The sequence below is a fragment of the Perissodus microlepis genome, chromosome 10 (genome assembly GCF_051167445.1).
Source record: "Perissodus microlepis isolate ML-2025 ecotype Zambia chromosome 10, ASM5116744v1, whole genome shotgun sequence".
NCBI lineage: Eukaryota > Metazoa > Chordata > Actinopteri > Cichliformes > Cichlidae > Perissodus > Perissodus microlepis.
This window is the reverse complement of record NC_140470.1, coordinates 9,055,030-9,199,208: the sequence shown is the minus strand read 5'-3', so window position 1 is coordinate 9,199,208 and position 144,179 is coordinate 9,055,030. Positions and strand designations below refer to the sequence as shown.

General features: G+C 37.9%; 1 protein-coding gene across 1 annotated transcript; it reads left to right on the top strand.

Moving 5' to 3' along the window:
* Positions 1–58,853: 58,853 nt before the first annotated feature.
* Positions 58,854–139,491, top strand: LOC146378768 (roundabout homolog 2-like). The gene is made up of 27 exons (XM_084941807.1): positions 58,854–59,487; positions 62,753–63,079; positions 104,374–104,531; positions 104,690–104,810; positions 104,951–105,089; positions 107,544–107,680; positions 109,579–109,703; positions 111,425–111,596; positions 113,873–114,078; positions 116,101–116,182; positions 116,302–116,467; positions 116,997–117,163; positions 117,262–117,383; positions 118,942–119,173; positions 124,017–124,141; positions 124,234–124,405; positions 125,383–125,559; positions 126,602–126,628; positions 126,788–126,827; positions 128,374–128,501; positions 129,169–129,441; positions 130,238–130,400; positions 131,544–131,801; positions 132,652–132,854; positions 136,068–136,229; positions 136,370–136,624; positions 137,998–139,491. Coding segments are annotated over exons 1-27 (4,194 nt in total). The 5' UTR covers positions 58,854–59,432; the 3' UTR covers positions 138,000–139,491.
* Positions 139,492–144,179: the final 4,688 nt, after the last annotated feature.

The following is a 144,179-nucleotide window of genomic DNA, read 5'->3' as shown; positions in this document are numbered from 1 at the left end:
AAATATAAAAACAGAATTCAAACATAGTAGTCTACGTTCAAATTTATTATTCTTTATGTATAAGCCAGAGCTTGTTATATAATAATAACTTCAATAGCTGAAGTGATTGGTAATCAGAACATTTTTATATTAATCTAAATATATCTATTTCTGATATTTAAATGTCTATCAGTTGTTTAATATTATGATTGCTTTAATATATATGGAATTTAAACAGGTTGTTTATAGAAACCTTTGTGCAGTCTAAATAAATGCAGTGAGTATTTCTATATAACTGCCTGTTCCCATATTGTATGAGAAGCACTAGATACAAGGCATATAGCAAGGACCAACAAACAACCTTATTTATTGATGGAATGAGAGGCTCCTTCTCTCCAGTGCAGTAATTGGCACGTTTGTCATTTTTTCATTTTGTCTTCAGCATCAGATGTGCATTTGACTTTGCAAAACATTAAAATTACTTGTTAAAAATGATACTGGTATTGATATTTTTAGTCAAAAAGAGACATCAGGGTTGAAGATATTGACATTCAAGCATTGATTTGCACATTTTAACACTCTGGAGGGGTTCAAATCGATAGCAGGGATAACACATAGACAAACATATTCACACTTATTTTCACACATGCGCAGTTACTGACTTCCAATTCAACCACGCTGCTTTTCTTTGGAGGATAGGAGGAAACTAGTAGAGCCCGGGGGAACTCACAGAGCAAATGAACAACACACAAAAAAGAAACAGCCAATTTCAAACCTAGGATCATCATGCTGTGAGGCAACAAAGACAACCGCTGAAAAATACTTCTGCCTAATATGCCGACAAATATGGTGACTGAGCAGCCACCAAATCCCTAATGAATATTTTTCATGCAGTTATTTGTGCAATATACATAAAGACATTTACACACCAGTCACATGTCACTGTTGACTATTTTACAATACTGACATGCCCTCTAGTTTCTTTCCATGTCATTAGCAGCAGATTTTTTTACATCACCATTGCTCTTCGTCCTGCAATCATTTGCTCAATCATAACGTAATTCCCTCTGCTTCAGTTCACTTTGCATACCACAGTTGTGATAAGTAAAAATCATTTCGGTCCATTCCTTACACCACTGAGCACAGAATAACAGGATGAGAAAACAACCAAACCCAACTCGTCAGTAATTCAATGTCTCCATTAAAGGATCATGATCTGTTCTATGATTCATGATGGCCACGCATGAGAGTTATGTAGTTGGAGTGTACAAAGCAATGGCCCTCTCAACAGGGTTTCAGCTCTGCTATCAGAGTAGTTACCGTTCCACTGTCACTTCTCTCCCTTTCTAGTTGCACATCATATACACATCAAAGTCATATTCCAGCAGTGCACTGCAGTAATGAATGCCCCACATTTCTGCTGTTTAAATTGGATGATGTCCCATTGAAGCTATCTTTTTTCTGCAACTTTTTCTTCATGTTCCATCAGAGCTCTGAATTTCTAAGATTATTATGGTATTGTAAGTGATATTGCAATTATTTATGTTACGGACATTTTTCTGATGTGGACTACACATATTTTGCAATTTTAATTCTTAATTTAAAGTCGCATTGAAAAATGGACAAAAATGTCTTAGAAGAAGAAGGGACAAGAAGACATAAAAGTAAAGGAGACAGCTTAAATGTAGGGAAAATGATAAAGATGATACTTTGTGCAGAGTTTGTGTTTTTTACTCAGAAATATACACTATTTCTGCAAAATATTGCAAAAAGTACTAGTTATTACATAAAATGGCAAGTGAGTACAGTAAAGGACAGACGTCCAAAAGTTTATTCAATTTTTTTGTTTGATAATTTTTTTTATAAAATAGTCACTCACCAAAGTAAAAATGTAACAAGCATATAACAAAGACAAAAGTGCAATGAGCGGACAGAAAAAGGATTATTTAAATAGGATAAAATCTGAACTATGTACTGCCAACAGAGATGTCTTTCAAAATTGGTCAAGGACAGACAAAATGTTTAATCTAAAAACAGAACATAAAAAAGGTATTTCAGTCATGAATGAATTGCACATAGAATTTCCAGCTTCTAAACCAGGATAAAACATGTTAGATGTATGGCAATAAAACATATCAAACTTACGAGTGGATATATTAAACTGGGGTTTTGCCGGCGACTAAAATATTTCAATACATTTCTCATGTTGGTCCTTTTATCTAACTAACATACTCATAGGCTGTGCTGTAACAATGAAATTGAAATCTTTGCAAATCCAAAACAACTCAGCCTGGACTCATTTTATTTTCTTTTTTGTTCAAAATATGTCAACATTTTGTTTGTTTTTGTTCTGTATCCTTCCATAACTTGAAGTCCTGTTTTCGATATTCAAATATTTTTGTCCATTTGGGAGTCACTACGTACAATTTGGTAATTTTTTGTTTGTTTGTTTGTAGACATTTGACATTTCCAGTGTAAAAGAACAGATATTTTCTTCAACACATCCACTCAGACGTGATAAAAGTTTTTTATACAATGACCTATGATCAGTTCCGTCTGCTATTGAATATATATTGAAACTTACAAAAAAAATATTTTTTTGTTAATCTCTATAAGTCCGAAGTTAAATGCTACCAAATCTGATTCACAGATTTCTTGGATACTAGAAATCACATGCTGTATGCTAGTCAGATATACCAAGCGATGAACCTTGCAGTGTCATACTGCATTTAGTAATGTATAATAGTATTGCATTTGACATTAGACCAGCACAGTGCTCTTTTTGTTGTTTCCTTAATTCTGACACTGATTTTTTTCTTCTTACATCATGTAGGAATATGCAGGGAGAACACTGAAGAGACTACGCTGTCTTACCCCAAATCATTTACTGCAGCAAAGGAGATTAGAGTCCAGGAATAGAGATTGACATATTCAAAGCCACTGTCCATTTTAAAAGCCAATCTGATAATTGGGCACATTTATATAAAAATATTAAAGTATTGCACATTCTTCTCTGCTTTCTGAACACATAAATGATTTGACAGCTGTTACAAAGGCGAAGTGACATTTTCACTATGTAAGGTGTTGAACAGATAACATGTTTTTTCTTAAAGGGAAAGGCGGGCGCTTTAACTCATTTGTATTTTCAGATAGACTCAGAGTCATTACAATCTAACATGTACACTCATTTATCAAGCATTGGTCATCCTTAGTGAGTCATGTTTATGAACATGGATATAAATGTTAATCTTGCTTAATAAGCTCACATATAACATGTTTAAAAAAACACATATTATAGCTTGAATATGTAGAAAAATCTTAGGTCAAATTTTTCAAATGGTGTCACTGCATACACATTTTCAATTCATTTCAATCACACAAATGCAGAAATAATTATTTGCAGTATTTTATCTGATTTATTATCAGTATAATATAGCTGTGAGACTCAGATGAGCACAGACCTTTTAGATATTACATTCCTATTTCTTGAATACTATATATTAAACTACCACGCAGGTTAGTATAGGCGCACAGTAGCTGAAAGATCTACTTTGTTATAAAAAAAAAAGTCAGGGAACTGCATACAGAGTGAGCCCTGGTCTAATACCAGTGGCCATTTTATTCAGGTGTGTTTCAGCAATGACACATTTAAAAGTTTCAGGACAACGGCCCTCGAGGACTGGAGTTTGACATCCCTGTTATAGAGAGTCACAGATTGTGAATTACCATGGGCCAGTTTTGCGACACTCCCACCTTTTACAGCAAACAAATACAAAATGACTGTTACCTGTTAGCTTGTGGTCAGAAACAGTTGCCTAACCTTACAGCTGTAAGATGGACAGCCATCTAATCTAAATGAAGACAGAGTACCCAACCCTAGTAAGTTCTATTCTTGCTTTTGTACAAACTTATCACAAACCTTAGTTTTTGAACTAAGTTTTGAACTTTCGAGTCTGGCTGCAGACTGCTATCTTTATTTTGCTATCTTTATTTATGCCTTTTGCATCCATTTGAACACAACTTGTCATTTAGCTCGTCCTCTAAACGTAATATTGAGACTGCATTCTTTCATCTCTGCAACACCTGTGCCAGAGTGATGCTGAAAAATTCTAGGCTGGAATACTGTAATTCCTTAATACTAAAGCTCCATGAGAAAAAACAAAGGTAAAAGCTTTCTTCATTTGATGGGTCTGGATCAGGTGACTGATCAGGTGACTCTGACCCATCTCCTTGTGTAAAAAGCAGGGATACTCTGACTCAACTTTTTCCACCTACAGTGGCAATACTTTCGAGTCAGATATAAATCAAATTATCCCCCCTCCCCCATTTAAATTATATATCATATTAACAGTACACAAGAGGGGTGACGAGGAAAGTGCATGCAAGGTGAAGTGGAAGGAGACAAATGTCAGGTGTGATTTGTGACAAAAGGATAGCAGCAAGAGTGAAAGGGAAGGTTTACAAGATGGCAGTAATACCAGCTATGATGCATTAGTTTAGAGATGGTGGTACTAAAAAAAAAACACAGGATGCAGAGCTCGATGCTAAGAAGATGCTGGGATTTTCATTGGGAGAGACCAAAATGGACAGGATTAGAAATGTACATGGCCCCCTGCCCGCTCAGTGATGGAAATGTTGCATACAAATGAATTGAGTCAACTTTCTAGGAATCTTTTCACTTGCTTTATTGAGCATGAACTGACATTTTTAGATACACTGTACATGAAAAGATCTAGTTGTTTGCCAGTGTATCAATACTTATTTCATACTCAGAAGGTCAGAAGAACCTTTAGACAAACTAATCTCAGTTATTTCACAAGAGAAAAAGAAAATAGACAAAGAACAAAGTGATACAGATCACGCAAATACTTAATGCAACTCACTTAAGGTTTGCAGAATATTGAAATGTAAGTCAGACCAGAGTGTGAATGGTAGCAAGTGTAACCTTGCATTAAAAACAAATAAAGCTGCAATTTATGTGTCAAATTTCCATTTAATTTATTAAAGCAAAAATATACTATAGTAACTGCTGACTGCGGATAACTGTAGTGTGACGGTAAACTTGCTAAAAAGCAAAAAAGAAGTTGCATTGATGTAAAAAAGGTAGAATAATCTGTCTGAGAATTGCAACACCAAATAAATACTTTGCATATAGTATTTTTCACTGTGCTTCACTTGTTCCATTTCTCTTGTCTGATGAAACTAATACTTAACTCTTTGCAAAGAGAAAACCATACACCACTCATCACTTGTTCAGTATCATCCCTACAGTGAAGCATGGGTACTACTGCTGGTGTACCTGGAGAGAACCTATACAAACAGGGGTAGAACAGATTTACACAGACCACAGTGCTAACCACCATGCCTTTCCATGCTGGCCTTTCCACTGTACAGCCATAGGGACTTTATACCATTTTGGAAAAAGGCTCCAACATGACGAAATGTGGAACAAGTGAAGTGCTGCGAATACTCACCGGATGCACTGTAGTGGTAAATTGATTTATTGTCCACATATTCTGTACTGTGTTCGAGTTGTATTTTGAAGTTTTGATTTTAGATTGATTATAGGTATTGAATGTCGGTATTTACTGAGGTATAACTAACTGCCCAACCTAACCATGAATTACGATGTGAAGTATTTATATAGCCTTGACACACTGAAACACAACTAGCTCATTTCATAAATTCATCTATAAATGCACATCTCAATAAATGGTGTGTTTTTAAGTCCTCATTGAGATCAACAGCAAATCCAAAACATAAGGTTTTGTGTCATGTTGAATAATGTATTTGAAGTATTTTTTTTTCTTGCAAAATCTGGGCTCTCAACCCAAACAACAGGACACAAATGAAATTTCTCATTATATTTCATCTGAAATGTTATGGTCCTCATGCATAAGAGTACTAGTACTAGGTATTCTGCCAGATAGTTACATAACAGAAAAGAACAGACACTAATTCATCCATGTGGGAGCAACTCATTCATCTTCTGTTGGGATTCCATAAAATGACACACAAAGATATTGAAAGAATTCTTAAATGGACCAGACTAACTCTTTAATCTTAGATGGAAGGCACACACAACAGAAGGCAAATAGTAAAATTTTATTAATCATATTATTAGAAGTCTTCATGAAGTGTCATTATTTAACAACAACAATAATAATAATAATAATAATAATAATAATGATAATAATAATAATAATAATAACAACCAGTTACGTCACCAGTAACTTTTCCACTTACCAAAGATGGTAAGTGGAAAAGTTTTGATTTAACACATTCACACATTCCAGGTCATTGCAGAAATGAAGATTAAATGAATGTGAAAAGGTGCAGGCTTAACAACACAGATATGGTCTTAAGATAATTAGTTAATAATGTTAATAATGCCGGGCCATTAGAAACTGTATTACTATGGCTACAAGTGCACTGGAATACTGGAATAAATTCCAGTTATTTTAACAGCACGCTGAGTCATACTGTGTTACACACAAACACACAGAATTTTGTTGACCACGATGACCTCTTGAAGAGTTAATTGAAAAACAGAAAACGAAAAACAAGAAAGTATAAATCTGGTTGACTGCAGAAGTCAAAAAGTCAGCCTGAAAAGACCCAAAGCATGCACTGAAGCTCCACATTTTATAACTACACCTGTCCCCCATGGCTTGACTTTGCTCGAGAAACACTTTTTGTTTTTCTTTTCTTTTTTTTTCCATTTTACTTGAGGTCTGTCAGAGTTCCCCAATAAGTTTCACTTTTTTTCTTTCTTTTTTTTATGCATAACTTACACATCGTGTAGATATTACTTAAACATGTACAGCTATTCTCATAGTTATTTCAAGTGGTGTGCACATTCACCTAACAAGTGAGACATCCCTGGTTCATTCCTGGGAGGAGACACAAGTCCCTTTGGGGTTGTGCCAGGAAGTGTGTCCAGTGCAAAAGTCTACCAAATCAAACATGCACAGCTACTCACTGTGCTAACCCCTTGTGAATAAAGAAGCAGCCAAAAGGAGCTTCAAATTCCTTTCATTTCCAATGTTGCAGTCTGTGTCCAAGGCAATTGATCCATGATCGGCCTAAGAATCATTTGGCAAGATCACTCAGTGATCAGTGGCTTGCTTCAACATTTATGCTTTACCCAAGTGGTTTAATAGCCCCTTAAATATGAGGAGCTTGTGGAGAGCCCTCATTGTTATTGTGCAAGTGTAAAACGCACGAGTTCATCTGATATCTGCTGACTCAACTGGCATATACTGTAGATTCCTGTGAATAGTATTATGGGAGTCTACGTGCCTGAGCCATACTGTGCAATACAAGTCTCATATTATATCTTACAGACTTTCTTACCTGACACTGTGCCCAGACACTTGCTTCCAACCAAGGCTGCAGTCTATGATATATCATATCAATGCAATTTTTTTTTTCAGTAAAGGGTAGCTCCCTTGGTGATAAGATTGGTGAATAGGGTCGTCAAGCCATGGCTTCAGTGAATCACACCAGCCCCCTAAGGACAGCATTAATATGATGAAAAGTTGAAATCGCAAAGGTATAAAGTTGTTAAATGTCAAACCCTAATGTTTACCAATAAGGCATGTACACCTGAGCTTATTCCCCAAATGGCTGCATACAGGAACCTTGACTCTATATGCCTATATGTCTAATATATCTATGTACTTAAGTTTTTGCCTCAAAAGTATTTGAGTTTCTCCACTTTAGATACCAAGAGTATACCGAGTAAGACTGACATATTATTTTGAGCTATCAGAACAAATGATTTGTAACCCAAATTGCCGTTTGAGTTTCTGTTATAATTCACTTGATTTTTTACTGAAAAATTTGCAGTTTTTTTGTTTACCTGATATTTATCAAGTATAACAATCATAATAAAACCAGCAGCACTGAGGCTTTCTTCTCCACTTGCCTCTTTTCGCTCCTCAAGTGTTTATACACCACCACTGCATGTCAGGTTCTTCCTTCCTAGTGTCGCCAAGTGCCTGCTCAAAGAAAATCATCTGTTGTTGGAGTTTTCTCTCTAATATCATAGGTTCAGTAACCTTACAATACAAAGAACCTTGAGGTGACATTTACTATGCATCAATATCAGGGTCTTGCTTTAATTGTTACTATCAGTAACACGCTCTTAAAATACATGGAAACCTAGGCTCGTGTAAGACTTTGTAAGTTGCTTTACTCAGCTTCAAACTTTCAAATATCTCAACCATATTAAATTATAAAGATCTGATAAAAAATGCTCACTGTGTGTTTTAGTCACTTAGACCTCATGAAAAATTTCCCAGAGTGCAATGAAGCGAACAAATGAGGCGAGTGGATGACTTCTTCCAGGCCTGGCCACAGTTCTCACATTAGACAGCCCATCAACAGGCACATTTGCACGGAGGGAAACACTAATGGTGTGATTAGACTGGAGGTGAATCTCAAGGCCTTAGACAGCAGTTTACATCTTGGCATCCAAAGGCCATAGAAAATGTGTGTCCAACTTGCTATTATATTGGCTTTTATAATAAACATACTGGTGGCAAGTAATTATCTCATTTTGAAATAAATAAATAAATATGCGGTTACAGTACATTATACTCACAGCAACACTGGAATCTTAGGAATACTTAAAACAGAAGGATTAAATCTTGAAAGCTGAAAGAAGGGCATGTGGCAAATCTGTTAATACTTCACCAGCTGGGCTCCACCATAAACCAGGAACTAAAGCATGACTCGCATGGTGTCAGTCCATCTGGATTTGAAGATCTAGTACAGCTGGACATAGTAAATGAACTATTTCTGACTGATACTATTAGAGTAGAATGAGATTATGAAAATGATTATTCTTACCAGAAATTGCCGTAATTATTAGTATTAAACAACAAATTGCTGTGATATAAATGTTTAATAAACCTATTCGGCTATTTCAGAACCATACTATAGCACCTTGTTTTTGCTGAGTATGCCGACATTACTAAATCTATATAACTCATATTGTTTCTAAGTAAACTCTTATGCTCTCTATCTGTTAAAATCGCAGATATGCTTTAAATATGAATGTGCAAATGTGTTAAGGGGAAACTCTGTTTGGACAAAACACATATTAAGTGACAGAGCAAACATAAATCTAATTGCATACTGCATTGCAACAGTCTGAGCCTACAGTATTACTAAAGAATGGCTCAGCATCACCGGATCCAACCTTAAACTATTAGTTTTATCAGAGTGAAAAGTTTTATGTCTGTCTTTTCAATTTAAACTGGAAATTGGTTCCACAAAAATCATTGGTAACCTTCACTAAGTCTGTTTCTGTGCTATGGTGAACTCTAAATCATGACTGAAATGCTTCGAATAAATCAATCTTCTGCAGTTGATCACCCAGCTGTTTCACAACTACTCACCTCCACCACCTTAAAAACATTTGGTGCGTAAATAATACATTTTATAAAAGGGCCTGGTCCAGTTGAATTCCATGCAGTGCTTTGTGATAATGATTGAAGGGTTCTTCTTAGTGGAGTGAAGTCCACTTTTTATCTGAATTTGTTGGCCGCTGGTTGTCCTGTATGGAAGCCCGTTTCCGCCACTAAATAAAAACAAAAAAGCTAGTATCCATAACTCGAAATTTCGAGTTATTTTCTCGAAATTTCGAGAAAAGTAACTCGAAATTTCGAGAAATATAACTCAAAATTTCGAGTTAGCTCTGCCAATCAAAAATATACGTGAATGAGGTCGCTTTCTTGTTACCCGGAAGCATATGGCGCAGAGGAACGCGCACTCAAAAACAGATCCCAACAAATTGGCGCTTTCGCGAGTACGTTTGCTGATAGTAACACCATGTGATTCAGCTAATAACACAGGGATTTCATCATTTGTGAAGCCAGGCTGAAAACACTCAGCAATCTGTGCATTCACGACTGGATGTAATACCGGTAGCTTAGCTGTAGCATTTGTAGCTGAGGGCTTCAGCTTCCGGGTAACAAGGAAATGACGTCATTCACGTAGATTACTGATTGGCAGCGCTAACTCGAAAGTTCGAGTTACTTTTCTCAAAATTTTGAGTTAATATGTCAAAATTTCGAGAAAGTAACTCGAAATTTCGAGAAAATAACTCAGAATTTTGAGAAAATAACTCGAAATTTTGAGTTATGGATCCTTTTTTTTTTTTTTTAGTGGCGGAAACGGGCTTCCATAGTCCTGGGACCATGGGATGGAATTAGAACACTTTTTCCAGTGCTTGCTTTTTCAGACTGTGGTCCAGGGCTCTGTTAGTAGAACCTTTAGTTTGGCACCCATGTGATCCATGGATCTGAAGCCTGCTGGGCCTGGTACAGTGGAATCAAGGTTTTCACTGGTTTAGTGGGGCCAGAAGTTACCAGAGAGCCCAGGAGTTTTTCCCCATCTTTAATCTAGTTGAGGGTAGAGCTCCTTTGCTTCAGTTCAAAACTGTTGTTAAAATCAAATTGCCCATTTTTATTTGAATGTCATTTGAAACACAATAAATTAAAACAAACGCTAAATGCATCATCTACCTATGTTAATTAAATTAATTTCTCATATGTCTAATCCGAAAAGTCTGCTGGAGTCTGCACATGTTGAACTTGCCTGTTTAATAAAACCCATGGTAAGAGTTGATGTTGCCATCATCACTGTCAGGACTTTCCTAAAGTGCTAAAAGAATTATTAAATGCTAGTCCACACCAGTGGTGTCAGCAGGACGCATTCACATAATGCACCTATCCTCCCCTCTCAAAGTTGACCCAATTTGCTAATATGGACAATGCATGTAACAGAAACACTATTATTAAAACTGGACACAGAAACAATATCAACTATGTGCAACACTCACATAAAGCAAAATGTCAGATGACAAGATAAAATGAAGTAGTTTTTCTAACCATTTGAAGTGCATTCTGTGTCTCTCCATCAAACTGCAGCACAATGGCTTCAGCATCAATTCCAGTATTTTGATAGTTGTTCATCGATGTGAGTCCACTCTTTTGCCAGTCATCCTAGAACAGGAGTACTTAGCACTGAATGAGCAGATGTCAATAACAGAAATCTCCATCATCATCTCCATCAAAATGCTAGTATCATTGCAACAGTTGGAGACTCAGCAGTGTGCTTTGTGCCTAAAAAAAAAAGCCTAAAAGAAAAGTGGTTTTTGTTATTGTTTTTGTTTTGCTCATTTCTAAGCTACTTCTTTGCTCCCACATAAAATAAAGTCCAAACCTAAGTGAAGCTTAAGTACCAACAAAAGTTGACCAGGCAATTAGTTGTTTCCGGTGAGGTTAACAGAAATTATGAGCTTCACATCATCACTTCAGTGAGAGAATGCACTCAAAAGTGCATCTTAAACATGATATATAAATAGTATTTGTGGTTGTTGAAATTTTATTTTCAAAATTAAAAAAAAAAACCCACAAAAAACAAACCCAAAACATTTTACAGAGATCACATTTGAAATAATGGTTGCCAATGGCAACCATTATCACACCCAAGTAAGCCATGGTCACTCTGAAACTGTATCACAATTTGTGTACAGATCCACATGTGCTTATTTAGATCTGTTCATGAGTTCATGATTTGAACTACATTAGCACATAATCCGGTCTGAATGTGCACACTGTATTCTTTATTCACAATAATCCTAAATATGCATGCATGGATTGGAATATACGCACAAAAAATGTGAAAAGAATAGACCCATAACATCTGCATGTGCATAGTTTCTCAAAGCTTTATCCACAATGCGCATGCACAACAGCCAAAACAGTCAGCTCCCTTCTCAAATTATGAGGCTTCTAGCCTTTCTTAAAAAGATATAAATGCTCATGAAAATGACAGAAACGACCGTTTATATGTCTGGTAGTCAAGCTACAATCCAGCAACCAAGCGCAGCTGCAAAATGACAGTAATTTACAGGATGGATGCCAAGTAGTAATGGATGGATGAGTAATATTACATTGAAATTTATTTAACTGGGTAATGACAGGCCAGAAAATGAAGGCAGAAATGTAATAATATTTGCCTATAACAAACATTGCTGCAATCAATTAATAATAGTATATATAGTAACATATTGTTAACAATATAAAAAATAAATATAATAAAATATAAAAATATAAAAACCTGCTAGCAATAGCATTGTATTGACTGTGGACTAGAACTTTTATAACCTTATGTGGTAGTAACCTCCTAATGAGGTAATATTGGTTGATATTTTGACATATATACTTTATGTTTCCATATTATTACCCCCTGTTTCTACCTTATTACACCAGTAGTACCATATTATTAACAGGCTGTATTAGAAAGTGCTACCCAGTAGGTGCTGCGAGATTGTTCATAGGACAAAGCATATTCCTATAAGGAGCGAGATTGTTTTCACCTTGGTATTATTTAAGGTTATGTTTATTTTTAAATTTCTCTGCGTATGAGAAATTTGCCTTGGTTGTACTGTACTGTACATTTTACATGTATTTTATGTATGTGAATTTGTGATATTATTTTATCCTGGACCAATTAAGGGTCTCACTTCATGGCACAGATTCTATTTAATAATTTAGTAGTTTAAATAATAATTATTTATTTATTTAGTTATTAGACTTTATTTATTATTGCGTGCTAATTTTAACTGACATGCAGCAATACTTGTCTGTAGTGATGAGGAAGTAAAATCATGAGCAATCATCAGACCCAACTTTGGCACATTTTAGTGCTGTTGTAAAAGCATTTTTTTTTTCATAATCCTAAATTCTTGAGTGATGAAAGCAAATTTCAAGATACAGGGGCATCTTTATTGCACGTGATCAAGATCTTTTCTTTAGGTTTGCAGGCATCACTATTTCCATGTAGAAAAGGAAGGTAAGTTTCCCATTGTTTGAGAAGTCATGGTGCAGTGCAAAAGCTGTCGACAGCACTTTCATACAATAATAGCTGCAAGGTAGAGAAAAAATGGATGTAAGGTGCCACACATGCCTTTGTCCATTGTACTCACTTTTCACTCCCCCACGGGCCCTCAACAGTCTCTGGCATGTGGCACACAAAATCCTGGCTGGAGACAGAGACTAAGTGGAGAAGAAAACTTTGATGAGATTCCAAATATTCCTAGAGAGGAATCACTTCTTCAATATTGTTTTCTAAGCAATTTTCATGCTGAAGTTTAATAATACTGCCGTATAGAAAAGTACAGAAACAAACTCATTCATCTATGATGCAACACTGGTCAGAGTTGAAAACAAGCTTGTGCTGCAAATAAAGCTGGTACCATAGCAGCAAATATGGTCAAGAATCTGATACAGTGACCTCACTGCTGTCATCCACCATAGCAGAAATGCCCCTGAGCAGGACACTGAAGAAGACATAGAGAAACTGCAGTAGTACGTCTGCTCTGAGGGCAACAAGACAAGGCTCTTTTGTTTGTACACGGTAGCTCCCAGCTGTGAGTGCTGGTTCACATAACCTCTAACTTCTTTCCACAGCTATTGCTTTAAAAAGTCAAACATTTTTAGTAAACGCTGTTAAATCAGGACTAGGAGGACTAAGAACTCTGGTTTATGATGGTACAGTCACTAAAGTTCTACAATACCTTAAAGGTGGATGCACTCCAGGCATTATATTTTTTCTGTGTATGTAAGCCATAAGCACAAGTTTAGTCAGCAGTCTTGTAAATTTGCAGAATAGAGAGTGTCACCATCTCAACATCTTGTGCTCAGCAGGAAGTAACTTGGCTCCCGGGTGATGGTCTTGTTTAGTTTCCATGCTGGCATGCAAAAATAATGAATGATATGCTTGTAGTTTTCCTTATGAGCTAGTATAAATGGCAAGCATATATTTGTGCAATGAAATACTTCTTCTGAGACTATGTGGGAAGAAGAGTAAGGGGAGAAGGAGTAATTGTTTGAGAGCTTATTATATCATCACCTAGTAATAATTGCTGTAATTAGTGAGAATGTACATCTATCTCCTTCAGATCGACTCATGAAAAAGGGGATAAATTTCACAATAGGGCAAACAGATTGTTTTGTTGCAATGATTATTTAGTTTAAAATCATATCAGATGTGGGGCAAATCTCCTCTGTGTTCAAACAGCCAGTGATAAGACTCTCCGGTCTCCATAATGTTTGTCTCCAGTAATTAACTCGAGGTGAAGATTATGGGAGATTTCTTCTCTAGTGTGTACACATCATGCAGAATTCATATTCTGACCTAAGCCCAAAACAATGAGCCTCATTTACAGCTTCTACTCCAACTGACAGCGAATGGGTGTGACGGCAGTCAAAACTGCATATTAATCTCCCCAGCTGGCATTTGTTATCGATACATATTTATGGCAACTGTACTGTGCATGGCAATGCACTTTTATACCATAAGCAAGAGAACAAAGCGAGGGATTTGTATTGTCCCTGTAAGAACCACATCTACAGAAGAAGCCTGTGATTGTGACTGCCAATGTTCAGGTAGTCATGGTGAGGCTGTTGTTTTGTCAGACATGTTTGGTATGCTGGCTCATCTGTAGACTTGCATGTGTTTATGAAGAATGTAGTTTACAGGTTAGTAAAATATATGTGCATTTTTAAATAGAAAAAAACAACAACATTTTATCGTCATTTATGGAAAGGGTAATTTTGAAAAGTACATAAACAGTAATGTGTTAGCTTAATCTTTTACCTTTTTCCATAATTAAGCTGTCAATGCAGACAGTGAGGGCTGAAATTGCTCATTTTTATTTTATCACATCAGATATCACTGATCATATCATACCAGGCATTATAAATCAATTTAGAAATATAATTAAATTAGTATTCAGAGTTGTAGATCATTCACAGCTCTGATTGCCACCTACATATACAGTTAGTTTTCTTTTCTTTTTCTTCTTTTATTAAAGTTGCCACTTAATATTTAAATTATGATCAAAGCACATATTTTCAGCATGAATTTAAGGGATTAAATAGAAGCACTGCTCTGATGCTATGAAGTAATCGAAGAATTGAGTGACAACTGATTTTAATGGCCAGGTGAGAGCTGTTCCCTTGTTATTCCATGACAAATTAAACAGATAAAAGAGAGAAGAGTGGATCCCATGTGTAATGGATTTAAAAATCCCATGAAGGTATAATATGTAATTTTGTATTCCACAAATAGCCTTATCTTGTCAAAAAGAGACTCCTGATGTTAACAGTGGTGGGCTCAGAAAGATGCACTGAATACAGGAATGCTGTAATGCATTCAGCATTGAGTGAATATGGAATATTTAAACACAGAGTGCCAAGTCCTTTTTATGATTACACATTAGCAGCTTTGAGAACAATTGCAAGTTGCATGTGCCACTTTCCAGTTAATCCATTATACATCCATCACCAATGTTACAGAAGCCACCTCTTGTGCACTCTGAACGCTGCCCGAGCCAGCGAAAGGGTTTGACTGTGGAAGCTCCTGCTATTAACAGAATTAACTCCAGCCAGGAGCACAGCTCAGGGAGAACACACCAATTCCATTATCTCAGCTGGACGGAGTCCATTCTCCCTCTGCCACACTGCAGCCAAAGTGCTCTAAGCATGAGCCATGAGCCAAACCCATTGTAGAGAGACACAACATGCACCGACTCTCAAATGCACTCTATCAAAGCTTTTCTGCTTGAAATATTCATCTAGCTGGAAAACTACATTTGAATCTTTTTTTTAAAAAAAAGGTACAAATATTTAATTCGTTTTCCCTTTTTACCATGTGAGTAAAGTGAACTACAGTGAACCCAGTAATATTTGGTTTACTTTAGTTTACATCAACACCCTTTTCAAGGACATGTTTCCCATTCTTCTTGCTGTTGAATAAATTGGAAAAACACCCTAAACAGGCAATTGTTTAAGTAAGATTATACGAAAAAAGAAATATTCTGGTAAATAAGTCATAGTGGGTAACCTTTTAACACAGTGATGATGTGGTAATAATGTGAGTATGATGATAAGAATAAATTGATACCTGAACGATTAATTTCTTTAATGGTCAATAATATAGTAAAATTGTTTAAAAGTAATAACAGAGAAAGCTAATTAGAGTGGAAAACACTATGTGCGGTGTTAGAATGAGTAGCAATATTGTAATAAATGTAAATAAATAAAATAATAACGTCAGATTAGAATCATGTTTCCACAATATGCATTAGATTATTTCAGGATAATACCTTGAGAAAGATATTTGGCTGCCTGCCTAACACATACTGGTAACGAAAAGCTAATTTACACTTTACCTCTCCACTGCTCTGTGCCCAACCCAGTGAGCAGCTCATACTGCTAATGTGTTTCCTGTTGTTCTGCAAGAGTAAACAGGGAATCTGACTGGAGATGTGCATAGTGCATTAAAGTAGATCCATATACATGATTTGTACTACATTGAAGATATATTACATTCTTCAAGAAGCAATAACAGAATTTCCCAATCTCCTTTTTATATTTCAGTTTGTCAAGTTATATTAAATTAACTTTATACAATCAAACAAACCCTTTTTTTTTTTTATCTTGAACCAGAGGGTAGAGCACAGATTGTTTGTACTTCACAGTCACTTAATACTGAAGACAGTGAAGAGTGCAATTATCCTGATTACTACTTTAGTATTCAAAGTAAAATGTATATCTAAGAGAGGACATCCATAATTGACTGTGTGCAGATATTCTAGTGGCTTCTTCTTTGTTGGAGGTGGTTGGGCTCATATAATTATACAAAGTAATTCTAAGCAAGCCTGTGAAAATGCTTTAGTTCAGAAGAAAAAAAAAAGGTGAAATTTTCAAACATGTAGTTTTATAGCTAATTCAAGCTCTGAGTAAAGACAAAATATCTAGCCTTCCGTTTGTGAAGGCAGAGGCTCTTCCATTAAAAATCGAGAATTATTGGAATTAATGGATTTTGCCTTCACGGTGTGTGTGTTCTTAAAGGCCTGAGACACTTTGCCAAAAATATTTCTCAAGACTGTCAAGACTGTGTGAGTCAATTCAGTACACTAACAGTTTACGTTGACTTAAATGCCTCATTTTTATGCATTTTGGTCTGTTTCTCTAAGCTGTTAGTTATACAGTTACCAGCCATTATATTAGGTACACCTTGCGAGTAGCTGGTTCAACCTAATGTTGGTCTCAGGACCGTCTTAATTCTTTGTGGCATAGATTCAAAAGAGTGCTGGAAACATTCCTCCAAGAATTTGGACTTTGTTGACACGGCAGCATCACCCCAGTTGCTGCAGATTTATTGGTTGGAGATTCATGATGTAAATCTACACTTCAACCACATCCAAAAGGTGCTCTATTGGGTTAAACTCTGTTGACTGTAGACCAGAGATGGGCAGTAAGCACGTGCAACGTTCGTGGTAACCTAACAGACAACAATGGATAATATGTAGAGTGTGAGTGAAAGTACTGACATTCATTCATTCGTGAAGAAAATATTAGCGTCCGCTGTACACTCTGCATGGGAAGAAAACTTCTTTCTACAGCAACCCCTCCCCCCCAAACTTCTGAGCAAGTACCCAGCACGCTGCCACGTGAATGTGAAATTCACAGAGAAACCCCTGGATTCACCCACTGACTTGACCGCTGTGGCACCGGGCAAACCTCCGCCTGCTCCACTTCTGCTAAACTGGTGAAAATAGATTTAAGCACAACAAGACTCAGCGCTGCTGATTTTATTTATTTTCTGCTGTGTTTTACTTGCATCTATTTCAAAGAGTGAGTGTAAACAGAAAAAATATTTTATTTTTTATGCTGGAATATGCAGAAAATAGGTTTAAATGTTAAACACATTTCTTCAAGTCAAAGACAGTTGCATATAATTTTATTTTTGCTTGATGCAATGTGCATAAAGTTAAAAGATTAAAACTAAGAAAACAAGTTTTAGAAAGAGACACATTCATTTGATTGCCTTTTATATGATGGATAATGGAGAAAAATAGAATTGGGCTTAAGGTCTATTGCTTTATTACCTATTCAGTTTGTGTATCATGTTTTTTAAAAGTAACTAAGCAACTAAGTAACTAATTACTTTTGAAAAAGTAATCAGTAAAATAACAGGATTACTTTTTGGAGAAGTAATCAGTAATTAGTTGCTAATTATTTTTTTTCAAGTAACCAACAACAATGACCAGTCACCAACAATGCTGTAGACCCTAGAATACAGTAAACTCATTGCCATCTTAAAGAAACCAGTTTAAGATGATTGGAGCATTCAATTGATGCTCACTTGGTACCAAAGTCGAAAGGGCGCAAATGGTGCTGGATTAGCTCAGTGGCTGAGCAGGCAACCACATGCCGCAAGGCCAAATAGAATGGCCTGGTGTCTATTCTGACCTATGGCCATTTGCTGCGTCTTTCTCTCTGTTTTCCTATCTCATCTTCAACAAAATTTGCAGGTGAGAAAAAAACCCAGAAGAATAATTTAAAGAAAATATCGCCTATATCCATGCAAGGCAGGATGGCTCCAGGCTTTCATGTTTTATGCCACATTCTGACCCTACCATCTGAATATTGCAATACACATCATCACCCATCATTCCAGGCAACATTTTTCCAGCCTTCTATTGTTCAATTTGGGGAGCTCGTGTGAATTGTAGTCTTAGTTTTCTGTTCTTACAAGAAAGGACTGGCAACTTGTGTGGTCCTTTCTTACATGCTGTCTTTTTCGGGTCATTCTATCTGAACTCATTCTTCCTCATTCCAAGACTTGGTTTGAACTTCAGCAGGTCATCTTGAGCATGTCTGCATGCCTGAATGCACAGAGTTGATCCCATGTGATTGGATAATTAGATAGTTGGATTACGAACGACTTAAACTGGTGCACTTAATAAAGAACCAGGTTAGTGTTATTTTATCAGTAAAAATAATGAGGAAAAAAAGCAGTCATTGTCCACAGCCATGAGGTTACATTTTTATATATTTTTGATAAATCACCTGTTTTATCCCAGGCACGCACACAAATGTGCACTTCAAGCAAAGACAAAAAAATTATGATTTACTGAAGGCTGGATTTGTTCTCAACCTTTAAAGGGGATTTTTCTATTCTGTTTTGAAACATTAATGTTTTAAAGCAACATTACTGAACATTGTCTAAACAAGAACATTTCTGTTACATGCCTCTGGCTATTTCTGTTGGGGATGCTTGAATATTTTTTTTTCCTGCATTTTATGAATATCCTTGAGTGGAAATATCACATTTATTAGTAGACTGAAACCGAATAATAAGAAAGTTTATGGACTAAGTTGTAATATTTTACCTGTTTTTGTAATTGCTAATGGAACCCATCGCCCACCTACCTGTAAAGACAAGCTATTTATCAGCCAAATAGCTTACTTTGGCACTACATATAAACAGCCTATTGTGTCCTTGTAGCTGTGCAGCAGACTATTAGCATTGTTTAATAAGTAATGTTTATGTTCAATTTTAATGTTTTACTTCATACCAAGAATGGTGTTGTTCTTGGCTGCTGTTAAAACAGAATCAGATAAAATTTGAAAGAGTTTGAAAGAATGATAGCGCCTGCAGGCAAAGCAGACAAAACATCAGAAAAGACCAGGTGAGGAATATGAATCTGAGTTATAATAATATATTATCTCATACAGCATGGCATTGCATTTAAGGGTTGTTTTACACAAATTTGCCTCCTGGCTGCACAGGCTCTGGAAAGAATATTTGTTTAGTTTTCTTCCTGAACATTAGGCATTTATTGGGGGGGGGGGCGTAGAGATGCAGAAACACTGGAAAAATCTCAGTATTACTGTTGTGCTGTGATTTGTTTACAATATCCTGCAATAAGACAAAACTTTATTACCATTTGTTTGACATGTAGCAACTGTTGTTCTTTCCGACAGGAAGAGTCGAGTAACCATTCAGGAGCATTCTGTGAAACCCTCCCCAATCTTTCCACGCACAAAAACAGAACAAATTCAAGCCCTGGTGTCTTTCAGTGCAGACATCAAAGAGAGATGCAGACATGAGAGCCAGGCAACAAGAGGAAAGAACAGCTAAGACTGCACACTGTGAACTGCATTGTTATTTCATACAACGCACACTCCTGTGACATTTTCTGCAACATACATGGGTAATTCATAGCAAGTGAAAGATCAAAACAATACAATAAATTGCCCGAGAGTTTTATTGAGGTTGTCAATACAGAAACCCCAGGAGAATAGAAGGAAGATACAGAGAGTAAAAAAAGGAGACCAACACACAAAAATAAGTGACCAGCTCATTCATATTGTTAAATAGAACATGGCATTGGTTTTTAAACTCCCTTTTCTCTGAGTACGCCTCCAGAAAATCCATGGTGAATTACTGAAAATGTAAGACCTCTGCTGTAAGGACAAAGATTCTTACATTTCTTACAAGTCACCGAGTGTACAGATACAATGCTAATACAAACGCTAACCTTGTACAGTATATCTTATAACTTATTTCTTACTAGTGTGCGTGTTAACAATAAAGGTCTAAAGAAAGTGAACAACAGTCTGCTGAATGCACTGCATTTGCTTTGTGCATTGACTGACTGGTGATGCAGACTTTTTGTTTTTGTTTTTTTTGAAACGCCAGTGAGTGGAATTAGAGTGGGGAGAATATTCTTTAATTCTCGCAAGCTGTCCAACTGCAGTGAATACACTCAGGGCCGGTTCATTTGATTCGCGATTAATTCCTGTGAATGTGGCTGTTCAGCCACATGTTTTGGAGAGCAGCCAGCCAGAATTGAAGTTATTCCCAAAGGTAGATAGAAAATAATTGTGTTTGCCCCGAACACTCGTTTTATGTTAGCAAACTTGTCGACACACTTTGATCAGGATAGTGTAGGCTATAGTACAACCACAAGACATTGATCTATCTGTACTTTCAGCAAAATTGAGCTGAGTCATTCATGATATTGATGCTTAGAGTTGGAGCAAGAAGTCTCATATATACTACACAACTTTTAATCAGCTGAGCTGATTCATTCATGAGATTGATGATTGGAAATGAAATAAGAACTCTCATATATACCACATAGAATATATATATTATAGAATCTAAAATTTATATCACGTAGAACATAAACTTAAAAAAATACGACAACATGACAAAAGTAAATGTATCCTAAGCTTCCAAACTCATATACTCCTCTTGTGACCTCAATCAAAGCAGATTTGTATTAATTTATTTTTTGGCACTGTCCAGTATTCAGGCACATACACATAAGTGTATGTGTATGTGTATGGGGACATAATATGTCAAGGTCAAAATTTAAAACCTTGTAAATATTGTAACTTACAATCCACCAGGTTCACTTTGATGAAACCAGGACAGATGGGTCACTGAATTATTGAAATCTTTCTTTCTTTTTAAATTTCATTCTCTATCTCCTTTGTGACTATTTAGTCGCATTCTGCAACATTTTCGTAACAAACATTTTTCTTTCCTCACATAAAAATGTGCACGTATCTCTGAGCAATTTCTAGTTCTGTGCCCATCTTGTAATGCCCTGCATATATTTATCCCAATGTCATGTTTCTGCTCTGTATAATTTCACTAAATCAGCCTGCAAAGTCCGTATTTTGAGTCAACAGTTCTATTTCACTAAGGTTTAAAAGGATATTAATATTTTTTTCCAGATTAAAAAAGTGTTTTGTACTATATGCAATGTGGACCATGGGTTAGCTCATGGTCTTTCTTGGGGTAGTGGTTAATTTCACCATTTATGTGTTAAATATTGATTGAGTCGTCCCTGTCACTTAAACCTGTTAGAACCGTTATTTGAACGCTGCTAAATAGGTCAGAGCTGCATATCTTTTAATTTAAAGCAAAACAAAAATGCCTGCAAATGTAAGATTGTTTATTAAAACAATGAGAAAAAGTCTCACATGATTTATTACCTTACCTCTCCAGTCTACAGTGTATGTTTCTAGTTTCTATTTTATTTTGTTTTGTTGTATTAAATTGTGTACGTTTGTAAATTAAAATCCTATTTACTTTAAAGTGTGCAATAAAGTTGGTTATAAGGTTTATAAGGGTGTAGATAACTTTCTGTTTAACAGAAACACAGATCTGTGCCAGTAAGAGAAATTTTGAGTCTACAGACTAATCACTGGCATCTGTTATTTATACAGTAAACAGCGTATGATTCAGAGAACTGTATATTTACAATAAAATAGTTAAGCCATAATTACCTCATTTTCATTCCTCTTAAGACATTTGTTTTAATTATTCTTAGTTTTTTAAAATTCTGGTGAAGAGAATCTAAAGTGTAATGTAAAATTGTGTAAACTCATATTCATCAAGCTCATTAAAAGCCTGCTAATTAGTAATTTTGCATTATACGGCATCTGAGTTAGTCATTTGTGAGAGCTCATGGTACACTTCAGCAAGAACAAGTTTACATCATTTTTTACACATCGCCTCTTCCTTTGTATTCAATATTTAAGAGCTATTCCCTCTGCACTGACACATGACCACATTCCTATTCTCTTAATCTGTGCCTCTGAGATGGGAAGCTGCTGTGCACAGTTTTTAGGGTGTATCTTCAGTGTATACAAGCTTTATAAATGAGCCCTCAGAGATATATGTCTGTGATCTGTGATGTCACATTGATGTACAGCCTGGAGCTGTTCTTCTACTTCAATGGATGGGAAACTGGGTGGATTTTTTTAACCATTATTTATCCAGTGAAACCTGGATATGTGAACATATCTTGGCAGTGATTGGCTGTCTAGTATAACTGTTGCCTGACTCTATTGATCAGCCATCCTTTGTTTCTTGCTGCTTTATTATTTTGAAGGTGGAATTTGTGAATCAAATGCTTGCAAAAGAACAGATTGACTACTAAATGTCAAAAACCACAGAATTCAGTCTCTTTTCAAATGAATTTAATAACAAGGAAAGACAACTGTAGTCAAATGATTAGTTTAAATACATACAGAGTTGATGGCCACAAAACTATAGGTGATTAAGATATTTCCAATTTTTGTGCAAACTTCTGACTTCTTATCAGTCTTTTTCTTTGCGAAATCTGTTCAAACCAGTAAGCATACCCTAGATTAGAACACTGTTCTGGTTATGTCACTGTTTCCTTTTCTGTCCTTTTCCAAATCAATTATGCATCAGTGTGGCATCCTAGACTGGGGCTAAAACAAACTCCTTTCTATCTTTTTTTTTTTGGCTACACAGGAGGAGATAGTGATGACCGTTCAGTAATGCTGAATAAATTGTCCAAGGGCGAAGGGATTGCACCTTGAAATTCACAAGTGTTCCCTTGGAATTTCCAAATTCAAATTCAGTAGCACTGAAACAGAATTTTTAATAGACTGCTGGAGTCCAATAAGCCTCTGTCGATTTACCTATAAAGCCAGAAATTATCTATCCAGAAAAAAAGGACAAATATGCAAGTTAAATGTCACAGAATGATTTTTGCTCTTATGTAGACCAAAAGGTTAAAGGCTTTTCATCCATGAGGAAAAATGCTCTCCCCATGCATTTATTTATACTCTGGCTGTTATGGCTTTTTCAAGTGTCCCTACAGGGCTGTCTGCACTTCCAGCACCTCTCTACTCTGACGCACTTCCCCTAGTGGGGCTTGACTGCACTGGTGAGCATGTAAAGCTCGTCTCAGAGCACTCTTCCTTCTGCCTGGGGAACGACACCCTCAGAAAACACCTACATGAAAATGCAATTAAAAGCCTCCTTCTCTGAAAAGTACACCCTTTTTTTGAGGGACTGTGGCAGGAAATGTAGTGTGAGAGCAACATGGTGTGGGATGGACAGAGATGGGGGAGAGTATGCCATCTGCATTCTCCATGTAACTCATCATACATTAATCATTTCAGCACTCAGCTTTAAATTAAATGTTTTTAGCTGATGAAATACATCTAAAACCACACACACATTTTATAGCAAAACACCCAATATTATAGTGAGTTGAGAAATATGATATATAACAGGACTTTCAGCTTATTGTTTCTATTACTTAGACCCAGAATCTGCATTTTTAGTCATCTAAAAGCTGCACATACACTTTTTTTTTGTAAGTCGTACCCTTGAGAGAATCCAGTGAGTGCAGAGTGGCAAAGGAAAGATGATTATGTGAGCCAAATATTTAATTGTGCAAACATTTCTGTTAAGGATTAGTCTCTCTCTTAAGAATTCTTGGAAGAACGCTTCAACCATGTGCATTTCAAACTGTGTTGTATTTATGGATTTCAAGCAAGATCGACATTTCCTCCAGAGTGCATGACTATAATAAAGCAGAAAAATACTGTGTATTTGTCTTGATTTTCAGTATCTGACAATCTGCTATTTTACTTCAGATTGCAAATAAAGACAATAATTATTCTTGTTTCCCGTTGTTTCTTATATCTGTTTTGACTCTTCCATAATCTGGCTTCAACATTGTGATAGATGAAGGGAGCCCATGTAAAGGTTAACTGAAAGCAAATGCAATTTATTAAAACTAAAACTCACAGAAGCAAAGACTGCGACGTGGAGAACAGAAATACTAAATGATGGCAGGAGTGGATATGCATTCCGTGTGTGCTGTGGAGGTGTTGAAGGGGCAAAAGCAAAAAAAAGGTGATGCGGAGAGAGCACATGTGCCAGCTTTTAAAGCGTGTAAGGCCCAAGTAAACAAGACCAACTACTCTTCCATGGTAGCCAGGTTTCTGCTGAGGTCGGCCAGGACAGCATCCAATACAAAAGGGGAGGGCATCACATAAACCCTTTGGCCATAAGAAACCAAGCAGCAATATTTTTCAGTAGTGTTTGTGACTCACTAGTGTTGATAGATAGAACACCAGCAGACGCAGTATAGTGTTTAAGAAAATGTCACAGGTGAATTGATCTCTTCAGATAAGTCTTTGTGTAAAGTGGAGCTGGGTCCTTTATGTAAGCCCATTCAGAGATTTTTTTTTAATTGACATTGAATAAGGCACATTGGTTTGAGCCAGTGACGCTGCAGCAAATATTAAAACGAGTTAAATATCTTAATGTTCCTCTCCATGGCTCTCAAGAGTTTGACTTCAACCTTGAGGCAATGTTGTGCAGATGAAATTTGGAGTTTCGGCGACTGCTGATTTTAGATGGCAAATGACTTCAAGCTCAGGACTCACCTAAGGTGCTGTACCAGCATTTTAACAAGGACTCAGAAGCCAGTTAAGAAAACACAGTGTTGTTGTAGTAACAGCTAGGTCATTTATCAAGTGTTATCTACTCTGTTAAAGGTAAGAGCTGGGGCTCATATATACCTATCAGTGTTATTATTTTTTTAAAATCTGTGTTTCTATCATGTTTTGCTTGTTCTATATCAATTTTGTTTCCTTTGCTATATACTTTTTGTGTCCTGCTTGATATCTAATTATAAAGAAGCAACAATAATTTAGTTTTTTGATTGTTGTCAGAGAAGCCAGGAAGAACATTATAACTATTACTGTAATCCATTTCTCTCATGTATATGTTTCTATAAAGAAACCATCAGCTTTCTCGGACCCTAATTTTAAGTCTTGCAATCATCATCACTATATAATGTAGACATCCATTGCAGATATGGGTAACCTTGTTACATTGTGTCCCATTTTTAGCTTCAACATTTTTCAGCATGGTGTTGCAACATAAATAGTGACATGGTGAGATTTAAGTGTTGCATTTGAACGTCTGAAAGTTGGTTGCTTTTGTATTGATTTTGCCTTTTCAGCTGCCTGATTGTGAGTGCGCATTACACACAGCACGCACAATTTAATATAGTCTTATTTGTAGTCTGTGTTTTGAGTGAAGGCTCGGCGCACTTTAAATCTCATTATGCTTCCAAAGCAATGTCAAAGAAAATGACTGAGTTGTTAATACACAATGAGCAATGAAATTGACTGAAAATACAAGGTTTCTTCACAACACTGTATACCATTTGCTGCATCTGCCATAGCTGGCTTTAACAGGACACCCAGGGTACAATATTGTAAAAGGCATTTGCATAAATATTATTTTTCTGTAGTGCTATTCTCCAGCACAAATTAGATTTCTGTGTTTTTTGGTTGCATATTTGCTCTCTTGTTGCAAGTATTCCACTGCACAGTATGCTTTAACCCAAGGTTCAAATACCCTGCACTGAAAATTACCATGGGCTTCTTCTCTACTATAATTGCTTGAGATGCTAATTGGGCTGTGGAAATGGCCTCCTGAGTTCATTTAGGAATCCCACAACCTGAATTCAAAAATAAGAAGCAAAAAGGTTTTCCAATTGCCACAAGACATCTGGATGGCCTTGCCCTGAAAGCATATTCATAATTAATACACAAAGTCTGGTGGAAGGTGGCTTTTTTTTTTTTTTTTTGATTGAAAGGTCTTTCAATCTTACCCAAGCTAAATATGAAAAGAAGATGCAAGAATGTGACATTTGAATTAGAGCATGCAGCATTCCTCATTAAAATTGAAAAATATAGAGACCAAATGTAATTTCTCTGTGCACAGCCTTGTCAGTAGATATACATACGTGGTCATGAAACCTCATTACAAAAAATCTAAATGCCTGAAATCTTTGCTCAAATATTGTGCATCTCAAGTTGCAGCTAAATCTAAACATAAAAACTGTTTAAACTGGAAGTAACCAGGCTGTTGTAGCATTTTTTTAATCTTCATCTTTTATAATACCTAAATAATTAGGGATTGCAAATAAGATCGTGCTCTCAATTTCATTATATTATGTGGAAAAATAAAAAAAATATGAGCTAAATGAAGGAATAGATCAATGTGAAGACACTGCCTTTGTATGACAGTCATGCAGCCTCAGACATAAAGGTCATATATTGTTTTGCTGACATTGTTACGCTTTGAAAAGTGTAGCAATCTGAAAGCGATGGCTGCCTTGGATGACTATGTTACAGAAAGGGAAAGCTGCTAATGGAGACAAGCTCATTCCATTACAACACCATCTGTTCCACTGAAACATTCTGCTGGCAGCTACACAGATGTTGGAGCTGTACCTTGAAACCAGACAGAAAGGTCCGAGTCCATGTGCCCTGTGAAAACCTGACAGTTATTTTATGGCGAAGATTTTAATTAGCTCAACTTAAGAGTGAAAGTCCTTTGATTCCGCTGCTTGATGCGTTTTGTGACACCACACCATGAGCTAACCTTTTCAGAAGCTCTGATGTTAATTTGATTGAATAAGGTGAAGTATCTAAGACAGAAAACAATTACAGAATATTAATGTTTCTGTGATCATAACAATGTGTTTGACCAAAGTAAATGAATGATTTTATCTATACTAAAGGAAGACTTGACTGAGCAAATCCAACATTTAAAAAAAGTAAAGTAATATAAAAAATAATATAAGTAATAAGGTACATTCCACACAGTACATTTTTGTCATTGCTGCTCTATAAAATAAATGAAAGCAATAAACTGCGGCTGTTGATTTGGTCAGAGGGATTCACTGTGGAGCTATCCTTCCACATGAAACATTTATTTCTCCTAATTCTCCTTGCAGAACCTTTGAGTGGTAATAACATGTTTCTTTCCGCTTGGTCGTGCCAGACGAGCGACAGGAAGACTGTAGGCCATAATTATCCTGTTTGTTCAGAGGCCCAGTGCTTTTTATTATTTAAATCTCCTAGGGCTGTGAAAGTGCTGGGAGGCAATTCTTTCTCCCATTTTTCGCCATGCTGTGTTAGTCAGTGTTAATGCTGCTCTGTAATTTTTTGATGTTCTGTTTGCACAGTGTTCATCAAGAATGTGAAAGATGCCTTAAACAAGAAAAAGAAGTGGCATGACAGTGTAAACAAATAACTTGAACAAATTGCTTTATGCAGGCATAAGTACTGATGATAAAGGACATCAAATACCCATATTATTATGAGGAATTAACATTGGCGCTGAATGTACAATAAACCGATTCCTTTCAGCAGTGCAAACATTTCTGCCTTACAAAGACAGCACCATTTTTCTCCCGTCCCCCAGACAGTTGTCACTCTATGTGATTGTTGCAGTACAACATTTATGAATTCTTATGACAAATACATCGGTCTTCACATGTGTGAGTATTAAAGTTTTATATGATGGCAACATGTCATCATGGCTGACTTTCCCTTTATAATTAACTAGATAACAGAAACTCCCATTTTTAGTTTATCAGTGTCAAAATGCTTCTAACTCTATCAGCTACTACTACTACTACTACTATCAAAACTGGCGTTTACCACACTGAAAAAATGGGAATTGGCAGGCTTTTGAATTTGCACAAATGAATTTAGTTAATGCTACACAAGCCTTTCATGTTTCTCTTATTTACATGATTAAATAAAGTACCATTTACTTGATTATAAACAATACTGAGACTACTCATTTTTCTTGCATTGATTTAAAGTGACTAAATTAGAATACTAAAACCATTGTAATCATGTTTGACCACAACCGGAAATGATGCAATATATTCAAAGACAACAACTAAATATGATTGGATAATAAGACCTAGAGTCTTATCCAATAAGACAACAACATAATTTAAGGAGAGCGCAATTGACCGCCAGATTCTGGAAGACTGTTTAGCCACATGCAACCTTTGGCATTGAGTCAGGCATACTGAGAAGGTAAGTAATTTAAATACATTTGTTTTAGTTGGGTACGTTTTCACAGAATAGTTGTAGTGCATGCTATATGAAAAGTAATCTGTAATCCATCTACATGTTGTTTTTACAGTGCTAGCTAAAGTTGGTATTAGCTTTGTGGCTAAAACTGAAAAATAGTAACAAATTGCAGCTGTTGTCGGTCAGATATGGAATTTATGCATGACACAGAGCACTGACGTTTTTGATGGCTTAGCAAGTTAAAACGTCACTGAGAGAGCGCAATAGTGTTTGTGTTACTCGTGCTAGTTATGGCTACAGTGGCTAATTAGTCCGGCTGTAACCGTCAGAGTTTAAGAAGCTGGGAGCCCCACAGTGCCATACCTTAATTCTTGCTGCTGACACGCACTCAAGTTATAATAAGGATCCTGCCACCTTAGACGTGGGTTTAAGAACCTGTGCCCATAAATGCCAAATCATTTTTCCATTTAGTCATTATTTTAGGTGAAGTGTCACTTACTTGACTATTCTATTGGTGAAGCTCAAATAATACAGCAGATATCTACAAGGAGATAAGTTTGTCTTATTAAGTGATGTATTGTGAATTTTCCAACATCGTCCTAACAAAAATTAGGATCCTTCCCCCCCTCCTTTTTCTACTTTGTGTAGAACATATGTGAGCTGCTTCTCAAAACATTATGTATAAATGAGAGAAAGATTGGTACTTTAAAGAAACCATTGATGCTCTTCTGGACTGGAATACCTTTTTTCAATTAAAATTAATGTTTTTTGTGATGGTGGAATTTTTACCTTTATGATTACAGAAGTCAAAACATCAGATGATGATAGCTTACCATCTAAACTCCCCATCTCTTGGCAATTCTGAATTAGAGGGCTCAGCTGTATCGGCCTTTCTAGTGGATTTAAAGAGTTAAAGACTTAAAGAGGAGATAGCTTAAATCATTAGGTAATATTCCCTGACATTCTAGAGGTCGACCTTGGACAGTGTGTGACATAAAGAGTATAACTTATAGAAAGGGAATGGTACTGGCCCAAAGGGCAGCAGGTGGATTGCCAGAATACTGAAAAACCATATCTGCATTGTACCACAGCATATTCTACATTGTCAGAGAGCTTGGTGGCTGGTACAGAGAGCACGACAGAGCTTTTGAGCTCAGCCCAGTATCCACAAGAATATTCACTCTCATTTCACTCTGTGAACTCCTTGATACTTATCCATTGGTTGACTATGAGATTGGATCAGTCCACATTGTGACTTTAAAAAGGCATATAGAAATAAAAGGTGTTCATATAAGTGTAATAGGTTCAGTCTCATGTATTTCATTAGATAAATTCTTCTTTTTTTTTTTATGTCTGATCTTTATAACTTTGACTATTGGGTATGGATAGCTTTATGAAAACTAAACTGAAATGATTCTTTCTGAATATGTAATTCTTTTTTGCCTACAGAGTCCTATGGGGAGTCCTATGGTCCTAAAGACTGTTTTGGCTGACGGAACCTGTCGAAGGCTCACTCTCTAATGGAGCACCTGAATCAACTGAGGATCTCATCGTTGAAGTCAAGAGACAGTGTTGTCTTCAGGGCAGTTTCAGACTTCAGTTTATGGATTCCTTGTTTGGGAATGAGTTTCTTAACCTCACCTCAGTTTCAGAAGTAGCAGACAAAGGGACTCTTAAAGCTATTGACATGTCAAAGCCCACCACATGGACATAAAAAAAAAGTAACAGAGTTGGTGAAACTAAAGATGGAAAAGACTTTTTCATACAGAAGACATGAAGTTGTTCGTAATGCACCAATGGTGGAGGCTTTCATGGCAAGATGGCCTGATCTATTTGATTTCCATGAGATAAGGTTTGCCTCATACATGGTGTTCTTGTGGTATTAGCCTAAAATGGTTAAGGCACAGTTGTTATTTGACAGCCCATTTCTTCAGCATGAGTGATTGCAGCCTTCTTCCAGGTATTAAACCTTTGAAGCTCAGTCCTCTGTGCTCATGTTTTCAAATCAACGCTGAGTTTAAGAGAATTGCCACCATCCCCCCTCAGACAAAGTTCCTGGCTCAGCTGGCTCCCCACTTGGACAACCTGGTGAAGTTGGTCAACAGAAGAGGAGAGCTTGGACTAATACTGAAAAGAATTGTGGCATAAATGGATAATGTAAGTGATTAAGCCTCAACATTCACTGAACATGATCCTCTTTGGATGAAACTTTATAATTGTTGAAGATTTCAAATGTTTTCCCATGATAAATTCTCTCATTTTGTATTTTTACATCTGCTTGTTTTTTAAACCTTCACTTTGTCAACTTATTATTAATTGCCAGTAAACCTATTATTAATTTGTGTGCCTTTACTTTAAAAACATTAATGTAAAGTACACTATTAAAACTTAAATGAAGGACAAGGGCTGAATGAAGATGCTAATTACATACATTTCATTTCAGTGTGAAGATGTTGATGCTGCGTCTGTAAAGGGAGTGTGTATCTACATGGGTGAAGACCCTGGCATGCTTATCCGGGAGTATGTGGTATGTACTTGTCTTTTTTTTTTTTCTTTTTTTTTCGGACTTTCCACAGTGTCATATTATTTACTTGGCATGAAATGACTAACATGGCTTCTTTTTTACAGGGCATGGAAGAACGTGCCATCAGTGAGACTGTTGAAGACACCACTGTTTGAATTCGTCTTCTTACAGAGACCTGCCATCTTCAGAAGTTTTCTGATGACTCTGCGGTGGTTGGATGCATCAGCAGGGATGATGAGACAGAGTACCGGGCTGTGGTCGACTCCTTTGTCACGTGGTGTGAGCAGAATCATCTGCAGCTCAACGTGGCAAAGACCAAGGAACTGATCGTGGACTTCAGGAAGACCAGGAAACACTTGACCCCTGTTTCAATCCAGGGGGTCAGTGTTGACATTGTGGAGGACTATAAATACCTTGGAGTACACATTGACAATAAACTGGACTGGGCTAAAAACACCACAGCACTTTACAGGAAGGGCCAGAGTCATCTCTATTTTTTGAGGCGACTGAGGTCCTTCAACATCTGCCAGAAAATGCTCAGGATTTTCTACGAGTCTGTTGTGGCCAGTGCGATCCTCTATGCTGTTGCATGCTGGGGGAGCAGGCTGAGGGTAGCAGATGCCAACAGACTTAATAAACTAATCCGTAAGGCCAGTAATGTTGTGGGGATGGAACTGGACTCCCTCAAGGTGGTGTCGGAGAGGCGGATGTTGTCCAAGATAAAGACAATGTTGGATAACACCTCCCATCCACTCCATGACATGCTGGTCAGTCACAGGAGCTCGTTCAGTGAGAGACTGAGATTACCGAAAAGCACCACTGAACGACACAGGAAATCTTTCCTGCCTGTGGCCATCTCCCTGTACAACGCATCCACTTAACACACTGGTTACTGCTACAACTACACGTTTCTTTTCCAGCTATTTATTAATGAGTGACTTATGTATATATATATATATATATATATATATATTGTACTATTCTTAGTTAGCGTATTGTCTGTCTTGTCTTAATGTTGGTTTATGTTGGTTTATAATGGAGCACTGTAACAAAAAAATAATTTCCCCCAGGGATCAATAAAGTATTCTGATTCTGATTCTGATTAAAGAGCAAGCTTCAGCAGATAAACAAGAGTTGTCCTTGCAGGCATCAGGGTGGCGAAGAATTTGGATGATGTAGCATTTGCTGTGATAATGCTATTTGGACTCATGTATGCATTAAACCTTGCCTACCCTGCTGACCTTCGCTACAACTTTGACGTTTTCCAGAAGGTTTTCATGGAACTGGATGGAGCTAAACTCTCTAAAGTTCTTGCTTTCAAAAACCATCTGTTTCATTGAGAAGTCAAAGACTGCACTTCTGCAATTCTTTGCAGTTTTTCATTTTGTGTTCAGTAATGTTATACTGCTTATGTTTTTATTGCTTTCCCCTCATGTGACTGCAATGCAGGATGATTTTTCCTTTTGGTATCATGTTGTAAGAAATTTTTACTGACGATTTTTAGCAATATGTTCTAAGTCAACCTTAATGTCCTGCTTACATGTTTAAAATGAAGATTAAAATTCATGTAGGTGTTTGGTATTAGTTATGTAACAATGTCATTTAAGGCTCAACTTAGTTGAAATCTTGTACAGATAAATACTTGTACAGAAGCTGAAACTGTTGTCAAATAATACACAAGTTATATTTGTGTAAATCTGTTTATTCATAAAAGCGTGTTGCTTTTTTTCCAAGTAGTCTTAATTTAGTTTACATTTTCAATTGTGTAATTAATACAAATGTTATATGTAAGAGATGACAGGATCATCTATAAGCACTTTCTTTTATTTGCTGCTAAGGTCAGTTTTTTGTGAAATATTTGTAAATATATTCTCAAACTAACTTTTTCTTTTAGTTATTTCTGCAGGCTATCTTTAAAAATGTGTTAACAAGTTTATATGGATGTGATTTTGGACTTGTTCATGGCAGAATTGCTGCTTTCACTGCTGTTACAGTTTAATAAACGTGAATTGTTACGTAGCACTCACAGTCTTTGCCTTTTTTGTCAATAATGATCAGTTAATATTTCAATTGAAAAAATTAAGTAGGATTTAAAGCCATAAGTTGCGTTGCAGGAACATAATTGCAATGTGTTTACATTACATAATATCATTGCATACCACTGGCAAATAAAAATAAGTTGGTGTTAAACATTAAAATATATTGACATTATGCAATACATTGATATTATGATAACAGATTAATATTAGTACATCAAACATGATTTTTTTTAAGTAATCTGATGTAAATAAAATAATTTGATTTGACAAGCATTAATTACTTGAGGGAAAGTGGAAAATTAAGTCAGTCATACTTATTCATATTATGTGGGACCGATGTACACAATAAAATCAAGTAAATTGAAAGAACTTTTTTTTTCAGTGCAGTACTATAAGGGCTCAGGGCATTATACACCGTTTCCCCAAGAATTCTTAATGTTATGGTAAAACTTTTATCAGATTTTAGGCAAAAAATATGAAATAATAAAAAACAAAATTGTTTAATAAATAAAAGATCAAAATTGGTAAAGGTTAGAAATTTGTTAACTTTGTTACCAAGTTAAAAATACCCCAAGTGCTATAAAACAGCTTTCTGATGAGACTGTGTGTTCGAGTTTAAAGTCTCTGGCTTTTTTTTTTTTTTTTTTTTGCTATCTACCCTTTTTTCAATGTTGCCCTGTACTGCATAACAATGGATATTAAATCAAAAAAATCAAGTTGTAATTGAAGTGAAGGCATTCAGATTTAAATCAAGTGGCTTTAATATATAAGCTGTTGTCACATCATGACATTTAAGTATGATATCTATTTTATGTCATGCAACACAAAAAATTCAATAAATTCAGTTTAAGGTTTTGCAGAGAATGCACATCACAGGTAATAACATTTACATAATAGGCTTTAGTGACAGCAATACTTGTTCATCTATCTTTGTTACTCTTTATCTTTAACAAGAAAAACAAAACGTGCATTGACTTTAGTCATTACAGCCATTTTTATATACAGTGCTTAAATAACTTAGTGGTTGTGTACACAGTGCTGCGGAAGAGGAGGAGATCTGGCTGTACTCATTAATATCCTGGTTATAGGGGCAAATTAGCACAATTCCTTATATTAGAATGGCTTCAGCAGCAGAGAGTTGTCTGTCCAGACAAATATGATATAAGGAGTTTAAAAGGTTGGCACCAAGGATCATTGTCTCCAATTAAGTATCTGGCTAAATGTAATACTTTGTAACAATTCTCCTTCTTGTTCCTAAATCATGGCATTGAGTAACTGCAAGACTTCATCATCTTATCCTACTATATTTTGAGTCTTAATTAGCAAATGAATTCTTGACTTATGACGAAAAGCATTTCTCATTCAACCACCAGATTCTAATGAATAATCTAATTAGAAAATTGTCACCATAATCTAACTTGCAAGTTTTTCCTTGTATCAGAATCAATGAAATTTCCTGAATGTCTTCGTATGCACAAGAGTGGAACAGGCATGAGGTAACATGACTTTGACCTTTAAGTCACAAATCCAATCATTTCAACATTTAATCCAAAGGGACATGTGCCAGACTTGAAAGAATTCCCTGGATGTGAGGTCACTGTCACCATGACCTTTGACTACTGACCGCTAAAATCGAATTGGTTCCTTGTGTCTACATTAACATTTGCGCTAAATTTGAAGTGATTTCCTCCAGGCACTCAATCACGAGAACAGGTAAACAGGCAGACAGACTGGTTTGCTTGTATTTATTTAACGCAATCAAAGTTATCTTCAGCACATGGATTTCAAAATGATGGATCATAAAAGAAAAGAAAAAAGAAACGGCTACTATAAAATGTTCAGCAGTGACACTGCTATCTTATGTATATTGCTATCATTTGTATTACCGACAATAACTACATAACTTGAGTAGAATGTCATGTGAGTTTTCATCCATTGGCAGTCTTATGTCCGCAGACCACATCTGTTGAGACACAAACTTTCAAGACAGTTGTTGTTCCTCTTCACATGACCTTGTTGTTGTCAATTATTAGTGACACTTAAGTGAAAATATATATTGTCAGTGATTCTTGCAGAACGCACCAATCCTATCATCTTTCTAAGCAGTTAGTAGGAGAGTTTTTAAATGTAACACATTCCTAAATAATGCACTTATCTTTTATCCGCTAGTCTTGTACATTTGTGGAATAATACATGAAAAAAAAAAAACAACTCATATTATATGCAGTAGCTGCTGCTTTGATCTCCACCCCTTTAATCATTCCATGTCATGCTACCTAAGTATTTCACTTTTTATGTCTCTATAAATTGCCATGCGTTTCTGATTAAGATTTTGCAGTGAGTAAAATATGATATGAGCTTGTAAAACACTTAAGGTCTTTTAAGATAAAACAAGTGCTTTTCACCCTTTTAGTATCACTTAATTGGAGTCACTGTCATTGATTTTAAATGTTTAAAATTTTTTGAACTTCTATGGGGGCTCTACTCTTAGAATGGAAATCAGGGGATGCCCATAAGCATTCAGTAAAATTATCTCCTCATCAACTATTTCTGTGCTTATGTGCTTGTGCTGTCCTGCATTTATATTAACAACATATCTTGATTATAATGTTGTTTGCAGTCATTTTGGTAATAATCAGTCAGTACCCTTACAGAGATCTATTTTTTTTTCCTGTACTTGAAGAACAGAAAGCCATAATTCAATCCTACGTAAGATAAGATAAGAACATGTCACGTTTCTAATTTTAGCATTTAATTATCTCCTTGGCAAATCAGCAAATGTCCTTCTTCTTCGGCTGTGAATAAACACTTCTGTACTGACACTTCCAAGAAATGCTATCAGACACTTTTGATTTTTGAAATCTTCTCATTGTTTTAACACAACATTTAATATACACTGTTAAAATATTTCTTTTCACCATGCCAAATCCCCCACAGACTTTCTATGAGCATTTGTTTAGAGCTGATTGTGGGCAGTCGTGCTTAGCACACAAGCTCATGCCAGACAATTGTATGCAAGACAGCCGAAAGAGAAAGAACCCAGAGCATTAGAGAGCAGGGATATTTGAGCAAACCTAGAGTCTTGGTGCAGCTTATGGTGCTTGGAATGAGAACCCAGCACAGTAGCACTGTATTCTCTGTTAACTCAAGTGTGTGCCAGAAAGGGAAAATGACATAAAAGGTGAACTGGTTAAGCTGTCCCCATCATTTCTAGTCATGTGTGTCTTCCTATCCCACTGAGTGCTGTTTTATTCCTCTCCAGACAACACTTTGCAAGTTTTCAACAAACTGATTTCAACACTTGTTCTGCCGTGAAAGAAATTCATGCTTTGTTGCCCCTCATTAAGGGTTATTCTTCTGTCTCTTGTCTGTATCAGAGTCAAACCAGCATCAGCATTTTATTGCACATCAGTAAATTAGAAATGCCGAGGTAAAGTCGCACAACAATAATAAAACCTGCTCATAGATACGTGTTTACTGGATTGCGTATGTGGGATAAAATGCATGCTATTTCGAGTTTGTCTGCAACACATTTTATCAACACGTTTGTTGAACAAACTGTTTTTTGTTTGTTTTTCTGTATTTAATTTAAATATGTAGGTGTTATAAAAAAAATGCTATTTTTACTTTTTTACATAAAAGCAAAAATGTTCACAAAATGGCCATCTAGTGGCTATATGCTACACGTACTGACCTTAAACTATGATTCAACATTATAGCGGGTCTAGCTAAATATTGTGAAGTGGCTGATTATTTTTGTCTTGCATTGCTATATATTAGCACAGGATGTTTCAACTGAACTCAGATACTGAAGTTCAGTATATATATATATATATATATATATATATATAGGGATGGGTATTGTTTAGGTTTTATCCGATACCAGTGCCAAACCGGTACTTTTGAAACGGTGCCGGTGCTTAAACGGTGCTCAAACCGGTGCTTAAAGAATGGAGAACACACACTTTGTCCAAAAACCTCTCATGTTTAGCTGTTTTTTTGTAAAAAGATAACAATGTTAGCCTTTTCTGCAGCTATAGGGCATATATGGTATCACTCTTGGCAGGAAGCAGTGCTTAAACAATGGAAAAAACACAAACTTTGTCCAAAAACCTCTCATGTTTAACTGCTTTCCACTTTTTCTTTGGTCATTTTAGCCTTTTTGGCCAGGGTGAAGGGAGTATCTGCCATCAAACACGAAGACAGCCGCATGTAGCTATGATGATGTTTGCTAGTTTACCTTACATGCATTAATGTAATAACGTGGTTAGCCTACTCAACGTAAATTACACACGAACAACATTAAGATACTCACGCAGAGAAGAACGGCTGCTGCTGCCATCATCATCCGTCATCATTTCTGCTACACTGGCTGGGCTAGGGGCCAGGACTCTCCTCTTCGGGTTTTTGGGGGATGTTGCTAACTCCGGGTCCGATAACAGGCACCACACCCGCAGTAGATGTGCTCGGTGTGACGTCTTGCAGCAAGCTATCAAATACGGCGCATTTCTCGGCTTTTAAAAAAAACGCTATGCATCGCCAGGTGTTTCATCAGATTTGAGGTGTTACCTCCTTTGACAGTATCACAGTATCAGCTTAAAGCACTTGTTGCAGGCTGCTGAGTTTGCTTTTGCTGTGAAGTACAGCCAGACTTTTGACCGCTTTGCCTTGAGCATTTTAATCTGTAGCTCTGCTCTAAAAGAACGTACGTACCTGGACCCGCCTACTATCCTCGGAAACGTAAAATGATTGGCTAGAATCTAAAGTGTATCACAGCTCAGGAAAAAAAGCACCGAAATAAAGCACCGAAATGTGCGCTGCTTTTCGGTCTGGTTACTACAGTTTATGCCATCATGGCACCGGATACCGGTACCCATCCCTATATATATATGTATATATATATATGTATATATATATATTAGTCGTAAACAAATTAAGAAAATTGTTTCTGGAATGTAAAGAAACAGCAGTTTTAAAATCATTCCAAACATGTGGCTTGGCTCATTATGGGATATGTTGTATCCCAAGAGCCGAAATGTAGTTTTTGTACTGGCCAGTCTGTCCACAGTCCAGTATAAGAGGAGGAAGAGGTAGCATTGCTAGTAATCACATAAAACCCCCCCCCCCAAAAAAAAAAAAAAAAAATCCATGTGGATAAATAAACTCTGACTTTCTCCACTGTCCATACATCAATTGATCAGAGGGCAGATTTCATAAATCCTTGAATAAGGCCACATTGAACAGTACTGTGCTTCAGGCTCCTCTATATGTATGCAAGATTAATGGCATTATATCAGACACATTTATGCATTGTGTTTCAGAAATATCTACTAAAGCCAGCATGCTAACCAGCATGTCCTACCCTTGCTTCTCACTACTCACACTTATACTACTATATACCTTAAAATAGGACATGTCAGTTAAATTTCCAAGGTAAGAAGAATTCTAGAATCTGTGTTTGTGATTCTTTTCAATCATGTTGAAAGAAATTCTGAAAAAAAAAAAAAAAAAAACAGTAGACAGTGGTTGAATACCTTGGCAAGTAAACATTAAGGAGTAGGATTAACAGGAGAACTGAGATCTGCACTCCCACTGAAATCAGCTGAAAATGGTGACGCAGTCTACATCATGGACATGGACATTTTTTCAAAAAAGGATAAGGGCACAATGGTAAAGGGGAGAACTGCATCCAGGAAAGAAACAGCTCGATTAACTGTTGCTAACACAACTTTGGTTCTTTGCAAACATCGGCACACACCACTATGCTAATGCTAAGCTAGCCAAGAACCCAGAGTGAAAGCTGAATAAATGTCAACCCCAGCAGCCAGACATTTTCTAAAGCAGAATCACTTTTTGTGCTGGTTTTCATCTTTGCTTTGTGGTCAGCTTTGTATTCTACTAAGAGAAACATCTTAGAGATGTTTGTCCTCATTATGGATTTATGGTGGTGTTGCAGCCTCAGGTTTATATTGTTAAATGGTGATTATGAGGCAGTTTATTTCAGCTATTTTACAGAATAACATGAAAATAATGTAACTAGTATTATAACAAATTAGTTTTTCCTGGGAGTCTGCCAATGATTGCAACAAGGAGGAGAAATATTTCAAGACACATTAAAAAAAAATCACCTGCAGCATGCACTTAATTTGCTTGAATCTAATTTCTTTATTGCTGCTTAGCAATGAAGGTTATTATCAAAACAGAGCAAATGAGAACCAAATGAGAATTGATTAGTGGTATCAGAACTGGAATCGGATTAGCTAAATTTTTATCAATTCCCATTCCTAGTCCCTACATGGCCACAGCCAGTACAAAAGAATGCTTAATAAGTAGCAGAGCTTTGCCTACTGTTGTAACAGTGGTCTAAGGAGCTTGGAAAGAAAAGGTCTGGACTTCTTTAAGTTGCTTGAAGACGTTTCACCTCTCATCTGAGAAGCTTCTTCAGTTCTAGGGTCAAATGGTGGAGAGTCCCAGATTTAAGCTCTGTGGGAGTAACCCACCGAGAGGGACAATGGACCCCCTAATGATCTTTTACTCCTCTTTCAAACCATCTGTCCTCTCTGTCCAAAATGTGAACATTGGCATCCTCGAAAGAGTGACCTTTGTCCTTTAGATGCAGATGGACCACCGAGTCTTGTCCAGCGGAGGTGGCTCTTCTATGTTGTGCCATAAATTTGTGAAGTGGCTGTTTGGTCTCTCCAAAGTAGAGGTCTGGGCATTCCTCGCTGCACTGTACAGCATACACCACAATGGTGTATGCTGTTGTCGTCATCTGTTGCTGATCTACAAGAGCATCATGCTGAAAATGATAAATAAACCCTCAATGGTGTCTCTAAATATTTGACATTTTTCTTATTTCAAACCTAACAAAAGAGCAAACTTGTATCTAATTTATATGTGGTAAGTTCTGGCAAATCCTAGAAGCTACTAAGAAGTTGCTAAGGAAACATCAGAATTTTCTGCATTATTCTATCTGCCTCTTAAGTCTGACATCATTAGCTGTTTCCGGGTCCAAACTTCTCTTCACTTCCCAAAGTCAAACAAACACTATGGCATCTCTGAAAGTTTAATACTGTCTAAATTATTACAATTTTAATATAATGATCAGTGTGGCAGCTCTGCCAGGTGTAACAATAAAGTTTAACATCCAGGCATCTATGAAAAACTGGATATAACAAGTTTAATAGAGTTAGAAGTTAGCAGGGAGTTAGCTCGCTAAAGATGATCTACCATGTTCCGACTGAGGAATTTCTGAAAAATTAATTAAATTAAAATATATAGCTCTGCTATCACTTCAGAAATACACAAAGACAGAAAACTAAAGAGCAGTGTCTGTTTGTAGGGTTACTGAAGTTGGACTAGCTGGCTTATAATTGTGTGCTACGTGGTGACTAGCTACAGAGCTATGGTTAGGATAATATAAACACATAAGCACAGTGAAGCTAAAGGACAAACGGTAACCTTTTTTTTCCCTTCAATAAAAGTTAACGTGAGAGTCCTGGATGAGCAGAGACAAATGCAATCATAGGGCAGGAAAAATATGCTGAAAACCAACCATCAGTCAAAGGAACATGTGAGCTGATTTATCCTCAGCTCACATGATATTAGTCATTAATGCATGGTTTGCATTACTCACTATGAAAACTGTCCGATCCTCATCTTGATGTACCCATTAAAGTCTTCCTTAGCCCCAAAGTGATTCTTTTCTAATCGTTAAAATATGTGGTGTCTGGCAAAACATGAGCCAGTGGGCTGTAGTTACATCATAAGGTTTAAAAAACTGAAACGTGCTGCAGATGAATAGTGATATTATAAACCCAGACAGGCTGATAGTGACCACTGACTATTTTTAGGGCCTTGTTCAGATTAAATAGAACAAGATACAAAGCATTAGAACACATTATAAAGACGATAGCCTTAATGAGCACAGTAAAACTTGGACCCGGAAGGAGTTTATATATCATCACTTAACAACCAGATTAGGCTTGTGCCCTCTTACTTCTCAAAATAAATAAACATGTGTAAGTAATTATAGCACAAAAAATATTAACAGATTTATAAAATTAATTATGTAAGGTATGATTTATTTTTTTGTATCAGTTTAAATGTACCATCTGCTAACGTAATACCTACAGCATTTTTCTGAAAAATATGACATTACAAGACATTATTTGTTCTTGATTTTATTTTCAGACTTCAGAACCACAAGTGTTTTACACATTGCACCTTTAAAACATAAGACATTGTGTTTTTTACAGACATACCTTCGCACTAAACAGGCTAAACTGGAAATTACCTTCTAAAGAAATCCTGTCCTCCTGTCTTCTTGACCCTTTTCCTCATCCACTCTGTGTAGCTGTCTCCAAAATGTTGCAGTCTGATATTTATAACCCTTAAAAGCCATTTGACAGTTCACCATAAATTAATAAGACATATTTATCAGCAGTACCAGGCCACTCATGGCATATTAAGTAAATAATCCTAGAAAGATGGAGCCATATTTGTTCTATGTATGTGACTGAGCTTTGATGATAATAATTCCCAAAATAGTGTACCATACATTTAAACTTATGGGGGGGATAATCATTCCCATTTGAATTATGACATTGATGCAAATATCACAATAAAATAAACCTAACCTTCACAATATGAAAGCTACTGTTTGTCATAGATACACACTCCATATTTGTTTTTAGTCCTAAGACTCTAAATTACAGTATGACATTAAAGTACAAGTACCTGAGGGTAGCACTGTCCTTTGGTAAATGCTGAGGAAGCACAATAGCATCTCTTTCCCTCCGATTCTGGTTGTTTACAGTGGGCTCAGTAACAGAGTTTGGGATTTATAGGCAGTTGTGATATGGACGAGCACAAAGACATGAAAATGTCACAGTTTGTCAAATGGCTCGCGACCTGGAAAAAGGAGCACTGTTTATAAAACAGAATAAACCAATACAATGTACAATACAGCATGCATAACAGTGTCTAATTTTCAAATAATCTTCTGTAATATCCTAACATACATTATAACAAATGTTCATAAATGCAAACTTCAGTTAGTGGACCTTTTAGGTATTGTTTAAACTTGTTATAGTTTGCAATGTGCAACAAGATAAAAGAATCGTCAACCATCTGCACAGGACCTTTGCTTTCAAAGCCTTTTATCCTAATAACGAATAAATATTACTTTACCTTCTAGGAACAGATTAAAAGTTTCTTTGATGGTAGATGTAAATGTAACAGGGTGAGAGGCCATTTTTTAACTGGTCAGGAGAAAAGCAGAGGAAGTAAAGTCTGCACAGATACAGTATATCAACAAAGATGTGGCATAAATTGTTACATGAAAATCAATGTTGAAAATTAAAGCAACATTATATAATCTAACTACTGTTATTCAGCTGAAGAACACATTCGATAACACTAATACTGCCTATTGCTGTGGACATTAAAAGTGTTTAGAGCATAAGATGACACACCAGCTTTTTGTAGTAAACACTTGAGGCCAAGATGCCACTGCCAAATGTTACATTGTCATGGTTATGTTAAGTTTGTGATCTTAAAAAGAAAAAAAAATCAACTACATGCAGTAATCATGTGTTCAGCAGCTCACTGTAAGTCAATAACTTGATGCATGTCACCTTGATCGGGTTTGTGTTGACAGTCTGATTATGCACAGGAGATTAAAAGTACCCTGTCAGGTTAATTTCCAGCTCCATATTTTATTTCTGGGGCTATGTGCAGCCCTTCAGCTCATGCACTGTCTGCAAAAAGATGTTATAGTTCCAGTTCCCATTCCTTTCAGCCAACTTTTTTTTTCTGATTTGCTGCTTCCCATAAAAAGATGTTTTGAACTGGGTAGTTGTAGATCTGGTATGTTCAGATCTACAGTGCCTGAGGTGACCAGATCAAGCATGTGACCTAAATTCTCTCACAAACACACACACTGTGACAACGTGACAATGCATACATCCGTTGATATTTTCCTGGATAGTACAAGTACTCGTTATGGAAGATGCTTTGGTAATTTGTTACATAAATTAAGTGTATTTTCTATACTGCAACTTGTGTATAAATACATATATATAATTAATATATCATGACTGCTATCTTAATATGAACACATAGTGCTTTAAGAACCTATTACCAAGAAAACTTTCATTTAACTGATACTCTCACACTGGTGTCATAAATGCTCTGGCACATTTCTTAATTTCCTTGTGGTGATCCAATATGGTTAATGAATCTTGCTGAGTGGATTGTAGAACTTAATGGGAGCTAGCTGTGCAAATCTTCAGTTTTAATAGCTGATTGTTCAGATGGTTGTTTGCCTACTTTAAAATAAACCATTATCATTTTTATCATTATTATTCTGTGATGTAAATATTCACTTAAGCAATTTCCTAAATTAGATTTAATTGAATAACAAAAAAAAGAACTTGGAATAAGGAATCACTTCATGTTAAACTCTGGATGAACTATAACGGTGGCACGTCGCGCTAACACCTCAAGGACGAGGAATTTCACTGAAAAGAAACTATTGCACTGGAGCAGAGGTGGACCTTATTAAGTTGGATGCCAATTACCAACATTTGTCAACAATGCAGAGGCACTGCCAGATAGCACCTCAATATACGTTTTCAAAGCTAGACGAGCCAGTGGCTAAAGAAGCAAAGAGGCTAAATCATCTGTGGTCAGCCTGAAGGCGAGCTGGTCCACCTGTACGGCTTTCATGAAATATTTATGTTATTTACCTCTGTATATTACTGGTCTAACATATTTAATAGGGCAGTATTTTCAGTTGTCAGTTCCAATTGCTTTCTCCCCCTATCCCCTCGTCCTTACATCCAAACCAAATACCTTCTGCGTCCCACTTGAGTTAAAAGGCAATTAAACGTCAAAACAACAATCAACCTCCTAGTTATGAACGCTGCCCTCAAGGGAACCCCCTCCTGCATGTTTGGCTGGATTTGTGCGTGGTTGTCAACAGCCCTTACCAAACTTGTCTGCTGCAGTGATGCAGCATGAAAAGATCTGAGGTAAAAGGTCAAGGCTATATGACTGAGTCTAATAGAATATATTGAAGTACTGCACGCAGCCTGTAGGAACTGGCTTGTTTTGCACCAATGAAATAATAACATTTTTGATCATTTCTTAGCTATTTCTGTTCTATGTACATGTGTGAATATGCGTATATGATTGAAACTGAGTAATAGAGTGTAATAAAATGAAATTATTTACCTGAACTATATATCATACTTGCACCAAACACAGTCTTAATCCTTTTTCACATGTCATTCTTGGTCAACTGCAGCACAGTCCCACAGCATGTGTTTTGCAAGGTCAAACCAAAGGAATGCAAAATGGAAGTTCCAAATTTCAGATATGCGGGCAGCAGAAGTACAAAATCCAACTTGTATGTCGAATCTCACTGCTTCAAGGTTTGGCACAACTCTCTCGTTAAACAATGGCTCAAGCCCAGCATGTAAACACTGAAACTGTATACGCTGCCTTCGAGCCTTATCGTTAATAGGACTTGGAATTGAGTTTTAAGTTGTGGTGTGGCGAGGGGCTTACTCTTAATTCGGATGTTCAAACACTAAACAAATCAAGTCCGTCACTGCTGCAACTACTGTTTCTCTGGTAACTAGTTTCAGCCTTTTGCACATTGTATCATTCCAGTGAATTGAGACCAATAGCAAAGTGCACCATTTTTCAAAAGTAGGGCAAATAAGTATGGATTTGGCTGCTCAATGTTGCTTAACAGAGCACATTTATGAAAGAAAAGTCAATATTGTATTAAGTGGGGCATATGTGTTATATTACCTGCAATAAGGTGATGTTACCAGGAGATGGCAGCAAAACTCATTCATGCACCAGATCAAAAATAATTTCCTGTTGCTTGTTTTGACTGGTGTGTGATGAGAGAGGCGGCTCTCCATGTGTTGTTCATTTGTTGTTTTTACTGTTTTATCACAACCTAGTGTTTCATAGTTCAACAAACTGCACAGTAGCGACAGTGTAAGGCTCAAATGCATGCCAAACTCTATATCTGAACATTTTCTTTCATCTGCCATATTCCAATTTAGTTAATTCCTATTCAAATAAACCTCAATAGTATGTTTTTCTTCCTTTCCTCTGCCTTCAGTGCAAGAATAATGATTTAGTCACGTGGAATGACTCCCAAAATAATAAAAAAAAATGTTGCTTTTCACCACTTGATGGCAGTGTAACTGTGGACATTTGATTTTCTTCATTTGATTAAAACAATATATTAGATCAGATAAGGGGGAAATATGCACCCTGTTTAATTCACAGTTTAATTAAAATACAAAACCAAAAAACAAAAAAACAAAAAAAACATCTACACATGGAATAGGAATGATGTGTCCTAGAGATGTGAAAGAGTACCTCAAGAGATCTGGATCTACTGCCTATTGACCCAAAACAAGAAGAAGAACTTTTGATTTTTGAGGAGATCTCTATGTGTCTGTACTTTGCCACTTAATCTGTGTGCCACAAAAATTTTAAAAGCTGCATATATACTGATATACTCTTCGTTCTTTAGTGGAATCTGTCTTGTTTAGTTGAGCAGGAAGAAGTCTGAAATGGTTAACAGCCTGTTGTGAAGCAGTCTCTGTCAGTGTTAGGAGAACTAGAGGCAGCCTGCTGGCAAAGTTTTAATGCTTTAAACAAACCACTGTGTATTGTGCAAAGATGAATATTTCATTATGAAATTCACAGCATGTAATGATGTGACCCCAGCTTTGTATATAACCATCACCATTCTGCTGCTATCCGTGCAGTGCTTCGGCAGAGATAATTAGATGGTTCTATGCCCTGAAGTTGTTGGGCTGTTCTGGGGGCAAAGTGGAGTCCACTCCACTCCCAGATGAATTTAAAGTAATTACCTTGTATGCAACCTAGCAAATGTTTTTGGCTCTTAATGCTCTTATGTAGACAACCCGTGGGCATTTTAAGGTCACCAACTTTTCATCTGTGTGCTTTAGACTAAACCAGCATTTTTGGTTCTTGTCAACAATAAGTAGACTGCCTGCATTAAACAAATACAAAATTATTTTTTTCTTGCACCTTGATGCATTGAGACCCCATATTCTGTTTTGTCAAAATTGTCAACCAATGAACTTTTCTTAAACTCCCCACGTCACCTCAAGTTAGGCGCTGCCTGTCATTCAGCGAGGAACACGGGGACGTTATACAAGGTGTGTCAGGGAGATACAGCACAGATTCAAAAGCCCGGGGCACAATGTGTATTAAGGTTAATTTGAACTGATTAGATTAAGAAGAGAGGGGGGGGGGATGTTGCTGTTGGGAACAAATGCATTGTGGTGTGTCCTGCTGTGGAAGCTGCACAGAGTGCAGTTGCTTCGTAGTGAGTGACACTTAATGCTGAGGGAGAGCCTCAGCACAAAGTTCAGCTCTTAAAATACCCAGCACCTGGTCATGCTTGAAGAGAGAGTCAAATTGGCAGCATCTGCAACAAGGAAGGCACTCTGAATGAGGCGGGTTTTTAATAGTATAGCTCTCCTCACTACTTTCCTATTATTGTCGTCCTTGATGTCCATTAAATTGAGTTGTGTTTACTTTTCTCTGTATAGTGTCTTCATATTATGTGGTCTCCCCCAGGAGAGTTCAACTGATTTCCCCTGTTTTCTTCTGTTTCTTATTTGTTGGTCCCTGTCCTGCCACCTGAGACCGAGACTGAAGTTACCACTTTTTTTATCTACGTGTATGTTACATCCACCATCTGTTTGTCTTTTCCTCTCTGTTATTGCTCCTCATTGTAAGCCTCAAAATATATATATTTTTCCCAAGTCCGTGCTGTGTTGTTGTGCTGGGTTCTTTGGAAGCCAAATTTTCTCACTGTATATAGCTTTTGCACTTTTAAAACACTGTGCACGATGAGCACTATAAACCCGAAACACACCACAAAAACTGGTCATTTGGGCTTAACAGCTTGCAAAAATGATAATTAAGTGTCCAGAGCAATGCTAGGAACTTTATGAAGCTGTATTTGTCCATAACATTGCTTAAAATTCACAGTACGACAGTAGTGACACACTTGCTTAGCAGGTAAAGTCATTACTAATTCATCTTGTAGGTAATGCGAATACCTACCAACTACCCGATAATTCAGGCGGTGAACATTTAACTCAAGATTAAAAGGACTAATCATGAAACTGGGAAAGGAATGAATATACATGTTTGTTTGTTTGATTTGGTTTTTTTAAGTTAAAATTGCAAAAAAAAAAACAAAAACAATTCAGAAAATAAAATTTGCAGGAAATTAAGGAGAGTATTGTGTGAGCATAAAGAAAATTATATGTGATTTTTACTAAGATATGCTAAGAGAAAAATGGTGAGTGAGTCAGTTAAATGTTCCGAACCTGCATGTATTAGGCATGCAGAGTTATTGCTCAGTAGGATGTGAGAATGTGACTTTGTCCATCTTAGTGGGTTCATTTGATTAAAAGATGCCCTATATTGTTACATTTCCTATATAACCACTATAGCAGAAATGTAACTCCCCAATGAGTCATTAACCACAGAGCTAGCAAATGAAGGCAACGTCACTGAAATATTCATGCCCTCTGCAAGCCAAACTTTGCCACTTGAAAAAAAATAAAGCTATGTAAGAACTGCGTCTAATGTCACATAACTTCATATCCTCCTTTAAGCATTGCATTTCTGCTGGTAGATCGCTCATCATAATGCATACGAAAAATGCACATTGCTCTGTGCCAACTTCTGTCAAATATATATGACTTGAGGAAAATTAAATCACAAGGAGACACGGCTGGATATGGATGGTTCACTTGCATCAGTGTTAATATTGTGTAAAATGACATCAGCCAGGAACGAAAGTGTCTACATCTCCTTTCCAATTAAGCTCCCTTTACGACATATTAAGAGCTCAACTTAAGCTGTGGGCAGCAGAGGATGCATTTCAGCAGATCTGGATTTCCCTTCATTCCGTCTGGCATAGTGTATATGTAAAGAAATTACTAAGCCCCACAAGATTTTAGTTTTTGGAATAGAAAAAATACTGCAGCCAATTTGAGACTCTTCATCTGTAAGCTGCTTTAAGCCTCACTAAGAGCTTAGCTTTTCCTTATTAGTGCTGGCTGCTATATTCAACAGATATTCCTTTTACCTCTCTTTGCCACCCATCTATTTACCTCAGATGCAGTATTATGTGCTGATGACTTAAAGCAGACACCTTAAGCTCACTCCTGTCACAGAGCTGCATGTTAAATTCAGGCCATAGTGGTGATAACACTACAGGAGGTAGATCTTACTGACTGTTGGTTCAGCATGCAATGTACTGTATGTTCTTCAGCTACAGCTTTCAGTCTCAGAGTTTGCCTGAGAGTCCAATGAAGGAGAATGTGCTTTATTTTAAGGAGTCTGTTCAAGGATGGATATTTTTTGTTTTGTTTTTAACATTTAAGGTGACATTACTCCGCATGAATATTACTTGCTCCTGAAGACAGCACCATATTTTATGTATATGAAAGGAACTTTTTTTCCCTCCCTCTAAGAATCTAAGAATAGGCTGATTTTCCAACTAGATGTGCAGTGCGCAGCACCTCTCCAGGGAATGAATGCAAATCTGTTGGATATATTCCTTTGTAACTCTGCTGTCTTGAGAGTGCCATCTATAGTATATTATGTATACGCTTTTCTTCCTTTTATTCTGTCTGTCTGACACTCAAAACAATAGCACTGAATAACAAGTGTCTAGAGGCTGCTAGAGACACTGACAGTCTCTCTCATTTTTACTTTTGTACATTTTTTAGAATAGAATAGACTTCTTTTTTCTGAAAATGGGAAGTTATTTGAATATTTTAAAAAGTGCAAACAAAAATGCATAAACATTTTTTCAACTTAGTGAACAGTGGGTGTTGGAGTGGCAGCAAATGTGCAGTTTTGTAGAAACAGATGTCTTTGTAACATACTGTATTAAAAAAAAGAGCGCATTGAATACCTCCTAGAAGGTTTATTTACCACAGCCCATAAGTAGGGGGCAGTAGTGCAATACAAACAATTGGTAATTGCTGCAAAGGCAATAATCAAAACAACTGCAGAGGCAGACAAAGCTGTGGTAGAGGTTGGATAAACATAGTGTGTGCTTCTGTGCGGCTCAAAATTGTAAATACCTGTAAATACCTCTTAAATGTGCAGGCAAACTAGACTGACTGTGATACTGTGATATTCAGAGCTGGCCTATGGAGGAAATGTTGTGCTTTGATTATAAATATACACCGGCAGCATAGCAGGAAATATGATTTGTCTGAACGGTGAAGGAAAAAAGAACACTAAGCTGACGGTTGCCACAAATATTTCAATATTTTTTAGTACTTCAACAGCTGCTTAGCACTCTGCCACAATCTCTTTGATTGCTTCCACTGTACTCGGTGTGTTACATAAACATACTAAAAATAAAAAATTTAAAAACATAAGATGTTAAAAAATTCTTTCCAGATATAAGTCTAAGCAACTCGGCTCAGTTGAGGATCCCGTCCAGCTCACTGGGTGGTTTTGTGAGATGGTTTATTATAAAGGGATTGCAACATACAGGTATATATTAATTGTTCATTGTTGCTCCACAATGTGTGGCATTTCTGATCTAGTGGTCTTCATCCATCCATTCATCCAACTTCAGACTTCCAAGGACAGTTCCACAGCTTCATGATGTCTCGGATCTTCCAGTGCAGAAGCAAAATTAAGGAGAACGCTAACAAGAGCGTGTTAAATAGTCACAAACAGCAAAGTTATGGAGTAAAATAGCTATAAAATAGAATTAAACTTGTCACAACAATTAATACCTTTAACATACAGTGTCACTCCCTCTTTGTTCACGTCTGCATAGCCTTGGGCTGTTCAAAATCATCTTAATCCACACTGTCAGCTCTCCACTGACACCAAGGGAAACTTTTCCCCATTATTCAAGCTGACATGACTGATATCTTTGCAAACTTTTGGATCTCCATTTGAATTTAAAATAAAGTTGTGTGGGTTTTAGAAACAGAACACACTGTGTTTGTGGCCGAGGTCTTGTCTCCATATTTTCCACCATATTTTCTTATGTCATTCAAACATATGGAACTGAACAAAGTCTCAGACCAGCTTTTAGGATGAAAAACTGTGTTTGGAACAAAAGAAGCTACAGAAGCTCGTCTACTCAACCTGCTACAAAGTCATCAAAAAGGCTCCTTATGCTCAGCAGCAGAGAATGGCCTCTTACTCTGACTGCCATGGTGACTGCAGCAAGTCACAATACTGGTGTCAGAGAGAGTGGTTTTAAATTTCTTGTATTGCTTTTTGGAAAACATAAATTACAACTCGATCATTTGGGGGAAAATGTGAGGCAATCTCCAGTGACAGATATATGACACACAAGCAACAGAGGTCACAAAACAATTTTCACAACAGTTCAAGAGCAATATCTACAGTTGGTTATGTTTTTTCTAGACCTAAAAAAATGGCACATAGATCTGTGTGTGTAGCTTTTAGGTCTTAAGAGTACCAGCTGTCACCATAAATCTGCATAAGGCCTATTTCCAATGCATGCAAATGTTCTTCAAAACACTGGAATTTAGCCCAGAATCCCAGCACCTGGAAAGTGGTATGATTGCAGCTGGGATGCATACTTTCTTCCCTACTATTCACACTGTTGATATGAGTATTCAGTGCAGGGTTACAGTGACCAAAGGGTATTTAGGGCCACAGGAATGAACATTCTTGGGTACAATTATGGTATGAGCTGTCTTTAAACTAAAACATTTCATTATGCCATGTTCTTATTATTAATTGGTTCCTTTGTAGACATGTATATCAGAGAAATATCATAATCCATACCATCTATATGAATAAAATGACTTTGTAGTATTCGGATATAAACCATAATGTATTGTAAGCTGCCTAAAGATTTAAATCAGAAGTGTAGAATAAAAAGCTATACAGTCCTATCTGTCTTTCAGTAATGGAGATATTGCTACTGGCTATTTCCCAACATTGTTTCTTACTAAAAAAAATATTGAAAAATACAATTTTCCAACATAAATGTCCAATTTCATTCCCTTTTTTCAAATATTTACACAAAGTAAACTAATCTCATGTATACCAAGCCTTTAGGTCATTGCTTTGTTTTCAGGTTGCTGTGGATTACCAGAATGTAACACAACAATAGCGCATTAGGCCTTATTACAGCTACAGAAATAATCCACCTGCCTGCTCATATTAGCATCATCTCTCACAGGAATATTCGAACAAAAATATCTCTCGTCCGACAAATCAGCAAAGTTGTATTACAAGAAATGCACAGAAGCGCATATTACAAGAATTCAACCAGCCAGTATGAAAATTTGTGTACAGTGTTAGAGACTGCAGCATGTAATATTAACAATACTTGACAGTGATCTCTATACACATAGCCAACAGTTACCACCGCCATTCACTGTAGGAATATCACTATAGCTAGGTCTTCAGTTAGAGTTGACAAATGAAGCTATAACAAGTTCAAGAGCAACGACTAATTTGGCAAATTAAAATTCCTTTACCAGCATCTCCTCATCAAATGTCTCACTTCTGTTCTCAAGCAGACAGCTTCTCAAGCCTGTGTTCTTCTATACCTAATCACTCTGCATTCAATCTGAGTGTATTACCTGATTTAGCCACAAATAATGAGCCTTCTCCTTGGACATTGATCCATTTAATGAAGATCTACCAAGACCAGTCTAATCCCTACTGGCTGTTCACAATCCGCAGTCTGTACTACCTTAGCGATCAGACTTGTCTATATCCCCCCAACCAAAAAAAGGGGGACATGATTGAAAGACATAGCCCAATTAGATGCCTTTGTTTCTCCAATAAAAACCCAACTATTTTACAAAATATGCCCTATATGCAGTGTACAGTGGCACTGCTGTAAAAGCTACATATCTGAGAATTCCTCTTCCTGATTTCCAAGAAATCATAGGCCATTCTCTAACATATACTGAAATTTAAAAAAAGAAATATATATAACACACTATGTATGGAAAGGTAATTCTAAGTAACTTGCTTGGCCAATCATTACCAGCTTCATATTACTGAGAAGCTAATACATTGTATAGCTGTTTTCATTTGAGTATAAATCTGATATTTCTCTCATATACAACAGCCTTGACCCTCTCAGCTGTGTATTGCATATTTCTTAAGGATTAGAAGTATTTTAATACTATGTGAGTAATATAAGACTATAATATGTATGCAGCAAAATTCGAGCAGGCTGCTGTATCCCATTTCCTTCAAGGTTCAATGTGGTGTGTGTTCAGAAAAACTGCATACCTTGATTGTAATGAGTGGTTATTTGAGTTACCGTTGCTTTCATATCAGCTTCAAGCACTCTGACCATTCTCCTCTGGCCTCTAGAATCAACAAGGCATTTTCACCCAAAGATCTGTCACTCGCACAATATTTTCTTTTCTTTTTCAGACCATTCTCGGTAAACCCCAGACGTGATCGTGCTGGAAAATCCTTGTAGATCTGCAGTTTCTAAAATACTCAGACCAGCTTATCCGGCAGCATTAAACATGCCACATTCAAAGTCATTTAAACCACCTTTCTTCCCCGTTCTGATGCTCAGTTTAAAATTCAGCAGTTTGTCTTGACCATGTCCACATTCCTAAATGCAATTTAGGGATGTAGACATGAGTCAATATTTCATCCAATTTATATTCATATAACACTATAACAATTTATTATAGAATTCTTCTTATTGGACCTGTTGAATGACTTGCAGTACCATCACAGCTAAAATGTAAAAACAGCAGTTTTTGTCTCGTTTATGTTATTTTAAAGTTATTATTTTAAAAGTTGTATTTTTTAAATTATTTATTAGGGGGTGGGGGGCAAGGACCATATAACATGGCAGTTTTAAGGTTATGGTTTCCTATTTCTTTCATAGGCATAAGAGTGGCATCAATTTTGTCAGCTAATGCTTCATAAGAAGGCATAAAATATTTCATAAGATTTTGAACCTTTTCTGTAACAAAATAGGTTTCATAATAACAAACTTCACAAAGAGGTTTTTTTTTTTACATTCATGAATAAAACGTTTTTAGTACATTTTCTATTAAACTTGGCAAAGGCTCCGGGGAGAAGCCTGAACAACCTCCTGCCAATGTGAGGGAGCAACAACAATATCAAAGTCTTTTTGGATCACTAAATCCCTTACCCAGTCACGCAAAGTCAAGCCTTAAACCCTCAGTCACTTATATCCACTGGCTCATTCTTTCGGTCACTGCCCAGAAGCCTTATGACCGCAGGTCAGTGGCAAAGAGAAGACTGATCAGAAAACAGAGTTTCATTTGATGCACAAAACCAGCAAACTCACTGTTCCTCTTACTCCTGCTTCCTGACAAACCCGCACTGCTCTGCATGGATCATATCACCCCATTAATCGAGCGGCCCGCCATTTATCTAGGAGGGAACTTTTCCCTCAGAAGTAGAGGAGCTGTGTAAACTCGATAGAGTAAAATGAATGCATTTTTTTACTCAAAGAAATGCAAATTTATGCAGGAAAGTCATCCAAAATCTAATAAGATCATCTAGTATGGAGGAGTGCATGACAGATTTCAAGAGGAGACCTGTGGCGTAAGTACAATTTAGGTATTAGCTTTTTGGCATCCATTGTTCTTGGGTTATTATGTTTCTCAAGACTGTGCCTACACACAAGCATGTCACAATGATGCATAATGTCCCACACCTATTGCACTGTAACAAGACACAGTACGCAGCAGTCCTCACATTATTAATACACATCTATCATCTGTACTTCTTATGAATTGGAATCCTTGGGCTATATTTGTTAATAAAACTTTGCGCTGTTAGGATCTCAGTGCAAACACAAACTTTAAATGGTTTAATGTACTAATAACAATTTACAAACTGTCATGACTCACTTAAGTTAATATCACATAAACTTTTCCACATGTGAAAATATATAACCATGAATTGTTTAAAAAAAACTGCTATGTTCACAACATAATTGTTCACAAACAATAATGATAAAATATATGAATCCAGTCACAGGAAGAGATGGTGCAGATTCATTTTGTCATTGGAAGCACGTGTAAACCTAACTTGAAATTTCTTGTTTAATCTCCTATATTAAATTGGTTTCATACAGGAAGTTACAAGAAACAACAGAAAACATGTTTGGGAGGTGGGGGGAGTATTTCAGCTGTGACATTTGGCCAATAACCTGTCATGTCCATCAGCAAAACATATATTAAAATAAATCATATCTTTGTCATTAACAGAACCATAATTTTTAAATCAGATTTCAAATTACAAATACTGACACAAGCTTTCTGTCTCTCAATGTTTAAAAAACAAACAAAACAAAAAACAAACAAACCACAGAATCAGTACTATTTTAAAAACATCTAACAAGATTAAGAGGTGAGTGCCACATAACTCTCTCACCCATGACTAGCCATTTGAAACACAGAAAGAGGCCATTTCTATGGAAATCCAATGTTTACACGCATGGGAGAAGTCTATTATCTGCCATTTTGAAAATGTGCACAGTACTTCCTGGGGTTTCTACCTCATATTGCTCTCAGCATTTTCTTCCTTGTTTTCTTCTTTCTCCCCTGTGCTCATCCAGAGGAAAAACAAATGGTTTAAATGTCCTTTTGCCTGATTAAGCAAAAACCCTTTCTGCTTCTTCTACATCTATATATTGCCAGAGAAGTTTCCCACTAGTGTCCCCAAAGTACCTCTTTCAGAAGCTGAATTGGGTCTTTTTCACCTTGAAAGCATTTAAATGGAGTTGCTAGGATTGGACTCTTCTCTCCCCACTCTTGCAAGGTATGTCAGGAGTTCAATGGTGTCTTGTGAAGCGTGAAGTTATACAGGGGAAGCAATGTGACTACGGCAAGAGAATAAAGTGACAGTAATGCATTGACAACACCACTCATCTCCCAGAAAGTAAAATACGTCTCTTGAAAAGAGAAATCTTGCGATGTTTAGCTTTGATTTTTTAAGAGTCCTACAAAAGTATCCCAAGAGGTATGGTACACTTTGAAATTTAAAGAACAGGTTTGATCCAGAAAAGCACAGCAACACGGGAACTCGAAAGAACCTCAGTGGAGACAGTTATTCCCATGGTTTTTGATTTGCATTGCATACTTACTTTATTCACAGCCTGCTGGGTCTGGAGGATAAAATCTGCCTTCTCAAACTCAAGGAGACAAAGGGCAACGTTTCAGAGTGAGGAGCCAATACTCTTTGCCCTTAAACAGGTGGGATGGCATACAGTGATGTCCCTGCGCATGTGTTAGATGACAGCCTTTTCTGAGCAGCATCTACTCTACTCTATGTACTGTAGTTGTTCTACAGCCTAATTCTGTGTAATTATTCCCACTTTGTTGTGTAAACTCAAATTTACAACTGGTAAATTCAGTAATCATGATGCCAATGCCAATCACGTTGCCCTAGCCTTAAAGAATCCAGGTCAGAAAGGAACACAGAGGTTTCCCCCAGCGGAACCTCATTCTTTTTCCTGTGAAGCTGTTTTTCTCAGACTTCAGACTCTTACTGTAATAGGCCCAAGTACAGTAGTCCACCAGTTGACAGACATTCCTTGTGACTGTGCCTGCTGTGTGGTTGTGTTGTTACAAAAGAGATCCCAAGAGAGTGATTTGTTCCTTCGTAAGTCAGTCAGACCTTCACAATTTTAGATTTCCATTCTAGTTTTTTTTATAAGCTTCCAACTACATCGTGTTGTATTTGGAAGGAAGGTCAGACCATTTTTCCATGACATGTATAAAAAAACCCACACCCACACCTGATCCTTATAATTCATGATGTTCAACCACATTTGAAAATAGGGGGAGGAGATGAAGGGAGAAACTTACTACCACAACAAAATACTTTTTTCATTGCAACTGAAGCATTGCACTGTTTTGGAATACATTGATCCTTGAGATAGCAATGCAATGGACTTGGAACCTGTCCAGGGTATATTCTGCCTTTTGACCACCCCCCCTCTGGGATATGCTACGGCACTATCCCAGAGGGTGCCCACTACCACCCTGTATCCTAGCTGAATGAGCAGTTAACAGAATGGAAGGATGGATGAATCAATACAACTTCATGTATCTTGTGGAATAAACAAAGAAACAAAATGATTCAGTGATCTCCATTAACTAGTCTGGTTTGTTAACCTAGTATTATCAGTCCTAGAACTAAATGCTTTTAATGTTTATGTGATCTGTATTACTTAATTAAGTAAGACCATGTGTAGGATATTATTCTATTGACTTGTAATTGACATTTTTGTTTGTTTGTTTGTTTTCTGGAAAGTATTTGGCTTTTATATTGTAGAAAAAAACAGTAAGTATAATATAATACTTACTTTTAATAGTATAAAAGCAAGAAAAGTAAAAAAAAAATGCTCTTTAGAAATTGAAAATGGAAAATACACACACACACACACATATATATATATAGATAGAGAAAGAGAGAGATAGATATATAGATATAGATGTAGATATAGATATAGATATATAGATATATAGATAGATATATATTATTAAGGTGCTGAGTGCAGTGGCAATGCCTTGAAAATCCAAAAAGTCACTGATCTGAGCAATTTTTATAATAGTTTTATTATATCAATTACTCGGATCACTAGTTTGATTTTCAAGGCATTGCCACTGCACTCAGCACCCTGAGCGGTTAGACAGAGGTTTGACACTTGTATGCAGGTTTGGACTTTGTGGTCAGGACACATGTCTACTCTGTCTACTCTCAGTAAGGCTGAGCGTGAGCGTGTTGAGCACACTGTCACACACACCATCTGTTACCTCCAACACTTCTGGCTTGGACAAACACAGCTATGAGCAGGTAATGGTGCAGACAAAACTTCTGACCTTGACACTGTCTCCTATGTGTGATCAGCGCGGGGAGAGAGGTAGATTGATGAGAGTCTTTTTGATTTTGGTTTGTGTGAGAAAGGCAGCAGAATCCCACGTTGCCTGGAAACCTGTCTATCTTGTAGTGTGTGATGAAAGATGGGGTCTTTCTCTGCCTCCCTTATCTTATTCAACTTCAAGATAAACATCAAATCACCACACTCAATAAATGTATTTCTTTTTTTTTAACCTTATGCAAGATCTCACATGCCAATACACAAATACTTATGCAACATAACCTTTTTCAGGTGCATTCATTCATCTATTTTAATTGAGGGATACTTAAAATACTTTTACTTAATAAGTAACTTAATTAATAACATTTGGGATTTTAAAATAAAGCACAGAACAAGCACCATAGAATATGTGTTAGCATGATTCAGTGTTAATGATGAATAGCAGCATTATGTATCAAGTTATTTGCCACAATTACACTCACCATGTTCTTGAAGATTCCTCTACTTGTCATTAAAGTTCACCTTGATGGATTTTGTGAGGTTTTTAATTTCTTGAAAAGCCTATTTATTATCTCCTCTTTGTACTTCCGAGAGGCAGGGCTCGCTGTGGGCTAAGGTCACTTTGAACATCAAATTTTGAAAAACTGTCATTTGGTGTCAGGTCACTTAAAGCGACCATTCCTTTGTGGTTTGGCAGGAATGGTAATGCAGTACTTTATTCCTCCCAGATGACACTCAATGACGATAATCTAGTTTTGGTAAAGGCTTGCCCTTTTAAGGCAAAGAGTTATAGACATAAAAGAGGTCTCCACAACACCAAGAACAAGGCTGCTGCCATAGGAAAAAAAATATTTTGAAAACACAATTGTGTGATAAATGAGATCTATCCAGTGTAAATAATTCTGTTCACTTTACACCCCTTTCATACAGACTAATTTTAATCATTGTCCACAATTATTATTCGATCTACTGCTGTGAACACAGCACTAAAAAAAATGCTTTAATTTCACTCGCCAGATCAATAGCACCTGATACAGCCTCATCTCATTCTCATCTAACAGTGAGGCACTGCGTTTATAATGCTATTGACAATATTGAGTAGTATTGACGAAAAAACTGGATAAGAGCCTCAGGCAGCGGGCAGGAAAGAAGTGCCATTTCTTCACAGCTGTACACCTTTGTAATAGCTCTCTCAACCATGAACATGAAAATAAAATGCCAGCTACTAAAAATCAGACAGCTTTGTTTCAATCGTTTTACTCAACCGTTCGTGTCTTTTGGCGGGGTGACGCAGGGTCAAGTTCAGGAGGAGACAAATGATAACAGAAATGATGCATCAGCTCTGCGAGAGCACATCTGCAAGATAAAGGAGGAATGTTTGTGTGCTGGATAAACAAAATGGCTCTAGTATATCTAGTTGCAGGTGCAATGTTGGGAATGGGAATAATGTGTTGGGGGATCTAACACCGAGTCTCTAAAAGTATAAACCGAGCAAGTGTATGTTACGCATTCTGGTGTTTTAATTCATTCAAACGGAGATGAACTAGCTAAATATATATTTATACGTGTATAATAACATTTTGAAATAACAGTTAGGAATAATAAGGCGTGCTTTAAGATCTTATCAGTCCAAGTACAAATTGAATGAAAGGAAATAAAATCTAATAGAAGCCAGCCAAAACAGCGCGCTTTCATTTACTCGACACTCATCATGTTGCTGACTATGCCTATGAGTATATCAGCTGTCTGTGATCTCCTTGAAAAACAGAAAGAAAGAAAACGACTCCTGACCATAGCTGTACCAGTTCAGATCTAAACTGCTGCTGAGTTTTAATGCTCAGATTTATTGTGCTTGTTACATTCGCGCGGCTTTTTCTCCCAGGGCAGGAGAGAGGAGAGGAGGGGCTGAGCTGTGCTGTGCTGCACCGTTCAGCTGCTCACCTCTCACTGAATCCCGTCTCCACCTTTCATCCCTCAACTTGTCCCACGTAGGGATGGATGAGTTCCACCGCCGTCGGACCTTGTAAAGTATCAGACCAATGCGTCTGAACTGGGGGACCGACAGTCACTGGAGGGTCTTTGGGCGTCGGTGATGTTTGCAATTGGTGACTGCAGAAACTGCCAACGTGTCGGCGAGTCGACAGACCACAGCTTACTTGTGCGCTCTTGGAGTGGGAGAATGGACATGTGAATGTGAATGAGAACGATTTCCCTCGGCGGCTACAATAACTGTTTTGGTTATTTTAGTTCACAAATCGTCACAAAGTCTCACAAGTGAAAACAGGATTGATGAGATTCTTTTTCATTTTTTCTTTTTTTGTTTCTGCTTGAGGAGGAATTCATGCGCCGATAGCTTACGAGGCCAATATGCCAGAATGGGTCCTCTACAGTATTTATTTCTCTGTGGACTTCTGCACACCCAGACCTATGGTAAGTTCATACAGTGCATGCATCTCTTACTTAGCGTCGTGGTTAAAAGGATGTCTCGTCCCACGTTATGCTATAGAAAGAATAGTCAACTGTGACCCGATGCGTATTCGACCACAGTGATTCCAGCTTAAGTCCACCAAGAAGATACTGAGTATGGTACGTGATTAACAGCTGGCACCCTTCAATTCTTGGTCATCATATTATATACTTTCTTCTCTTTCTTTTTAGTTTAGCCCCTGTATAAGATATTGTTCCAGACCAACTATTTAATGGTTAGGTAGACAAAGTGATTATTTATTTATACGGGGTACCCTTAGCTGACTTGAATTAAATGGTTGACAGCTTATCAATATTGAGTAATCTGACAAAAAAAAAAAAAGAAAAAGTCCAGGCAGCCAAACTTTTCCCCCCTATATTATCTGAAAAAATAATATTTTCTGCTCCTTCAGTGTCATGTTATACTCATGTCGAAACCTATAATGGCTCCTGCTGGACCCACATATTGCTTTAATTCTCTTTATCTTGCGTCAGATACGTGGCCTCACGTTCAGGTTGATCAGTTAACTTAATGGACCTTCTGCTGTCTCAAATTTGAAATGTCTAGTCTGACGTGGAGGCAGTCTACCTTCACATAGTCTTAAAATCTCTCCCAAAGTGTGCATGTGTTCAGAACAATGGACCTTTTAACATAAACACTGTATGCACAAAAATTCATTTGCACCTTTACATTTCAAGAATCTTGTGTTGTTCAATCTCCTGAAGTGTTTTGTGCTACTTTGTCCCATATAGCACAAATCTGTGTCAGTAGAGTAAATGTGTGCAGGTGTAAGCACTACACAGCACATAAAGTGGCTTTTGAAATGGGTGTTTCCTGTACACTGGAAATGCTGAGTTTATATGGTACAGCGTGTCAATGCAGCACACAAGAGCAGCAATCATCTCATCTTTATGAAACCTGTAGTTGGGGGGCGGGTGTTGATTGAACGCTGAGGTCATCATAGGAGTTGAAGTTTGTATTGGACTCCTGCTGACAGGTGTTTCCGGTGATTGGCACACCACATTTTTCTATACATTTACTGGGTTGAATCAGCACATTCTGACAGTTACATCATAAGCCATTGTTAATGCATGGCTGTTGCATTGGTTTAAATGGGTTTCTGTGGATATATATGTATTAATATGGAGATATACACATCCAGCATACCCATTTTTATGTTTTCAGTTAAAGGAATCTTCCAAGTTATAAGCTGAAGCTTGTACTGGTAAAACACTGTCAGCGTAACCTGGTTTTTATCAAAGTGTCCACTGCATGTAAGCTCCCAAATAACTACTTATTTTCTGCAAGGCTTTGAGCGTGTGCTTCAGCACCATGGATAGTTCTCACTAAACGGACATACTTGGGAAGAAAAATGAGCCTCAAAGGCTGGACCTGGACAAAATATTTTAAAAATATTTTAACTGTTCTAAATGTATCTAAATATAACTCTTTACTTTCAGACTCCATTAAATTATATCTGCCTTTTTAACCCCCATTTTAAGGAGTTACATTTTTAAAAAAAAATCAAAATCTTTCCCTTCTTTTTTCACTCATTTACATTCAGGGTCATAGTGTGCATGGAGCCTGCCCCAAGTAAGAAATAGACAACCCCCTCCTGATGAGATGCCAGTCTATCACAGGGCCAACAGACTGACAGGACCCCACAGGACCTTCTTGCTGTTAGATGACAGTACCAACCACTGAGCCAATGTGCCACCCACAACTTAAATCATCTAATTTAAATTCTGTTGTCTGACAGAACAAGCCTCAAACTCTGCATTAGCTACTGTGGAGACCGGGTAATGGGAAGACCAATTAAACAAAGCCAGTATTTCACAAAATATGTGTTTGTGTGACTTTGCAGAGCCACACAAATGTTATAGATTATAGAGTTTTAAAAGCATTTTTAATACGCAGTGTATCTCCCTGCTTTGGCATGCTGGTGCCAGCTAATGGAACGCTTTTTGTCAACAAACCTCTTAACATTATAGACCATCACATCAATTTTGATTCACTTTTATGACTTTATTTCAGTTGCTGTAGAGCAGTCAATGATCACGGCTGCCTCTGCAGTTTGTATGATTTGTCCCCCTCACAGTTAAAAAGACAAGAGAGTGCCAAACATCACTTTCATTTATTTATTATATATCTTATTTATTTTCTCCTTAAGACAGTCGAAAAAGTATGTTCTAGCGACTTAAACACTACACACTTGACTTGTTTGTATGCACACGACAGAGAAGACCTTTTAACTCAGATATTATAATGTGCTCATACACCATGGAACAGATGAAAGTTGTGAGATTGTCATGTCGGTAAACAAACACAGTGCCACTACATTCGGGTCATTACTCTGTGACATTTAGAGGTGGAATATATGAAACACCACTGAATTGGTCAATAAATGGAAAAAAAAAATCAGGCATTCCCGTGACATTTGATGGAGATCAGCTATCAAATACTGGGGGTTAAAACGTAAATATTATTTATGGCGAAATATAGCCGTTGATTTGAAAAGCACATAGTGAACTTTGCACATCCTTAGTGTTAAAGTACAAATCAAAAAATCCATTGTAGCAGCTGCTGTTATACACCCACTGTGACAACATGTTTGATGATGTCAGTGTTTGATGGAACGTGTTAATGAAAAAGTTAATGAGATGTAATGACTCCTCAGCTCCTGTCTGTGAAAGTAAATATGGAAGCTTCAGTTTAGTAACACAGCATATTGTAGAGCAAATAAAAACCTGACACTAATCAGCTTTCTTTTTTTTTCCAGGTACTGTAATCACATTATACTTTGTGTGTTCCACCAATCATATTTACAAATTGATGCAGAGGCATGATTTACAGTTTAAATTGCAGTGGAAATTATTATTTTAGTGACAGACGAAAACCATTACTTATTTTCCAACATAATTCCCCAAGATTTCTCTTTGTCATCAGCTGTCATTATTTTAATCAAAAGAAGTATGATAATCAACAATTCCCTGTTTTTCTCTTTTTTTTATATTAGAGAAACTGTGATAAGCCAGTATTGTTTTACGGCTGTTGTATGACACAGTGCATTCTGAGTGCCTATTAACTTTTAAAGGTTGCTCATTCGTAGTTGCTATTGCTGTTTTTGGTAACTCAGGGGCTACCAACCTTTATCCCAAACATACTGTTGGTTAAAAAAGAAATATATGTGTATATGAAATAAACATTATCATCATTCCTTTCCTTTAGGGTCTCGTCTTCGCCAGGAAGACTTCCCTCCCCGCATTGTGGAACACCCTTCTGACCTCATTGTGTCCAAGGGGGAGCCAGCCACTCTCAACTGTAAGGCAGAGGGTCGTCCACCGCCTACGGTGGAATGGTACAAAGACGGGGAGCGTGTTGAGACAAACAGGGAAAATCCCCGTTCCCACCGTATGCTGCTTCCCAGTGGGTCCCTCTTCTTCCTGCGCATCGTTCATGGACGACGGAGCAAGCCAGACGATGGCATCTATGTTTGCGTGGCCCGAAACTATCTGGGGGAGGCCAAAAGCCGGAACGCGTCTCTAGAAGTAGCACGTAAGTTTGACTTTTCATTGTGCCCCTCTAGGCACAAAGGTAATAACATGGTCAAAGAAATCTCAATGTTGCATGAAAAAAAAGGGAAATAAATGAATATGGAGCATGGGTGAGGGTGGTAACCTTTTGTGGGGTATATGAAAATATGAAAATGTGCTAATATTGCATAAAAAAGTAGAGGTTAAATTAAGCAAACAATGTGGAGCTGTTGTGCTACCGTATATGTCATCTGATGTCATCTGTCACAGTGCACGCAAGATCACATAACCTTTCCGCTGAACCTACAAGTGTGTGTTAATTTACCCAGCCGTGTGCATAACGTGTGTGCGCATATGTGTGTGAATATGTTTCCTGACTGCTAGTGAGACCTGTTTGGATGACCTGTTTGAGTAATGTATGGGCAAAGCTGTGAATCGCTCCAGGGATGGAGAGCAAAAGGAGGCAGGATTTTAACCCAGCGAACTCCCTTTCAGTGTTTGGATTTGGAAAGACGCGGCCAGCTCCCAGCCAGTTCTCTCCCTGTGTGGGAGAAAGGCGCTCTGGGCTATTCACATTTCCATTATGTGCTAAACTGAGCTGATTTCTTGCCATGAACAAGATGCACACACGCTCGGACGCACATGCATGCACACAAAAACACCCACACCGTCTCCCCTGCTCTGTGTTTATCATTAGCACAGATGGGGAATTCCATGCAAACAATATATTGCAATTTGGTTTTAAAATAATAATTAAAAAAAATATTCATCCACCCATGGCATTCTGTTATATTTGCTTTTTTAATTCCAAAATAGGTGAATATAAGACATGAACCTAATGATTTGACTATGATGTACTACAATTACATTACTACAGTTAAAACAAGAACATGTCAGAGTCAGAATTATGGCACTGTTGTGGCTTCAGCTGATTTGTCACCCTTGGCTTTATGGGGAAGTCACAGAACAGGAAGGGAAAAAAACTGAGATAAGAACCATGAAGCTAATTGTAGCTCAAGACATTATCTGAAATCTCTGTGCCTTCTTTTTGTGCACCCCATGATCTCTTTGCCTTATTGCTGTATTCAGTCCCTGTTGTCTTGTGTTTCTGTTGTCTTCTTTTACTGATGATATTACTGATGATCATCTTTGTTTCAAGGCAGTGAACTGTCCTGGAAGTGCTGAGGCTTAAGAAGATGCTGGCAATGTAATAGGACATACAAATCGAGCCATAAGAATGACTGTGTGTCTCTGTGTATGTGTGCGTCAGAGGATACAACATTGGCTTCCCCATACAAAACGAGACATTGTGGTGTCGGGTATTATAGCTGGTATTATCTAGCATCCCTGTCTCACTGTAATCGGAATTTACACTGCACTTTGTATCACATTTACACTGCACTTCTTGAGCTGTACAGTTGTCTTTGAAGATAGTGAATAATTCTTTCTCATAAAGAAACCAGAGACCCAAAACTGTCGTTATAGTGTCAAGAGACACATCTTCTGGCGGCTTCACTGATTCCCTTGACTGAATAGATGCCTACTTTATGAGCACAGTGACTGTGTCAGAGTGATTTTGTGGGGATTTTCTGGTTCTCCCTAAACACAATGAAGCTCATTTGTATGTTGTAGCTCAAACAGGCATTCTGAATTCATTTTCTGAGTTAATTCTCACATTCTTTGTCACTGTTAAAGCTGCAGCTACTTATAAATTGTTTCTTGGTTTGTTTTTCGTGAGAAACCTATGTTATGTGTAGCAACCATACATATGTTGTAAATGTGACTTACCCAAAATAAAGTAGCAACACCTAAATATTAGAAAATATAGAACTGTCTTCCTCAGCATGGCTCAGCAAAGCTTTAATATTCTTCGAAATGCATGTTTTGTTGCACATCATAGGATACATTCTTGAATCCACACCAATTGGTTTATATTTTTTGTATTCAAAGCACCATCTTGATCATTTTGAGGACATTTTGAAGGATCAGTGTTGGCTCTGAGGAGTACACCTCATGAGTACACTTCGTATTTCTAGATAGAGCCATACATATTTGGAGAATGACACTTTTTTGTGTGTATTTTTTCTTTCTACACCACCTTAGTTAATTTAAATCACACAAGCGAAATGTGATTTGAGTGCAAACTTATGGCAGTAATTCAATGGATTTACCAAAAGTAAATTAAATGACTGCCTGAATTCTACAACCCATGGATATCACGAAATGTTGTTTCTGCTCTCTAAGTCCTTTACTGCCACCACCTTTAGTTCCTGTTTTTTGTGGGTCTTTCTGCCTTCAATTTATTTTTCTTTAATAAAAGAAAAGTACGCTCTATTGAGCCGAGATCAGGTGACTAACAAGGCCATTGAAGAGTTTCCCATTCTGTTGCCTTGAGAAACTCTTAGGTTGCTTTTGCTGCGCTCTGATTAATTATATATTTGCACTGTGAAGTCCTGTCTGATCAGTTTTGCAGCATTTGGCTGAGTCTGAGCAGAGAAGTAGCACTAGCACAGCCTGCTAGTGCTACTTCTTTAAGCAGTCACATCATCAATAACCACTCGGTTCCACAGGCAGCCATACATGCCATAACATTACTTCAACCATGTTTGACAGATGATGTGGTATGCTTTGGATCACAAACTGTTTCTCTCCTTCGCCATACTTTTCACTCCTCAACAAGTCAAGCTTGGTTTCATATGTCCAAAGATTTTTTCTTTTTTTTTCAAAACGTTTCACATTTTTTCTGGCAACGTCAATTGACCAATATTTACATTTATGTAGATGACTTTGACTGGGATACACCTTCCCCCACAAGATGACTTGACTTGGTTAGATGTTACTTTTTGGTGTTGCTGTTCTTGTCAGTGCATTTGTTCTTTTTTAGCAGTGTATCAGATGTTTAATTTCCCAATTCTAACTTTATTATTTTGATTTCCACCCTAATAATTGCCTTCACATGAATCAATCTTCATTGATGTCCACTGCAGTGGTGTACAGAAGCAAAACTAAAAACAAAACATAAATGGTCCAAATACTCATTAATCTATTTGTACAGCTCAGTATATCTTGTCTATTATAAGGAAGCCCAGACTGGGATCCAGATATTTTCAGTATGTATTATATTTATAGTAACTGCCTTGTGTACATAGTGTTAAGGGATCATTTTTGTTTTCCATGGCCTTTCTTACATAAAGGACAGTACATGCCGGGCAGATTTTAGTCTTCTCTGTGTAATTCAGAATATCATGGCTACAGGGATGCATAATCACATGACTCCTCCAGGGACTGCAGGTTCCTGCCAGTATTGCTGCAGCCAAAGTTGTCATGCAATGCTCCGGGTGGGAGCAAACGGGTATATGAAAGTGCTGTGGGGATGATCTGACAGTGAGTCTAGCTCTAGAATGGTCTGTTTCTTTAGGAGTCCACACACATCCTCCGATTTTCTAATGGGCTGTAGCATTGTATCTTAACCAGTGGCTCAGAAAATGTAGCTAACTAGAGGGGTGCTGCTCCCTCGGGTACATTTGTGCTATACAAGCTCAATTTTGGTGGTTCGTCATGCATTTTGTGAGCTTGAGTCTGAGTGAAATTTGAAGAGACATTATTCATTCCGTGTGATGCAAAACACTTCAGCTGTTTAAGATGGCAGCAAAGCTTAAAATATGTAAATTATGCAGATATGCCAGACAAACCTACAGCTGACAGCCTGGCATCAACAAATGATTTACCTCACAACATTTGTTTGTCATATAAATTAGCCAGTCCATACTAAAACATCTATTTGCACACATATTTTCTTTCTCCCCTTACGCCTTAACAGGGCTCATGTTAAAGAATTAATAGTAACAGTGCAAATTTAAACCACAAGTTTTTTTGTTGTTGTTGAGAATCATCTAAAAGGACAGACAAAATGTTAGTTTTTCTTGAAATCTGAAGAAATTGTTGTGCATAACTCACCATTTCTTTATTTCCTCCATTATTTCATTTGCTATTCACTTAACACATTGGCATATTTTAAAGTCTTTGCCTTTAACTTGCTTCTTGTGCCTAATCATCTAGCTTCAGGCTGACTTCAATACAACTGTGATGTCTAGAGGGACAGCATTAACATATTTTCATACCATCTGCATGGTTATTCCTTCCTTGTTAAATCTTTTAGCGCACTGTGGATATTTTCCAGCACTGTGATTTTTCAGAGGAAATGTTTTACATTTACATTGACTCTTAGCTGAGCGAGACTGAACTAACCCTGAATAAGTAGAAGTGGAAAAAAATGAAGGCTAGAGAGCATAAATTTTATCCTGTGGACAATGGGAGCATATTTATTTTCTAAGCTGATGGACTATAGCAAGGCACGAAACAGAAGAATTTTCAGCCTTGTCGAGATTCTATTTCCTGACTGTCTTATTTGGTGTATATATGACACAAATGATAACATCAGCTATTTCAAAGGAAAAAAATACCTGTTTATTATTAGAATGTCATGTATTTTTTTCTTGATAAACAAGACCCATTGTGTTTTTGCTACTGTTGCAACATGTCACCTGAATCTCACATCCAAGTATGTAATTTTAATAATCGACAGGCACCTGCTGTCAGTGTGTACAATCACACTTGGCCAACCACTGAGGCAGCTTTTTTACATATTCACTCTGTTAAGTCAGACATTACAGCTGAGCGCTACTTCTGAGCAACGTGAACAAACAACTGTGCAACCTCCAGGCCACCAGTGGACTGGCACTAATCATCAGAGTGAGTGGCTGTTGATGGAATTAGAACAGCTTCCTCAAACTATTAAGAGAAGGGACAGAAAGACATGAACGGTGATGTTTTGAAGGGAGTTGTGGGCGGAGAGGCGGCAGATGCGAGGGTATTCATTAGCACCAAACTCAAGAACAAGACGAGTCCCCTTCTGTTCAACTGTGCTAGGAGAATTAGATGTATAGTCACTCAGCCAGACAATCATCAATTAAATCCTCACAGTCTCAGACAACTAGTGAACTAAGCAGAAACAATGCTAGATAAATCTAGTGCTAGATTTTTATTTTTATTTTTTACCATAGTTCCCTATGGTAATCGTTTTTGCTGAAATATTGAACACAAAATTTTGGAATTCTAGTATAATAGAAGAATAAATTCATTTACTGACAGTTTGATTTCAGACTGAAGTCTGCGAGGTGGGACATGTGAAAAAGTGTGAGCTGCCCATAACGTCTTTAAACTTTGCCTGGAAAATGGGAAAATAGGTGCAGTGGTTCATTGAAAGATGTTCAAACATAAATGGAAATAAAGTATATAAGTTAAAAGGACAGTTTGTACAGTTCTTGAAAGTCAGTATTTGGTAAGACTTTCTTTGTTCTTTAGCACTATCTGAATTCTTTTTATTGTTGGATTTCTTGTAATTTCTTCAAGTAGTTTTCAGGAATAGTTCATCAGGCGTCTTTTATCGAAAGCTTTTTTTTTTTGTTTGCTTTTGTTCTGTTCTCCACCATAGAACCAAGTCCGCCAGAGCTTCTCTTTATATTTTTACATGGTGTACTGCCATATTTGGGAGCATTACAAGTTGCTATACATCAATACAACCGTTATATCCGAAATGTAATAATATGTATGCATTAAGTCCATAGTAAGTACATAAATTGCAAAAAAGTGCAATAAACTACAAAAAAAAGGAAAATAGTTTTTGTTTTTTAAACATATTTCTAGTTAGAGAAATTTCAGAGGTATATACTTCAAAACTGTAAATACAAAAAAGTTGCAGAAAATAGTTTTCAACCACAGGAAATTAATTTTGAATGTCTTCATAGTTTTATTTTTTAGATACACCAATTTTTGTATACTGCAGGAAAAACGAAAATAAATATTATATTGCAAATTTGCAAAAAAAACAGCATGTGCATCAAAATAAACTATTTCCAACAGTGCAATGTGAGTTCTAAGTGTCCCAGAAACTATACAGAAAAGCATAAACTCAAACATGACATTTAAACACCAGTATAGGTTTATAAAGGCCCTAAAGGAAAGAAATACGTTTCCCACGTCACTTCCGGTTTTGTCAGGTAATGGCAGACATGCGTTTGTTCATGCTGAAGTCTATTCCAATGTACGAAGTGCTATGAACAGCTGATCGGATCGGCAAAAGCGCGTTTCTGGAATATTATGTTTTTGTTGCTGCAAGTGCTCTTTGTGCAATTTTTGCAAAGCCACATGTGCAAGCAAACCGAGGACAAGCTGAATGCATAAGATGTAAGTACAACTCCTCCGGTTTCCTATGCAAAATACATTTTTGCGGTAACTTATGTGGTTGCAATTCTACTGGAATTTAAAAATAGTTCCGCAAAGCAGGGAGTTCTGCTCCAATAGGTCTTAAAGGGTTAAGATGGTCCCACTCTGCTTCAGTATTGTTGACATTTGGCCAATGGGGAGGCCAAGCTATGACTGATAATGTTCCACTGTGTGATTTTCTTTCTAGGTGTGCTTTTTGGAAGTGTGTTTGGAATCATTGCCAAGCTGAAAAATAAAGCAGTTGACAATCGATTTACAGGTGATATACATGCAGCCCCAAATCATGACAGAGCCTCCTCCAGGTTTAACGGGTTTCCTGACCTTCTCTGCACATATGGATGAGGCTTTGGACCAGAATTTGATTCCTTCAGTCTCCTTCTTGTTTATTTGGCATACCATAGATTTTTCTCAGTGAACAGTAGATAGATCAGAATAAATATCAGATCCATCTCTCAGGTCCTATGTCAGGTCTTTGATGGATTTATTCCATTTTCCAAAGGGAATAACATAGCTTTTTAGGCCTAACGCTTCTTTGTTTTGTCCTCATTTAAAAATAAATAAATAAATAAATACTGCACACCATGCCAGGACAGGCTAAGTTTTCAAATAATAGCTCTTTAGGAATCATCCTGTTGGTGCAAAAATATTATTTTCTACCTATTCTCTAAAATTATTGCACACCACGTATTAAGTGGTCTTTTATGTGTTGACAGAACATTCCTCTGAATATGATCTAGTACAAGAACTGCATAAAAAAATGTCCAAAAGAAGCCCAGAAAATATTACCTATTGTTTTAGTCCAATTTAAATAATTTAAAAAAAAAGCGCTGCTCCTTGGAAACCATATATAAAGAAGAGCACTAAAATAAAATTGAGCTACCAATTATGTTCAACATGTACAGTATGGGCAATATATTCAGTTTGCAGCCATATAGCTGTGCTGTGATATATATATCATCACTCACTGCTTCCTTGTCATTGTCTTCTCCTCAGTGATGTGCATTACCCTGAGCAACATAGGCTACTGGTTGGTATAATGTACTGTGAGAGTCAAAGCAATGCTTTCTCCAGGCATGAAAATATCTTCTTTCACAAAGTGCATCTCATAGAAGGCATCATTTATCTACATCATCATATTTATGCTTTACATTTGGTATATATCATATGGGGAGGTTTTCTACAGAAAGCTGTGTATGTAAGTATTTGGGTTTAGAGTTTTGCTGTGAACAGTCATTACTATTTTAAGGTACTTACCTGTAGTTAGAACTGATGGTGTGAGTCTGAAAACGTAGTAAATCACTCAAGGTTTAGTAGCCGTTCTATTGGGAGACATTCTGTGGTGCTTCAAAAAGTGGCAACTTGCCATTAATCATGCATTTCACTGTTTTGAAAACACCCAGGGTTAGTGTCTGCCTGCCAGCCCTGTGTGTTTCTAGGCAGACTGTCAATGTTTTGTATGAGTAGATAGGTTGGCCACATTGTACAATCTGTTTCCAGTTCACCAGCCCTTGTGTGTCTTTCCTCTGTTTACCCTGCTTTTGTTAAGCCAGTATAGGGTTTTGAACCCAGCTGATAAGAAGTGAGCTTTCTCAGGTTTTCACCAAATTTAATCATTAGCATTATTAATACTTGCCGTCATACTTTAGCAGGTTACATTTGTCGTGCACATTTGGGCCAAATCGATGCAGCATTGCAGTATTATGTGTGGTTATTCAACATTTTTTTCACAATTAAGTTAGTTGTATCTAATGCGAGCAGATGTAAAAAATTAATTCAAAACTGTGCAAGCGTATATTTCTTTAATACCTCTTAGAGGTGATTGCACAAAAAAAGGGATGCTTCTCCACGTGCACTTATGATCCCAGTCACACTGATTCTTTTTTTTTCTCTCCATAGGACCATTTTGGTGTTGCTAAGCAGCCTGTAATCAGCCATCAGTTTCTTGTATGTCAGTGAGCTACATACAGTATAATTTACAGTAGCTATATTAGTATTAGTAGTATAGCATCAAAAACAGAAACCTTGAAGTGAAAGAGAGAAACAAGCCCCCAAATAGCCACAAATGAATCATCATATAATTTCCAAATGAAAAACAAACAAAGACCATGGTGCATTGTTAACACAGCTTAATCACAACTGGTATATTCTGATTTTCCACCTGTTAGGTAGTTAGGCTTTTTGTAAAATAATGAGATTATAGTTATTCACATTACAAACTGTTCCAAACATGTACTCACTTTAGACAATAAGCAACAGAGAGAGAGCCTAAACGTCTGTTGGTGTTTAACTATCCAGTCTTTTCCACAGCACTTAAAATGTGGCTTTCATTTGTAGATCATTGTGAAGCTCAGACAGGGAAAATGGTATCAAGACTCCACATGCAAATATAACCTGATCACACTCATGTGGGCATTAGTATGCATGGGAAGCTTTTTGAATGTGATAATTATCAAATCTTTGAAGATGATGTGAATAATATGTATTCGAGTAGCTTTCAGGTTATGGTACGTGGATTCGTAAGGTGGCTTTATTTCTATTCAAGTTGTTTAGTATGTGTGTGGAGATCTTTTTTTTTTTTTTTTGCTGTTGTTTTTAATCATGTAAAATATATGCCATCATTTTATGACAAATGTTCCTCTAGGCATGGTGCATGCTCTTATATTTGATTTTTTTCTGTTCATCAAAAATGGATACTACACATGTCTATAAGTTTTCAGTAATCTTAGTTATTTTTTCTTCATTTCTGCTGTTGACCTTGCATTTGGAAAGGTCAAGCTCTTGGATTGTCAAAGTAGAGAAAAGCTGAAATGCTCAGCATTGAACTTTTTCCTATCGGAGGTCATTTATTGAAAACATATCGTATATACACAAAAATAGCTAAATAACTTTTTTTTTAATTATTAAAGAAATTCACTCTATCCAGTGCTTCAAAACTATATTTACTTCTGGATGAGAGTCTAGTCACATTTTATAGAATAGGTGTTGAATTCAAAGAACACTGAATTAATCTGTACTGTATATATAGTCATATCTCCTATGACTGTAGAATCCCAAATGAACATGTTAGAATCTGTTGGATATGTTTCTCGATTTGTTTTGGGGTCTTAATAGTAGTGTAGGAGAATACTTTTGTTTCTTCCAGGTAGTGAAAATACAAACCACATATTTATTTTCCTGTCTTTTCAGGCAGTTTTATGTTAAAAGTATTTCTAAACTGCAGATATAGAGGTGGCCAGGGCAAGGAAGTAGAACTAATTAATGGATTTTTTTTTTAATTTTTTTTTTTTGGCTGAAGACAGTGAGTGAAGGGGCTAGCATCTGGTGCTAACTGGACCATGTTCACTCCTTGGAGGTCTGTGCATTATGAGGTTCGGTAAGTTAGCTAAGGGCTAGCATCTGGTGTTAATTGGACCATGCAAACACCTTTAAGAGCTCTGGTGCACTTTCTTACAGTTGGTTGGAAGAAACATATGCCTGGCGTGAAGAAGCACACTAGCTTGATTTGCTGTGTTCAAGCTTGTTTCAACTTTCTAATTTATGATGAGAATCAGTTATATGTAAGTGGAAATTCAAGATATAACATCTTACATTCCCCTCTCCATGTCTCTGTCTTAATTATACATCAAAATTTGTTTCCCCATATACATCCTGTCTTTTTACCTTGTTTTATATATTTTACCCGAGTGTCATATTTAAAATGCTTGTAAGTGGTTATGTTTTTTCTTTAATATAATGACAACATTTAATAAGAATGGAAATGTACTTAAATATCTCACTGAATTTCACTGAATAAATGTTTCTTTAAATAAGCACTATTTTATTTTACTTACAATAAGACACTAACTTGCTAATACAACTGTTCCCCCTTCACAAAGCACTTTTAATGTTATCCAGCAAAACGATGACTAAAGTTTGTTTGTTTTTTTAGAAGGAATTCTGAGTTACATAAGTCAGTGATAAACAAGGTTGCTTGTCAAACAGATGCTAACTATTAAATTATGGAATCTGGTTACTTTTCATGGTCAGTTGATCTTTACCCTCTTGGGATTTTATCATCCTGCATTGCTTCATCACGTTTGGGACTATTTTTCACATTCTTTCAAAAGGAAAACAACACTAACTCTGTCTGATAAAAACAAGCACTCTAAAAGACTTCAGGGAGTAGTGCTTGGCAAAGGCATTTAATATTCTAATAGTAGAAAATATCATCAATAGTTACAAGTCTGACAGATTATAAACAGAGTATTTTATTCACAAGTTGAAAGTGTCTGGATTTATAATGTCCCAGTAACTATAGAATTCATCCTAATGAAAGCAGCAGTCAGTGTCATCCTTTCATTTAAGTGATTGTGTTTACTGAGTCAGTGGCTAGGTCATATTGGGTCAAGCTACTCACATGCACCTGTCACAACCTGTGACTGGGGATTGCTGTTATGAATAAACCAAATATTGCTATCTACCTGAGGAGTCCTGCACACATATTGAAAATCTTCTTTCAAAATTGTGTTGAGGGTTGCAGCTTCCAGCTACAGATTTCTCATCCAGCGAGGAAAGATATGTGTTTACTGTCAAAGTAGCCTTCAACTTTAATGCCTAAGTTGAGGACTGTGTGGTAAGAATTATTATTTATTTATTTTTAGACCATTAAATAACATACATGTAACATTATTTGTCAGAAGAATTCAGCCATGCATAAAACATTTTATATTCAACACGTTTGTGTTGAGCTTGCAAAGACCAGCTACAAAATCCATTTTCAATATGACGGATCACAAAATGATTCATTACACACCACCGTCTACTTTTCAAGGTATTATATTGTGATGCCAAACACAGTACATTACTGGCTATAATTTAATGCAGTCGTGTTCCAACATTTGAATTTGAAATATGGCTATACATCTCCTTTTAGATGAGTTGGCGCTGGCTTGAGCTACTCCATTAGCAGACCTTGAATGGGGCCTTCACACTATTACAGATATAGCTGTAACTTATTGCTTCTGTCATCTGTAGAAGCTGCTGCTGGGTGTAGCCTTCTGTTTTCAGAAAGTGACATCCAGCCATGTTTTATGACAAATGTATAAAGCGGCATGACGCTATTAGGACGGGTAATGGATTATATTCAGAAATTAAATTAAGAATTAAATTTTCTTTTTAACGTAAAACGAAATCAGTAATTTAAAGTGACCCCTAGCATGATAATGTGTTCACACTGTATTTGTGTGTTTGCGTGTGGGATTGGGTGTCTTTACTCATGTGTGATTGTGTGTGCATCTGAGTGTGACAAAGCAAAGGCGTGTGTCTCTCAGCAAAATGATAATGCTTCATAATTGTTGCACTGCAGTTATTGATGTACAATATATGCATGTTCTCGATGTGGGTTAGAGGGCATATTTAGGCAGATTGCCCTAATACAAAAAAAAGAAAAAAAATCCCCCGTGGACTATAACACATGCAGTTTTATTAAAACGTATTATCATCATTCTTTTCGTGGTATATTAACCATCGCTGGAAGCCAGTGAATGTGTTGAAATATCTGCTGTTTCACTGTGTAATACTGCTAACTTAAGTGTGCCTATCCACTCCCTTCTTCAGTCTGGCTGGGGTGATGAGAGTGAGGAACATCACCAACCAGCCAGAGGGTCTCTGTAGTTGGTTTATTATTCATGTTGTCTACCCAACATTCTACCCAATCTAGGCCAAAGCGCTATTATAACTGCTAAGTGTCACACGCAAGACTTCCGTTTGCCCATTCATTCACTCCCATTGCATCAGTCTGTGCTGAAGTCCATCCACCCTATACTCTGATTCACAAAATGTTGAGAGTGCTAGGACCAGAGCAGCAATAAAATGACATCAGGCTTCCACAGTACACACCTGAATGAGTAAAGAGGAATGGGAATATCCGGAAGCTTCATTAATTCATGAAATCTGCTGGATGTAGTATTTTTCTTTTATCTAACCCCGAAACTCACGAGCATCTGTCTGCTCGTGCTTTTACCTGGCTAAGGTGATTTCATAAATAAATGCTTTCTACAAGACAAAGTGGGCTGACAGAATGTTTCCTGTCACTACCTTTTATATCAGCAAATCCATAAAGTGCTGCACCCATGTGTGTCTTAATTTATTCTCAACTGCTGTAAAGGGTGTAATTGCAACAAGGCACCAAATAACATTACATCCCATCTGACATGTGTCTGTTTGTGTAACGTAAGTGATACTTACACTTGGTGTGGTTAGATGGTAGACTCAGGACTAGTGTTTCAGGGGTCTAAGTGGGATTTCTGATAATCAGACGGCTACTAACCATCTCATACCGTGTTGTTGATTTATACTTTACAGATTTTAATGTCCTTTAAACCAAATACTCTATTTAGTTCTTCATTCAGTTGCATAACCCTGCTTTTTCTGATTTCATATTCTCTTCAACCTTGAAAGCTCACTTATCATTCCACTCTCTTTTATTACTTTCTCCTCTCCAGCGCCCAACACACACGTGTCCTATGTTGTTCTTTATTTGTATATGCCAGAGACCAGGTATACTATGATCCTTTAGATTCTTGATTATTCTTTTTATGTTGCATGTACAAAACAGATTTTCTAGGTTGTTGGATGAGTCAGGTACCTTTTACTTCATGGATTTGTCAATGCAGCTACTATATCTAAGGACTTTTAAGCCCTCTACTGCAGCTGTAAAAATCCCTTATCAGAGTGAAAAGTGATGGGAAACATGTCGTGAGCTACAGAGTCTTAATTCCATACTTAAAGTAGTTCACAATGAGGGATGTCACGCCGTGAAATTTCATTTTTGTAGAAGCGAAAGATTTCATTACCAAAGAGTCCTCAGAAAAACATTGTTCTTCTTCACTGTTTTTCCTGTTTGTCTCCCTCGACACTGGCTTGGCAGAAAAAAAATGCTTATGTGTACAATAGTAGTATTTTCATGGAAAGCACAACAATTTATTTCTTCTCGCTACGTTATCCTGGCCGTAACCATTTTTACGCCTCAGATAACTAATGGGAAAGAGCAAAATGTCACATGATAAATCTTATATTTAGAACAAATTCAGATATGCAATATGAGGGAGCTACAATGAGAATCACGAGTCATTGCAAAATTAACATTTTGGTTAAGAGACAATAGGACTGTAGCACTGCAGAAGGCTGTTTTATAAAGTGTTCCTCTGTAAAGGATGTTATTCCCATGGTTAGTTGGTTTGCTTGGTCTCTCATGCTCCAGTAGTTAATGTGTACTAGTCCATTGCTGCAGATGTTGTCCGCATGGGGACTGGAGCTGAGAAGTGACCAACAGAGCTCAACGTGGGGAGGCACGGACAGTGCGTTCCAGAACAGATGTTTCCAGCCTTTGTGCATTTGTCATTTCAGCTTTAATCTGGTCAGTGAAGGGCATAGATGCTGCATGGATGGGGACCCCAGCTGTCAGCACTCTTGAGAAGTCACCCACCCCTCCACCCCTCGCCACAAATCCTAAATTCACTCGAACATTCAAGGTCCTCCTATTCAAATCCATACTCATGTACGCACGCAAAAGCAAACACCACACTTTGTAATTGGCTCAGAATTAGGGCACACAGACTATTGTTGAACCTGTGGAGATTATGCATCATGCCTGAATCTGTGGAGATTATGCAGTGCTGGGATATTATGCCTCCATTTTCTCTGATTGCCTCTTTGTATTATTTCCCTTGGTTGTGCCGTAGTGAATCCTCTACTTATTTCATCCCTTTTTCTTCCCTAATATTGTACCACATTCTGTTTTTGGTTTTCACTCAGTTCTCCTCTGTTGTACACAGTGTATTCCCCTGCTTTCTACCATTCTCCTCTATTCACCCCCCCACCCCTACACACACACACACACACACACACACACACACACACAACCACCACCATCAACCATCAACACCACCACTCTCCACCCCCTTGCCTTACCCTCCTCCTCCGTGCCTCTCCTCCTTAGGGCCTCTGGCTGTCTCCCCACAAGTGATGTTCTCCTGGCCAGATGATGCATGCATATCTCTTGTGTCTTCTTGATGCTAACTCACGTAGACATTTGCACAGCTATGTGGGATTCTGCTCTCGGTCATATTTCATGTAATGATGAAAATGATGATGGTGATGAGGAATCAGGGAGAGACGGGGATGGGGTTGGAGAGGGGGTGTGCTTCTATTTTTTGCCCTTGTCTTTTCTTCAGTATCAATCAGTGCATTGAGATTAGACAGTAGATAAATGGTGGTCACACAGAGTGAAGCATGGGTAATAAGTTTTGGTTCGAGTTTGGACGAGTTCCTTTTCACTTTCCATGCGATCATGAACAGCACTCAGTATTATACACAAAAAAGTAGGCTTCATCGCTGCTTGTGTTTAGCATCAGTTTAGAATTATAAACTCCGACTTTCATGGTTGCTAATCTCTGGGTCAGTCACTCTTCTTCTGTTTTTTTTTTTTTTGTTTGTTTGTTTGTTTTGTTCACTTCAAGGGCATCCATGATTGCTTGAACAGTGTGTTCTGAGGAAGAGACAGGAAGTGAAAATTATCCCTAATAGAATAACATTTTCCTTGCAAGTGTGCTAACGAATGGAAATGTGTTCTGAGCAAAAACTGAGTAAGAGGGAAACAGGGAGGATAAACATATTCAGTGAAGAGAGAGGGGAGGGAGGTGTCATTATTGGATGAGTCTGGGCCATGGCAGACTTTTGGCCCTCCTACAGTGTCTCATCTGTGTGTATGTGCAGCACATTTGTGTGTGTTATAGAGTTAAAAAGATATGCTGGTGCTTGTGTGCACATTTTAGGGACTTGCTGCTATGCAAAGCTTTGTCAGTGGATATAGCATCTATGGAAGAGAGATTTCTTCACAGTCTACGCTACACCCTAATTAATCTGCTTAAACCTGCTAGGCCTGTCTCCAGCACTCTTACACATCAGAAAAGCCAGCTCTGAATCCAACCAGGATTTTCTCCATGGATGCCAGTGGAAAATCATTCCAGCTTCACCGCTGACAGCTTTCTGTCAGAATGTGCAGAAATGCATATAGAGTGGAGACAAACATACACATCATCATTTCCTATCACGAATATTGAATAGGGAAGCAGTTATCAAGAGTGGTCATGAAGTCCCTTAAAAGGTCTAGTTGTTGGTTTATATTGCCTACCTACAGCCAGTGCCTTTCAGATGACAAGCACTTCCATATCCAACAGATAAAGCATTGTAAGGTCAGTGCTGTTCTATTGGCTTTGCCATAGGGTATAGCTGTGATCTGGATATGACAAAAACACCAATGACCAAATGGTGACAGTCTTTTTTATTTATTGCTGGAATAACTCCCCTGTAACATCTAATGAAATGAATTCAGATGGTACAGCCAAATGTTTTTTGGGGTTTTTTTGCAAGCTGTTGTGACAAACTACTTCAATCCAACTTAGGTACCTAACTTCATTCATTTCTAATGAACAACACGCTTTTAAAGAGTGCCACACTGAATATTGAATTGAAGTTGGAGATAAAGTTTCAGGCTTTTGGTAGCACTTAAGCAGATTATAGTGTGATGCCTGCAGAATGAAGGAATCATCACAGCAAGCAAAAATGAAATGTTCAATATTTTCTTGGCAGTACCTACAAAATATAGACTAATGCTGGAGTGCGTGTGAGCCACACTGTTCCAAAAAATAGTAATGTCAAAGTATCTTACTGTATATTTTACAGTTTTGTACTGTCTTTCTAGAATATCATGAAATTTAAGTAGTATTAAAGTAGACTGTGATTTTACATGTCAAAGGCAAAATAACATAACATCACTGTACATATAGTAAAACACAATTTACTTGTTTTTTAAATATATTTTTTTGTACATATGCATATTTAGATTGTAAAAATACATTCACAAATGTATCATGATTTCACAAATATCTGTCCGTTATTTGAAAGATCGAACTGTTGAATTCAAATGTAATGCTATGGAAAAGTATATAACATGATTCCTATAAGCTTGTGTTACATCACATAAGTATTATTATCATTGCTATTTAGGGCGATTGTGGCTCAAGAGTTGGCAGTTCGCCTTGTGATCAGAAGGTTGCCGGTTAGAGCCCAAGCTCGGACACTCTCGGTATTGTGTCCGTGGTCAAGACTCTTCGCCTACTGGTGATGGCCAGAGGGGCCGATGGTGCGATATGGCAGCCTCGCCTCTGTCAGTCTGTCCCAGGGCATGCAATCCATTATTATTTAAACCAACTGTTTTCTGTACATTTACGTATTATGATTCATATTGCCACATTCATTGATCTTGTTTATAGGTAATTTCATTGTTTGATCACATTAAAATGTTCCTAATTTAATGTCTAAAAGCACTTGGAAAAGGCAGAATCCCATGTACTGAAAATGACTGTATTTTCATGAGAAAGTTATTTTCTGTTATTTTACGGTCGTATTTTGGCGCCCCAGCTGCCGGAATATTACCGTTTTTTTTAAGATTTGTTTTTTTTTCCTATTTATAGATAATTTCATTGTTTAATCACATTAACATGTTCCTAATTTAATGTTTAAAATCACTTGAAAAGGCAAGATCCCATGTAAAATTAGCGCAACAAACTGTATTGTCATTACTGGAAATAATCGTATTTTTATGAGGGAGTTATTTTCTGTTATTTTACGGTAGTATTTTGGCGCCCCAGCTGCCGGAATATTACCGTTTTTTTAAGATGTTTTTTGTAATAATGCAGAGCTTTAGCAGGCACAATATTTTGCTGAATATGTAACCTGGCTAGACAGATACTAGACCTAGCATGGTGCTGATATCATACTGAGTGTGTATATTTTCTTGTGGCTTGCCAGCTTATTATTTAGTTTGGGTGTCTAATGACTGGAAGGGCGTATGCATTGATGGTTTGGATCTTATTCCTTTGTATAGTGCCAAACACTACAGTATCCATGAGTGGTGCGTTCAGTCACAGGGATTCTTATTGTCAGCTCAGTTCTGCCTTGTCTTAGAGTCCTGATGTGTTGCTCTGTCAACCAGGAGGTGATTTGGGGCCCAGTGGTGTTATTTCCATTTTTTCGACTCATTTGCCTACTCATCCTGGGTGCTACCATGTCTGAGAGGAGCTTCCATGTTGTGGAGTGGAGGTAATTGGTAGTTCGAGACTATCATACCCATTATATGATATATCATGATATATGTGGCAGTCCTTAAAAATTGCTCTGCCCTGTGTCAATCAGTCCTGGTGCATACCTGCTGTTAGCAGTCACTTTGCTGTGAGGTGATCATTGAGAGTTTAGCTGCTATTGAGAGATTACTCTGAATGGATCTTTGGAAAACTGATTCTACAGTCTAATTCTTCAGCCATGTAACCAGAGCTGTGAGCCTTTAGTTGACAGTTTCTAGAACCTCAGTTATCTTGTTGTACCTCTTTTTCATCCAGAATGTGTCTCTTATGATTCCCTTCAGCAACTCAATCAATTAACATCCTCCAACTTTTTGGTTTCCCTGATTTTGTCTTTTCCTCTACCTGCATCCTGGATCTATATCTAAGTGATTTTAAGATTACTGTGGCAATGGTATGTATATATGACCTCAATGGTTTCAGTGATACTGGTAGTACAGATGATGCATTGACCAGTGTTCATATTCACAGACATTTTCTTAAATGGGCAATCAGTGTGCCATATTTTTCTATGGTTGGCTACCTTGAGTTTTGCCACAATATTCATCTTCACCACAGTACTGTAGATGCAACTGTCATTGCAGGTAGCTGGGAACCATCACGTTTAGTTACACTGCTCGTCTACTTTGTGTACACTGTTTTTTCCTAGCATGTTTGGCTTATTATTTCCACACTGCTGACTATTGTTCCTGTGGTGTTACACGGGAAAAAAAAGGTTGGAAATAGCTGTGGTGAAGATGTTTTTCAAGATGAGGGCGGACAATAGGGTGGCATATAAGAGTAGAGGAAGGTGCACACAGGTGGACTGTATCCTGTGTAGACAGTGCAATCTAAAAAAGATGCAAGGGAGTGTCAGGGGAGAATGTAGCTAGGTACCATCAGATGGTAGTCAGTAGGATGAATTTGGAAATCAAGAAGAGGAAGGGAGGGAAGGGAAAGTCAAGGGTTAACTAGTGGAAGCTGAAGAAGGAAGAATATTGCACAGACTTCAGGAAGGCATTGAGACAGGCTTTGGGTAGTAGGGCAGAGTAGAGCTCTGATTTGACGAGAGAAACTACCAAGAAGGTATTTCATGTGTCTTTTGAAGAAAGAAAAGAGGATGAGAGAACTTAGTGGTGGAATGAGGCAATATAAGAGGAAGAGGTTAATTAAAAAAAAGTCAAATATGGGGAGGTGAGATACAGCAAAGAGAGAGGTGGCAAAGATGAAGGAAAATACTTATAGTTAGTTAGAAAATGACTGGAAAGGGTGTGCAGCAGGTTAGCGTGATTAAGGATAGCAGTAGAAATGTACCAATGAAGCCAGTGCTGAGAGGGTGGAAGAAGAACTTTGAGAAAATGAATGAAGAAAATGAGAGTGAAAGGGTGATGGATGGATGAATGAATGGAGAAGTAAATCTAGAAGTGCAGTAAACTGGTAAGGAGGAAGTGAAGTCAGCTATGAAGAGGATGAAGAGTGGAAAATTGGTTATGACATACTTCTTGAGGTATGAAGATGCCAGTGAGACAGTGGACTTTGGTTTTAGCCAGACTGTTTAACACAGTCGTGGAGAGTGTTGATGTAGAAGTATAGCAATGGTCAGAAAAAGTTGCACTGTCTTTATGGATCTAGAGATAACCCATGGAAGGGTGGCAAGTGAGGAACTGTGGAATTGTATCACGGATTCAGGAGTGGCAGAGAAGTATGTGAAGGTGGTGCAGGACAAGTATGAGGACAATGAGACAGTGATTACCTGTGCGGTACGAGTGACAGATGTGTTGAATCTGACGTGTAATTACTCCAAGGATCAGCTCTGAGCCCCTTCTTGTTTGCAATGGTGATAGACAGGATCATAGATGAGGTTAAGCAGGAGTTTCTGTGGACTACGATGTTCACAGACAATATTGTGATATGCAGTGAAAGTTGGGAACGAGTGGAAGAGTGCCTGGAGAGCTGGAGGTATGCTGTGGAGAGAAGAGGAATCAAAGTCAGTCGAAGCAAGACAGAATATTGAAAGGGGGTGCAGACATGGTGGACCAGATGGAGACAACTGTCAGGGGTAATTTATCAAAGAAGGATAGCAGTAAGAGTGAATGAGAAGGTGTACATGAAGGTAGTGAGACCTACTACTATGTACGGTTTTGAGACCATGGCACTAACAAAAAGACAGCAGGCTGAGGTGGAGGGAGCAGAGCTGATGTTAAGACTTTCATAGACCGAAATGAGTACATCAGAGGGACAGCTCAAGGTTTTAGAGTCAATGTTTAAGAGACAAGGTTGATTTTGTTTTGACATCCTCAAAGATTCATAGTGGATATAGTGGGTTGTACGTTTATGCCACAGCTGCTCTAAATTACCAAAATCCTCTTTAATTGTTTTTGTAATAATTCATCCATTACTATGCCCAGATTGCATTCCTGAACAAAGAAAACCGTTTTTGTGGTTGGTGGTTCAGTGTTATGCTTGATTAATTTCTGGCTTCTCAGAAAAGTCCAGTATGCTGTTTTAAATTTGGCTACAAAAATGAAAACTAAATCATTTTCAGTTAATAAAAATAATGTTGTAGTTCTAAAGACATAGAGAGAGTAAGAGAGATAGGAATCGAAAGCAATCCTTATATTCAAACCTAGAGTAGTTTGTCCAACTACTTTTGAGCCTCTGAAAATGGATGACTATGTGTAGTTTTCTTATGCATGGTTTTAGGAATGATGATGATAATTAAAAAGTTATGATATAAATAGTACGTTTACCTTCCATACAACAAAAAGTTGCAAGAGGAACAAATGCTGCTTGTTTTGGTCTATATAGACACAAAAGCATTCATGAAATTAGGACTCTTTTTCACTTAAAAAAGGTACAAATGTTGGTAGGTGCAGTGGCAGATGCATCATGACTATTGTTTTTAATAAGAGCCTGAAAAAAAGGATCCATGGGATTAAAATTGCTAATTTAAATTCCTTTGTCTGCTGGTTAATGCCACTCACAGACAACTTGCCAGTTCCTCAGTTTGTCTACTTCTGTCCAAACTGAAGATGATGCCAATGTAAGTCATGACACAAATTAGCAGAATTTATTTTCTTTTGAAGTAGAAGAAAATAGCCTACAGTTGAATTGACTGAAAAACAAAGCAAAAATCCTTTTAGTGGTGCAACCAAACACTGGTTTCACATTTGTGTCCACGTTTAAAGAGGCCATCCCTGTCCTCTGACAGCCTCAGTAAGTTTCAGATAACCTCAGATAACCAGCTTCTGTGTTGAATCAGCCATAGCACAAGTTATTCCTTGAGCAGTCAAGCATAAGTATTTTTCAACATCAAATATGATTTTTCTTGTCTGTTTTGCATATTTCATTGAATTATTTCATATTGTATTAAGTATTTACAACATTAGATTTTTTTAGAAGACTGTTAATCACATTTTCCTTCCTTTCTTTCTTTTTAGTCTCAGAACTACATAACTACAACTACTAGCTGACATTTTGGAATATTTGTGATCACTTTTTTTCTCTTGAGCAAACATGACTCAGTGCAGTGAAAATCAAGAAAAGATAATCTTGTGAAAATGTCTTGACCTCGATAAACAAATTTGGCAAAATACTATCATCCACCTTTTAGTTTTCTGAAGCTTTCTGTAGTATCGCACACATTGTAATAGTTTTGATCTCAAGTTTGAATTTTATCACTTCTATGGAAGTGCAGATGTTCACACCAGGATCTTTATGCAGTGCAACTGCACACACAACACATTGTGAAGTTGTAGTGAGCAGTTAGGCAGTCATTTAAATGATTTTTTAATTGGACATAGGACAAATGCTGAAGTAGAACAATTCCAAAGCCACCCTTCTCCTTCTGTGTTAGCTCAATTAATCCCTGATTGGAGCTAATTACTTGTGTAACGTCTATTTGAAATAAGGCTGGATATAAAGTAGGCTGAAGACACTTGGCGATTTCTCCTTCACTCTTTAATGCAGTCTTCCTGCCAAACAAACCAAATATTTGATGACAGAGTGTCTAATTGCCTGCTTTCTATCTCACTCACTCTCTGCCTTTGATTAACAAGCATGGGCAGGTGTGTACTGTGCTGAAGTGTGCATGATTTAGATTTACATTCCCACACTATAGATTATACATTAACACTTTGATAGTCGTTCTCGATCACTAAATCATACTTGCTGTTTTCCAGCCATTAAAACGTTCTGGTCTGGCTTTACTTAGGCTATTAGAAGCTGTTAAGCGGGGTGAATAAACTGTGAGCTAATGATGAGAATGCATCTGCAACATCTGAACTCCACAGCACCACATTGAGCAGCACTTAATTAATCTTAATGGTTTCTGAAATAAGCCAGCCAAACAAATATCTTATCCATAAATTACTTTTCTCTGTGCCGTAACACATGTTGCCACAAAGCACCCACTGGGGATGCTTATAAATTAATATATATGTGTGCAGTATATGTGCACAGCCTGAAACCCTTACAGTGCAAACTGAGACACGTGTAGTCTTTCCTAGTAAAGAGTTGTTTACCACAATATTAGCTGCCTAAATCAACCTCACTCCCATTTCCCCTTTCTCATCATTTTCATTCCCCTCTTAAATTTTTCTCTTCTCACACCACAATTCTCTGTCTGTCTTCTTATGAGGGACCAGAAAAGAGTTGGAGCCCGCACAAGTGCAGGCTCAGTTATTTGAAGGGATGCCATTTAAATTAGTGTTGAAGTTGAAGGAACAGTTTCAGTAAGTGGTGTTTGCAGGAGTATTTTTTTTTATTTATTTGTTTGCATGTTTGTGTGTGTGTGTGCCGGGGTGTTTGTGTGTAGTGCCTGTCACAATGTTCTTATCACCTCCTCACACACCTGCTTCCATCGAAGACTGAGCCTCCCCCCTTCTCAAGCCTTCTCATCAAAGCCAGATCCAACCACAGTTGTTGCTTCCCTTTCCCTGCACGTGTTCCCCTCCCCCGTCTAGCTGGTTTGGCTTGTGTTCAGCAGCAGCCACTCCCCTTGTATTACTGCGTTGTCTAGGCAGTCAGACCTTGCTGGTATCATGCAATCCCCAAGAGGAAAATTCATGTGGCTCGGCGGATGCACGTACAGGTGCTGTAACTCTTGGAACGGCTATTTGGGATTAGAGAGGATGATAAACTGCTAAAAGCACAAAGCCTCAAGTTGCTGGCATTGGGAGTGGAGAGAGGACATTTTTTTGCAAACTACAGGTGCAAATCAGATGCTTTAGCTAACAAAGTCACTGTCAATTTATGTGCAATACCATCTATAAATAAACAAATTGATAGAAACTTGTGTGTAAATGAATGTAAGGCAAAGAATGATCCAAATGCAATGCACATATGCAATTTATTTCCACAGACACAATAGAAACAGTTGCATGATTCAGTTCTGTCTAATTAAAAGCAGTGTGTGTAGGTGGCAAAAAATCAATTTGGTTTCCATACAACCTTTGTTTGTTCTCAGTTTTAAACAAAGCCCCTTGAAAACAGCAGCACACTGAAGAGGTGCTGCCTTGTTTAAATCGTTACACAAACATAGAGCTACAAAAAATAAAGCATATAAAACTGGAAATAGTCCAAATAGTGTATTTCCAAGACTTTTGCAATTAAATGTGTTTCTTCAAATCACATTGACTAATTCTGGATGTCAGTGTTATAGGAGCATGTGCTCTAGTGCAAAACCTTCAAGCAGAGATAGAATTTAAGGCTATTAATTCTCATAGTTTTCATAGAGGATACTTTCACAAAATGCAATCCCTGGATGCTATGCAGAGACAGAATTATCATTTCCGTAATACGGCAACATTTCTTTCTGACTCTCTATTGACACCTTACCTCTGTCTTTCACAGGACTGACAGCTAATCTCTACTTGCCTTCCCGTAAAGGCATTACAGTACATTGACGAGCACTTTTATCTATATTTTTTTGCTCTTCCCGTACTCTTATGTTTATCTACTGTACCTTGCAATAGTTGTGCAAATTTTGTTCTTTCTTAATTAACTCTGCCAAAATAAAGACTGTCTTTTGGTTCCTAATTAAGAGATGCTGAGGTTGTAGTATATTGGAAATGTAAAATGAGAATCTCATTTTCTTTGACTTCCTTGAGGCTGGGATTTTAGGAGCAGTCCTTCCTATCACTAATCAAGCATTTGGTGTTTGGTGTGGTTATTGTATCCAGATACAACATTTTGATGATTAGTTTGATAATTGTGTGTGTATGTATGTGTGTGTGCATGGGCTTCTCTACTTAATGAGAGATGGATATTTATCCAACTCCTACTTAATGGAAGTGCAAACCTTATCTATGTATGCAATCTCAAGAACCCTACCTCCAGACAGAACTTTATAGCAACATCTGTATGTGCGGTGTGCATACACCCACCCCCCACCCCGTCCGTCGCTGTCTGCTTTGCCCTCCCTTGAGAGCCGCAGCATTAATAACTGTAAGTGGATAATGCCCTCGTTCGAATTCCGATCAAGGTTTAATAAGAGCATGATTCAGTCGGCTACTGGCAGCAGAAGGCACTTTGTGCGTGTGCGTGTGTGTATGTTCTTTAAGGTAAAGTAAAGTGCATTACTGGGGTGCATTCAAAGGTTTTGGTGGTCAATTTCCGACCTTTCTCCTCACATTGACACAAATCGAAAGCCTAAAAGTGAGGTGCATGACTATATCACTGTCACACTGGTGGTATGAGTCCTTAATAATGTAATCAAAGTGGCAGTAACAGATTAATGCTTATGCACTTGTTCTCTGTGTGCTTGCAAACCAATGCAGGACCTCTCATATACATTCTGGACTTGTGTATCAGTAAATGTCTTTAGAACTTGTTGTCATAAATGGTTATTGCACTGGCCTACGCTTGCAGCTATAAGGGGAGAATCTCTTCAATATAGGTAAATATCATATAGTCCTAGATTCTTTACAGGCATCCTGTCAACAGCCAGTCTCCTAATACAAGCAGACTGGTAGGAACTGCAACGCTTAATAACGTAAAACATTACAGCAAGAAGGACAGGGAAGTAAAAATGTACTGCAGCATCACATGGAAACACTTAAGAATTATTAATGTTTCTATGTATTATGTAATATTAAGTTCCTCGTGGAAGCCATGGGACAATACAGAGGGAGCATTATTCATGTTGAGAAGACGTGTGTTATGCTGAGAGTCAGAGCCATTAAACAAGCTATCTGTTCATTGCCATTAGCTCCAAATGCTCCGAGAGAAAAACCTGACTTTGACATCTAATCCTCTTACTCGGAAGCGAACTAATGCACGCAGAGCATGTAGTACATCTCACAAACAGATCCATTTTTTTAATGCACATACCTCCGATGGCACAGTATCGATGAGAAGTCTGTTTTTGTTGTCTCCCCAAACGTCTTTAGACTTCCTCACTCTGGTCCTGACTCCCCTCCCTCTACCCAACCAGATGGCCTCCCTCTAACAGAGCATTGACACCAGATGTGCAGTTCCAGTGTCGACTCAGGGACCAGCTGGGTTGAGTGTGCCAGTGGTTCTGTTAATGAAAATGGCTATGCTGTGTGTGTGCGTGTGTGTTTGTATTTACTGTGGTTCAGTGGCATGTGACAGTTGGGGAACTCTCTGTGGGTGAGGGTTTTTTTTAGAGTGTGCCACAGTGAGATGCAGTGCAGATCAACTCAGGCATGTAGTGCTCAACAGCTCACCCACCAAGGTTGGAACTACACAGCTACCCATCCAGAATTAACAAACTCTTCTCTTTTTTTCCTTTTTTTTTTTTTAATATCTGTGGAACTGTCAGTCACAACCTCCATCTTCCCTCATACATAATTATATATTCTTTCCTCTAACCTATTTAGCAGCAAGGGGATCACTGAGCTTATTACTAATTCATGCATACTCCTCAAACAAAGAAAAGTACACATGGTCTAAGGTAGAATTTGTTCAGCTGGAACTGCTTACAATGGAATGTCTTCTTTTTGTTAAATATTGCTTTAAGATGGATTGGTCATAGATAGGATCGTGAATGCAAGGTAACACTACGATGAGCATTTCATTTTGATAAAACCTCAAGCACCGGCTAATGAAGTTGTTACTACATGCTGCGCTCTGCCATTTATGAATTTGCTCAGAAACAATTCATTATTACAGATCGTTCCGCTGATCAATTAAATGATAAGGAAACAAAGAAAACTGTTTGCTTCGCAATAATTCTGACTGCTTGCATAGGATGAAGACAAATCAGCTAATGGAAAATGCTATAGTGAAGAAAGCCTTCCTTAAAATTGAAAGATATTGAAGCCTACCCTTATGTGATAGCCTAGCTCATTATGCTTGGCCCCTATCTCCTTGCACCCAGAATATGAAGGGGTAGTTTAATACCTACATCAAATGGCTGACAAGGTGGATAAGACTCCTCAAGGTCTTGCATGCGCCAAAGGAAGATTCTTGTGCTTACAGGATAAATCATAGCCTTTTGAATTTCGTTTTCGAAGGGAATGTAGACTCTACTCACCTTCATGCGGTAATATTTTTGGCTTTTGTTGAGCCAGAAGTGGTGTAGAGCAGTAACATAGGAGCGAAGGTTCCCATAGGATTCAGTCCATTAAGCCGATGGGGGCAGAGATGTGATTCCAGATATTGGAAACTCAACAGTAATCTATCTGGCTGCACCTCACACATCCATGAATAGTTTTCAGCAGACTTTTACTGATGAAATTTGTCAATTTTCACAGGCCTTATCCTTTTCAAAAGGAGTGGCACTTATCACACTGACACACAATCAGTTAAAGCATGTGATATTAATGTGGCTGTCAAATCACCAGCCACAGCTGTGAAACAGGTCACATGAGTACAAATACACATTATGTGTATTTGCCACCTGATGTTCATTTTCCCATATATATGTAGACATTATAACTAAACATGCTGCTGCAGTCTATTTATTAAATGATGGAAGACAGGCTTTGATAAACCTGGCATTTAATATAGTCCAAAACACTAACCCCAAATACCATAACAGTTTCCTTAGTATGCTCTCAAACTCTCTGTTACAAGTAAATAAAAACTTCACCTAGAGGCACATGAAGGGGAGTTGCATAAACATTTGATCTGCCCAAAGTTTGGTTCACCCTGAGTGGAGCGTGGATATCTCAGAATTAAACCCCAACAAATCAAGCTTTTGAAATATTTGATTGGTGAACTGATAAACAGTTGTTAGTCCTTAGCTGTCACTGCTTGCATGATAAACCTAACAAAAAAGGGACTTTCAGCATTATGGTTTAATTTTTAAGATTATTAGCACCTTATTACCTGACTAGAGCACTTTGCTTTCAGGGTGGTGGCTTGTGGTTCTCAGGGTATTTAAAAGCAGAATAGGAGGCAGAGTCTTTTCAACTTTAAGGCCCCTCCTCAGTGGAACCTCTCTATTTTCAAGATTAGGCTTAAAACTTGTTTTGTTTTGTTGTTTTTTTTGATAAAGCTTATAATTAGGTCTTGATTAGGTGATCCTGAATCCTCCCTTAGTTACCCTGAAATAAGCCTAGGATGCTGGAGGCTTCATATGATACACTAAGCTCCTCACCTCTGTATATACACATTTAATCATTAGTTATTATTAAACTCTGGCTCTTTTCCACAGTGTGTCTTTTGTCCCGTCTCCCTCCCCTTACCCCCATCTGGTTGAAGGAGATGGCTTCCCTTTCTGAGCCTGATCCCTGCTGTTAAAAGGGAGTTTTTCCTTCCCATTGTCACATATGGACCACAAATACTTAACCACCTACAAGCAATTCATAATTTCCAAGTCACCTAAAGTGCACGTCATTGGACTGTAGAGGGAGGTATATAACCCAAAGGGAAAACATGCAAACTCACTTCAAGCCTGAGGCCTCCTTGCTGTTTGGTGACAGTGTTTACCACTTACTGCTTGCGCTTTTTTAGCAAAGGACACTTTTTACACATTGCTCACCCTGTGGATTTCATTCAGAGATGCAGAAATAATTTATTTACACATAGCCTCTAATATAAAGAATTTAGGGGGGGAAAGCACATTATTAATGTGTGGCTGCTCAAGGCTCATGGTGTCAGTCTGAAAGACGATTCTCCTGCTGCTGTGTGGATTAGACTGTCTATTGAGCACACTTTGAATGCAGCTCTGTTTATGCACATCACTGCTTCCAGGAGATGTGTGATGCTGAAATGCACAAACATTAATCTTGACTCCAAACATGACAATAATTACAATGAACATTAAGCACAATTAAACATTGGTATACAAAAAGAAATTAAAAAAAGATTAGATTTTATGGTAGCAGATATTATATAGTCACAGTATTATATATGTTTGATATCTATGAGTCAAAGTATGTAATGACAAGGAGATATATAAGAAATGACAACTAAGTAGACGCCGCACATACTGTAAGCCAAGTAATAATTTGCTGAGGGACTGGATGCTCCAGTGGGTGTGTTGTTCCACAGCGTCTCATCAATTACATTCCCTAAGAGAAAACACCCGGCTGTTTTTTGTTTCTTCGGATGCTGGGTTTAATGGTGCTTTTCTCAAATGCCTTTGCCAGCCAGTAATTGGTGCAACTTAACAATAATAAGTGCAGTCTTTGTAGTGCAGGGAGCACAGGCTGAATACTGCTTTATTAACTATAAAAAGCCAACTTACGTGTCATGATTGACAACTTTGTTTCTTCTCTTTTGACATCCACTGCCCTCATAGTTTTGCGCCGTAAATGAATGAAAAAACACCACAAATCATAACAGGATGGCGTTGTTATGAAAAGATAATATTTGATCACTTTCTACTGTTTTTGAAAATTTCATTTCAAAGCATCTGAGCGCTTACCTAGAAGATTAGAAGATTTACTAATTGGCAGTTAAAGGAAACCTGTTCATTGGTTTTGGCATATAAAACCTGCAGTATTTTTTAATAGCCAATTACAGAGCTGATTTAAATCTTTGTTGTCATTTTCCTACCTGGGCTTTCTGACTAAGATTGTACAGGCTCATCAATGGGTTAATAAACCAGTTTCACAATTGCAGTTTACATCTAAAATACATTTGGTGTAATATCTGCCCAGTGAATTTAAAAAATATATTTAGGATGCCATAATTTTAGTGAATTCTGTCTTTTAACGGTTTCTCTCTAGATTCCAGTTGTGCAATAAAGAAGCTGTACAGAACAGGGTACCGTTTGTTTGCATTGCCTGTGTGTATGCCGCGAGGGTGTTGGTTGTTTTTCCTAATCCAGAAGATTGAGACAGGATTGTCAGTTTCCTTACACCGTGTACCTAGAGAATTTGAGTTGGCATCCATGTCTGTGCTTCCATCTGTCAGTCATTTATTGCATGTCTTACACTTATGACCTTTATTCTTACAGATACGTGGCACAGATGCTGCCGTGTCTCTTTCTCTCGCTTCTTCTCCTGACCACAGACAATCGGGTCTGGCACATGGCGTCGTATGCAGATCAGACTGTAAAGTCAGTGCAACTGACTCCAGCATGTCAGCAACAGAGAAGTGCAGCACTTGCACAGTCAGCCTCTCAAAGCAGTCATTTTCACAGAGATTTAAAGGGTTATTATGATGCTTGAAGGAAAAGAACCATCCCTCTGTAGTGCACAGTATTTCATCAGAGGGAGCACTCACCAGTGAGTGATAGCATGTCAGTTAGAAGCCGTGATTGACAGATTATGAAAGCATGAACAAATATGATTTGATAAAATCAGAGGAAACATTGGACTAGAAAATCAAATAGGTATTATCCTTCTTTATATGAAGAGCATCTGAGCTAACTGTACTGATGCACGTCATATGTAGCGTGTGTTTACTTTTTCCCTTTACTGCCAGGCTTAAAAGGATTTACTTAGTATTCACACTATAATTAGAGGAAGAAAGAGTGGAAAGAAAGAAACTGATGAATCAACAATAGATGGTTCAGAGAGCAAGTGCGGCTTAGATTTGTTTGTCGCTTCATTCAGTCATAGTTAGAGACAGGTTTGCAGGACATTCAAAGAGAATTCACTTTAGATGTTCCTGTTATAATACTACAAAAACATTACACTAATTTCAGAAGAAAGCTAAAGCTGAGCAGAGCATTAGCTGTCATTTTTTTGTTATTAGCATAGTGCCACTTCATAGCGTCCAGCATCTTTTTTTAAAAATTGGTATCTCCTACATAGTTTTAATTCAACCCGACACATCAGTGCTGTTTACACTGAAATTATTTGTCTTTTAATAATTTAATATTAACAAATGGAAAAATAATAATACCAGGTAAGTAAAAATTGTGCACTACTCCTGTCGTGCACCCCTGTTTTCGTTCAGAAGTAGGATTTCTGTCAGCACAGATGTATGTAACAGGCATGATCAAAGGTAAGGAAAAAAAATACATTGCAGCGATCTGGTGTTAGATTGCAGCATGGCCAGTGATATTTAGTCAAAGGCTGTATGATGCACCACAAAGACTGCTTTTAGAGCCCGGCTCCAGGGCTCACGGATTCCCGGCTTATCATGTTGAAAAGTGAGCGTCAGGCCAGTCTGCTGCCTTTAGCCTACTTGGCAGCCTGGTGGCTGTTGCTCATCTGTCCCCAAGCCAGTGTGAGCACATCACCGATCTGGACCAGGATTAAAGGACCTAATACTAACAGCTGTGTTGAGATTAGCCGTGTCAGTATTTACAGTTATTTTGTCAAGCAGTGCACCACACGCTCTGCTCAAATAACGAACTGTGATTTTTGATTTTCCTGGTCTGTTTTGTTTTACATTTTTGCCGCTGGATTCATCGTGAAAAATGACATGCGCTTTTTGTGTTTAGGGAGGGATATGCGGAGGGATTCAGGGAGCATGGTTTGATGGAGATAGACGGGTTAGATTGCTGTGAAACAGAATAATGCCTGGTTACGTGGATAAACAGAACTTTCTGAAGAGTTGAAAGACGCCAACTCCTTTGTTTTGTTTTGCAAAAATATACCACAGATGGAGAATGTGAGGGGAAAAATAGAAGACAGAGGATGAAGAGAGACATGAAATTGAAATGTGGATGTCAGCAGCAAGAATATGTTGATGAACGGAGCAGATTTGTCTTATGTGTGTGTGAGAGAAAGATAGAGGAGTTAGGTGTGATTGTGTTTGCACATGTACCTCCCTGTGTGTGGATGAATATGCTTGTGTGTGTTCATGCAGGAAAGGACACCCTCTCTCAGCTGAGACCGATCACCCCATGATGGGCTATCACTGGAAGATTGGTCTGTTTCTCCATACCTATCTCTCTATGGAAATGTCATATATGAAAAATTGATGCCATTTTCTGAAGTGGCACCAAAGTCTTTTGTCTCATAGATAGTGCTTTTTAATCTGCTTTATGTGTTGGAGGACATACAGAGGGATCATAGGAAGGTACTGCAGGTAGCAGGTATGGATCAGCCACCAACACTTGCTCCCTTCCAGTTGCTGTGTACATACAGAGTATGTAACTGGTGACCTGGGGCTTACCAGAAGGTGTACATAGATGTGATTAACTGCAGTTTGTGGTGAATAATCTCCTAAACTGCTCAAGGGAGTATTTGTATCGAGGCTAGTTGGCTGTGGGAGAAGCTTAAGAATTACTAGGAGATATAACTGGACTCTTATCCTTCCTTGTGCATTCGGGATTTTCACTTTGAAATGCTAAATGAGGTTTTGACTAATACATCAGCATTGTGGGCAGCCAGTTTTAGCTCATCAGCTCTATTAAATCAGTGTAAATGTTAGATGTTAGGTGTGATTGTGTTTGTACCAAGGAATGAAAAATAAGTTGAATTTTGTCCTGTTCAGTTGATTTTTTTAAATTGATGATTTGTTAAATAGCTTATCTATATTCTAGTCAAAACTCTTAGCTGCTAAGAAATAAGTTTAGGCTTGCTGATGGTGATCCGTTTTTATGAGAAATTATTTTTCTATTATTATTTTTTACTATGATTTTTATTATTATAATTTTTAATGAGGGCACAGAATCGATAATAAGGTCCTGTGCCTTGTTGAAAACTTGAAGCCCATAGAAGAGGGTCTCATGTGGCTATATAGTATTGATAACTCACCTATTGCAAGTTAAAGAGCTTAGCTGCTAGCTTTCTGCTAAGTTTCCCTTGGCTAATTTGAGACACAGAATTCATCTTCTGTCCCATGTTTGTGGTGTTTTGGGAGAATCTTTAATATAAAAGTGTAGTGCGCATTTTTGGTTTTTGTTTCTAACTAGCAGATATCTGTGTCCGTATATTGCATCCATTCAGTCTGTGGTTACAGTTTGCTAACCAAGCTAAGTCCCGTTAGCTTATGACTTGGCATTTTACTCTCTCATCCAAATCTGACTCCAAAATTTCCAAATGGCCATAGCCAAAACATTACAATTTACGTATTCAGATTCAAAGATGAGAACTCAGACACCTGAATGAGAAATGGTATGTAGGTACATTTTTTACAGGCTATCAGTTTATATTCTGATAGCCTGTTATATATCTAGCCTTCATATATATTTGATTAATTCAGTTAATTTTCTCATTTAGAGATCAAAGGTCAAATCCGTGCAATCAAAGTAACAAAACCTCCCATATATCATCAGTTAATGTGTTTGACTGAGATTATCATATTAATTAGTTTTCTTTTTTGTGTTGAATGACAGCTGTAGTTGAGGAGCTGTGCCCTACATAGTTGTTCCAATAATTTATTCAAATTCAATCATATATTTCTATATATAGGCTACTACTACTACTACTATCTCTGGTGGACATCATTGTGCAGGTGCTTAGATCATGGCATCTCAGTTGGATTTTTCTGTTTCTGATATTCTCTGTTTTTTTTTTTTTTTTTTAGTTCAGTTTTTCCCACATAACTCAAGACAGCTTGGAAATTGCATATATTCTACTGGTATAAACAGAAGACAGTGACCATTCCCAAAGCTGGGACAAGGTTGTAGTGAACAGAAAAGTGAAGAGAAAAAAGTGGTTGCTAGAAAAGATCAAGCCATTTTAACTTTTAAAAGTCTGCACTAGCTTTTCTTTTTACCCTGTGCAGTACTGTGATGATAATAACAATGATGAATAGAAAACACAGCAGGGTGCATAAATTCAGTTAGATATAACTAGTGCCTGCAAGTAAGGTTTCTTCCCCTTGGTGACCACTGCTTTAGTGAAACAAGGCGAATCAAATGTGAGATTCCGATCCCTGACTCATTTTTCCGCTCATATTGTACTTCTTCAAAATATTGCTCTAAGGGTCTATGACACCCATGGTTTTTGAGAAAAAATATTGCGATTGACCTTGCTTTCTTCCATTTTTTCTCTCCTTTTCTTCTTTCTCCAATAACTAACAGTGAAGTATCAAGGCAGGTTTCTTTATCTTTAGATACCAAATAGAAAGATAGAACACTGGGAAGAATGGGTAGGAATTAAGTCTCCATAAATGCAAATTCACAAACTAAGTCCACACAAAAATGTTTGAACACTGCTGTACAAACAACAGTGCATCTGGATTTAGAGGTTTATATAGATGAGATTGAAACTGTGACTCTGGAGAGGAGGGAGAAGTAGATTTACATAGGTTACTCTTAGAGATAAAGGAATGTGTTCTTGTGAAGAAATTCATGCAGACAGGAGTAATTAATTATAGATGTGGAAATGTGGTCCGAGGGAATGCTGTTACAGTAACTAGAGGCAAAGCAAGTGAGAGATGAGGGAGTGGGTAATGGGAGGAGGGGTGATTCCTCCTATACCATCCACAACTTCAATTTACTTTACACGACAAGAGAACGGAGGTTAATTAAACATGACAATGGTATAGGGCATTTATTCTTAACCCTTCATGGTGGCTGACTGGTTCCTAACTCAAAGGCCAAAGATTTCATAATGACTATTTTTATAGCGTGAGGTGTAAACTCTCACTCAAACGTTCCGTGGAAAGAAAGGTTACGAGTAAAGATATGGGTAAAATGTGCCCTGTGGTCGTGTGTGTCACATATCTGGTTGAAAAGAGGGGAAAAGTAAAATGTCCTTTTGTGGTTAATAATGAAGCTAAGGAGGAGCGTTTAAACAAACAGCAATTCAAAATGGCTTTCACTAAATTCTGCCTATGCTAGCTAAAGTCAAAGTGAAAACTAAATTGCATCTAAAACTCTGCTAAATTTTTGTGTTGCCACAGGCGTACACAGATTTCACCGTTCATCTATTTTCAGCTCTCGTATTGACACTAATTGGTGTTGACACTAATGATGCCAAAAAAGCAAAGCAAAGCGGTGCTAGGGCGGTCTGAACATACTTTTGAAGGCTGCTGACCTCAGTTACTATGTACCTCCTGGTCTTCCCCCTCTATATTTCATGTTGCAAGAATGGAAATAAAATTGGGTCATAATTGGACTTAATAGTAATGTGCACTAATAAGTATAGTTGAATTAAATAAAGATTTTCACATATATATTTAAGGAGCTGTCAGGAATACAAATTATACTTGGAAAGTGTGTAGAGATACCAATAAGGCTTCAAGCCAATGCAGTCTATTATTTTCTGCTGCATTTGATGTCATCGATACTCTTACACCTTGCAATTATGGCAGAAATTCAAGTGTATATAGTTCTATATTCAGGCTACCATGTTGTTTATATAAAGAAGGGGGCTTAATTTACTCATGTTGTGTCTTCCTGTTGGGAAGCCAGAACTATAATAGGTAATGCACGTTTGTACTGGGCTGTTAGCCTCAGGGGACATTGTGTAAATGTTCCTCATCTCCCTGCTGATCTTAGTCCTGACTGATTACTGATGACTTTTTTAGGGCACAGACATGCTAAGTTGTTTATTTATTCAAAAAAAAAAAATGCCCAATGCAAATAGCCTTCTTGACTCCATGTTCCCTGTCCCTGTTCCCTGAGTGCGTGTCGGCATAACTGTCTTGGTTTCTGTTTCTATCTCTTGAACAGTGATGATGTGTTATGGTCATCAGCACAGTTTGTGATATAGGAACAGGGCAGCTGTTTTTCTGTTTGTTTATGTGTATATGTGCGTGTATGTCAGTGTAGATATTATGCATGTGACAGATATGGGACATCCTTGACTGCTGCTGAGAACATGACATGTCCCTACAGGCTATCTTGTTAAAAAAAAAAAAAAACCTCAAGCAAACTTGAAAAAGAAAACAAAAATGTAGTAGACCTCTGTCACAAGAAATGGCACGACTGTAGTTTGTTTGTGGATACTGGATCATTGACTGCAAAAGGCTGTACAATAGCAGGATTTTCCTTATGCTCAAATACAATGTATTCACAGAAATAGAGCTGCTATAACAATTTCTATAAATAAAGGCTGATATGCTGTTTAAACCTGAATGTATAATATGATGACTGTATGTGTCAAGCTTTGTCTACATGAAGCACCTCATTTCTTCACCGCATCTGTGAGTCCCAAATGGAAATCCAGCCATCTGTTACACACAACAACTCAGATGTTACTATCTTCATCTTTCCTCACTAGTCATATACTTTGTGCACATATTTGTTTTCTTTTGGCTCCTGAGGTATAGCGCTGCTATACCTCAAGCAGTTTATATAACATTGACTCATAAAGGCACTCTAAACACTATATGTTAGGAAATGAGACACAGAATTCTTCCTGTGTTAATTTGCTTGTAATTTAAATATACACAGTCACCATCTGCCACTGTGTATATTGTACAAATGCCTTTTATGATTAATTACTGCTCTGAAATGACTCGACTAGCAGGTCCACAATGATTTTTAAAAAATGTAATCTGCATTTTCTTACATTGACCTGAAAGATTTTTCTCAGATATTTTAAATACGCAGAATAAACCTCCCAGTTTATATATCTACATCATTACCTCACCTATCTAGCTATCTAATTCAGCTGCTCTGGGCTAACTTTTTCTTAATAAAATCAATTTTTATTCGTTATGGATTCATAACTAATAAAGGCTAAATGCATTTCTAAACAGCTTTCAGTGCAGCTGCTGTTTCTAAATTGTATATTTGAACTCATCTAGTGGTCTGGTATTGTGGGTATAGTAGGTATTTACCTTACAATATGAAGCACTTTGAGGTGTCTGTTGTGATTTGGCACTATATTAATAAAATTGAATTTAACTGATTTTTGCACCATGAAAAAAGTTATCTGCACTAAATTCTACTGTATCTTCTCGAGGAATTTAAAAGAGAACATTCAGCCACCTAAGGTTAATGGACAGCTACTCTCATTAGTCAGACTTGTCTGTGTGAACATTACTTTGTGGGTTTCAAGTGAACATTATCAACCATACCTATATCAGAGACATTATAAGGACTTTGGCTAAATATAGAATGGCTGCACTGCAATCCTTTTAGTATCCCGGCACGCCTTTTAATTTATTAGCATGCTATGTGAGCCCTGAAATTAGCAAAATATCTCAGTAGTTTTATAGATGGGTGTAGCTAAAATACAAATATCAACATTGCATTTTGTTTTCAGAAGGGATGCATTATGACTAATATTAAGCTGATGTGCATTGTTGGAGACTCTGCAGTAAATGTATGCATGCCTAATGGGTACATGAGACAGCAGTTGTACCAGATAATGCAGCGTCTAATAAATTCCCTGTCTGTATAGAGCAAGGCATGTTTTGAAACATCACCTGCTGTAAGTTAATAAATACTGCTTTAAATCCATGTACTTGTGACAAAATGGAGATGATTTTCTATTTCTGAGTCATCTGGGCAGCTTGCAAACTGAGCAACATGCATCCAGTGCTCAAGTGGGATCTTCACAGATTTGATGTGCTGGTGAAATGCTGTAATGAAATTCAGTTGTAGAGTGAGCCTGTAGAGAGTCTCAAGAAATCAAAACAGTGAGATGGAATATCTCAGAATTTACAACTGCCACATTACCACCCTTTTTCTATTAATCATAGAATGAGCCTCTGTATAGTTATTTGTATTCAGACACTTCTACCTTGTCACATATTTTTACCACCCATTGTGCCACGAAATGAAGCCCATTTACAAGTCACTCTCCTTCTGATTTGATAAATGTAACTGGCAAATGAGTGAGTCCTCTGAATGCCTTGTTTGAATAATTGAGCAGTACTCAATCAGACAACATTAGGCAGTGGTGGCAGCCCACCATCTGAAATAATTACCATCTGACAACAGCCTACGCATGGATGCTGCCTCCACAGGGGTTCCACATTTAAGATCAACAGATTAACATCACCTTAACCTTATTCCTCGCATAAGTTTGAGTTTAGCACTCACAGAAACCTGCGTAGACCTCTCAGTGGGTGTCACTAATATCTGTGTAGAAATGTTCTTTCCTTGCACAGAGAATAAGTGAGCATAGAAAATTCAGGAAACATACAGACAGAACAATTTTCTTCTTTCTGCCTCGTGTAAGTTAGGGAATCAAAATAATTTGAAATAGACAAGTCTGTGTACTGTGACAATCTTATCTCTCCTGTATAAGAAAACAAATTTACTTCAGTGTATCAGAGAGAAAGCAGCAGTCAGACTGCTGGGCTTTATTATTTTGCTTTTTGTATAGTCTGATAATGTTCACAGAATGGCATTTACATAGCACTTCTCTGGTTTTACTCATACACTTTAAGTATCTCACGTCACAAAGTTTAGTATCAACAATTAACCTAACTTAGATATCTTTGGACTGTGTGAAGGAGCCAGAGTAACTGGACACTGACAGGTGATTGAACCAAGAACCTGCTTACAATGCAGCAGCAGTGCAAACCCCTGCACTAAATGGCTTGCATTTGTATAGCGCTTTTCTAGTCATTAAGGACCCCAAAGCGCTTTACACTACATTCAGTCATTCACCCATTCACACACACATTCACACACTGGCAATAGCAAGCTACATTGTAGCCACAGCTGCCCTGGGGCGCACTGACAGAGGCGAGGCTGCCGGACACAGGCGCCACCGGGCCCTCTGACCACCACCAGTAGGCAAACATGGGGTTAGTATCTTGCCCAAGGATATTTGGCATGCAGCCAGGAGGCAGCCTGGGATCGAACCACCGACCTTCTGATTAGTGGTTGACCTGCTCTGCCACCTGAGCTACAGCCACTACTACGCTGCGCCTTAAAGTGCATAATTTGTAACTGTGCAGCCTTTATTAATGAGACCAAATTTCAAGTTTGCAGTAGCCCATCATCAAGAAATTGTAAGTTACTCTCTTCCAAAACTATTTAGATAAAACCGATTGTGTGCACCATTCATGGCAAACCAAAGTAAATCAATAGATAAACTGTTATTTTAAATCATGTGTGGCATCACAAAGTAAAAATAGCCCAGAGACAATAGGTACAGTGTATGAGAATGTAACTGCTAGTTATATTCAGTTACCACAGAACATTGCTATTAATAATGGGAGTAATTGATACACAGATATTTGCTGCCCAGTTACTGGCACACAAGCACTACAATGTAATCCATCCATTATACAAATTTACCTCTGCCTCTTCCTCAGTCTCGATATGTTCAAGCAGAAGCCTAGGCCCACTACAGTCTTTTATTATTTCCTGGAGAGTAATATCAAGTGTGTATTAGTTAGAAGGGTGTTTAGTGTTACTGTTTAGATGTATTAATATATTTATTTGATTGATATTTACTTGCATTTGGGGAATTGTCAATATAGATAGACGTTGTAAATTGCTTTGGAAGTGCTTTTTATGTGAATATTGAGCATTTTTGTGTGTGTGCAAGAAACTCTTTCTTTATCTGGTATGCACCAGATAGGATTAAAGTAGAGTAGAGATTATGTTAGTTGCATTTTGAATTGGTGTCTGGCTAGAGGGTTTGGCTAGAAATATGATTTCTTGTGTCTTTTGGAAGAAGAAATAAATGTGCTTCATATTTCAAAACTCCTCTTGGACTTGTGACCTCCACATTTCGGCTCTTGGCTGCTCGACCAAGCTCACGCTGAGACAGGGAGAATTTGGTACTTTAGATTTAGATACTGTATAGCTGCAAGTGGCTGATAATGGATTAGTATCTGACACCAGACATCATGCATAGAATATGTTTCTTTTTTATGGTATTGCCAGTATAGTGTGACAGTTATAAACTCCACCATTACATTAAACCAGCAACCTTTGTTTAAGGCAGACTGCCTTTTCCCCTGCCTTACTTCTTGTAATTGGGTTTTCACTTCATCTTCAACTAACTGGTTTTCCAGTTATTCCTGTGTGTTTCACGGTCTCTTGGGACAAGCTGTTAGAGAAGCATCTCTGATGTGACAACTCAAAAACAGGAAAGCAGTTGTGTGACTGGATGAGTGCAGTGTTGCCTTCATGGAATGGGTCACTAAGCGTATAGTACAACGTGACAGCCAGCTAGGCATATGTCTGTGCCAAAGTAGTGTCTGCGACTGAGGCTCGTTTACTCTAGCTACTGGATGTGATTGACAGTTAGGCCAAAGGGCTGTTGGCTCCTTCCTGATTTGCTTTTTCACTAGAGGTGTCCTCTGGGACTTGGAATTCATGTTACAGTATATCAGCAGAATAGCTTATGGCAGTAATGTGGATGAAAAGCAAACATAGGCTATCATCTAGTGTGGGATATGATAAAGGGCTCTAGTTCTTCATTAATTCATCTCACTGAAAATTAGAAACAGCAGAATTGTATTAAACAACAGACAGTTATTTAATTTGAAAACTTCCCTTTATTCATTTATTTATTTTTAATTTTGTAAATCATCATTGTTGCCATGCAGCACACTTTGTAATTTAAAACAGGCCTAGAGCAAGACTTGTTAAAAAAATAAATAAATAAAAGACGTCAAAAGCTGTTAATGTAAAGAGGCAACAGCTCATTGCATGAACCAGATCATGATATCTATTTTTAACTGTTATTTCAGTGATGGCTTACAGTACAGTCAATCCTGTGGTTAGTTAAAAAAAAAAACTAGTTTTAAAAATGATATGTGGAAAACAACTGTGACAGAAGTGGGGAGTTTTTGAAGCATTAACCTTTAACTTAGCAGCAGCTATCACATACATCTGTTCAAAATGCATGGTTTTTACAAGGACTGCTTGACAATCCTTGATGTTTCCGATCCTTTGAACACACAAAATCAAGAGCAGATATCCCTGCCGTGGGTAAATTAAAATGTTGACAAGAGAGGAAGAAAGGAGAATGTGCTCATGAATGGCATTCTAATGAACTACAGCTCCCTAGACAGAAAATTAGAATAAACAAGGCATATTTTTTTAACCACCATACTTCATCCAGGTGTCATAGCATATCATGTCAGTGTATGACTTCAGGTATAACGTGAGCATCTCTGTTAAAGATGTTTTGAAACAAATTTTTATCCTTGGTTCTAAATCTGGCCTTGTTCCTGCTCTTTCATAGACATCCACCAACAGAGTCTGATCTAATTGGTATCCCCAGTCACTACTTGCACTACCTCTCCTAACTCCTATATGCAGTGTTTCAACTTCTTTTTAAGAAACCAAAGTTTGACCCTGTGTCTGCTGAAAAATTCCGGCCCATTACCAACCGTTTTTGTCATCCAAGGTCTCAGAAAGAGAAAAAATAAATAAATATTTTATGTCAAGAAATATTACTGGAAATGAATGTATGATTATAATGAATTTCATAAAACATTGAAGATCATCAATTTTGTATAAGAAAATGTTCAATAACTGTTTGAATTATTTAAGAGACCGCTGTGCAGCCTTTGATGCAGCTTGGTAGTGTTTTAAAGTAAACACAATAATGAATTGGAGAGTGAATATTTTCAATCATCTCAAGGTGCCTGATTTCACCATAGCCATAACACACCGACACCTAATATCATTTTGAGCCATAGTATCCATTTTCATGAACTTTCATTAGCAAGTGAGTAAATAGTTCTCGCTATTAAACTTATGAAGAGAGTTATTCATGTTTTTACTGGGCTGCTTTTGGAGTATTCAAAATTCACAGAATATGAATTTTAATGATTTAGGGACCCAGTGAATTTCAGGCCAGTGTGTACTTTACTATCAAAGTTTTCTAGAAAAATTAGTTTTAAAGTGCCAGGATAATTCATGGTACCCTGAGATTGAACCTGCTGAGTGTGTTTAGTTTGAGGAGGATACTGTGGTGTCCAGCACTAGCCCATTAGCTGTGGAGCCTTGCATCCCCTAGGCTGTAGGTGACCTCACGGAATCAGGGTTGTTTTGTGTAGATTCTACTCAAAGGATAGCATTGCATTGTAGCAAGATGATCAAAGTTTTTCACCTCACCCAATCAGGTATTTCAATGTTGACCTGATCATTGCTAGTATAGAGTCACATAGGCTGATGTCTATGTCTTTTGTGCACTTACCAGAGTGTAGCTCACTTGCTTTTATCAGGTACTTTTACACTGAGTGATTCAGCCTCAAGTAGTCAGACTTATTACAGTTTAAATTTTTAATGCATGATCATTTACTTTACTTCTTATCTAGACTTGCCTGTTTGTGTGTCTTTAATAGTTGTGCTTTGCTTTCATGTCTCTTTCTGTGTTTTGGTGTGTCTTTCCTTCGCACATTGTACTGCTAACCCCACCTAGATATATCCATGGTGTTGCATTTATCTGCAGAGCCCATACATTCAGTATGCCCTCAGAGTGATGACTGTATTATCGGAGACAGATGGGCGATTGTCTCCTGCGACAGTCTACTTGACAGAATTATCTTTGAACTCTTAAATTACAAAAAAAAAGTCATAGAGTTCTGTTAGCCTGTGGCAGCTCAATCTTAAAGGTAATTTTTGGTTCACATTATGGAACAGCTGAACCTGAATGAAAATTTAAACTAGTGACCTGAAGTAGATTTTCTTAAAGAAATGGTAACGATCCTTGCTCTCTTTTTCTATATTTCTAAGTGTTGCGTGATGACTTCAGGCAGAATCCACAGGACGTGGTTGTGGCAGTTGGAGAGACTGCCAGTTTTGAGTGTCAGCCGCCACGTGGGCATCCCGAACCAACCACCTTCTGGAGGAAAGATAAAACTCGTCTTGACCTCAAGGACGACAGGATCACAGTAGGTTAATTCCTTAGGGAGGGGACTCCTTTGCTGTTTCAGGACCTATACACTAAATCACATACTCAGCTACTCACATTAACCCGGAACTGTCACGGGGGTAAAGGACTTTGTATTGAACCGGTTCATTCTAGTTACAGGTGCCTTTTCTTCCTCAGATCCGTGGAGGAAAGCTGACCATCTCAAATACCAAGAAGAGTGATTCAGGGATTTATGTCTGCGTGGCAGCCAACATGGTTGGGGAGAGAGATAGTGAAAAAGCTCAGCTCTCAGTTTTTGGTAAGAAGTCTGACACGCACATATGCTCGGTTCAGAAAATAATAGATCATAGCTTTTCTTTTTTTTGGCACCTACACCATTTAACCAGTATATCAAAAGTAAAAAGTCGCCTCTGTATTATCTTTCCTGCCGACATCCAGAAAGACCAGTGTTTGTGCAACGGCCAGTGAACCAGGTGGTCTTAGTTGACGAGAGCGTAGAGTTCAGGTGTCAAGTCCACGGTGACCCGCCGCCTGCGCTGCGATGGAAAAAAGAGGATGTGGATATTACTCGTGGCAGGTGAGGACTGTGACTGAATGTGTTTAGTGCACGTCTGTGTGCCATGTGCGCGTTCGTGTTTGTGTGAATGTGTATCGATGCTAAAACGATAATAGATAAATGTTTGAGGAGAGCTAATGAGTCCCATCAGAAAAAGAAGTTTTAACATACTGTATTACTCATGGGAGACTTTAATTAGTCTGTCAAAAAATAATTTATTAGCTGCAGAGAATCTCATTTTTTTGCTGTTTGAACTCCTCGGCCAAAAAACACATGAATGTCTGTCCTTGTGTTCTTTTTACTAATGCCAGCTTTGTACAATTGTGGCACAAAAGGCACTAAAAGAAACACAATAGGATCCTATATACTGTCTATAGTATAAAGGAAACGAACTACAATGGCCTAGTAACTGGATATTCAGCTGTAATGGTGTTTGTTTAATCATGTCATGTTTTAATCCAGTTTATGGTAATTTTGCAATGGATTGCTTTATAATATGTAGTGTTCCTGCGATTTGTTCCACACATTTAGGCCACATCATATGCATATGCGTGTATCACATAGGAGTATTCATTTTAAAAAGTTATTATTAGCCTATCATTGTTTGTCTTATGCTTTATATGCTTTAAATATATGATCTCTGTATAGAAACAGTGTGATTCAGTCACTACATTTTTCTAACTGAAGTTTGAAGTCTGAAGACTGATAAATTGTCATTGTCTGAAGTATGTAACTTACATCAGCTCGTCATTTCAGACATTTTTCAAGGACTTTACAAGATGTGATATGAATCAGATTTTTATCACAAACTGTAACAGACAATTACATTTAATTAAATAAAAAAAAAACAACCGTGGCAAGCATTCTGTCTAAACTATTTCATTATAAATATTATCAGCCTATCAGCCAGTACAGCACTAGGTACACTGCAATTATGCTAATTGCAACAGCAGTCTATAGTTATGACTGTTTAACTAGTTTATTTGTTTCTCTGAACTGCTTCTGAAATTCAATTTTGCAGCTGTAATGCAAAAATAATTATAGGTTTTGTTCTTGGAGATGTTTTCAATTACTTTTGGAGCTGCTTCAAAATTAATCAGCTATATTAGTTAATTAAAGCATTGAAGGGTGTGTTTTCCTTAGCTGAAACATAGTAGTTCATTTTTTTTATACAAAAATGTGATTATTCATGTCGAAATGAATGCTGTTTAATGGCTTTATTTTTAAAAAGAAATAAACATGGTGTAAGCCATTAACATGCTATAAAGTGCCTCTGTGTTAGATTATATTTTGAGTTAGACTATAACAACTGATTGCCGCCCTATGTCTGGCAGTCTGTCTGCTTACCTATGTTATGCCCTGTACCTCAGTACCCCCTGACTCCAGAAACATGTCCTACTTTCAGGCCTACCTCGCCTCACTTCCCTCCTTCAACTTCTTTCATTCTTTTCTGAAACCCACCAGCCTCCTGGGAAGGCTGTATCTGGGTCAGGGATGTGCTGTGAATGGAGTCCTCACCAGACTCTGGACAGACCCCACAACTCCCATCGATATTCCGCCCACACCCTTTGGAAGAGCTATTTCTGATGTGACTTTTTCTCACCCCTTGTGCCATTTCTCTGCTCGACTTGTCTCCCATCTTTGAATCAGTATGGCTGGCTAGACAATTTCACAGGATCGCTCACGCCAAAAGGGACCCGAGAGAGGGAGAGCCCGACTCCTTGCTCCTTTACTCATTCTGTCTGTAGCCCCTATGAGGCACTTATCTAAACTCTGGTAGCTTAGATGTTTCTCTCACTCTAACTTCAGTGATGCTGACTTACAGTATGCTGCACTGGTGGATACACACTGATGCATGGAACATCTCTATGAATTAGTCATTTCTTACTGCTCAGCTCATTCATCATACTCTGTTTGTCAGACTATGCCACTCCCTTATTCTCAGACTGTTTGTCTATCTCTTCCTCTCTCTCTTTCTCCCTCTGCCTTTCTGTCTTTTTTCGTTGCTCTCTTCCACACTCATACACTTAGGCACACACACACACACACACACACACACACACACACACACGCGCGCGTAAGTATACTGCACAGCCCACACCACAGTGGGTGGTTCGTCATTATAAATATTGAAAAAGTGGAACAGTCAGGGTTCCAGCTGAAAGCACCTTTCATTTTGCCATGCATTCATCGCAATATAATTACTTCCCTTTTTCTAGCACTGTAGAAATTGCCTTAGAAAGTCTGCCTTTAATGTATCAAAAAAAAGACACAACCCTTTTAAAGCTTCCATCTAAAACATCACACGGTAGTTTATACAACAGCAATTTGATATCATTGTTTGTTTGTTGTTTTTACACTACACTTTAAAAGTGAGATTTTTAATTTGCATATAACCGTTATCATGCTTCCAGCTTTATTAAATCAGCTGGGGATGTTACTTGACTTGCTGTCACTGTTCCTCTCTGTCACCAGGTATGACATTAGATATGAAAAAGACGACTTCCTTTTGAGGATAAAGAAAGCATCAGTGATTGATCAGGGAACCTTCACGTGCCTCGCAGAGAACCGTGTGGGTAAAGCGGAGGCCTCCGCCTATCTGACTATCAGAGGTGGGTAACTGGTTGTGGACTCACACTTGGCAAAGCTCATAACCCATCCCTAATATTTTTTTTTTTGTATCTCCCAAAGCAGGCCACAGGACAATCAGTCCTTTATTGCCCACTTTATGAGCATTATTGCCCCCCTGCTGAAAGGCTAGGCCTGGCCTCAGCTTTTCTTTCATACAGTGGGCTGATGTAGTTGATTGCTCTAGATCTCCAGCTAGGCGCCAGATATGAACAATCTTACCAGCTTTAAGTGAACTTTTATGACCTCTCCTGGGGGGCTAATTCTCCATCCAGCCACTCACTCCATATTTACACCTTATCAGTGGGAAGAAGCTGTTTCATATTTGAAAAGCTCAAGCAAAAATTAAGCCAAATTCAGACCAATAACATTATCTCCATTTTTTGTTTTTCTCTTTCCTTCTTTTTTTATGTATGAAAAAACATTGTTGACAGAGCTAAAAGGGGATACTCATTTGCATACACTCCACATATTTGTTCCTGGACTCTACTGATGTAGCTTCACGTGACTCAAACATCAAAATAATCCTTATTTTTCTTGTACTTGTCCTTGGTGTATTTTCTCCGCTGCCTAAAATGAGCTGGTTTAGCTCTCCTTCCCTCACTTTAAGCCAACTTTCGAACTAACGAAACATAACCAAAAAGGTTTGAATGGAAGGCGGATGCTGTGCCCACAACCAGACCTGTGTGTCTGAATTAACCATATTAAGATTATCTGCGCTAAATGACATCACAAAAAAAAGCCTAAAAACAAACAGTTAGGGAGGTCTAAAGTCTGAATTATGGATTCAAAAGGATTACGTTACCTCAGCACATATTCTGACCTTCTTATTTTAAACTTTGGACATGTTAGCTGACACTTTGATGATAGAACAGACTGTATATGACAGAAGAAAGGAAACCAAGTGCAGCTGATTTTGAATCACCTAAAATTATCTTCTTAACTTCTTAACAACAAATGCATAGAAAACACAGCGTAATGTACACAACATATCTCATCTTTAATCAGCCCGCTCTCATCAATGATCCATTTCATTTACATGACTTTTAATCTACCAACAGATCTATTAAGTCTGTTAGTCTTAAAACTGATAAATCATTAGCGATATAACTGTTCAGCAGTTTTTGCCATCAGTTTCTTATCTCATAAACACCAACAAGGTACTATTTCCTTAAGGTCCACGTCATCACCTGCTTTGGTGACTTTTTTTTACCCTCCCTGTCCCTGAGTTTCATGGATGGAAACCCAACTCCATCTCATTCATCTCTGATTTTCATTAATTTCTTTTTTTTTCTGTCCCTCTGTTCTACTCCTCTGCTTTCCTTCTCTCTGTGTTGTGTGTAAATCTCACTCACACCATTGTTGTGTCATCAGCTCGCCCCGTTGGTAAGTAAGAGCTGATCCCATTGTGCATGCGCTGCTCTTTGTTTTTAATCACACACCTTTTCAGTATGCATGTACCGTTGTGGCATTCCACAAACGCAACCATCAAACTAATTTTAGACATGCATATATAGGTTGTTTTAGTCAACCACTGATTTATTCCCGCAGTCCTTAAATTTACCACGTCACTTTAAAAAGGAATAAAATGAGTTACAGATATGTGAGATGTGCCTTATTTAGAAAAAAATGAAGATATATGGGCACTCTAATGAGTTATTATTAAATATTCTGATACTTTGGCAGCTGGATTTAGCTCATTTTAGCTGTATAGCTTTTCAGTGAGTAAAACCCAGTGCATGAATCCCTTTAATTAGCAGCTGGACATTCAGTTTATGGATTTTACTTTGAAAATTTAACTGGAGTCCTGTTAAAAACACAATCAGAATTCTGTAAAATTGCTTTGCAGTTGTTTTATGGTTTATTTTACCTTTAAACTCAGAGGCACCTCAGTTTGTGGTGCGTCCCCGTGACCAAATAGTCGCTCAAGGACGAACAGCAACCTTTCCCTGTGAGACCAGAGGAAAACCTCAACCCACTGTCTTCTGGCAAAGAGAAGGGAGCCAGGTAAGGATAAAGACTGTGATTTGAACAATATGTACTTATTTTTATTTTTTTGTAGGGTGGTGTGCATGTCTCTTTTAGGCTTGCATTCCTATACAGGCATTGATTCCACAACTATCATAATAATTTTTCAAAAAATGGTCAAAATCTGACTAAATGGAACAAGCCAATGGAAAGCAGTGCGGTTCTGTTCCACATGCATATAATGAAGTGGTCATTTATCATCAATCTACACTGGTCTGACTAGCCAATTCACTTAGCAAGAGACAATGTCATGTACTGCATTAGAGTCATTAGACATAATGAAAGCAGGCTAATGTCCTTTCCTGCCCATCAGCTTGTCTGCCTAGGGTGCAGAAATGGACAACGCTGATGCCTCAGTTTTATGACCATGACTTCAGGTTATCACAGTAGAATTAGCACTCTTGTGGTAAACAGCTATTCAGACCTTGTAGGAAAGAGACATTGACCCACTTTTCTAACCGAATTGTACACAGGGGAGTGAATATTCAAGTATATTGAAAGCATGTGTTGATGTTGTTTTGGTCTGAAGAATCATTTTGAAATAATTAATAATAACTATAACTATCAGGAATAGTGCGTATCATCATATTCGACCACTGGAGAGCTAAACACATGACCCGAGCATTGTCAGAACACTCACTCAGTCCACTTAATTACATGAACATGATTAGCTGCTCTTTAATACAGATATCTAATCTAATCATGTCAACAACTCAATGCATTTAGCCTTGTAGACATGGTCAAGATGACCTGCTGAAGTTCAAGCCAGGCTTAAGAATGGGGAAGAAATTAGATTTAAGGGACTTTGGCATGGTTCTTGGTGCCAGACAGGCTGGAATAGCAACAACACCCTGATCTATTGGGATTTTCTTACACAACTGTCTCTAGGATTTACAGAGAATGATCCAAAAATATCCAGTGAGTGGCAGTTCTTTGAGAAAAAAATGCCTTGTTGATGTTAGAGGTCAGACCTCTCCCAGCTGACAAGGAAGGCAGCAGTTAGTCAGATAAGGTTGTTTTGTTACCATTGTTGCAATTATACAGAAGAGCATCACTGAATGCACAACATTTTGAATCTTGAAGCAGGGTATAGCAGCAGAAGACCACATCAGAGAAACGCAAAACTGAGGCTACAATTTTCACGGGCTCAACATTGTCCAATTTTGGATAACACTGGAATTCCATTGTCTGGTCTAATGAGTGTGAATTTCTGCCGAGACAGTTAGCTTGTATGGTCAGAATTTGGCATAAACAACATAAAAGCAGGATCCATCCTGCCTTGGTTAAGTAACTCAGGCTGCAGGTGTAATGGTGTCTGAGGTATGCTCTTGGCAAACACCGGGGCACTAAGTACCAATTGAACATTGTTTAAATGTCACAGCCTACCTGAGTCTACTCGCTGACCATGTCGATCCTTTATGACCACAGTATACCTATCTTCTGATAGCTGCCTCCAGCAGGATGCTGGAACATTAAACAGAGTTCACTGTACTCAAATGGCATCCACGGTCACAAGATCTCAATCCAACAGAGCACTTTTGCAGTGTGGTTTAACAGGAGATTTGTGTCATGGATGTGGAGCTGATAAATCTACATCAACTGTGTGATGCTATCGTGTTAATATGAACTAAACCTTTGTGCTACTAAACAAGTACATCATCTAGTTTATTTACGTTTCTCCCCACTGTCCCTCCCAATAGGATCTTCTTTTCCCCAGTCAGCAAGCACAAGGAGACAGCCGTGTGTCTGTGTCTGTGAATGGAGAGTTGACCATCTCTCCTGTACAGCGCTCAGATGCGGGGTACTACATCTGCCAAGCCCTCACTGTGGCCGGAAGCATCATGGCCAAGGCCCAGCTTGAAGTAGCAGACGGTAAGACGAGAGTAGATATAGCAGACACCATCCTCACAGAGAGAGATAATGTTTACCTATGAAGGAAAATACCACTTATCGAGTTATGCAATTCATATATACACAGTTTAGCTGGATTAAAGGGCAAATAGAATAAAAGAAAGATGAGAGATGTTAAAGAAAACTTTGCTTCCTGAAGTTACAGTGATTTCGCAATGTTGTGCAAAATATATCGGCATAATAACATTGTGCACAACTTAAGAGTCTCATCAATGTTTATTATTTTGATGGGGCACATATAGCTTTTAACATTACTCAAACACTGAACACCACTGTATCAAAGATAATTTATCTGCCCACATTTACTGGCAAAGATACATCTGTATCTTCTAAAAGCCAGCCACTGATAATGAACCTTTCCATTTGCACCTTACTTTTTTAAAGACTGAAAACATGTAAAATAAAACGATCTACTTCATGGAGAGATGCAATGCTTTTTTTTTTTTGACAAAGCTTTAATGTCAGCATTAAGTGCTGAGCTGCTGCCAGCTGGGAGCTGTTTATGCCCTTCTCCCCATTTGTTTCTTGGCTTTTTCTCCCACACATTATTAAATTAGCATCTGTTGAAGTGTTTTTTTGGAGAGCAAATGACTTCTGTTCTGTCACTCAGAGGAGATGGATAAATATCAAAATGTAAGGTGTAGAGCACAAGGGATAGGAGAAATTCCTTTGACTGATGGCTGAAAACAAAGATGGATAGAGTTGGCGTGACGCCTGGGATGTTTGGAAGCTTGAATTGTATCGTTTTGTAGCATGCACTAAGCTTGTAAGATCAGCTGCCAATACTGTATGTGTCCACTAGATAAGGATTTTCTGAAGTGCTGGTTTCTCTAATATGCCATAAATGTGTGAGTGTAAAAGTACTTTATAACTATATAAGTATAGCTATAACTTTAGCTATTTTTTAGCTGTGATGTTTGATTGAAGAGTACCAACCTGGACCAGCAGTGTAGACATTGATATTGTTATGCATAATCAGTAATTAGTGTTTTGATACAGTTCAATAAGTAGCAGCAGGGACTAATACTGGAGAGTGTTCTCTTGCATCCCTGTAACAACCTTGGAAAGCAATATTGTAATTTTTACTTTTGTCACCAAGGTTTGTGAGTATGATTGCATTTTTCACAGAGCAGACTAAATCAGGAACAGCAATATCATATTTTTGTTTATACCGTAATCACTTGGGATAATGAGAGCGTGCTCTACAGCAAATGTAATATTAGAAAAAGTTTGCTAGAGCATCTTTTGTTAGATAATACATAAACTAATTTTGTGTTGAACTAGAAAAAGTAATAATGGCATCTTCCCATTTATTTAATGTTCACATTTACATCTAAGTTAAACCTTAATATATACTTTTTAACAACACAACGTGATAATATTGCCATATATGTGCAAACAATTTAGCTCTCTGAAAATCACATGCGGTTCTGCTTACTGTACACTATGCTGCACCTAGTTGTACCTGATTTTTCTGTTATTCTGCTTGAGTTGCTGTATTGCTCATTGTCCTGAAGGAGGTGTGATGAAAGATAAGGCAGGGAGAGCCTGCTGTAAACACTTGTGTGAATGGAGACAGCCCTGATAACAGTGGAGAGCAGCAGTGAGGAAATTGGAAGCGAGGGATAGTTACAAGGCCTAGAGAGATTCAACACTACCGAAATTACTGTTTGAGAGTGCAGAGGCTGTTTTCTGGATGATATAACATGTTCTAAAAAGCTTTAAAAGAGTTGTATTGTTGTTCTGCTTGGCATGCTAATTCTGAGTTTCGTTCATGTGTGTTTGTGGGGGACTTGCCAAAAGGGTGGAGATAGAGCCATGAGTCACAGTGGAAAGAGAGAGGACAGGCATGAATGTGCTGAAAGGTGTTATAAAGAAGGTATGGTAATTAGCACCACGGGTGAAGCATCGTTAATCCTCACCTAGTAATTAAAACTCAAAGGTGTGATGCAGTGCCATGAACACTCCGCCCTACTGTGGAAAAGGCTCACAAAACAGTCAGTTCCTCTCACAACAAATCCACCAGATTGAACCCTAACATCTCGGGCATGCAACCACAAATATAATTATTGCAATCACAAATTAACACCTTGTGATAAGGTCATGTATTTTTTCCCACAAATCTGATAACTACCAAGAAAACAGTTGCATGTTTCTTGCCAAGACTATGACATTCAAATTACAATGTTAGGAAAGCATTCAAATAATAACACCGGATTCTTGATTGTTATACTCAGCCCTGAAGGACCGCCCACCACCGATCATCCGGCAGGGCCCATCCAACCAAACTCAGGCTTTGGGAGGCATGTCCCTACTCAGGTGTCAGGCGTCTGGGGACCCAGAGCCTACAATCACTTGGCGGAAGAATGGGGCCAATCTGCTTGGAAAGGACACAAGGTTTTCCCTTCTGGAACATGGCAGCCTTCAGATCCAGAGTACCAGGGTGGGTTATGTTGAAGAAGCGCGCGATACCTTGTATCTGTAATATGTACTGTAGTTTCTTCTGGGGACAGTGGCCTACTAACCACCAAAGAATAGCTCTAATTGCTATTTTAATTGTTTTCCCCATTAAAAAAATGATTGAAGTCCAGTTGGAAGAAGTTGATGGGTTAACCATAGATCACCGCTGAGCTTCCCACTTGTTTCTGGACTCTTATTTTAAAGGCATTTTCTCTTACATTATTGGAAAGAGTAGCAACTGATCTGCCACAAAATAGTCGTGAATCATGCTCAACTTAAGTGTTCGTTTAACTCTAAATGAAATTTGTGATTCAGACGTAAGACATATTAAGAAACTACTTGCTGAGTGAAAAGTTGTATTTTTTCTTTTTCTAGACTTCTAGATAATTAATCTTGTTTCTAACAAATTACGTTTCTCCATGCCTGTCATTAGAAAGAATTGAGTTTTAAGAGACTCTTCACTGACATCACTTTCCAGTTACATCTAACTTTTCTGCTCAGTCTGTGGATGTTTAAAGCATATATAGTAGTGTTTCTTTTTTCTTTTTCTTTTTTGTTTTTTAAATGCCAGCTGGGCTCCTGGCATTCAATCCATCTATGTTGCCAGTCAGCTGTTTTCCTAGGTTTTAGTTGTTCACTTGGTTTAGTCTAATTAATTTTTTTAAAAGAGATAAACAAATTACCAAATATATGAAATGATAAACCACAATCGCAGCAAACATTCTGCCAGTTAGCATTACGTACAACCTTTATATTTCCTCATGCCAGATGTGGCAGACAGAATTGAAGTGTCCTTTGCAATAGTTCAATCAGGTCCTCAGGACTAATTAATCAAAACAAAGGACAGTTAATTAATCTTGGAGACAGTGTTTTACCACCAAAATTAAAATGCCCTTGTTATCTTCTCAGCAGCATATCAGTTGAATCTCCTGTTGATTATTGTGCCTTCAATTAATCCCACTGCACATATTTCACATTCCTCTGACCTGCAAATTATTCGTGTATTTTGCAGTGAAATCTTTCTCTTTTGGTGAGAAGGACATTGAAGTGAATGTGAATGCAGTTCATAAACACATAAAAGCAAAACAGCTTAATATTTAGTCTATGGGGCTTTTGTTTGTTTTTTCATGTGTAGCTTTCACACCCTGCATTGCGTGTGAAAGAATAAAGAGGAATCTACGTATCTGATAAATGATGTCAGCTTTAATGCATTACAGATGAACAGGTACAGTCAGGTTGCTGTTAAATGATGACTAGTGAGTATAGATTTTTGTTAGTTTTTAAAGTCTTTTATATAGTCTGAATTCAGAAGTCTTAAGGGGGTAATAAAATGGAGAATCTCCAATATACGCTGTACTGTCACAATGTCAAAGTGCTCCTCCTGTGTCACTCGTGTACTTTCTCTCGAGAGGTAACAGAGTTGTCAGTCTCTCCTAAGGCATTGCCAATATGAAATTGGTTGTCATATCTACTATTTCCTGTGTCAGCACTAGTGATGATAATGTCGATGGCTTTTGGAATGGCGGGTGACCATTACTGGAGCAAATCAATTAAGAAAATTAATGTAAGCTTTCACTGGGATCTCTCTTTTTTTTTTTTTTTTTTTCATTGGCCAGCATTAAAGTTCCCTCTCATCCACTCTCCGGCTTTTCTCGAGCCAAATGCAGGCCAGTGGAGGTTAATGCATTTTTACTGTACTAGTAGGTGCAAAGCCCAGACTGACGTAAGAGCTTCTGGAAACCATCTGGGATCAGAGTTGGATTCAGCTGTACAAAGCAACACAGTACACTCTAAAAGCTGTATTATGATGCAGATGAGCAGAAAATGTTTGTTAGTTTAATAGACACAGTGTCTGCAATCATTATTATTATTTTTTATCATTAGTTACTGTTTTTTAGTGTTGAATTTGGTTTCTGTTGCGGTTTTGAAATCTGCCCAGTTCTTGTAGATTTCAGATTAAATGGGAGCTTGAATTAACTTGAAATTTAAATTGTGTTTTTCTTAGCTGTCTGACTCAGGGCTGTATACCTGCGTTGCTACCAGCTCCAGTGGAGAAACATCATGGAGTGCCTACTTGGATGTCAGAGGTCTGCTTCAGTAGAAAATGATTCACATGTTTTATGCATATCACTTATAAAATGGCTTGCATTTGTTTTGTTTTTGTGGGGGGGGTTTTGCTTTAATTGTGTCTGTCTTGTTTCTTTAGACGCTACTGACCTCGTTGACTTCATATCTCACAATTCGACCGCCCTCCCAGGGCCTCCCTCCAAACCCGAGGTTACTAATGTTACGAAGAGCAGTATCTCGTTGTCATGGAAATCGGGACCAGAGGGGGGCTCCCCAGTGTCCTCCTATGTCATTGAGGCTTTTGGGTATGTCTGCGACCTATGGCCTCGAGCAACATTTAGTGACCCCGAACTTTCATGGCAGTAACAGATGTGGGTGTTTCTGTGGGCAGTCAAGCAAGTCTGGGCAGTTTGAAGGAGAACATTCATGAGTAGCTCTTTTTTATATATATATATATATATATATATATATATATATATATATATATATATATATATATATATATATATATATATATATATATATTTATACAGTTAGTTTCCAAAGAGTACAAAGTAGCTTGTATTATATGTAAATAATAACTTTATTGGTTGTTTTTAAGCAGAATATGATTAGCACACTTTTTGTGTGTATGTGTGTGTGTCTTGTGTTTGTTGGACTGACTATTCTTTCACCAAACAAAATGTTTTTCAAAGCCTTTCAATAGTTTCATTACTATGTGGCACATCATTTGAGCTCCCACTCTCAGCAATACATCTAGTTATCTCAAATGAATTGTCTGGATTTCTTACATTTGAAGTTGTTCACTGCTTATTTAATTTATTCTTTTTACAGTCAGTCAGTGAGTAACAGCTGGCAGACCGTGGCAGATCATGTGAAAACCACAGAGTTCACAGTCAAAGATCTACGACCCAATACCGTCTACTTGTTCATCATCAGGGCAGTCAATGCTCAAGGGCTCGGGGATCCGAGCCCCATGTCTGAGCCCGTTCGCACTCAAGGTACAGAAATGAGAATGGATTCTAATAAATTTTTAGTGATAAGAATTCCTGTTCCCACTTACATTGCTTGTGTTTTGTTTTTTTTTTCTCTGTCACAGACATTAGTCCTACAGCACAGGGAGTGGACCACCGTCGTGTGCAGAAAGAGTTGGGGGATGTTGTAGTCAACATGCACAATCCTGTTGTCCTCAGCTCCACTTCAGTGCAGGTCACCTGGACTGTGAGTACCCACAACCCTTAAAAGATTTGTAAAAGTATAGCCAAAGTACCGACTGTTACCTTTGGAGCAGTATAGGAAAAACAAATCTGGTCTAAGCTTGTTTGAGAACTTTATACCTGGCACGTCACTTTGTTTTGGATTAGCTGGCACACACACAGAATAAATATGAGGGGATGGATACACATTTGTAGAATGAACAGCTGCTGCTGCATCAATTTTGATTGGTGTGAAGCGATGCAGGAATCAAGACTAATGTTTCTATTCAGGACAAATACATCACCATTAGGCACTACATGTGTCACTTCTGGAAGCAGTTTGCAGTGCTTTATCTGGGAAATGTTATTTCTGTCTGTTGGCAAGGTGTCCCAGTGCCTGCTGCTGTAGGTTAATAACACACCTTGGATACATTTACTGCAGTCTGCTATTTCATGCTTGTCAGCATGACAACCGTGTACTGTCACACAGCTTTTAGACTGAGACAACTGTGTTTGTGGTGGATCTGAATAGGTTCACAGGCGTTATTTGACCTGGCTCCATTTAACAGAAGTTTTTTCAGTACCCAAACTTTATGTATTAAACAGTTGCAGCAGAATTTGTTTTAATTGTTGTCTTTTGCATGTTATTTGGGAAAAATAGCATTTCCCATTTTGTTTTTTGGATTTTACTCAACTTTAATTTCAGTACTTTGTTGCTCAGAACATAAAGTTGTCAGTCACCTTTGTCTGTGTGGTAGTTGAGAAGCTCATTGCATACTTCTTCTTAAACTCGGATCTCCACATTTCTGGCCTATATGCACAACTTGTGCAGGATTACATCAGACATTACATTTACTATAAACAGTTCCACTAAGACATCAAAAATCACAAAGCAAATTCTTCCTGCCTCATGAAAAATCACATTTGTACAAAGATAAGGGTTTGGTAGTAATGAGATTTGAGAACACAAGAACCGGTGTGCACAAACTTCCACAAATTTGGATTAATTGTATTACTTTTTTCTATCTTTTGAAGAAAATAGGAATTTGTGTTTATTTTTTATTCACACTCCCAATAACAGTGATTCCTTTTTTAAACATAGGCAAAAAAGGAAAAAGAGATGGCTTATGGGACATTTAGATGCACAAATCATTTTGTTAAGAACATACAAGCTGAGACTACAGAGAGACAGCGAAAGAAAAGAAATAAGCCAGAAAAGAGACACTCTTGCACTGTTTTGGTGATAATCCAGTGTGTTATTTTCCTTGTAAAAGCTTTTTCTTGCTTCTCCCCCTGTCAAGAAGTACCTGTCCTGAAAAGAACCTGGGAAAATTAAAAAAACAAGAGGAAAAACATATTCTGATCCCATATTTTTAGCCTAGATTTAACTACTTAGCAGCAGTGTGCAGATCTGGCAAATGCACTACTACTGTCTTTGTACGGTTTCTTGCTTCTCTTCTGCTAATTGAACTGTGTGATTAAATAAACGGATGTTGAGTCATAGCAGTTTTTATGACACCTTCCGCACTATTACAATACAGCGTGTCTCTCTCTTTCTCTTTCTCCTTCTCCTCTCTTTTCAGGTGGAGAATCCATCCAAGTTTATCCAAGGCTACCGTGTTTTGTACCGGCAAACTTCAGGGCTGCCCTCCCCAGGGCCGTGGCAGATACAGGACTTGAAGGTTGCCTCAGAGAGGGACATAACTCTCTCTGGTCTGAAGAAAGGCATTGTATATGAGATTAAAGTGCGGCCGTATTTCAATGAATTTCAGGGCGCCGACAGTGAATCCATGACAGCACGCACCATGGAAGAAGGTGAGCCACAAATTAATTTGCATTTCTGATAAAAATTAATTTCTCTGCTGACTTAATGTTCGAAAGAAGTAAGATATAGTTACTAATGCATGAGCAGGAGCTCTTGTGTAAATGTTTCTACCTACTTTCATATTTAGTTGCTCCTACTAATGGCTTCTTGGCTAGATAGGAATGGATAATGGCATTTCAAGTACACCCTCCCACATACGCACACTGCTGCAGTGCTATGTCCCCTGTGTGTGAAAGCAGGTCTCCCAGACAGCGCAGTAGGGCTCTATGACAACCCAGAGCCTCTGTGGGTTGGTGGGCAAAGAGGGCGAGCAGTAAAGCTCAACTCTCTCTCACCTCGTCTGTGCCTGCTGCCATGTCTCTGTCTAAATGTACATGATACGACCTCCCACCTCACTTACACTCACACACCAATGAGCTCTTTGTGTAATTACACTTCCTGGTTTCGTCTTTCTCCTCGTGTTATTCATCGGCTATTTGAAATGTTGTTAATATCAGACTTCTCTATTCATTCTCAATTCTTTGCAAACAGGAAATGATAAGAATTATTTGTGCATGCTAATGCTATAATAGAAATTATTTAATGCTGCCAATGCAAACATCACAAGAGATGAACCCCAACTTTTATGTTGGGTTTTCTGTGATTGTAGATGAAAAAGCAGATTGAAGTGAAAGAGACCACAGTGCACAAAGCCCAAAGGTAGAGAATCAGGTCATGGCTGCGACTTCATTTGCTGCATCACTCTCGTTGTGATTTCTCATTGAATGGGCTCTTCACCCCCGGATTCAACCTGTCAGTACAGAGCTTAACTATAAAAATTCTAAGGAGCATTTGAACATTTGGTGGAAACTATCTCAGCTGTGGTGTCAAAAACACTGGTTTTTAGATGCACCAACTCAGCTGTGGAGTGAAGGATCTTAGGCAGATGGAGTGCTGACTAAGGAGACAACTTTGAAAGAAATATGCACAAAATTTCAATTGTGCATATGAATCTTACAGGTGGAGTCACTGAATCAGTGCTACTCATTCAGGTTAAAGGATTCATGTTCTCATTGATTCTCATTAACTTTCTCTATACCTTCCAGTCAAATCACTCAATATTTATTATTTAAAGCCCCTGATGTGAAAATTCACTTTAACCTTGAATATGGTTGTGTGACAATCCCAACTAAACATCCACTCACTAGCTTTTTTTTCACCGAAATTGCAAGCCGTTACCGGCTCATCTGAAAATGTGCTAAAAGCAATGAGAGTTACTGTCCTCTCTTTGCAAAAGATCTCCATAACAACTAAGCAAACATGATCGGGTGATACAAGCTATGGCATTAAGGTTAACACTGTTTTCAAATTTAATCAATTCCCCTGAAGGTGAGACTGCATTTTGGACTTCAAGAGTAAAAAAAGTGAATGCACTGTATCATCATTCATTTACAGCAGCTACATATGTTGCCTGTGGGTGAACAAGACAATATCTTCACTCACTTCATTGCATCATTCAGGTGTTGCATCATTTGAACGGTGTGGAACTTGGCTTGCGCTGAAAAACAAGTCATGACAAGGCCATTAATGTCAGAGAAAATATTAGCCCAAAGCATCTGTGTTTGATGATGAGTGGATCACAGGGCTGCATCTTCCCCCCAGTAGGAGAACAGGGCTAGCTTAGTCTAGGGGATACAGCTGGTGGAAAAAAGAGAGACTCACCTCACTGGAGCCCAATTAAAATGGCCACACAGGATCACAGAGGTCTTTGCAGATGGGGGCATATGTTCTGCTCAGGGATACCTAGAAACAAGGCATTGTGGTACAGGGGAAAAATTGCCTCGCTCAACCTATTCTCTACTGCACAGAAATGCAATTCTTGCAAAAATTGCAAGAAAATCACTTGTTATCCATCAAAGGTAGATTGGAAATGAAGTTCCCTACTGCACAAGGGAGAATTTGTATACTAATGCACCTCACAACCTTTCAGAGAGTTTAAAGAGGAGAGTAGGCTTTCAGCCAGTATTCACAGCAAGTCAAATGAACCCATGAGTCAAGGTTCTATGCTTGTATAGTTGTTAAAATGAGAACCTCTGATCTGACCTGGTCTCATATGGACATTAGTGAAGCTAAAAGCTGAAATTCTCATATGAAACAGAGCTCCCTTCTCTTGCTAGATAGAGTTTAATTACTGTTTTTTTGTTTTTGTTTTTTGCGGGCAGGGGCAGATGTGTTGTAGAGTAATGTTCACCAGTTCATGAATTAATTAGCTTACATTATGCATCCATTTGCATAACAGGTTATGTTTACTACTTCATATCCTGCATAGCAAACATTAAGCAGCTTTAGTAGCTTTTGTTTAATTGCACAGCTGTGGGTAAAAAAAACCCTGAAATGTTTACTTAGACATTGGAAGCATTAATTGCTTGAAGTTACTCTCTAGCTACAGTTCACATCAGTCCTAATATAAGTATTAGTCACATTAGTAAGAACATAATCTTTGACCTTTTCTTGGTTTTGCAGCCATTTATAGTAATATTATCCCGAGTCATTACTGGTATTCTAGCTATTATTCATCCAGGGGGATTGTTGTGGTACATATGGAAATTGTAGAACTACACTTAATGGTTCCTGTCTTCTCCTAATGCAGACCTTTGACTGACTGGAAAGGCACTGTTTGCTAAAAGAGCACCTCTGAAATGACATCTGGAAAGCTGAAAGTTACTTGGATAATTGTGACCTGATATTACCCTACTTGGAGCACTGAAGGCATTTAGTGGTCACTGCCCTCCTGCAGTTTTTTTATTGGTCACTCTACTACTGCTCTAAGCTTGCTCTAAGCTTACTAGGTGCCTTGTGGAAAGTGTATGAAGCAGCATTATTATAAAATATACAGACAGTGGTAGCATTTCCAGAATAACATGCAGTGACAAAAGGAATGAATACTTTTGAAATAAAATGTTAAACGTGGTATAATCAGAAATTATGATCATTTCATTTATTAAAAAAGAATGTGGAACCGTGTACATGCCCATTATTCTGTGTGCTTTCTGACTTATAGCATACCTTCTGATTTTATCTGTATATGTGTATTTTCCTTTTTTCAGAAAATCATAACTGAAAAGATAAACAAACAAAACTGACAAATAAACTGTTCCTGGCTGAGGTTTTGAGCCCCCAAAAATCCTCAAACAGTTGTAGGGGTCTGTGTTTTATGGAATGCTTTGTTTGTTTGTTTTTCGCTCCATCAGATTTGTTATTATGATTAGATTTTTGTCTTCAGAGACAAAAGGATTGCCTCAAATATTATGAGCCCGAAGATGGATATTAGGAGCCTTCTTTGTTCAGACTGTTGATGACTTAGAAAGTTGAATTCCTTCACCTGTAATCAAATTGGAATTACTTGTAAATGTTTACTTGAAAGAAAGGAGTAAAGATTTGTGGCAGGATGATATGGTATAATATAATATCCTGTATTTTATATTTGACTCTTCCTTCATTGCGTGTGTATTTTTTCCTTCCTTCTGAACAATAGTCATCTCAATACTGGGACAGTACATTTGTGTGAGTCTGTTTAACGGTAATTGCTTTGGAAAGTCAATACTGCCTAAATGTCTGAATATAGATATCCTCAAACTGGGCTCAGTTAATTTGTTAAATGTAATAAAAATAAACCGCATCTCCTATGGCTGATTTAATTCCTTTCTCCTGCCAGCCTGTCAAGTACTTTGCAGACACAGCCATATCTGTTCATAGCCGCTCTTTTAAGCACAAGCTACATTATACAGGGAGATTTGTTTCATCTGGCAACAAAAGAAATCTATTGTTTTGTCATCTTTTTGCTATGTAAATTACCCGAGGCTGATGTTGAGCTTTGCAGATGTCAAATAACTGGCAGAGGTCAGGATCAAATCTTGCACAAATGCTCTGTCATACACTTCTAATATGCTGTTGTGTCATTAGTTCATGTGCGCTAATACATGCGCTTTTGACTTTGAGTTGGCCGAGTACAGACACCATGTCCATTTTGAGAATTTGACTCACGACGCCCATTTCCACAATGGCCCACCTGCCTTTACTTCTCAGTACAGTAAGACAGTGCCTTCCATATATTGAAACACTGTGATTAGTATTGTTATTTTAAACCTCCTTAATCGGGCTCAAACTAGCTGTTTCATCCTTTCAGTCAGAACGTAATGATGATTTTATTAGGAATCGAGAGAGACTATGTGCCCAGGGATTGCCTGATTTGCACAGTTCCACAGATATGATCTTTTTGCCTCCTGCTGCCTATAGTTTCTTTAAATTTTACATCTATCTATGGAGGGTGCCACAATCTCTAATTTAAAAAAAGAACTATTAAAGTTTGTTTTTATGCCCTTTATTCTCCACATACATACCAAGAAATCACCTCAAACTCATTATCAGACATGGGTACTGACCAATTTTATTCAAACAGACATGCTAAATTGAGTGCATCTACACTGGAAGCATTTGCATGTGGCCAATATGGTGTAGTGCGCGTAAGACATGATGAAAGTGATTTACTTACTGGGTTCAGCAACACAATAAGAATCTCACTATTAAGATAAGAAACTGAGATGAAGTACTCCCAGCAGCCATCTGCCAGGCTGGCTTAGGAAATAGAAAAACCCATGTTGTTTGGCTTGCTGAATTAATATGAATTGAGGTAGCGAGTGAGACAAATCCCTCTTTGACATATGAAAAAAGAAATAAATAAAACAAGACACACTCGTTTTTCAGAATAAACTATGTGTAGTGATTTCATTCTTTCTTTCTTTTTTACCTTTTCTTTCTTTAATCTTTTTACCCCCTCCCGGTGTGACCCATCAGCACCAAGTGCGCCTCCACAGCAAGTGACAGTGCTGACAGTGGGAAACCACAACAGCACATCCATCAGTGTATCCTGGGACCCTCCTCCTTCTGACCAACAGAATGGCATCATACAAGAGTACAAGGTGAGCCCAGGCTTCTCCAGACTGAATAGTTTAGTGATTTAGTGATGTACAACCTCACAATGAAATCTGTCTGGTGTGTCTGTCTTTGTCAGATATGGTGTTTGGCCAACGAAACTCGCTTTCATGTCAATAAGTCTGTGGACGCGACCATCCGTTCAGTGGTAGTTGGGGGTCTGCAGACCGGAGTGCAGTACCGTGTAGAGGTGGCTGCAGGCACCAGTGCAGGGGTGGGGGTCAAGAGCATACCCCAGCTCATCACTTTGGGTAATCCACTCTCTCTCTCTCACAAACACACACACACACACATGCCAAACCTCGAGTCAAATAAAATGACCCCATGATAGGAGACCTAGGTCTCTATCACAGATTGGGGGTCTGGGAAAATGATTTATCAATTTATCGCACTTGAAGAAAGAAAATTGCGCTTTACAACGCCAGATGTCTATAGAGAAATCAATAGCAGTTCATTAAGTGTAGTGCCTGGTAACACTGTGCCAAGTACTGTTAGCCATATCAATAATCCTCTCCAATATGTGTGCAGCTGGCGCTAACAAAGTAGACAGTGTTTTTGTAGGAGCTTATCAGCCTATCACATCTTATGAAATCACTAAAGGATGCCCAGCGTATATAAGCCCAGAATCAATATGGGAGCTCAGGCCAGATGCTCTTCATCTGTGACTTTTGACTGATATATAATAACACCCCTAACGCCCAGAGAAAGGGAAACAGGCCTGTGGAATGAAGCTTAATGATGGGGGGGGTGGTTCCTGCTGGAGACTGTGAATCTAATTTCACAGCACAGTAGCCGCAACAGAAAATCAAACTCTGTCAGAGCTGCTCTGTCAATCTTGTGTCTTGCAGCTCAAGTTGATAAGTGCACTGCTGAATTGATTAACGCTATATTGGATGCACTGATGCTGGGTTTTTTTTTATCTCTTTGTGTTTGTATTTTTTCACGGGCTCATCTTTCGGTGGTCTCTGTAGTCCATGTGTCCTGGTTTGACACATAGTGTGTTCCACACTTCTTTGATTTGCTTAAACGTGTACATTTTCACCATATTTATTTATCTCTATGTCAAACATTGTGATGATATTCAATAAAATTTTGTTACAATTTAATTTCTCTGAACTGTATTTTTTCCTGCTCAATATTTTTTTTGATCCCATTCAGTCACTGATACTGAAATTAAAATTCTAAATTCTTTCCCTTTTCTCCCTGTGTGGTTGTGTGGTGCCTCCAGGTGCAGAACTGAGGGACGTAATGACAGGATCGGACAGCAACAACAGCATCTCAGATGTGGTGAAGCAGCCGGCCTTCATCGCTGCTTTGGGAGGGGCTTGCTGGATTGTCCTCATGGGCTTCAGTGCCTGGTTGTACTGGAGGAGAAAAAAGAGGAAAGGACTTAGCAACTATGCAGGTAAAAAAAAAATCAATTTACATGGTTCTGCATCAAAACTGGCTCACAAAGCAAAGTAGGTCTCTCTCCAGCGGAAGCTGATGCCATCACAGATGTGACTCCATTTGAGCTGGCTGAAACGCAGAACAAAGAAAATGTATTCAGCGCAGATGGAAATAGGCCCTATTTACTTTAATTCACTGTGCACTGATGTGCATCGACTGTGCTGCGTTCCATCAGCAGCACACCTCAACACTCTAATACATTCATGCAAGATAAGTAATTTAACATCCCCTTCCATTATCAGACCATGCCTGGTGTTGTTTGCACATTAACATGAGGTACATCTAGGTTTATGTATGGAATATTCTTTTATTCCACTGCGAGTCGAGCATGAAGCTGTGTGCAAATTTCATAATGCGTATTGCAGCTTTTATTTAGTGAGCAGTGCGATTTCCTAATTCAGCAGGGATTTATGTGATTGAGGGCTGGTTTTCTGATCCCTTTCTTCAAAAACTGCAGGAGTTTAAGTCCAAAATTTCATATTTCCATTTGGAAAACAATGGATTCTTTTTTTTTCTTTCTATAAGAGCCATTGACTTAAAAAATTCATTGATTTCTTCATTTTTAAATAATTTATAGCAGTAGTTTAAAAATGTAGTAATTGTCTTTCTTGTTGCACACGTATTGTTCCAGATGTATTTTGGAAGGATTTCATAAAAAAAATAGAATTATGATGAGAGTGCAGATCACCTGAGGCGAGTAAAAATAAAAAAAAAAAGGTTAAAAATGTCACCTTCATTTAAACTTCTCCCTCAGGGCAGTCAGTGTAAATCAGAAAATGCTGAAATGTTAGCTGTGTTATTGCCCAAGCTTCATCAAAATATGATCACAGTGCTGACATATCAGTGATGGATGAGCAAACAAAGCAAAAATGAAGGCACACAATCCACATCTTTTGAACACGAGAGCATTTTGAATCTTTTTAATATTTCTACGCACTCTTTATGCCACTTGATATGCCTTCTGATACGCACACTCTTTATGTCTCTTTAAATTGCAGTTCAGTCCTTCACCTTCACTCGAGCAGGTATGTCTTTACATTGTGCCATTGTATATACAATATCCCGGCAATTTAGGTGCCTTCATTCTTGACAGCAGTAATATATCAGCCATTCAAATCTACAGTCATGCTGTTGATTACTTGACAGTTTAATTGTTTCTCTCTCCTCCCTCTTTTCCCTCCAAGTGACATTCCAAAGAGACAGAGGCCTGATCCGCAATGGAAGGTGAGAATTTCTCCACTAAAAACGTTCAGAAACCCTACTGCTAAAGCTTCCAAGCTGACATTTCGGTGTCACACGGTGAACTTTTTAATGACACCATGCTATTGTAAAACTTAATATGAAGAGTTCTCTCCTGATGAATGGAATTTGCATTTATGCCCCCCCCACCCCCGCCTATTCATATTATATCAGTGCACGATTTCCACTGTTGTTCACTGTGATGAAATCATTAATCACTCCTTTGAACTGGGAGCTACCAATTAATGCAGGTGTTTTAGTCACCGGCTCGCTTCTCAGTTCATCTGAGTGTGCCAGAGGTCAATAAAGGAGGGGAGAGGTGATGAATGTGCTGTTTAAAAAGCTTGGCCTAGAGTAAGTAGAGTCATGGGTTTTATGTGGAGACAGAAGAACAATGCGTCGGACCTTGAGACTCCTCTCAGTGGCCGATAGAATTTCCAGACTGCTCAGAATGCCCAAAGCAAAGACAGCGTGTCCACAGAATATCAAAGTATTCCTGAAAACAACAGGGGGAAAGAGGTGAATTTGCTCTGTGGACAGTGGTTTGCTCTACATATTTGTTACACCTAAGCAAGCAGATAAGCCCAAAGCCAGAACAAATGTTGCAAGTAATAGACTAAAAATAAACGCTTTCTTGTAAAACCCTTTTGCATGAGTGCCTTTCTCCACACTGAAGGTGCACAGACTGCTCGCGCTACTGTGCATAGCTTTGCCCTGTTCTTCTAAGGAAATATATGTAAATATATGTATTATGCTTGTGTAGTTTAAAATGGAAACTATTGACGTAATTGTTTGAACACCTTTGAGCCATCACCAAGTCAGCTGTGAACAACTCCCCTGGCACTTGGTAAATCAGGCTCAGTGGAAAAGTCACTGTAAAGCTGCACATTAAGTAAACATATGCAGACACACGGTATGTTTACTTAATGTGCAGGCATGTGAATGTTTTGCCATTTTTACAGCAGCTGATATAGAGGGGGTGTAAATTGTCTTTTTCTATTTTTTGTTCCTCCCTGAATTGCTGCCCACAACTTTCCTACCTTGAAGCGAACGCCTTTATTCGTGGACGTTGTACTTCACAAAGACAAAATGACATGGTAGCGTTCCTAAACCACCTAATGGGCTTTTGCTGTCTCTGTTGCTATGGAGACTGAGCAGCAGTGTAGCTGATCTGCCAGAGGCTGTCCATGATTCTCAATTTAAAATGTAAATTTCTGTTGTGCTAAGGCTCTAAAGTGGATTTAGTGTGTATTTAGGCCTGCCTTGCTTCTCCAGGGAGAGTTAGGGGTGGTAGAGTCGAGGGGAGGCAGAAGTCTGATTTATAGACTTGCCATTTTATGTCTCTCTGTTGTTTATTGTTGCCTGCGTGCTCGGCTGCTCCACGGGCGAGAATATGCTGAATGAGTTTTCGCATCAATTTGTTGTTGATGCAGCAGGAAGAAAATGAGCAGGGCAGGCTGAATATTTAACAATGTCACTGGTTCTCTGGTGTCCTTTCCACCTTTGTCTGACTTTAAACATTCTCTCACAGCCGTCCAGGGTTGTTAAAAGCAGGTGATCCAGGCCTCCCCTGGTTAGCTGACTCCTGGCCTTCCACAAGTCTCCCAGCTAACGGGGGCTTAGGAAGTCCAAAAGGCGGCAGCAACTTTGGCCGAGGAGGTAAGAAACATAAACAAGCCGGAGCGATGAAGAATACGGTTTAGCGATGCCTAGTTGGACAGTTTTGATGTTGATCCCTTGGGAAGCATGCTGACAGGATGTCACACTTAAGCACATATACACAAATAGGTTAACACACACACATGCACAAATTAAAACAGCCTTTAAGGGCTCTGTTTTACTAATTTGATGTGACAAGCCTGATATCTGGCTTAAATTTGCACTGTTTAGATATATTTTTTTCCCCATCATTCTTTGTCATGCTCTGCCATTGTGCGTTTTTCGAGGTTGCGCACAATGGTTGAAGTATATTGGTTTCCATTATGTGTTTGTATGCCTACATATTCTCAAAGTTCAATGGAACCCTGGTGAGCTTCAGGCTTTATTCGTGCAAGACTGTTGAGCTGAAGGTTAGCACTGTTTGAGCATCCCTCTTGTGAGCACTCCACCCGGCTCCCACAGAGCATTGCATGCTAATTATGGTTGTTGATAATCACTTTCATTTATATCAAGTCCATTTGAGAAATGTATTTAACTAATACAGAGTGCTGGAGCAGCAGGGAGTGTTAATGACCTTAAAGATCGTTAACTTCATGTCAACTTATCTCTCCATGATGCCTTTTCCATTTCCCTCCCCTCTCTGTGTTCATCCTCTTTTTTGCCTCAGATGTTTTACCGTCTGCAGCAGTGGAGAAAACTGGTACCATGCTGTCTGATGGTGCCATCTACAGCAGTATCGACTTCATGGGGAAGGCAGGCTACAGCAGCCCAGCACGAGGCATTCAGCCCACCCCCTATGCCACCACTCAAATACTTCAGTCCAATAGTTTCCACGAGCTGGCGGTGGATAGGCCAGATCCCCGCTGGAAGGCTTCTCTTCAAGCCCAGCAGGAAATAGCAAACCTGGGCTACTCGCTAACTGACAGACGCCCTGGCAGTGGTATGAGCCACGATGAAATGATCAAGATCTTTGTTTATTTGATTGTTTTTGGTTTTGTTTTGGGGTTTTTTCATTTTATGATAAACTCCTTGCGTCTCTATGAACTAAGTGCAGCATATTTGCAGCAAAATCACAAGCACTTTTTTCTCTATCATTTAAATTACTGGGAGCTAAACCAAGGAAAGACCAAACTAGGAAGGAGAGAATTTGTTTACATATTCACTAAAAATAAACCCTTAGGATAATGTCCTTAATTACTCTTCTGTCTTCATCACAATTCTACCCTGGGAGCTTATCTTGCCTAGAAATGTCACGCAATCATGACACATTTCTTTTGGGTTAATTTGATTAGATGGAAGAAGAAAATCCCTCAGTGTTTGGAGCTATTTATGTAGCTTCTATACATTTAGTAAAGTCGTGGAGGCTTTTCTGTGTGTGTTTTTTTTTTTTTTTTTTTTTGCACTATAGGCCGTGTGCTCAGTTAAATGTCAAGCTAACCACAGATAAAGAGAACAAGTGGAGAAGCAACTTAAAGTGGTTTGCCGCAGGTTTTGATGCCTATTTAAGAAATGTCAACATTTAGAAAATGTTGTAATGTGCTGGCAGCACACAGGAAAGACGAATAATGAAAACTGGGTAGAAGACAGGTTGGGTAAAAGTTCACAGAGAGAAGCAGCAGAGAAAGATAGAAGGTACCTTTTTCCAAGCAAAGCCGAATGTGTGTGGACTGAGAGTAGAATAATACTCTTACGTATTTTGTATAGAGGAAGCTAAACCTCTCTTTGCCTACCCCCAGGTGCAAAGGCTGGGAAGAAAAAGAAGCTAAAAAGTGGAACAAAAACCTCTAAATCAAATGGGACATGTTGGGCTAATATGCCTCTGCCACCACCACCCATGAACCCCCTGCCTGGGACCGAGGTTGACCTTGACTGTTACCCCCAGGAAAATCATGGAGGAGGGTAATGTACATTCATATGTCATCAGTCTCTGTACTAAAACACATAAAAACAGAAAAGAAACACATGCAAACACAGAGCCTGCACTTGGGGCCCAAGCAGAGTGTATGCATGGGTGGCTTTGTGTTATTATCAGAATTTGGATATAAGCTCCCTGTTTAATTTACCTTGTGAAAGAAAAAAGAATTAACTGTATTAGCCTGTTAAACGCTAGTACCCTAGTTAGCTGAGTGACTGCTGGCCTACATTTAGCCCTTTTGGCTAAGACTAAGCTAAAGTCTTTGTTATGAAAAATGGATGTGGTCGCCATGCTGCCCCACACTAATTTCTGAACTCTGCAATGTGAAGCCTTTTTGTTTGTTTTTTGTCTATGCCATGTTTTTTCGAGTTAGAAGTGACTATATTTAAACCGCATGATGAAGCGCTAACAGTGTGAGCTTAGTTAGCAAGCTATATCCTTAACATAGCTGCTAATAAGTGCTAATTAACATATAAACAAAACACTATAATTTAACTCAACAAAATTAAAAAGTTCTTGGAGTGAATTACTTTTTTTTGTTATTTATCTAGCACCATTTCTACAGTTGTGAAACCACTGGGTGTGTTTGAACCCAACCAGTAGTTGGGGATCTTTCTGTGCCTGTGTGGGTTCACACCAAAGATATCCATATTAGGTGCTTGTCTTTGGATTATGATAAATCCAAACAGGGAGCTGGTTTAACAGGGGAGGAGCCTCACAGCTGAAGGCTCTGTCTCCCCCACTGTATTGTTGGAAGCTCTAGGAACCACAAGTAGGCCTGCACTTAGAGAGCAAAGTGCTCTTTTGGGATAATATGATATGATGATGAGATATGACAGATTCTGATTTTTCTGAATCGTGGCTAAAGTGCTACTCTCTGTGTGGTAAATCTTCTAGAGCAGATGTCTTCAGGACCACATTTTGCCATCCTGAATTGCACAGTCACACTTGCATTGTAAAGCCTAAACATATTGTGGCTGCTATTTTCTGATCATTTAAAAGTGTTGAGAACACTTTTATTAGTGGAATATTTACAGGTATTTTCTGTCTTTGGCATACATCTCTAATCAGTTATTTAGGAAAGTCAATGTGATGATTAACATGAAAACATTTTGTCCACATGCCAGATATGACAACGGCAGCTGGGCACCACCAATGTCTGTCCAGACCTACCGCCATCAGAATTTGGAAAATGAAGTAGAGGAAGAGAGAGGTCCCACACCTCCCCTGAGAGGAAGGTCCTCCTCCCCGGCGGCAGCTACTTTTAGTCAGCCTTCGTCGTCCTCTCTCAGCTCTGCCCACCATGAAGAAATGCAGTCCATCTTGCAGGCTCACTTGGATGAGCTGACTAGAGCCTACCAGTATGAAGTGGCCAAGCAGGCATGGTAAGAATCCCTTGTAAAGCTAGGTTTTATAAAAATTTATTTATATAGCACTTTTCAATATACAGTAAGCATCACAAAATGCTTCACAACCAAAATGCTAGAACACCAAACAAGGAAAAGCAAAGATGGCTTTTTAAGACAACCTTTCATATTCTTGTTTTTGGTAATAATGTGAAAGTGTGAAAGCTTTGCATGGCAATGCAGATCCATTCAACTATGTTTGCTTTGCTCTGTTAGAGAGATGCATGTAATTTTATTCATTTTATTCTGGTGAAAGTTTGGATTTTGCATATCAATGGAAAATGTCTAAGCGCCTTTCAATGCTGGTATTTACATGTGTCAGCTCAGACCTGCGGCCCGTGTGTCTTGCAAGCGATAAAAACATCTCTCCATTGATTACACCTTTGATGGAGCATTGGAAAACTTGACAAGTCAGTGGCGACATGGAGGGTAATGACTGGGTTTAGTCTTACATGCTGTTCTGACATCAGTAAATAGAGTTAGTAATTATGCATGCATCTCCTCTATGGTGGGATGCGAGCCATCATGGAGGACAGCTGTGCGGGAGATAACAGGCATGTTGGTGACAGCCCTGCCCATCCAGATATCCTTAATCCAGTCCAATTACAACTCCATTGTGTTAGCACAACACACACCAGCACTGAGAAAGTAATCAGTAAAATCACTGCAGGCATTCATAGTGTATGCACATTGCATCTCCACCCTCCTGAATATCTACTGATTCTGAATTTGTAATGCTTGTTTTGCAGCATTTTTCACGCCCATTATCTGACTTCTGTTGCTTTAAAAACATTTTATTAATACACACTGTTTCCCCACATTTAAATAGGCATATGAAAACCAGTCCAAACGTGTCCAACTCCCCAATCGACTTCATGTCTAGTACACTGGGTTCTGATTTGGGAACCACTCTCCTTTCTGAAGACGAGGAGGAAGAGGAGGAGGAGGATGAAAGATATGCTGTGGTGTCAAAGAATTTGTGTGGCTTTGAATACACTACTGGTCACAGCATGGATAACCTTGAGGGCTCAGGTAAAAATGTTTTAAAAATTAATTGCTGTCTTCATTTTTAAGTGAATAGACCACTGAGTCACTGACACTATGAGGTCATGCTCACATGGAAATATGGGTAAATAATAATGCATAGGTGCTGAAAATATGACAGATATTAACATGCATGCTCTAATTATATTTTTATATGCCTACACCAAGTTCACCGATAGCACTTTCATTAGGAATATGGATAATTAGTGAAACTGAGGTATGATTATTACTTATTTATGGCGCCCATTTTTAATTCATAGCTTTCACTTGATGTGTTCTCACTGAAGGCATGCCACTTTTAAGAATAATATCATTCCCATGTGAGAATGTAGTTAGTAGAAGTTTTTCATCTTCAGTGTAGTCGATGAAAAGCATAATGATAAAAAGAAAGAAAGTACAACCTCTCTCAATTTCCAAATTTTACGTTGGAGGACATAACTAAAAAAACATTTTTTAAAAAATACAACCTCAGATGAACAACAATGCATTGCATATTACACCATGTAGCAAAAAATAAACCAAAATGCTGAAGCAGTGTGTGAAAAACTAAGCCATGATTCAGTAGCTTATACAATTACCTTTAGCACCAACTTTTAGCTGTTGGACAAATGGCCTCACATTTGACTCTAGAATACTTTGGAACACAGATGAGTCCATATTCGACTCGGTGACTGCAAGGTTCCTGGGTCCCATGGCAAACTACAAGCCCAAACTATCCCCCTTCCATTACTGTGCTTGACAACTGGTATGATGTGTTGGTGGTAATATACTGTCTTGGGCTTTTGTCAGATGTGGTGCTGGGCTGTATGGCCAAACATCTCCACTCGGAAGTCTTCAGATTATCCAGATGCAACTTTACAAACCTAAACCTTGCTGCCATGTTCTTTTCGTGAGACGAGACTTTCTCCTGGCAACCCGTTTCCAAACAAACCATACATATTCAGTCTTTTTCTAATTATACTGTCACAAACTTTAACTTTTCACATACTGACTGAGGCCTGCAGCATCTGAGATGTAGATTTCTTTTCTTTTCTTTTTTTCAGTTTCTTTGAGGTGAGTTTACTGCAGAGTCCACTCCTGGGAAAATTAGCAACTGTCTTGAATGTTTTTCACTAATGAATAATTTTCTCACAGTGGAATGATGAACTTCAGATTGTTTGGAAATGGCCTCATAATGCTTTCCAGATTGATTGGCAGCAGTAACTGCTTCTCTAGGATCACTGTGGATGGTTTTCCTCCTTGGTATTGTGTTAACACACACCTGAATGCTCCAGACGAAAACTGCTAAAAGTGGTTGCTGTTAATGCATTTGATTAGTAACCTACTTAATGCTATAAGTGAGGCTGTATTTAGACTTTCACACATCATTTCAACATTTTTCCTTAATTTTTGTCAAATAAATAATGGCACTATCTAATATCCCATGCATTGTTGTTCATGTGAGGTTGTATTTAAATAATTTTAAGACATGCTAAGGAACAGATGATTATTTGTTATGTCCTGATATGGAAAACGTTAGAATTGAAAGAGGGTGTGCTTTCTTTTCACCATGACTGCATATGAATGGGAGACATGTGGATATAGTTATGATTCACTGAAAGGAAACATGTGTTTTGCTGTCATCACTACTGAAAAACCACAAAAGTGTAGATTTAAAACATATAACAATACAGATGTCAAAATGTAACAAAAGGAAATCTGTCTCTTATCAGAGATTTTGAATGGGGTACTTAAGAAAAGGACGATATCAAAGAGGAGACAGTTCTGCTTTTCTTCTTCATACATTCAGCCAATCTGAGAAACTGCATTCATGTCAGATAGTTTCTGAAATACATTTTTTAACTCGCAACAAGAAGAAGTGCCTTTTATGGTGGGTGACAACCAATATTGTCTTTTTAACAATATCCACTATCCAATTATCACACGTAAATAATGTAAAAACAGCAGTGAATAATCAAGAAAATCGGCTTTCTAACTTTTCAAGGCATTGCAGATTTCTTCAATATCAACACTCTATCTGCCAATGTGGTTGGGCCACTGAAGCTTGAAGTGAAAATGTTTTGCAATGTGTAGCCTTGCTAATCAATTATGGGTCGGCAACACAAACACAAAAGCATAAAATGGATCATTTAATCACATGCATGCAAGCCCCCCGTACACTGTTCTGGTCTTTTAGGACATTGATTGGTCGTTTGGACCGCGATTAGCGCGCAATGTAATGCAGACACTACATTTGGGCAAATGTAAAACAGTTTCATCATCTCAAGGATATTCAGATAGTTTAGGCTTAACCATTAATACCTCTTTATTCTTTTTCAAAGAAATATTCAGACAGTCTGTTGAAAGCTGCTTGAAGTCCTCCGTGGATAGATGTCAAAGCAATAATATATGATATTTCAACATCTTTAGTAGGGCTCTACTGAAAAGAAACACATCTTGCATTTAAGATTTGATGCATTTATAAATAGGTTTACTGTGTGAAAATGTTTCTTTAAAGAGAAACTTGATGGCTTCTCCCACAGGGACAGGATTGTACCATTTTTAGACTCCATTGTTTGAAAGGTTAAGATTGAAATGTGAATTGAGAATATGTGTTTTTTAAGCCCTTTTATTAACCCATTGCAGGGCAAAATGCAGGTCAGTGTGACTAAAAATATTTACCAACATTAGCAATGCAAACATTTTATGAACTCATATTTAGCTGTCAAGAGTTCTTCCTATTTTAGAAGTGCATTCAGTCACAGCGAGGGAATTATTTCAGTCCAGTGAATCAAAACATGAATAAGGTTTTTTGGGTGTGGCAGTATTTCCACAGCGGCTGCCATATTGCATTTGTGGAGTACTTCTTTAAATAGTTTATTTATTTATTTTCAAATGTCTTGTCTGGTTTTAGAGCTTGATTTTATTGTCACTCAAACAAAGAAAAACAGTTCTGTACTCTGATTCTGGCATTCAGTAGCAATATGCTCTCATACCTTCTGTTTTGACATCACATGTAGGCTAGGATGTAGAACAGATAGTTTTTGAAATTTCTAGTATTTGTTGATTTCAATCGCAGCTTTGAGTTCCGCTATCATTCCAACTGACACGTTTGGCTTGTTAATAGATCTGCTGATCCTCTATGGGTTTTCCAAATACTTGGTTTTGAATTCATACCCAAACCTTAATATTCAATAACTGTCTCATTTCGGTCCATTATAGGTAAGGCCTCTGAGCAGTGTCTCTCAGACAGCTTTGGCACAACAGACCATGGTACACAAGGCTCGCATAGCCTTGGACACAAGAGGGCGCCACTCACTGCTAACAAGCCTCAGACAGACAAGGTTGGAACTCTTCCCAGACGAAGAGACACTAACACAGACGGTGAGTCTGGACTTTAATACCCCCAGCTATTACTTTTTATTTATTTTAAGTCTTTTTAGTACATTTAATGAGAATGCCCATATCGTGACGTCTGATTCGGGTCCTTTGCCAAACACCCTGATCTACCATCCACTCAATAGCCCACACACCAGCCATGAAGTCCCTGCACGGCATGGGTTCCCACATGCACAGTTCGTGGGCAGCTGCTCCCTCAGACCCCTCTGAGGAGTGCATGGTGAGTGTGTCCACGCTGGAGCGGCAGCATATGGCATCCTGGAGTGGCACGACATCATCCAGCAGGGCCACCCTGAGTAGGGGTTCAAACAAGAGAGCTGGCATAGAACCCTCCCACAACGGGCATCCTTCCACAAACGGCACAGAGAAAAGGGAACACTGTGAGTGTTCATCCTCAAAAGGATCTACTGTATGTGTGTGTGTGCGTGTGTGTGTGTGTGTGTGTGTGTGTGTGTGTGTATGTGTATGTGTGTATGCGTGCACACATGTGTGCACATTACAAATATTGGATATCTCTTGCAAAGCAAACACAAGCAAGAAAGTAATAACATGCAAGTTTTCATGAATTCTAATGCATTTAATAATTTTCACTCTGCAAAGATTAACATTAGACAGGTTCAATTATATACTACATATATACTACATACACTGATCAGACACAACATTAAAACCACTTCCGTAATACCGTTTAACCTCTGAATATGACTGGTGGCATGTAAAGGTAAGGCTCCCACAGATTGGACTTTTTCCAGAACATCCTTCAGATGCTCAGTTGAGTTGAGATCTGGAAAATTTGGAGGACAGTTAGAAAACTTTAACCCTAGTCTTGAATGAAATTTACGGTATGAAGGAATCATCAATTGAATTAAAGGGGACAGGAAGGGGTGTAGATAGTCTGTAAGAATGTTTAGGCAGTTGATATATGTTAAAGGATCAACTACACGAGTGCCTTTACATAGTGTTACTGAGAAGAACATTGGCCAGAGCATCACACTCCCAATGTATAATAACTTCCTGTTATGCACCAGTGTCTTTCCTGCATAACAGGGAAACACACCTCACTGAAAATGTGATGTATAAGATCAGGCCACCAAGCATAGCTCCATTGTGTTTTCACCTTTCTCTCATAAGCAGCCTTAAGGCTTTCAGCAGTGGATGCTACAGGCTAGAATTCACTCTCCATGCCACCAGTTCAAACTTATCTTTTGTTGTATTTTTTGTAATGATCAAAACGTAGCATCTCAGTCATGTGGGATCAACTGGCAGGACTGAGATGCTCTGACCAGTAGTGTAGCCATACCATTTTGGCTATTGGCAAAGTTCCTGACACTCTTATGCTTGCCAGTTTTTCCTAAATCTAACAAACACTAAGTGTTCTCTGGAACAGTATACCACATTCAAGGGTTTGCAATATTAGCAGTGATGTTATATTCTACTAACAGTGAACCCCAAAGTTAAAAAGGCTGTTCCTATGAATGGTAAAATTCAGTTAAAAGAAACTGTAGAATCTGGTGGAAGGGGAATAATAAAATAAAGTCAGATCACCTGGTTTTTTTTTTTATTAAATTCCATACATAACCTAGAAAAAACAAAAACAAATACAGTTTTGGTATAGTTTAAACAAAATCTTTTGTCTTGTCACCTCAGACACATCCTGAGAGTGGCAGCTGAAAATCCAGATTGTGCGAGTAAAGTTTTTTATATCATCCAGACTTTACATCGTTTCCTTTGTGTCTGTCTGTCTTTCTTTCAGAGTTTATGTGAAGCATCATTCCCCACAGTTGCTGCCTGTCCCAGGACACCTTGTTTATAAGCGCTATGAGATTTTTCTCTGCGAGTGACACTGTATGATGTTTGGAAGATGGAGAGAAGACAGAATAAAGACAAAGAAGCAAAATTGTGCAGGATAAAATGCAGAGCTGTAAATGTCATGTACAGACACAGACACCACTCTCACAGTGTTATTTTCATCCCCCTCTTCAAAAGAGTAAACAGTGCGTTATATGTCCGCTTCTATTTTCTGTCACATGGTGTACAACAATTCACACAGTGGAGATGAGGAAGAAAACACACAACTAACAAAATGACTAATGATTCAAATGAAAAAGGACTTGCATAATTTGTAAATAGATTTTTTAATGTTTTTCTTTTGCTTTGCTATGCAAGCCAAACCCAATGTTGTCTTTTTTTGTGATTTATTACCGTGAGTCCTTTTTTTCATTAATGCTCAAACTGTTAGCTTGTTTTGATGAAGCTACTGTATCATTGTATTTTTGCACAGAGCATTTTGGTGAAAATAAGCACAAACCCATTGTCAGCTAAGCTGAGGAGGAGAATCATAATGGCAAAGAGGGGAATCGAGAACATAAACAAAAAGACATGTATACTTGGCTGTGCTGTATTTTTTGTTTTTTGTTTTTTTTGAGAAATGTTCATCTATTGAGAATTATGAGGCAAAAAACATGGGCGAAAACTAATATGCCAAAATAACTAACTGTGTTTCATACTTCTTTTGCTGGGAAACCTATTATGCATTATACTAAAAGTGTTTCTCAACAAATGGTTAATAGAAGATTTTGTATGGTAACCAAGTAACACATCAGCTGTGATATCCAAAGCAAACACAAATGGAAATATACTTCTCTGCCATTCCCAGCATTAATCTCTTAATACATATTTATATATATATATCTGTTCCTTTTACAGTTACATCCAGTGACATGATGATAGTGCAATATTTAAAAATACAATATGACAGTTTGTGAAATGAGAAGATGACAGGAATTTGGAGCAGGTCACCTATAATGCAGTGGATAGATTAATTAAAAATGTCCAATGTCACTTGTAGGGAAATAGGATGTTTTAATGACATGTGTTTACGATGTTAAACATCAAAGAAATGATACTGTTCAAATTTCTTGTTATGAACGACAGAGCAGAATGGTTATGGATTTCCACTATCATCAACATGTATAGACCTGAATGACTGCCAAATTGAAAGATGTTTTGTAAAGTTTTAAAAAATACAGCCAATTATCATTTTCTGCCAGTGAGATTGGGAATGTGATGTCTTTACATTTGTTTGGATGGTTATGTTCTGACCGTTGTTCTGGTAATGGCTCTCCCTATGAAGAATCTTTACATGCCAGATTGGTTTGCCCTCAGGAATACACAGCCACATACAGTAGGGCCATTTTTTTTCCAATCCTATGATGCAAAATAAAATGTGTATGTGAAAATTAACAAATTCTCTTCTCACAACTGCCTGAGTTTGAAATATGATTTGTTTTTAACAAGAAATGCCCATTTTGGATTTTTCTGAAACAATTAACCAATTTTTACATTACAAATGGTTTTAAAATATACTCCACAGTTACAGTTTAAACTAAAGAAATGTCATTCTATATATGTATGCGGTTTATCCTTCAAGCTCGGGTCCTCTACCAGAGGCCTGGGAGCTTGAGGGTCCTGCGCAGTATCTTAGCTGTTCCCAGGACTGCGCTCTTCTGGACAGAGATCTCCGATGTTGTTCCCGGGATCTGCTGGAGCCACTCGCCTAGCTTGGGAGTCACCGCACCTAGTGCTCCGATTACCACGGGGACCACTGTTACCTTCACCCTCCACATTCACTCGAGCTCTTCTCTGAGCCCTTGGTATTTCTCCAGCTTCTCGTGTTCCTTCTTCCTGATATTGCTGTCATTCGGAACCGCTACATCGATCACACACACATATATATATATATATATATACACACACACACACACACATATATATATATAGATAGATAGATAGATAGATAGATAGATAGATAGATAGATAGATAGATAGATATTAGGGGTGCAACGATACTCGATATTGGATATCGATATTGAACCGTTCGATACAGTGCATTGGGTTCAGTACGCATATGTATCGAACAATACAAAATTTTTAATTTATTTTATCAACTTTTCTTCTGACGATGCTGTCTGTGTTGAGCGCTCAGTGGATCTGCGTTCGACTACTCCGCCTAGGCTGCACTGTCGAGCGCAGATCCACTGAGCGCAGCACAAGCTAGCAAGACAGAAGCTAAGCTCGTTGCAACATGGCAAATTGAACCTCCCCCACCCTCGTTCAGATCTGGCCTTTGGAACTATTTTGGTCTTCATGTGAAGCATGACCCTGAAGGTAAGCGCGTCATGGACAAAAGTAAAACAGTATGTCGGATGTGCCACGCAATGCTCAATTACATGGGTGGGAACTACTGCGTTAGCGCAGTTTGCTCGTTAACGTGTTGACGCTGTCCAGCCCCACGCACGGGGTGATCTGCGGTAGCTCGTTAACGGAGATTTGCCGTGCGTTAACGTCATTTCAGATTAACGCTGACAGCACTAGTGGGAACACAATGAATATGACTGCACATTTATGCCGACATCATCCTAGTGCAAAGACAAGTGGAAGCAGACAAAAACAACAAGCACGCATGCTACAAACTTTACCCGAGTCATTTAGACAGCCGTTAGCACATGATTCTCCTTATGGGGACCTGATATGTTTAATATGCTGCTGAGAATATAGCCCAGAAGAAGCGTATAATATAGCTTTTATTTTGGAAAGAGCAATTTCTCTGTAATAAACTCTCTTTTCCAAAGATGAGTGGTTTTTTCGATCAGATAGATTTATTTTTTTATTACTTTGTTGTTTCAGCAACATTAAATAAAAACTGTACTTTTGAGTTAAAATATATATTTATAATTTTAATAAATGACAAATTAAAAAAGCATGAACATTTTTTTGTATCGAAAAAATATCGAACCGTGACACCAAAGTATTGAACCGAACCGAACCGTGAATTGCAACCCTAATATATATATCTATATATATATATAGATATATAGATAGATAGATATAAAAGCTATAGATATATAGCTATATACTCAAATTATATAGATATAGATATATAAAAGCTATGGTAAATTGTTTAAATTATCCAGGGAATCTTAAAACAAACTTTAGAAACCACGCCAATTGTTCTTCAGCAATAATTCAAAAATAAGCTGCACACCAGTGCATAAATGTAAAAAAAAGATGTATTATAAACAGTGTAACATCAATGTATCTACTTTTATAGGCATACTTGTATATGTAAAAATAGTGTACCCACTTCAAACACTGGGTTGTCTGGCGTGTCTTAAAAAAACAACAAAAAAATACCTCTTTGCCTTCTTGTTAACTTTATCTGACGCTGGTTCTTTTTCAGAGTTTCAGGCTCAACTTCCATCATCATTATCTCAGGACCCCATGACAGCTCCATGTTACATAGAGATAGCTTTTTTTGTTGTTGCTGGAGTCGATCGGCATTGTGGAGAGTTGCTTCAGGCAATGGTGCAATAGGTGCTATGCACAGGGTGGGCCAGCCTGTCAGCATTAGTAACTCAGAAATGGATGGACAGGGATTAGGACAGGCTGCAGATACTGTGCAGACAAGGAGTACAATGTTCAATTGACCATTTAAACTCTATATCCAACTGCTTAGGTTTCCAGAAGCGCCACAAGGACAGATAAATTAGCATCATGTTGACAATTTTGTCACACTTTCACTCAATTTAGCTACCTATCATCCCATCACAAGGACAACACAGCACACAGACACAATCCCATCACCAAATGTGACTCGTCCTAATTTACCCAATTTGTACTACATGTGACTTTAATACAGGAGCAGACTCACAACCTAGCCCACAGAGCCCAATTACAAGGTCCCTGCATTTCAATACCTACACCTCAGTCTGATAAAAGCTATACATTAATATATCGGTCTAGCGGTGATGTTGCTGACTTTGTGGGTCATTATGGCTTTTGGTTCAATAAAAATTCAGTTTACTGTAACAAATTTATTGCTGAGATACATTTTCAGCCCTCAGGGGACCGATTTGGCCTGAAACTGCTGCACTTCTTCAGATATTGCTGCGAACAAATGAAAACTACTCATAATGAAGTCCCTGTTTTACTGTGGTACAAGTAGTAATAATGACAACAAAACAGCTAAAACAATTTGATTACAAAAAATGAAATAATCCACTCTGCATATTATTTGAACTCTAGTGTAGTAATAACACTATTATGAGAAAACAACACTGAACTGATTATAGAAGCTATATTTCATTTCTTAATGGAAAATCCATTTGGAAGTAATCTACTGGGTAAAAAGTTAAGTGTTCAGAGGAATCGTTGGTGGTTTGCAGGCTTGGGCACACTCTTGAATAAGTTTTATCTTTTAAGGATGTGTAGAGTATATGTTTTATAACGTTTTGTATTTATAATAAATCGTAGGGCTTGAGATGTTATAGCTCTTCCAGCTTTTGGAGGGGATCTGTGCTACCACAAACTAGCCAGGTTGCAGGTTGTTAGTAATTTCAGCTTGGTTTGTCACTTTAAACAGCAAAAGAGAAATATTAACAGTCTGCTATTTAAACTGACAAAGTCAGCCTCACACAGTTCCTGTTAGTAGACATTTTTATTTAAGATAATGTCAACATGTAAAGCGATATTAACACATTTCAGTACAGGATATTCATATCTGTGGCGCTTTCACCCCAGAGCAGAGACAATTTTAGACACATGAAATGTCAGAATAATCCATTTTCAGAGGAAATGTGGATAGAGTGATTAAAGAGCTTGTAAAGAGCCACTGTATAAATTGAAATGCAAAGAACATTATAAAGTCCAATATAAGCTGGTATCAGAGTGAGCTGCATTCATTATAATGCATTTTTGGTTTATAAATAGTGTACATGACAGCTCAACTTTACACTAATTACACAGTAGCTGTTCACATGAACAGCTGTGCAATTTTTGTTTATTTTCACTTTCAAAGGAGAAAAAACAGAACTATTCGCTCGCTTTTTTTTAGATCGCAGTTCAGCATGAGCGGTGTCATTTCATGAAATTTTCCCAACATGTGGCGGACAACCTTTTCAGTCTGAGTATGTGTAACCTTGCCTCGAAAGGCTGAGTTGTGACTCATGACATTTGGCTAATTGCAACATTCAAACAGTGTGGTGGTTTACATGCACCCCACCTGAGACCCCAAGTCCTGCTCTGTGGCTCCGCTACCCTGAGGGTAAGCTAAAGGCCAGTGGCCTTCAGCTCCCTCAGTGGCCAATTTATTTTCATCTTGTTCACCCTAATGGTTCATCCTTCATGTTACCACTTCACATTGTGCCACCGACATGAAGCAGTGAAGCCTCTCCTGGCAGTCTGTGATACAAGGTATCTAAGTAAATCCAAATGGATGCCAATTTTGATATGTATCTTTGTCCATGCCTACTTGATCTGACTCGCGGTGTACAAGTGGCAGCCAAGATAAGTTCTGCTGTTTATTCTTGGCAACAAAATCCATCTCTAGTTACTGGAGGACCCCAAGAGAGTAAAATCTGTATTTTAGCTTCTCTTGTTAGCTTGTCTCTGTACTATTGCCAAAATAGCTTTTTTAAGAGCCTTGGCTTTATTGTGTTCTGCTGTTCTCATGGGAGTTCCTTTGAGCCAGGGCAAGCCTGACATAAGAAGGCTGTTTTACTTTCACATGTATGTGCTAAAGGGTGTTTAGCTATGTTCACCTTGAAGTTTAAGATATGCATACACTGGCGATTTACAACCTGGAAGGCAAACATGATGATAAAGAGCATACATAAATGTAATGGAAAGTATGTACTCATATGGTGCATGTAGATTTTTTTCCCCCATATTAATGTATTTTGGGTTAGTGCAATTAAACTTTTTTAGAACAAAATAGAAACAGATTATCATGCAGATGTTTTTTTTTTTTCAAACAACATCATGTACCAATCATTACCATGAATTAAGACCCCCCTCAAAAAGATTAATGGATAATAATGATGTTGGTTGAAATTATTTGTTTGTATCAAACTGATAAATTGCCACTATATTATCCAT

What these genes read in the sequence shown, in the direction of transcription:
- LOC146378768 (XM_084941807.1), top strand. Translation starts at nt 59,433, where the DNA reads ATGGGTCCTCTACAGTATTTATTTCTCTGTGGACTTCTGCACACCCAG. An exon ending in AGCTCAGCTCTCAGTTTTTG is followed by an intron (nt 104,811 to 104,950) that starts GTAAGAAGTCTG and finishes GCCGACATCCAG; the next exon opens with AAAGACCAGTGTTTGTGCAA. An exon ending in CAGGAAAATCATGGAGGAGG is followed by an intron (nt 130,401 to 131,543) that starts GTAATGTACATT and finishes TCCACATGCCAG; the next exon opens with ATATGACAACGGCAGCTGGG.